The sequence below is a fragment of the Syngnathus scovelli genome, chromosome 2, assembly GCF_024217435.2.
Source record: "Syngnathus scovelli strain Florida chromosome 2, RoL_Ssco_1.2, whole genome shotgun sequence".
Taxonomy (NCBI): Eukaryota; Metazoa; Chordata; class Actinopteri; order Syngnathiformes; family Syngnathidae; genus Syngnathus; species Syngnathus scovelli.
The window spans coordinates 13,904,769-14,016,189 of record NC_090848.1 but is presented as its reverse complement, the minus strand read 5'-3'; the positions used below and the strand labels follow the sequence as shown (position 1 = coordinate 14,016,189).

The following is a 111,421-nucleotide window of genomic DNA, read 5'->3' as shown; positions in this document are numbered from 1 at the left end:
AAGTATTTTATGATTAAGAAATTATTTACATTTTTCACATGCTCACTGTTTTTTTTTTTTTTTTTGTTGCTTAAGGTCCTTCTGTATTTTACTTAATCAGAGCGGCTGCCATTTTAAAGATCATGTGCTCCCACTGTCATGAATCAGGCGTGCGCTGTGAGTCAGACCTAGCAACACTCTTGTTTGGAGGCAAACCTGATTTCCATGTGTAAACGTTGGTGTGTGTATGTATGAGAGTGTGTGCCTGGGATTCCAGGTAATAATGAGGGAGTCACCGGTCTTCCCTCAGGAATTCACAACACATGAAAAATGGGAAGCCTGCGCTTTGACCCACGAGGTGCAATGAAAATAGATGTGACCTCACCGACCGAGCAACTTTAAAAGTGGATGATGGTCAACAACATAAAAAAAGATTTAAAATCAATGAGACAGTTTGACATGACATGGTGCAAACGTTCCTAAAAAATTCAAATCAAAGAATGTCAAGTTGAAACCATTTTTATTTCGCTGTCATGACGACCATCAATCACAAACAAGGCCTTTCACATCACGATGGAGGACAAAAAATAAGCACCAGTTTACAGACACTTGATGGTGTCGGTGGAGGAATTTCACACCTCATACCAGCTCATTTCAGGTGAGACACTGAGGCCACAGGTGAAATGTAATGGACGCGTATGGCATTCTTCCACCGTTGTGCAATGCTGGGCAGCATAACTCAAAGAAAAACATTTACTTTCTCATTGGATGTGATCATAGCTACATAAACTGTTTAAATCCTCAAGAGAAACACAGAATTATGATACAGATACACAATAGTCCCCCCCCCCCCCCCCCCCCCCCAAGGAGATCGTGTCTCCACCTAAAAAAAACCCAAAATAATCCAACAACAAAATAGCCTGCGAGTCGCCACATGATCTGCTGCCGCAATCTGCCTTTTTAGGATAAAATTGAAACAAAACAACTGTTGAAAAGGGGCAGTGGATATTTGCATTGCTAATGATACAATAAATGTAGCATTATTACTTATTGTAAGTCATTCTACAAAACAACCCGATTTCAACACTAAAACTCCAATGAGAAAACACTTACTTTGAAGAAAGTCACTTTTGGCTCATGTTAGCCTCTGAATTACCGTCGGACACACTGTATCGACAAATAGAATTGCGATCTGTTCGACACACAAAGTCACATTCTAGGCTCTGTCCTATGAATCCAATAATGCCCCACCCTGCCTGACTGGGGCTGAGAGTTGACATGTTGAATCATCATGTAGAATTTTTTCATGCAGTATAAACATCATCTTGCATCCTACAAGGGGAAATGTGTACATTCTCAGGAACGACTCCGAACCACAGCAGCCGACTTTGCCACTTATTCGCAGCCCATCGGGTACCCGATGTCAGCCATGTTTGTTATGAATTAGATTCAGGCATCATTCAAACAGCGACAGTTTACAACACACTCTGGACGTCAATTGTCACACACGCTGGTGCTGTTGACGTCCTTCAACGGGAGGTCGGTCTTGGTTGTGAGGAATGTTTGTTTCAAACACAATTTCTCTTTATTTTTCTTTCTTTTTTTTGGTTATTTTATATGAAACAGTAGAAAAAAAGGGGACCTTGGAGATGATCCGCGTCCTTAAAAACACCTTAGGACTGAGAACCGTTTTGCGTCGTTGTCGCACAGGCTCAAGGGCCCTTAAGAACGTTCGAGCGACAACGTCAGGGGAACCACTGAGTTGGAAATGTGACATGGCAAAGATTAACAGAACTGTGATGCTCTCTCAAAAATTACATCCCCAGGAGTCGACAAAAGCTATTGATGACTTTTTCAAAGGGTTCTCAAACGTTCGTTTGAGGTACTATATACAGTGTTCTGTGTCAATACCTGGCATGTCTCATTTTTCATTTCAGATTAGATGAACCAAAATACAGAGACACATTGTCCTTTATAACCCGATGTTGCTTTTAGCTGCCATATAATTGTCTATAGCAGGGGTATCAAACTTGTTTTTTGGTCACGGGTCACATCATGGTATGGTTTCCCTTGAACGGGAATTGTGACTGTGAACCCGTATAATGTATGATTACCTCATATTATCACAATTACACGACAAATTTATAGATAACTACATTCATAAGCCAGTTAGAATTTGTTTAAAAATCCGTTTTTCCAATTTAGTTTAAAAGTGGAACTGCTTACCCAAAAAAAAGGGAAGACAATTACCGTATTTTCTGCACTATTAGGCGCACTTAAAAACTTTACCCAAAAAAAACCACAGTGCGCCTAATAATGCAGACCGCCTCATGGATCAATTGATGAATTTGTTGATCCATACTGGTTGTACACAGCGCTCTGCCAAAATGTTTCAGCACGTTTTAGTACGACTGGTAAATTACAAGGTCGCATCGCTTCCCAGCATTACGGCAACCGTGGTCAGGGGGCGTCACTGAATAGCCGTTGTACCCGCGAGGCTATTTCATTTCGAAATAGGCTGTTCCGTTAATGTTTTCGAGTACGTTTACGTATCAATATGCAACGGAATCATAAATAAGCAGCACCAATGTGTTAAATCGTTTTTTAGTTGGTTCCGATCACTTTTATGGGAGAGAGTTTAAGAAATCTGATTGTTTACAGTCGGCCACCATGACACTTTGCTGAGGCTCATGGGAGTCTGCGAGCTGGGGCTCATGGGAGTTTGCGGGTGGCTAATGCTATAATGATAGCTGCTATACGCACGAGGCTCTTTTATTTCAAAATAGGCTGCTCCATTAATGTTTCGAGTAAATTTACGGATCGATATGGAAGGGAAACATAAATAAGCAGTACTAATGTGTTAGATTAAACTTTAGTTGGTTCCGATCACTTTTATAGGAGATAGTTAGAGAAACGAGATTGACTGAATACTTCATTGAAACCTCATGGTTTATCGCGATACAAATTAAATTAAAGAAAGTTTAGAAAAAAATGAGCGGGGTTGCTGTACCAAGAAGCCAAAGCGTATCACATACAGAAAGGGAGTTGGACTTTACCTCATTGACAGGGTTGACATTCCCTTTAGCACAGCACCATCTAGTGGATGCATACCGCAACCCGAGTCAACCTCAGTTTGATGCAGTATAGCTTCATTTTATGTGTCTTTTTATCCGGTGTGCCCTATATATGAAATAATTTCTAAATTAAAAATTCAATGAGGGTGCGCCTTATAATCCAGTGCGCCTTATAGTGCGAAAAATACGGTAGGCCTTGAGTTTGACGTCTGTGTACGCAACATGTTAGTTTAATGCTGAACTGTTATTTTTCATTCAGATGCAACTGGGAGAAATTATGTGTGAATTATGAAATTATGTGTGAATTATCAATGAAAAAAACTATTTTATATACATAAATATTGAGAAATGGCAGCAAAAATTATTATGTAGTGCTCCCACAAATTAAAGTTTTTATGGCCACGCCTGGTCTGACTTTTTCTTTTTTGTCTTTCTCTTTTTTTATTTTTATTTTTTTTAAAAACAAATAAATACTTAGTTGCGATTATTTTCAATTTTTTTTTTTTTTTTTGCAAGTCTGCAAGCTAGGTCAGGAGTTGCCAGACATGTCTCGGAAAATCTGAGCCTTGAATCACATTTTCACCTCAGTGTTCACCCTGGGAGTTTCTGACAGAGTGTGTGTCACAGAAGACCAAAGTCGGTATCTTCTTTTGCGATGAACTTTAGGTGGTCTGCGGGACACAAAGCATGAGAAGCAAAAATCAGAAGACACAATCAACATAAAACACAAAACATACTCGGTGTGTACTGATCTTTAACTGATGCAACAGGGAAAAATAAAGTGGGTGTGGGGGCGATAAAATAACGTAAAGTAGAACTGCAAATGGAAAGTGTTGGCCGCAAATCAGCTTTCATTTTTTGGTAAAAGGAATTCCTATTTCATTCCTATTATAGCCTTGAAATGGCTTTGGTCTTTAGTTGACAATTCTAACTTGAATATTGTGGTTGTATTTTGCTGATTTTGTCATCTTTTTATTTCGTAGTTAAGACTAGCTTACTAGGATACAGGTAGCTAAGTAAAGCCGTGGCTCGCTACGTGTAATGAGAACAAGATGTGTGTTCACTTTTAGACCAACAACTCGTGCATACAGTAAGCATTGTAAGATAAATGCAAACATTTTAAAACTAAAAATGGGTGATACCTTCTTTCCTTTTAGATCAGTGGTTCTTAACCTGGGTTCGATCGAACCCTAGGGGTTCGGTGAGTCGCTTCAGGGGTTCGGCAGAGCTGGTATGTCATCCCCCTCCGCGGATGGCCGAACACACTGTCGTGTAAATTCGCGATAACGCATATCTGACCTGGTCTTGCAAAGGCAACAGCAGAAGTCACACTGATTTGCTGGTATGTCATTCCCCCCCCACTAGAGGGGTTCAGTGAATGCGCATATGAAACTGACGGGGTTCGGTACCTCCAAAAAGGTTAAGAACCACTGTTTTAGATACTGGTGGTTTCGATGAGTGAACACCACCACAGTTTTGCATAGTTAGTGTTTTGGATCTTTCATTGTGAACACAGCAACAGCATATTTGAATACAAGTCCTATCAAGCATGGCGGCCTGGCCATAAATCTTTGTTGGCACAGCAACAACCTCCGCCCTTAACAAATAAAAAACGCTTTCATACAATTATCAAGGTGTGTTGTCTTGTTGTTTTGTTTAATAGTTAAAAGTAATGACCATATAGCTAAGTTGTCAATATCAACAACCTTTGCTTACAGACATGTTGTGGATGCTTTGAACAAAAAGTCTCTCTTAATGCTCACATATTGGTAAAATAGCAGTAGATTAATCACCCAGCCCTAGTGCAACTTAAAATCCACTGAACATTGCTCAGACACATAATGTATGCTATATCTCAACTGTCATGTGGTCATGCTCTCATTTGTTGTTTGTGCAGACACTATTCAGAAAATGTACGTATCTGGAGGAAGTTTGAAATCTCTGTTCAGCTACTCTACATGCCGATCAATCTACACTCACTGCTGTCACATGTGACAAATGTTTAAAAGCTTTCGCGTCGGCTTAAACTCTCCCAACTGACCTCTGTACTTTGCCTCTGCATCTTGTGACCCGAGCAGGACGACGGGTCTTCCTCCCCTGAACCCTCGCGTTCTATCTCCCGTTCGCGTTTTCCTGTCATGCTGCCTCTGATGTGTGCAAGTCCTGAAGATAAAAAAAAATAAAAATAAATAAAAAATGGGGCGGGATAGGGTTACAGATGATAAAAAAACATGCAAGACTGATTTTGCCACTACAGAAGTGATGACCAGTGATGGCTAAATGAAACAGTTAAATAAATGCCATCCTACCTGGGTGCTGAGGCACGGCAAACTCATGGTACAGTTTGCCACTGGTGACCGCTGTGTTGTTTTCGGGCACTGTATGATTACCTGCAAGAGACAACGCTTACATATTCGCTTTCTATACAACCCATTCAAATGTTCCCACTATTCAGAACTCAACAGTTGTGTGATTCAACTTGTATCAGAAGGTGAACTTTTCATCCGTGGTTAATCTGGAAACTCGTATCATGTGATTTACCGTGCTGCGGCGCCATTTGTCGTCGCTGCCCCGGCTGTTTCTCGCTGTCAAAGTTAAGGAGGATGCTCCCGCTGCCGTTGCCTGTGACGACAGAGCTGCCCGACACGCCAGCCACTAGAATGACAGCGCAAAGTAAAATTGAAGCAGGATTGCGTACAGCAAACGTGGCCACACAAAAACCTCTGTGCACTTACTGTGGGGGGTGTTGTTGTTGCTTCGGTTGGTCCCCTGCTGTTGTTCACCAGGTGAGTAGGCCATCATTCCTCCATTTCCGTTGCCATTTGTGGATGGAACGGATGCAAGCAGACCTGAAAGACAGAAATATTTAGAGCTAAAGTATCAGAGTGGCTATCAAAAATGCAGACTGACAGAATCTGTATTACACATCAGAACAATGAGTCCATCAATAACAATGTGTCCTCACCTAGTCCTCTGTATCGGCTCAGTTGCTGGTAGATTTGCTTCATCCTCTCGATGTTGAGCCGACTGGCCTCGGCGTGGTGCACCATTGGTTTTGGGTAGTTCACGCCAATGACGCACTTGGCGGCCGCTTGTACTGACTCGGGCGCGTTCCATGGGTCGTATATGAACTTGGCAGGAAAAGCTCTTAAGACAGGTAAGTAACGTCTGCAAGCACAGGGAGACATTAGATACCCTGACTCGATAATGATCCTCACAGGTGTGTTTGCGTTTATGTGGGAATGATATCAGGAAATGGTAAAAGCGACTTTTACCCAAATATTTTTATATGATCATTTCAATTTCTGCTATTTTTTTTATCATGTTTAATTAACAAACATATAAACCAACAAACAATTTTGTTCTAATATAGCATCTTAAATCAATTCAAAGAAATAAATACTGTGTAGCAACCTAACATGAAAGAATATATCTTCAGGAGAATTTGAATTCTATTTTTGAATTCTGTGCAGGGAGAGCTACCCACCTGATGAAGTCACCATTGGGGTCGATGCGCCGACCGAAGCCCACAGGGCAGTAGCAGTGGAAAAACTGCTGGAAAAAGGAACTACAGGACAGCCACATCCAACTGCCCGCATTCACACTCCAGTCGGAGTCAAGAAGCAGCTCCTCGAAAACCTGTGGCATGACAAACCCAAGTGAGCAGAAACTTATGTGCTGGGGTCAATGTAAGAGGTTGAAATGCACAAAGTACATTTATGAAGTACTACAAGAAGATTTGCACCAGCAGCTGGTCTAAAGTTGGCCAGGGAGATCTGTGAAGTGGACACTTGGAGTCCACCTTTCACCCAAATTGTTTGTCTTCGCCTGTGGCCCGATCAAATTCACCAAAATTGCATTATACTACCTGCGCCAACTTTTAGATGTGGTTCTAGCTGGCATCAAGTTTAGTTGACTTTCGGCCAGCAAATTGTCTCATGCCACAGTATAACAGTCTGAAAATTTGCACCAGCACAAAACTTATCATGCCTGAGCGCAGGTGTGCCATCTATAAAGAACCACTAGACTTGGTCAAATTCTACCTGTCTTAAAACATTGTAGAAATCATCATCACTTTTTATGGAACATACAGGTTGTTAATAGCGGTGGCTAAAATCCAATGATAGCTTGCCTTCATCCCTTCTTCCCAGCTGATCCACAAGTCGCCTCTGGTGAGGAAGCATGCCACAGCATGGCGAGCCAGGGGATGAATCCAGCCCTCTTGCCTCAGCTGAGTCATGATAGCGTCTATCCAGGGGAAGCCGGTCTTGGCTTCAGCCCACTTGGCGAGCGCCTCGGGGTTTTTGTCCCAGGGAATGCGAACACAGATGGGGTTCCCCTCCATCTTGTCAAAGCGCGGATTGTTGGTGGCCGCTGTGTAGAAGAATTCACGCCACAGTAGCTGTCCATATTGTGAGAGAGGAGGGGAACTGTTCTTTTCCACCTGAGAAGAAAATATTGGAACCAGAGTTTTAATCGGACAACTCATAACAGATAAAACTGCAAAATTTCAACGACCAACTTCTGAAACTACTAACTACGTAACTGTCTAGCAGCTTTTTGAAAATCAATCCAGATCTCTGTGATGACTGCCCACCTTGCGATAGAGATCTGTGAGCTTGAAGTAGAAAAGGCGACAGGAGAGGCAGCCGAAACGTAGATAAGGGCTGACGCCCGTTGGGCTGGCCAGTAGCGAGTTGGCGTTCATCCTTGGACGCTCAAAGTTTGCCACCCATGCCTGCAAGGTGCACAAGGAAACCAAGGGAGGGGAGGTGCAGAGCATCCCACAGCAACCAACAGTAAGGCAATGTCTACATGGGCACGTGTATTTAGAATATTTTTTTTAACTTCCTCACCCAGGGGTTTGAAAAAAACGTATTGCAAAGCAATAGTTGAAGGCGCATTAACTTCGATAGAAAAAGAGGACTAACAACTGTCATTGGATGAGTTGTGGGTGAGTTATTAAAACAACAGCAACAAAGGATTTTTTTTCCTGTGTCGCTCCCAAAGGAGACTTGTTTAGAAAAATATTGGCCAGAGTATCCTAAAAGGTTGTCATTCAGTGCCCTCAAATATCAATCTGGATAAAAATGCTCAGGAAATTTGGTCTTTTAAAAATACCCGTGTCTGTGGACATGGCATGGCACGGCATTCCAGAAAAAGGGTAGTACAAAGTTTAACCTCCAATTTGGAAACATGCAATAGAACATCGAATTGTCATTAAAACTTGTCAAAATGTACATTGGACTGGCCTGACCCATAAATAACGTAAATCTGCATACAATTGATGCCTGTTGAAATATAATTAGGAAACTAACACAACAAATTGTTAACATTTTTTCTAAAACATGAATAAACCTTTCATTTACAAAAAAGGTAGGCGTAAATATTTGTACATTTGCCTTGAACACATTGAGGTCAAACCTCTACTTGACAGTTTTCTGGAATGCAGTGTCTTTGTGGATGCTCAAGGAAGTCTGTCTCATCACAAATACAAACAAAATATAAAAGACAACACTCACTTTTCTTTCTAAATGGCGCTCTAATCTGGTTAGAGCCTCAGTCTCTCCTCCTGGCCACACAGCTGTCGGCAGGCCCTCGGTGTCAAAGCCTAAAACACAGATAATAACTAATTCAGCTTTTTAATACCAACTAAAGAGGAATATTCTATATCATTTAACACGGTGCAACCTTTATGGTGGAACACAATCCACTCACAAAGACTGGGTGGACCTCAGATTTGGGTCCCCTTTTAAGGTTTGGTTCCCTTTATACTTTTGTTGTTCACCATTAGTCAACTGCTGCTTATTGTGAAGTGTGTTCAAAAGTATTCATTGCCATGCTTGTATCTGAAGTTTGTGCACAAATTCAGCCAATGGCACTATACGTGACCTCATTCTTTTTCTTTGCTCTGGAGGGGTACGATTCCGAAGGAAGAAAATATATGAAATCGTATAAGTTCATCAGAATAAGACCTCTTGCAAATGTGGATAAAAATCAGATACATATTGGACATTTGCAGATGTGACTGCAGCGCAAATTGGGCAGTTTGGACATGGTTTCATTCATTAAAATGTGTGTCCACACTATCGACTGGTGGTGTGTATAAATAAACACAATCCCACGTGATGATCTTGATATAAGCACATGCGGCACACAGTTTGCACCTCATTCAGGTGGAGGCAGCAGATGGCTGCCTCGTGTCAGTGTGGCTTGACAGCGGCGTACAGCGCGACTAATGTTCGAGGCTAATTTAGGAGACGAACAGCCTGACCTTAGCTGGCGTAGCTTTAGAAACTTTAAATATACAAACAGTGTGAAAGACAGGCCCGTGTGACAGCAGCACACGGCCGGCTGCAGGTAAATCTTTGCTCTCAATCGAGCCAAGCCATCTGTGAATGGAAAGCAGACATCTGGATGGAAGCTCAAGAGGAAGATGAGATAATCCAATAGTCAGATTTAGACCAATGGGTTCTTGAAATACAAAAAAGGGACATGACAGATAGACTTGATTCAACCACGGAGAACATCCTTTATCTACTGCTTATCCTGTTCTGGGTCACATGACTTTCAGTGTTTTGTTCTGTCTCTCTGTGAACAACAGCAGGTGCATGACATTCACAGCTGCCAAAATGTTACTTGAAACCTTTTATACACGTACCCTACTTACATTTTTTAATGGTGAAATCTGGAACCATTTCCCTTCAATAATTTGTATGTGGAAAATATATTAAGATTCATGATAGTTGTTGCTGTTTTTTTTATACTGTACAATGCTTTTGTTACTCGTTTTTCTTGCTTCCTCATTATATTCTGCATTTGAATTTTTGTTATCGTTTTAAAATTGCACTTAATGCTTTTTCCTTATGTGAGTGTGTGCTATGTCGTAATTTACAATCAATGCCTATGTTATGGAAACAATTTTGTTTTTCTGTAATTAAATATAATGTTGTTGAAAATATGATATATGTAGACCCCTTCAAAGTTTGTAGACAAAGTGACCATTTTTTATGGGGCGTGGCTTAGCTGGAGGCAAAGAACTTTTCAGCAGTGTTTATGTTGTAATGGACGCGAAAAACGGTCATTTGAGTGAATATGTGAATAAACTTACTCTGCATGACTGATAAACTGGAGGCTATAAATCATTATCTACGTCTTGAATTGACAAGTTGAAATTTATATTGTAAAGCAACGACTCTTGTGTTAAGCGGTCACAAATGCTGCCAAGTCAACGACAGGGACAGAAGACGAGGCTGGGCGATTATCAATTTCAACATTTCATGAAAGTACATTTGCTGTGATATCTTACCTGATGTGACGTGTGCACTGCAAACACGAGCGTTGTTTGTTGATACCCTCATTCCAATCCTTTCACCTAATCACGTTCAACCACAGCCATCTGCGATTTCTCTGACAGGCAGAGGCTGGTATGTGATAGAATTTCAAATTTTTGCTTTTACGGTTTTCGGAACCAAAAACACAACAAGACGACATTTCTCTTCATGAAGCTAGTGGTTGTTTACTTCTGGCTTCCGTTTAGTTGCCTCCAGTGTCTTTTGCCCCCAGCTAACACTGTGACATTATTGTGACGTAGGCCATGAAGCGTCTATTGCCCTGCCCAATACGTCTTACGTGAATTAAACAATCTCATCATTGTGAACCGTGTTTTTACCATCAATGCAAAAAGAAAACGGAAAAACTGAAATGAGCGACAGCAGCGGTTTCTCACCAAGCTCCTCCAAGGATGGAACCCCATACTTGTCTCCGTGGTCCTCCAAGATGGGGGTGATGCAGTTGGCCATCAGGCTGTCTGACAGCGTCTCCACAGGCATCTCAGGAGGATCCAAGCGACTGATCAGTGTCTGGAAACGCTTGTATGTAAGCGGTGGTTGGCCACTGTTCAGTTCTATAATCCTGGTGGGTAAAGGAAGAGTTAGAGGCCATCATCAGTTCCAGATGGCCACACAAGATGCTACTGATAACAATAATGAAGTTTTCAGTGTCTGTCTGGTTTCAGGTTTGTAACGTACTTGTCCAGGTCATACAGCGTGTGTGAGTTCTTAACGATGACTTTCACTCCTGCCTCCATAGCCAGCTTCTTGATAGCAGCATCTCTTTCCTTTCCAAAAGGCTCTGAGTCATACTCAAAGGTCAACCGCGAGATCTTCCACTCCTGACGCAGACACAACAAGCACTTAAGGGTGTTCGAATGAAATCACAAAACGTCCAAAAGGGACATTTACAGGAGAAACTAACCTTAAAGAGTCGTGGGAAAACATTGGCTGGTTGGCCCCTTATGACAAAAAGGCGGGAGTTTAGCTTCCGGAGCTTGGCGTCCAGATCCTCCAAACATTGGAGAAGAAACCTGATGGACAAGGAAAAAATTAAACAAGTTGAACTGCGACCCAGGATACAATCAAGCACTTTATTACTACTAATAATAATTAGTATTATTATTATTAATATTCATAACAATTAGTATTATTACTAAACAGTCCCCTGCAACAGAAAAATGCACAATACATACATAACTCAACCAAACAAACGCAAAGATGGGCCACTGTTAAAGGTATAAATTTATTAACTTTTAAAATGTGTGTTAAATTTTTCTTGTTTAATTGGAATGTGATTAAATAAAATTTTGAATTTAATCAACAAGAGGGGTTTGTATTTTGATGTTATCACTTCAGGCTACAGAAAATAACAGCGTAAAGAAAATGTGATTTGAAGTTAAAGGGCATCGTACATAAATCACGTTTAGTAACTTCGCTTTGTGTGTACAATGTTGTGCTGAAATATAAACAGCTCACTTTTTTTTTTGCAGGATTTTAGTACTTGCTATTTACATTGATGACGCTGTTATCACCATCTTCCCCCACACGCAACACCTCGAAAACTATGACTGTTGTACAGCATGTCTTGAGCAGTCCTTCTGACAATTTCAGCCAGTTAGTTGAATTTGTTTTGGTGCCCAGTTATATCTGCCCGTTTGACCTACATACAAACCAGAACAACTCGGCACCACCAGTCTAGACTACGTCTGAGCTACATGAGGATCAAGCATGAGCCTAGCAGAACAGTCAGTCCATGTCTGTCAGGCTGTCGCTGAGGAGAGACGCTCAAAGCTCTTTAACAACTAATAAAGATACAGGGAGGTAGCACAGTTCAAAAAAGAGGACTGTTCAATGGATGGATGGATGGTTAGTTACGACTCAGATCACTACACCTTGATCAGGCAAGCAGGCCTCTCCTCCCAGCTGGGGTGTAAAGGCTGCAATTGTTGCGTCAGTTACAAAATTAACAATAGGCCAACGTGGGTAATTATACCACACCAAGTAAACTAATTATTAGTATAGGTTGTGAGTGGTGAAGCACAAAATCAGAATGAGATCAAATTACATTTAAATATCGCGGGTTCACAATGTCTTGCATGTAGGACTCACCACATGTTTCTCCTATGTGCTGTACCTAACAAGCCATTTCCTGCCAATGTCAGTGTTTCAGTGCAAGCGAGTGTGTGTGGGTTTGTGTGTTAACCACATCATGGAACCTCAGACCTTGTATAACTGTTCTGGTCTACATTTGTTGGTGCACATACAGATAGTTTCCATGGAACCACAATTAAATCCCTTAGCCTAGTAGCCTCATTCCTGGTGCACACGTGCAAACAGTCTCCCCTCTCTGTGCCACAAAAATATTGACAAGTCAATATTGCTTATAAAAACTGACGGAGGTCATATGACAAGCTATCATGTGACAGTTGCATCCGGATGGCTGAATTTAACTATCCATCCATTTTCTATACTGCTTGTCCCCACGGGAGTCGTGGGTGAGGCAGTAGGCAGGTGACACCCTGGACCGGTTGCCAGCCAATCGCAGGGCACATAGAGATGGACAATCATTCGCACCCGCACCCACACCCAGGGGCAATTTAGATTGCTCAATCGGCCTGCCAAGCATGTTTTTAGGATGTGGGAGGAAACTGGAGTGGCTGGAGAAAACCCACGCAGCCACGGGGTGAACAAGCAAACTCTACACAGGGAGGGCCGGAGGTGGAATCAAATCCTGATTCAATGCTGTCGTATATTTTGGCAGATGGCAGCATGACGGCTGTGTTGAGCGAGCGCACTTCCTTCGGCCAGCACGTTTGCCTGCAGCCTTTTTTCAGGGAGCGCTAGCCGTTATGGAGAGTGCCTCGCCACAAGTAGGTCACGATCACATAACCACTCACAAGTTGAATGTCGCTGCCTGGCACACTAACCTACATTTGCCTCTTCACCTATTCAACAGTGAGGAAAAACTATTATTGAGGTATATGTGTAAACATGGACTTCTGCCATTTTCTTGTGTCATTACCAGGCTATTAAAAAAAAAAACTGATTCAATTTGTTTTAGGCCCATACCTTCGCCGTAAGTGCGCGGTGGCGCACTGGTTAGCACGTCCACCTCAGTTACTTTTTGCCGGAACGCAATGTTTGAGTCAAGTAAAATTTTCATTATGTAATGCAAGCTAAAAAATTATTTCACCCCAGAATTTGAAAATTACTTGCAAAATGTTTAAATCAAGTTCAAAAGATGTATGCAAAGTAAATGTACAGGGAATGTTTGAATTCATTGTTTACTAAACCTGACATCTGCTTCTCAAATTCAGTTTGTGTACGTAATTAAAAGTATTTAACTCTTCACGCCGAGCCAGACCAACTAAATTGACTCTTTGTAAGGCTTATACGGCTTTATAAGGCCCAGGTGTCAAACTCACTTTTTGTACACATTTTGCCTCACATACAATCCTCTTACCTCCACCTGTTGACCCCAACATTGGAGGAGCCTGCAAACCAAGGGTCCAAAATGTAGACGCAGCGCACTGTGCCTGCCCCCTGGACTGCCTCCTTAAGAGCTGGGTTGTCATGAAGACGGAGTCCCTTGCGGAACCAATGGATGGAATTGGGGGCCATGTTTGTCTATGGAAGGGACGGCAGAAAAGATGAGTGTTGGGTCAATGTCAATGGCAAATTACATCAATGCACAGCAATCTAAACACGAGTCTCAAAACTTGTGATTCTAAGGCGCTTGAGTTAAAATCATATATTTCTAAATAAGAATTTGTCAACAATCCCAATGGCTGCGTATGAACGCCCGGCAGGCCTATTCCAGCCCACTGACTGTATGTTTAACACCCTTGCTCTAGTTCATCCTAAAGGTGTTTATAGCAGGCTTATCCCACTCCAATCTAATCCAAGCCGGTGTTTATGGACCTTGGTCTGTGCAGTCAGAACAGAAAATGGGTTTTAAACAAACTGTTCCCACAGAGTTGGTAGCATGCTCTTTGCCTGATTGTTTTTGCTGCAATGAGAGAGACACCAGACTGAGCAGGTGTGAAAAGGCTCATCTCTAAATCTGTTAACCACGTATACAGGCAAGACGCAAGAACAGACAATTCCAAAAACGATGTATTTGTGAGAATTTCAAAGATTCTGTCTTTGAACTGACCAGTTCCCGCTTATATTTTTATCAGCTCTTAAACATCTTTGTGGACCACTGCTTTTTCTGACGGTCCTTTTTGTTGAACAACTATAACGGTTGTCATCTTTGATGACGTATGATTTGGATGAGTACGACCCGAGTGAATGTCCGTATTGCATATATACGTATACATACTGCATATATCGGTTTTACAGTATAGCCACATACAAAAGAGGCTGGGGGCAAAGTTTAAAAAAGAAAGAAAAGAAAATCAGTATTGCATTGTTCACATTGACAAGAAAAAAAAACACATTATTGGAAAAATAAAATAAAAGGATGACAATTGCCTTAGAGCATGTACTTAGCATGTCGTTATTACTGTATGTTATAGGTCATAAAATATTGTAATCCTGACAATTTGACCCTGGAGCATTGTGTGCTACACCATTATCTGGTGTAACTGTTTGGCCCAGGGATAGGTCTCTGTTAGAACCTTCCCACAGACAGGGAGTTAGAAAACAACATTTCTAAGAACTCATCAGGTCAAAGTACAAGAATGACTTCTAACCGCTTGGCTGACATTAAATACATGCCCTCCTCATTTTGTAACAACAGCAGATGGATTCATGGGTGGAATGCTTGATGAATGGATAGACAGAGATGCTTTATTCATCTTGTGATCCTTTACTAATCTGAGAATGGAAAATAAATATAAAAACAGGTTAACACTTCCTTTGCCTAATTGTTGATTTTTATTGGAGGACATCTCAGGGAGGGTAACACTTGACAGATTTTGTCAAGGAAACGTTTGTCATGAACGATGACGCTTACATTACCCATTTTCTGACATGAAACCTGCGACAGCAACAGTCTGGACGGAAAGAGTGTGGCTGCTGGCGCCAATAACCTGACAGCTCAATTTGAATATAGTCTGATTTGCATGTATGCTGACATGCTGCACTTCAATGACTGAAGCAGAAAATTGGGTACAATCTGTTACAGGACACTGGGCAACCTCTATTTTTTTCAGATGTATTAACTACAGTCATAATAAAGTGTATTTGTGTACAAAATAATAATAATAATAATAATAATAATAATAATAATAATAATAATAATAATCTGTCACTCAAAATTTGACAGCTATTTTCATCATCATAATTATTGAACAATTCCTGAATGTTTCAAGTAATTTTTTGACAATACTGACCTAAAATCAAATTATGTGAATAATGAAGTCTTTAAACAGCAACAATAATAAACCTTGACTAATTACTTTTGCTCTTCACATTTTCGCCAAACATGGTTAAAAACAGCAAGGGATTTGTAGACTAGTTAAAAACAATATGGAACACTAATGAGCTAATATCTCAATGTTTATTGACGATAGCAATCTAATTTGTGAATTCCATTGGAACAAAAATAGATTTCCCAACCACAATAATAAAGTGTACATACTGTACATGCATAAGATCTCTGGTGGTGCACTGAACTTCCCTCAGATGGAAACTAGGTCATGAGTCTGTGCTGTCTTGGAAGCTAGCGTAAACTCCATTCACAATTTCAATCTGACACTCAGATCAGGTTAAAATGATGACCCTTTGTTAAAATTCAATGATTACAACTAAATAAAAGCAAGACTTTGCCATTGAAATGATCGTCCACGACCGGACACAAACACAAGAAACCGGGTCAGGGGAGAACGCTTTATGTAACCGGTGGCGCTGTTTATAACGGTAAAAGGTATTCTTCGCTTAAAACTAAACACCTTCGCCCGCAGAACAACTGCCTTACCTTGCGGATGCACCCCGAAGAGGATATTTAAGTAAAGCCCAAGGAAATGGACATTCTTCCCTCTTGGGTGTTAAAGTGCCGTCAGCCACTTGTGTGCGTGAACACATACGGCAGGATCGCTGGCCTCAATCGACAGTCCAAAACTGCTTGCGCACGGATCCCTGGTTTCATAACACTTGGCTCAAACGCGCATGCGCTAAATCCATATGGCCTCCTTTCATGAGTCCCGCAGTGGCCAAAATGTCCGACAGGATGGCAGAAAAATATCGCTTTCAAAACAATGATTATCATCATATTTTATGGACCTTTAAGATTAAAACACGAAATGGTACATAATTTAAATGATTAGGCATAAAGTATGTATACACACAATGTCTTTACTAAAAAATTGTTACTTTTCCAGTTAAAAGATCTCAACGTAAGTTGCGTTCAGAGTGTGGTTGCTTAATTTTCCACAACCATGAATGCAGCACAAAGCTTTCCCCAACGTGAGGGCAGCGACGCTTCAATTTCTGCCTTTCTATTGGTCGGCATGCCGGCCGACATCACCCACTGGGTCACGTTTTGAGCGGCATGGGAATCCGGAAGTTGACGATTGATTAAATTGTGACGCTTTTTATTTTTGCAAATAATAATAATAATAATAATAATAATAATAATAATAATAATAATAATAATAATAATAATAATAACACATTTAGTTTACCCCGTTTTATTGAGTAAAATATGATCTGATTTTCATTTTATTTCCTTGTTTTATTTAAATAATAATTATAGGGGTATATCGTATTATACATGATCAATTTTGTTAGATTTATGCTGATTATTATCTAACTAATGTTCGAATTAAAGTTATATTAATAAAACCTGATTGTTGGCATACATTTTCATTATTATCTGTTGTTTAAATTTTCTTAAAAAATATTAAAACAAATAAATTAATGTTTGTTGCATTTTTAAAGTGATGATATTTCTGAAAAAATCGTAAAATTCCTAATACAAGTACCAGTTCATGACGCATTTCAGTAAATGAGAGAAAACAGATATTTGCAGAGCGCCTAAAATACTCCTCAAAGTATTGCTGGGATGAATTAAATGTATGTATGCTTGTTGGTATCATTATCTGTGTTTATTAAGCTGTTTAATTAGTTGCACTGTATGTTCAATGTGGCATCTGCTGGGTATAATTATTTTGGGGATGTAATTGGCTTTTAATGATTCTAATTAGCAATGACTGATTTCTCATGTAACTATAGTGAGCAGTAAAACAGTTGTGGTGCCCCCACTGAGCCGACGGCTTGTGAGATCTGCTGACATGATACTTTGAACTCTCGAATTTTATTTTAGATATGTTTTCTGGAAGTTTTTCCTTCATTTCAAATTTGATAACTGTAGGAGTCACATTGAAGGTTTGACAATTACTAATTTAAAGAAAAAAATTACAATAGGATCAACCAGTTACCCAGTACTGAATGTGTTTTTTTGTGCAGTGGTTGGATTTTGTGGTGGTTCACTTTCATAAACTAGAACTTCCTTTATTCTGTGCCCGCTATACATACATGAATAAAATAGAATCCAGGAGAGCTCTTTCTGAGACTCTGCTGACTATATGCACAAACACTGCAAGTGGCAGCATTTCTAAGGCAAGACAAAGCTAACATTGGATTTCCTACAACGTACACAATGTGCATGGTTTGAAAACACTCGACAAATGGACCAATACAAGAAATAAGATCCATCCTACCCACGTGAATAAAAGTACTATAAGCTTGTTAAAGTGACAATTGCAGCCATTATTTGCACTCATGTTGACAAATAACAGGCTTTCAATTGAGGTTATTCTCGAAAGCCACCTGCACATCCACGTGCCTCCATCTGTTACAGATTGTGAACACCCGGATGCAACATGCGTGAGTGACACAGACATTTGGTGAAGCTGAATTGGCTACAAACATGCTGCATGCCACGTTCTGACGCCTCTCTTGATAGAAACAACACACAAAGACACATGTGCCCCTTGTCTTTTGGCCTGATTCATTTGTCGCTATGATCATCTGCCCTGCTCTGCCACCAGCGAGTTGTGGATAATTCTGTGGTCTCAGTCACCTTGTTGGCCAGCAGGATGCGGAGGATGGACTGTTGTCTTGTTTTTCTTGTGTTTCCACTGGTGACAGTGGGGGAGGACGGAGGGGGCGGCTAACGTCATCACTAAACAGCTCATTGCACCTCCATTTTACAAGTTAACTGGCTCAATCCATCCATGAATCTATTCACACTTAAATGAGAGTCGGGCTATACCTTGAAATGGTTAGAAGATAAGAGCAGGATTTTTATTTTTTTTTAAATGAAATTGAAATGAAATACTTTAAACTTTGCCTGTAGGGCAATAGGTTACATCACAGGTGTCAAACTCAAGGCCCGCCACATCATTTTATGTGGCCCGCGAAAACAAATTGTGCATCAAATTCGTGTGTCATTGCTAGAATTGCAAATTGTCTTCACTTTTAATATCTTCTTTTAAAAATATTTGACCAGTTTTTACTTGTCTGATTTGAAAACGAGTTATTTGTCAGTTTGTTTTGTAGCTTTATTGTGTGTAATATGAGATGCTCATGCATTGATTTGGGTTGACAGTCATAATGGCCCTCCGAAAGAAGCTATGAATACAATGCGGCCCACGAAAAAAAATAGTTTGACACCCCTGGGTTACATATAGGCCTTTACTAGTTACTTTAGTCATGTAAATTAACGCATCTCAGCATCACCATCACAAATACAGATGGCAGAAGTGAGCAACACATCTTTATTCCATGACCGTCTGGCAATGTTGCTGAAGACAATTCATTAAAGATACAAAGACAGCATCACATCACAATGGACAAACATATTTGCTGGTCTGCTGAATGAGAGGCCTGATACTGAGATCCGCCACAATATGTTCCTAATTTCTGACAGAACTTCTTTGTCTTTATGTATAAAACCGTCTCGAGTGTTTTTCTGACATCTGCTGGACAGACAAAAAAGTGCAAGTGGATGCGATAACGATATTGTAAAACCATCCTATGAAAAGATAATAAACAAAGCAAATCAGTTGTTACTGTTACAGTGAGCAAGCAATATGTAAAATATGGACAAGTGGTAACAAATTGTATTCGTTTGCATTTAACATATAATTCTGACGATTGTGTTGCAGCACAGTAAGTGACGCCTGGATTTCATGCAAACGTAAATTTGAGCGACATATACCCAATCAATTGATGGCCTTTGGATATTTTTTGTATGACACTATAAGTCCTTACCTTCGTGCATGAGCTTTACTTCACATGGGTGTCGTGAGCAGTGGCGCGTATGGTAACGAACTGGTCGAAGTGGTCACGTATTTTTTTACTTTATGCATGTATATTTTTTCCTAAGCTTTTATTTTAACTTTCTGCATTTTAAAACAGTCATCTATACGTTCTTGTTCCTTTCAAATAGTACTTGTACGAGGGGGTAGTTCAGCCTCCGCCGATGACGTAGAATACGCATAGGACTTTATTATGTTTTTTTTTAAACTTCTTGCCTTCTAAAACGGTCATCTATACTTTCTTGTTCCTTTTAAATGGTACTTGTAGGTCGACTGGGCATAGAATACCCATAGGACCCTAAAACATTGGATAAAAGCAGGAACAACAGTGACATGGATGAATGAGAGCCAGGGAGCGCTTCTAAAGAAAAGGTTCGTAGACGCAAGATATTCCCCATCTATTAGCACATTTATAAAAATTTTGGGGATGTTATTGACTTAAAAATATGAAAAAATGCCAGCCCAGAAAGATCACCCAAGACCTGCATTTCAGATCATCTAGGAAGCCTCCAGTCTGATTTCTTACGGTAGGAACACAAGCCGATAACCTGAATATTTTGGTGCACAATTGGAAAATCTAGGGCTGGACACTAAGTCAATTTTCAAAGTAAATATTTTCACTATATTGCTGATAAATGTGTTTTCCTGTGAAGATGTTTATGAGCAGCAAAAAAATATGAAAGTATTATTTTAAAAAACATGATGCAAGCCAATTTGGGTTAGAAATTGGACCAACCCTGTGAGCTTCCTTCAGCAGTTTAATACTGTACAATTAACATGTATTGTCATTCAATTCCAGAACATTCCTCACTGCAATGGATAGAAAGCTGGTTCTCCTTTTAATCCTCCGATTAGCTCCTCAGTTTACCACTGATGAAGATAGCTTTGATAAAAAGGAGTTGGAGTTGCGGGTGGTCACCAACAGCACGTCTTGCAGTGTTACATGTGGCATTGGCATGAAAACGCAAACGGTTTGCACGTACAAACATAGCAATGAGATGTTGCACAAGAAACCGCAAGACCTTTCCGAGGAAGACCAGGTAATGTAGCACACGGCCAATTAAGTGACAAGGATTCTGCATCGACTATTATGGTGTGTTTGAATTGCAGAAGACAGAAAAGTGTCACAATGAGCAAGTCAGGTGTCAAGAGTTTAAGAAGTGTGGAATCAAGACTGTCACTAAGACAGTGGGAGAGATGCTGGAGCTGGATTGTCTGTTTGAGAAAACGATACTGGTGAATAGACTCTCATGGAGGTAAGCGTTGATTCCCATTGGTTAGTTGTGAGGGATCATCTGATATGCCACAGGAAGGGATCCAAAAACGATCCTGGTGAATAGACTCTCGTGGAGGTAAGCGTTGATTCCCATTGGTTAGTTGTGAGGGATCATCTGATATGCCACAGGAAGGGATCCAAAACATTTGCTCCGAACAATGTATCTTTAAATATCTTTGTAAGCTTCATGAAACTGGTGAGCCTTGATTGGTTGTGACGAGACCTGACAACTGTGATCTCCTTTTCGGTCAGCAGCAAGTGGCAAAATGGCCAAGATTACATTAAGGTTAGGGTCACTTGATGTTGTGTTCTTTAGGGTTTTGTGTTCTCTTCACTCTAGGGTCAGTTGGTACTACGCCCCAGGGGTAATCAGCTCTGACGACAAGCTTTTCATGCGCTTTGCGTCTCCGCAATTGGACCTGCTCATTCTGGACCCAATCAAGGAGGAACACGCAGGTGAACAACGTGTCAATCAGGGCAAGCTTCTTGTGGTGACATCAGAAAGTGCTTACAAGTTTCCGATGTGTCCATCAGGAACGTACCGCTGTGACGTCCTTGATCTCAATTCCAAAATGTTGAAATCCGTTTACTGGGGTGTCAGAGTGCTCCCATCTGGGTTCATCAATCTGGACTACGAGCACGCTCAGAGTATGTGGAACACTCCTTGGAACGAGAAGACCGACATTGTGTCGAATCGCTACGGTTCCCTGAGCTTCTGGGTATACATAGTAAGTAAGGTCCACTCCGGCAACTAAAGGTTTGGGGTCATGACGTATGGCTACGTTTTAAATGTCTCCCATTGAACTGAAAGTAGGAGCCCAGCCTAGTTACTGCCATTTTTCTGCATTGATCATAGATGAGATTTCAGTCCATTTGTACCATGTAAGTAGTGGATGACTGGAAATTGTAGCATTCTCAATTAGAAAGTGTGCAGAAAAATTAACCTGTTACAAGCTGTCCTACATTCCATTCCAATGACGTCAACATACCCAGACATATATTTATTTATGTACAGTTTACACATTCCGTTGATGAGTGTGGACATGAATACAAAGAATGTACAGAAATATTTATGTATATACATAGTACATACAATAGCTTTCAGTATTCTGTGGGATTCATTCCATGTTGCTTGTATGTGTGAATCCACAGATGTTGGCCTTTCTGAGCCTTCTCAACATTGTAGGGGTGCTCGTCCTGGTCCTGAAAATCTGGGCGAAAAGAGGCACATATAAAATCCCTGAGGATGAAAACAGCGCTGAAGCTATGACTGAGATTTGACAGCTCCTGCCAGTTAATGGAGCTTATGCACGCCATCACACAAAGCATTTCCGGAATAAATATTAGTCGGCGACCTGTTTTCTTGTTTTCATTTGTTTTAAGCTATTAAGCCATTTGACGGAAAAAAGCGACCTACTTTCCCATCCTTTGGAATATGATGGAAAACGTATTCTTGTCATGTAACTGTCAACATCATTAGTGTAAAAACCACCACATCAAACAATCCTAAGTGTTCAATTTAGACTGTTACCCAGCTCACTGAGATGCCCCCAGGGACCACATGAGTAGCCCGCAAGCGTGTTGTAAAAACTGATAAGCGGTGATTCCAGAAATGTTGTTTGACATAAATGAAAATGACTCTTATCCTGACACCACATACATTCTACGTTGTCTCTAAGTGACAGCTTGAGCACGAGAAGAAGCCAATAGATGGCAGTGTTTGCACACTTTTAAGTCACCTCCCTCACCCTCACGACTCAAATTTGTTGGCCACGCTTCTCAAAAGCAAACAAGTCAACTCATGGATTGATTTGTAAGTCACTCGAGGGTAGCAGTTATTCCTATCACACACTACCTATGTGCTGTACTGAAGTGAGCTCAGCACCACACGTGTCATATTTGAGCACATATCTGAAAAGCGTTAGGCCCCAATATCCGTAAACGGGCAGGCATGCGGTATACTGCAGGTAAATAAGATCAATGCAATTATCATGACATGCTGACTCTAATTCAGGGGTGTCAAATTCAATTTTTTCGCGGGCCGCATTGTAGTAATAGCTTCTTTCGGAGGGCCAGTATGACTGTCAACCCAAATAAATGTAGGAGCGCCTCATATTCAGTAAAAGCTATAAAACGAACTGACAAATAACTCGTTTTCAAATCAGATGAGTAAAAACTGGTCAAATATTAAAAATATATTAAAAGTGAAGACAATTTGCAATTCTAGTAATGACACAAATTTGATGCACAATTTGTCTTCACGGGCCACATAAAATGATGTGGTGGGCCGTATCTGGCCCCCGGGCCTTGAGTTTGACACCGGTGCTCTAATTCCTTCATTTCCTGGTGGAACATGGAACAAGACGGTCATTTCCATTTGTGAGCTTGACAAGACAGACACACTGACTCATGTAACGACTATTGCATGGTAGCACATGAGGGACGTCAGGCGTGAAAGTAACGACCATCGTCAAGCATCTCAATACACTAATAGGTTGTAAAAGTAAATAGAAAACTGACAATAAAAAATAAAATAATAAAAAATGTGCAAAACAAGGATAGCAAGACCAAGCAAGTAAAATACAGGATTCAAGGAACACTGGTCCACAAATGTTTACATTTTTTTGTAAATTTGAAATGAAACGTTTCAAGATGATTTTTTTTTCTCTAACGTTAAGAAAAATTCATAATTGTGTATTAAAAAATATTATTTTCTAGTTTGGCTAGTTGAGTCTTGCATGACTCAATACATTCCAGTTGACAGGTTTAAAGCCGCATTCCGTGTGCTCAAGACAAAAGCAAGTGATGCAATTGACATGACTGTGATACATTTCGATTCCATTGGCCCAACTTTATGTTCGCATAGATATTCTAGTTATGTACAATCTTTGAAGATTTTAGAAATCTAAATTCAAGAGCATCTCAATGATCTGCAGCCACTCGGTCCGGAGCATCTAAAACTTGTAATATTTTGAGAAATAGTCCTTGGGCTTTAAAGGATTGTAGTCGTCTGTTGAGATATTTGTTCAGCTTCTTATTAAAGTCGATTTTAAGGCCTTTTTCTAGATGGGGTCGAGCTGCCTGAGGGGCATTTATTCTGCAAGTCTCACACAAAAACTATTAGAATAAATATTTGTATGAAGCGCTTTTCGTGACACCTAAAGTTGCTCTACAGATTGAGCTGCAGCTCTTAGTGATGATTGGAGCAATTGTTGAATGTTCAATTGTAGAAAACATGAAATAAGCCAGAGGAGAACATGTCAGCGTTCCACTGTATGCACAAACACTGCTCGGTGGATGACCTTTTCGGGAAGAGACGGTCTGTAATTGGACGCGTTCGCAGTGGGGGGGTTTGGTATATGCGTGCAAGGGTCCTGCAGTGATGACAGAGCACATTAAATAAGTTGCATTTGAAGTGTGACATTTTCATATGGCAATGACAGGTGAGAGCGCACGAGTGGCCAGACAAGCATTGTGTGACGTGACTGCTTCCGACAGGTAACTATTGTTTCTCAGCGTGGCCTTCACCGGAAGTATTTTTAGGTTCTTCCTTCTCCATAAGCCGCAATATGACTTCCAACCTTTTTTTGCTCTTTGATATGTACCTTGTATAAATTTGTGCAAACTTTGAGTCAATCGAGATAATCAACAGTGTTGGCTGTCCGAAACTGAAACGAAGAAAAAAAAAAGTTTCTTGCAAGTAGAAAGCTCATCCATCTCAGTTCTTTAGGTTGAACCCCAGCTTTGGCCTTCCTGAATGTGTTTTGCATATTTTCCCTATCGACTTTTCTCCACGTCCGCGCATCAGTTACAAAAACAACAAAGACAAAACTCACTTCTGGCTTATAAAAATGACCCAACATCCGGCTGTCTTTTTAACATGCTTCTTTGTACCCTGTTTTTTTTACCCTGTTTTTTTTCATCTGTCGCATGGCAATTATGACCTGTATCGACAAGGACATTGTGCTCCTGTGGTATATTAGCATAATTCATTTAAAAGGGCTGTGTCTTTTGTCCATTTAATCATATCTGGATGTGCATGTACTCGACAACCCAACAAAAGTACATTACCGCCATTATTCCAATTAGGTTCACGTCATGCATACAACCATCAAGTGAGTATTGAGCTCTAAGCCAGGTTAAACGTTTTCGTAGTACGCTCATATATTTAAGAATCTCATTAAACATACAGCTGTTTTTAAATCCACAGTAACAAAAAAACAAAACGCCGGCCTCCAAAAATTGCCCTCAAGAACACAGTGATGTCTCATTCAGGTGGTCAAGATGGAACCCAGGACAACATCGAAAGAACTGCAGGACTCCATTGCCTTAACTTAATCAGAAAGAAGACACTAGGTAAATGCCATCCTTGGCAAAGTTCCAAGCTGAAAATCACTGCTGGAAAAAAAACTGGTGAGAATACTCCATGGATTTATGAGATTAATGGATATATTGGCTCGAGCAAAGTACGGATATGAATTTTTGCCATTCCTGGGGTCCTTTAATGTTGGCAAATTATGTCCAAAAATAAGAGCTTCTTTATAATCAATATATGCGCACAATATTCTCTGTGTAATTACGTCTTGTCTTGCTTCTGTTTGCATAAGCACTGCATACATTGCTTGAGCACCCATGCTTGCCTCATTGCAACATGAGCGGTGTCCTGGCTGGTCCAGCAATATTAATTGCAAACTTGATATGTCACCATGGCGATAACAATTCTCCTGAAAACAAGACAAAGCAACATCTACATGATTCTGAAGATGTTTCTTTGTGGCAAATGATCATTGGAGATTTGTGGAGTATGATTTGAACCTCCGCTACACAATTGGAGATGACAGAGTGGAGTGGTCCATGATCAGAAGGACTTGTTTACCCGGAATGAGACACAGCTCCATAATAGTACCCATTATCCAAAACAACGGGCGACATTCAGACGTGACTTCTAAGACCTTCACAAGAAACCCGAGATTCGGACCATATTAGCCAAATTGCTGGCACACCGATTAATTTAAGTAAAAACTATTCAGTTAGTTTACCTAACCAACCAGCATAACACATCACATATATTTTATTCAAAAGTCACTGGGTTGTTTTAGACTCATCTGTTAAAAATGACAAATTACCTTTTATAATTTCTACCATTTGCCACCCATTACAATTGTTGTACTTCTCCCTGCTTGCTATGCTAACCTAATGGCTGTTGACTTTAGCCATATCACGGTAAACAACATTGAAAACATTTATATATCTTTCAAGTGCAGGAAGACTGGAAGTCGGAAAAGAAGTACAAGCAATACTTGACCTAGTATATTTTGAGTAGCCTATGAACCAACTGTGTCTCATTGAGGGTAGGGTCGGATAGACTTCCTTGAACGCAACACGTACGTTTCTGGAATGTGGAACAAAGCAAGAGTCCCCAGAGAAAACAAGTAGCCTATGGGGAGAACGTATTCACTCTGCACAGGTGGGCTTGAGGTGAGATTCTAACTTAGGCCTCCTGACTGTGAGCCAGCTCTCTAACCACCTGTAGTGTGTCTCTTGTAGATTAAGTGTGGAGGCAACAACATCTCTTTAGCGACCCCTGAGGCCTTTCAAGTAGGCCTCAGGGGTCGCTAAAGAGATTCTTAGTGTGGTTGTACTGTCGCGCTTCTTCCTCTTCAATGTTTTTTTTTTTTTTTTTTTGCAGGGTGACGATGCGCAATGATACCAGCCTGGAATTGCTACTTCTTATATCTGTGTTTAGCATGTCATGTTTGTTGTGTCTGAAGTTGAAATAAAAAAGATAAAATTGAGAATGATTTGATTTGGATTTAAAATCTGACATGATGCATTAATGGTGCGCCTTATAGTCCGGTGCGCCTTGTATAAAGACACAGTTTTAAAATGGGCCATTCATTGAAGGTGCGCCTTATAGTCTAGTGCGCCTTATAGTCCGGAAAATACGGTATATAAAATGTAGGTCAAATCAGGTTGTCTGCATGTTAATGAAATTGTTAAAAAATTGAACATGCTAAGAATATAGTGTTTCGTTGCTTTTGAAGTCCGATTTCAATTGATTTATTGCAGTCGTTTCTATGTAAATATATCAACTGTTGATGACAAATTGATCCGTTCAAATCTTATCACACAACAAGAATAATGTACCAAAAGTCAGGATAGGATTAAAATTTAGTAAAGTGGATCAAATATTTCATTTTCAAAAACCGACCGTAATGAATGTCCTACTGCACTTCTTTTTTGGCTCATTATCGTGTTCAAATGAAGCGCAGGTTGAAATGAACAGAAACCGAGCAGCTTGTGCTTCTGTGGCTCGAATGATCCAATGGGGCATTACCAACTTCCAATGAAACAGAATCACTGATGACTCTTATAATTAATTCCTCCATGAGAGCTAGATTGTTCGACTCAAGTGTCACATTGGAGACAGTGCTTGTCCAAAACACCATACACAGCAGCACCGAAGGCTGCGAGTGGGCGGAGAGGCATCAACCGAGTTCTTTTTAATATTCATGCCTCAACGTTCCAGAGGCGGACCGGAGCCATGTCACGCCTGGGATGAAGCTTCTATATTGATCAAAGGATAACAACGTCTCTACATTACACCTTAATTATCCTTTCATAAGGGCTGATGATCTTCCACCTCAGACAGATGCTTCTCAGTTTTCATGTACGCAATTTCTTTTAGATGCTAATTAGTTTTGGAGAGGTTCTCTCCAGCTGCCAACACTTGAGCTCATCGATGGATGTTGCTAGAAAACTACCGAGCCACTTTATTTATTCTAGATGCGTTGTTTGTTTATAACACATTGATAGGAAGCATTGGTATTCATAAACCTGTGCAGTATTTACAGCTGCAAACCCTTTAGCATAGTTTTTACTTTTGGTTCTATCACTCCTACTACTACTGCCTTTTCTTCTTTGTATTGTCCAGCAGCCGAGATGCCCTATAGGAGCATGCAGCCTCTCACAGCACTCACCGCAAACATGACACGAAAACTAACCGGCTTGTGTTGTCAGTAATGGTGGCGCACACACCATCCCTTATTGCTGTTGTAATCTGTCTCTCCTTTGTTGTTAAATAGCAGGGTGGCATGAAAGGCAAACCATCAAGGGGTCCTCTACAATTGATGTGGCAGGAAAGCCAATAAACACCGACCTCTTTTGAATGGAATAACATGTTCTTTTTTTTCACCCAGTCGTTGTTTGGTCAGTGTTAACAACAGAGGATTAAAACAACTGAGAATACCTTCATTGATGTTTTCGCCTTACCGTCCATTCAGTATATGCGTGTCAAATCCTTTGAATCATTGCAGAAAGCAAGTCATAGAATGGGTTCTTCTTCTGATTATTATTAGCATCCTTATTTGATTTTTGAAATTCCGTCTATCAGGGTGAAAGTAAATTTTCAAGTACCCACTTCTCACCACGGGATATTCCATAATGATCATCTTTCAGAGACATTCAAGAATTGGGCCGTTTTTCCCATTCTGATCGCAAAGGCAGAAAAAATGTTCAAATTGTTGTTGGTATGTCTGTTTACCCCTCTGAGAGACGTCCTAAGTTAACTTTAAATGCAAAGCAGGGAAAATGGTCAAAATTGGCCTGATTTTCAGTTCGTGTTTAGCAGGCCAAGAGACTGAGGACGCAGTAGTATGTTCTTTTAGTGTTGTCAACATGGTTCCAGCTATCTTCTGGTGGCCATTACTGAAAACACCTCTAATGGTTCACAGAGAAGTCACTAATCTCTTTGAATTTGGAAATGAAACAAAGTTTAATTTGGTGATGCAATTGGTCGCAATATTGTGGCGTTGGTTGTAAAATATCAGAGACACCAGCAGTTCTCCTTCGAAGTGCAAGGGTTCCTGGTTGATGTTTGTTTCATGGTAAGTCTTAAGGCTGACCCCATGCAGTGACTCTTAATTCACATGAGAATCAATATTGGCTGTATTAGCAGAGATGCATGATTGTCCCGACCTGTCACACCTTCATTTCGAACTGCTATTGGAGTTTGGCTGAAATTGAACTGGGGCCCGTCCAATTCCCTGCTAATGAATGAATTTGCTTTGGCAACTGCCACTCCTGCCAACAAATAGTCCCGGGCCAGATTTCTGTCACTAGTTCTGAAGTTAGTTACTTGTGGCTTTGTATTCATGCAAAGTGATGAAGGACAGTTTGAGATGCAGAAGCATGTCATGTTCTGCAAAAATTGTGTGAAACTTCATCCTTTAACAGACACTGTATAATAGAACCAACAAAACATTCCTCTTAGTCACAACTGTGAGTACCTTGAATCGTGTCCTTCATTTTTAATACCACATCATATTATTTTAAAAATCAGTGATGTTAGTCATGCCACCTTTTTGACAGATTAAGCCTATACAGTGCGATGCAAGTTTGCAGAAGATAAGCCTATCACGCTGAACAAGGTTTGCCATAGATTTATGAGGTGTCTCCCAAGGTGTCATATTTTTCCACACACTTTCATGACGCACTCTGAATGAAAATGATGACTTTTCGCAGGCTGTCTAGGATAGCTATTAAAAGTATAAATGCATTCATATTCCAGTATGGAAACTTTCAAATCAGTCTTATTCTGGATGGTATCTTTCCAATCATCTTTGACCTCGAAGACCTTTTTTGATTAAATTCCATAGGCACCAGCAAAAAAAAAAAAAAAAAAAATTGGGAATATTATGTTCCGTATTTCTGGATTTGTTGAAGTGGTAGCACTGATTGCTGGAACTGGGACCATATACGTTGTCATATCTCTGTATTTCCTATCGCTCACATATTGCCATGCCACAGCGTGAATGTCGCTGGGTTGTGCAATCAGTGCTCCGCTTGAATGCTCTCAGCGGGATAGTGGCGAAGATTGGCAGCAAAGGAAATGGTGTCAGGGAGAGTTGATCTATGAAGCTTCCATCCTAAAATTTTGGTAGTGAAGATACGTATTTAACCTAGAAATCAAATCTACTAAACTGAGCACCCAAATGACTAATTTTTTCTTTGTTTTTTTTTCCTCTAAATCATTATCTGTTTTTATTTTGTGGCCATCAGTGAGCTTCACCATTCCTCGTGGTTATTTTAACCACAGTTTTTATCTGTCCTTTCAATGTTTACTCCTCTCATCATGTCGACCATGTCCCAATCGAATTTCTGCTATCTTACCCATCGATCACTAAACTCCCGTTAATCTCTCTGAGCTCCTGGCTGCGTCAGATTTAATCCCATGTTACAGGCAGCCAAGTGGCCAAGCGGGGTTTCACCCGACCGACTCGCTAGACTTTAATTAAAGTGTCTGAGCTCACAAGCGCCGTAAAATATGAATGCAAATGATATTCGCATTTACTGTCTTTCTGATAATTCGCTTCCACTGTGCAGCTCAATGTATGTGTACAGTGTGTGTGTCTGTGTGTGTGGGGGTTGTTATTCAGACATAATTTGTGTTATGGCAAGCAGTTTGTGGAACAGTTGGTTCATCAGATGTTGACATCTTTCCATTCACGATGATTCATGTCAAAGCTGCCATTTAACATTCAATTCAGTTCCTTATTTTTATTAAATGAAGAGTTATTTTCTATATTTATTTTAAATGGATTTAGAAGAATGAAAATGAAATCTGTAGGAACTTTGAAAATGTTTGTCATTTGGTAAAGCAATCATCTTATTTTCCTGAAACTAGCATGTCTGAGATCTTTTGAAATTGCCTTCTACACACGAAACTTTAACGAATAGGGAAAAAAACATATTTGTTTTAGTAAAGTCGTTTCAGACGCTTGCACTTGTGTGAGAAATGCCGATATTGCCTGCTATACTGCAAAAATGTTGTCACCACAAACAAACAAACAAACAAACAAACAAACAAACAAACAAACAAACAAACAAACAAACAAACAAACAAACAAACAAACAAACAAACAAACAAAGACATGCGTCTGTGAGCGCCACAGGCCTTGCACACATGCGAGGAGTTGCAGTCTCAAACATTGTTTACGAGAATCAAACTCCAGAATGCAATGTGATTAGTAATAACGATGTTGTTTAAGTGTGCTCAATAATTAATTAGATTTAGTAGAAAAAGTACACACTGAAACAGTTGAATCAAGGTAGGTCCTGCATGTTACAGATATCTGTCAGTCATGCTGTGATTGTGTGTGTGTATGTGTGTGTCCTCCTCCACAAGGTAGATAAAGTGATCTGTCTTCATTAGTGGAGCGTAAGATACCGATAAGGATGTGTTATGTTGTTACTTGAAAGGGAAGGAAATGAACCCTGAACACAGTGAACTGATAAAATGATATGAAAAAATTAACTGGACTTGTCACAGATGACCTGAACGGACTTGTCGTCTAATATGTGCATTTTGCATTTACTCAAGACTGCTTACTGTACTATAAGCAGGGGTGCACATAATTTTGGTGTCATTCTCAAATAAGCACCAGTGGTGGTCATTTAATGAATTTACGGCACACCTCGGCAAGGTTTATCATGATGCCATTTTAAAGTCTAAACTATGCAAAATCAGCCAATGGTTCCGGTGGAGGAGCAGACCTCACTGGTTGCTGTGACGACAGTTAGCGGGAGCTGTGATGTGTTATTGTAACTAAGCTGGTTTAATCTTCTCCACCATGGAAACATGGCGAGATTCCATCTTGCAGCTGTCTGGTCCACTCAAGGAGATTATTTGAGTATTGTTTGTAGAATAATGCAGATTGATTCTTTCTCGCCGCATCTAATAAACACTCAGCTTTACCACCATGTGAGTCATGAATCTCTGCGTTGGTGCTTTATCTCTTGAACGTCAATCTTATCAATTTAGTTTGATGCCAGTTCACAACAAACATCATCCTTGATTTTATGAACAAAATGACATTTTAAGATTGAGCGCATTGCGTTGCTTTGGCATTGCTGTCGTAAATAAGTGAACATCAAATGTCACCTACTGTACTCATACCAAAACAAAAACACTTCTTTTAGGCTTCAGTACTTTTTAAATCTTTTGGGGATGAATTGAAATAGGTTGAGGATGTTGTTTGCGTACATCCTTCCAATTCCGGTAATTGGCAGAGCCCTATGACAGGAGACCAACGCAATGCATAATAATGCATGCACCCTAATTAAATAAGTTAAATGAAGCGACGATGGCCAAATTGCCGACTTCTAAAGTGGATTTGTGGCTGAAAGTATTAAACTCGGGTGTACAGTGTACTATTTTCTTTGGATACGGTAGTTCCTGGTGATGATAGGTCTACACTCACATGTCTCCACTTAATTAACGCTCATGGTGACACATACAAATACACACAAACAGGCACAAATACATGCACACACATAAAAGGGTAAATAAAATGCCAGGCAAGAAGGCTCATTCTGATGTTAGTGCTTGGAAGATACTTTAATGCTAATTAGTTCTTTGGAAAACAGATTATCTTTATTAGAGACTCATAGCAAGGAAATAATCAGATGCCAAAATGGAGGTCATTGTCTTGTCACAAGTCTATTTAGCATATAAAACCTATAATTGAGATGTGTCAAGAGAACACTCATAGAGGGAGATATGCCTAACAGAGTGAAATTCACAACTTGTCGACAGCTAATGACGTCAATTACACAGTGCCTCTTTGGGAATTCAAATCACAAAAAGCCTTAGTATTACCATGGCAACGCCGTTGTCTGACAGAGGATTCACTATCGGTGATCATACGCTTAACAAGCCACCAGTGTGAAATCCACGTCAGACCAACCTACTACTACCAACTACCGGATGGATTTGGAATTTGACTAAAATTCAGGTAAAATTTTAACTCATGTGACCCAGAACAGGAAACAAAAAGTGGTGATAAACAGAAGCCTGATGTAGCAAAGTAGAAAGACAATTGAGCATATTTTTCCGAAATGTGTGTGCACAACACCATTTTTAGATCAAATGATGTCCTCATTTTTAATGGGATTGAATCTTTTCTAGTGTCAACATAAAAAAACATCCAGATTTTACAATCGTTGAAGATTTCACTCTGTGATGTCAGCACAAGGTATGACGTCGACTTGTACGTCTCTTTAAGTTACGTCTTTCCGCACAGTCTGACTTCATCACGATTGATTGGCTTTTCATTCATTGTTCATTTGGTTGTCCAATCTTTAATGGTAACCATTACAGCTGCAGCAGTAATGGATCTAATGTCACTCCGTCATTATGTTTACCTGTGCATATTAATTGGGTTCAAGCCATTGCACTCTCTCCAATTTGCTCACACTTAATTGCAAAGTTTCAGTTGACACGCACGGTGTGTAATTAGATCTCTGGCCAAATTACTTTCACCTCTGCTCGCCGAGGTAGCAAAGTTCCTGTTGGGGATTTGTCAGGAAAGGTAAGTGTTGCTACTTGCTAATCTCTAACACAAAAATATGAATGATTTTTCTCTCAAACATGTGGAAACAATTCATTTTTTGTCAGAAGCTGTGTAGCGTCACATTTCTGTGAGATGTTTTACCGATACACCAAACAGAAGCTTATTACCAACCAGCGGGTGTTGGAAAGTCCTCCAGCCTTGTTTTGTGGAGTATCGAATTCAATAATCACGTGGGCAATAATGAGGAGAGCTGGAAAGGCATTATTGGATTGAAAGGTACTCATGACGCACAACCTATGGAAACTAGGAGTGATAATGAAATGATAATTTGTCTTTTATAACCGGTAATGATTTAAACCAAGAATTAGCTAGGATGTTGACTACTGTTATAAATATCTATGAAAAGAATACTTGTCATCATATTTACATTTTTTCCATTCAAGTGCTTTATATGCTGTAACAATTGTACAGTATATTGGCCTTTGGGAGTCACTCAGTACATGCTTTGGTTGCACAACCGGAACAGCAATCGAACCGTACCGACCCAGTACGCGCACAACAAATCTCGAACACTATCCATTCATCCATGATCTAAACCGCTTCGCCTCCCAAGGGTTGCGGGCATCTCGAAAATTATTTCAGGAAATTTACAGCTGACAAGTGACCGCAAAAAACACCAAAAGCATAGTAATCTGAATTCAATACTTTTCTGTTTTCTGCTAAATATGACATTGCTTCGTATGTTGGCTGCTTGTGATCAAGCATACCGTTAAAAGGCTTGGGGTCACCCAGACAGTTTAATGATTTGCATTAAAACTAACAAGAGTTTTAGAATCAGCCATTAGCCTTCTAACACAATTAAAAAACTCCATGGACCATTAGAACACTGGCGGGATGGTTGCTGGAAATGGGCCTTTATGGAAATATTGCATTAAAAACAAGACATTTGCAGCTAATATAGTCATTTACCACATTAACAATGTATAGAATGTATTCCTGATCAATTTAATGTTATCCTCATTGATAGAGCGATTATATCTTAAGTGACCCCAAACTTTTGAACAGTTGTGTGTGTAGACATACATGTATATACCGTATTTTCCGCACTGTAAGGCGCACCGGATTATAAGGCACACCTTCAATGAATGGCCCATTTTAAAACTTTGTCGATATATAAAGCGCACCGGATTAGAAGGCGCATAGAATAAATAACAACGTTGCTCAAACGTTAATGCAATCACAGTATAGTAACACTCAAAATAGTGAAAACAATAACACTATATCGATAACTCAACGTTGCTCAAACGTTAATATCACACAACACACAAAATATACACGTAAAGCTTACTTTAATAAATTAGTCCTCATCCACGAATCCATATATAAGGCGCACCGGATTATAAGGCGCACTTTCGGCTTTTGTGAAAACTGGAGGTTTTTAGGTGCGACTTATAGTGCGGAAAATACGGCATATATAAAATGAAAACTGAATTTGAAAAGCTAAAGTAAAAAAAAAAAGAAACCCCCCAAATTATTAGGAGCCTGTCTGTAGTGTATGTATATGAGCAGTCGAAAAGGTCACTGATGAATGTTCTTTTTCCAAGTAGGAACTCGAGTGCTTTTAGAAGAGTCATCACATTCATTTTCACCGCTTTGTGATCACCCAAAAGATGTGAGGCGCTGCGATGTGTGAAATCAAGTGGTCTTAGTAACCTTTGCTGAGAAAGAAAAGCATCCCTCGAAAAAATACACATTGTGCCACATTATGCTCTCCTTTAGGGAAGACATTGTCCTGTTCTAATCTTATTTGCCAATTATTGTCTGACCTGCATTCAATTGTCGTGAAAAGACACATAAATTCGAGCAGCCATGTTCTGAGCAATTGTAGATTTGAGATGTTCTTTTTTGAATGAACAGAGCATTAGTTGAAATGACAGATAAAATGATGATAAATGCATGCACCGGCACCTCCATGTTACCTTGTTAGAGAAGTGGGAAGAAAGATGGGGGAAAAACTAATTCTAGTTCATATGTGAATTTAATGTCCCTATCTCAGTGCGTCAAAGGCGAAGCTGCGTGGAAAGTCGTTATCGTCGTTATCACCGGAGCCGTAGGGCGATCACATCATTGTAATGCTGCGGATGAAGTAAGAGTTTGGTTGTAATAATGAAAAGGAGCGCCGACTCAGCCACGTCGTCGTCTTCTGCAGGGAAAATTACGGGCGGCGAGGCGATACTTTTGCACAGCTAAAATTATGAAGGAATGATGACCAAAGCAGCTTGTTGTTGGGAGGATGATGGGCGAGGTTGTGTGATTGCATCGCCTCTAGTTGGTCTTAGGAGGAGGACTACGGCCTTATTATGATGGGAGTGATAGCGCTAATCAAGTTTTTCATTTTCTAATCATATTAATCTCATTTCCTGATGGAGCGGCCGCTGTCCACTCCAACAATTTCTTCCTTCCAGCTTCACCGATATCAGAAAGAAGTGTCTTGTTTTCAGATCAACACCAGAGATTCAAGTCAAACCATGTGATGACAAAATATTCATTCATCGTCAACAATTATGATGCTCACTGACGCAGTTTGCATCCGATAACATCGTCCTCCGCAAGCCACTGGCTTGGACGATACATGCCCGTGTGGAGGTGGTTTGGTCCGATTATACAAAGCCAATCAGGAAATTATAGTTTGAAAATTGGTAAGCAACTTAAATAAAAAAAAAAAAAGTCATAATTAAAAATAAATAAATCAGATGCCAATGATATCACTATTAATTTCAACGGAGAAAGTTGATTTGGGTTACTATTATGGTCATAAAATTCTACTTGTTAGTCAAAGCATCACTGTGAAGTGGAAACGTGGACACTGACCGTCAAAGTATTCATAGTCACACCATCACCAAGTTGGATTTCAACCCCTAACAAATTCCCAGTTGTGAAAAGCCACCGCAACTAGTTTTCATTAGCTGCCAACCATCTGCCGCTGTGTCTCCACTGAGCCATTGCTCCCACCCCTCATGAACCCCCACCTATCAAACCTGATTAAATTGGACCGACATCCCATTATTGTGCTCAACATTAAAGGCTCCGTAGTGATTTCTTTTAAAATCATTAAACGAGTCTCTTCAAGAAAGGCACATTCGTTCTTGTTCTAGCCACCTTTGATATTAGTCACAACTCCGGTTGTCATCTCGCACCTCGATACTTATCGACATGTGTGAAAAGAACTCTTATCACAGCCCGACAATGGATGAGTGATGTGAGCCCCAGCCTGAAAGAGAGAACATCATCTAACGGGGCTCTCAGACCACACAGGTCGTCCGGCTGTGCAGTTATCCTGCAGTTCCTTTTAGGGTGTAATGAGACTCAAAATGAGTACTGAACATTTTTGTCCATGCAACATGAAAATGTGAGAGGTGTTCTCTTGTCATGAGAATTTGAAGAACTGGTTATCTCAGCTCATCTTCCAAGTAGTTCTTCATGTTTTTTCTCTATGTTGCTTCATCTACCCAATTGTGTGTAAAATTATTAATTGAAAAAAATCATTCTATCAAATATGCATAATTTATATTGTTGAAAATATTGGCAATTTACTCCTAAAAATCTTAAATACTAATGCCCATCAAAAAGATAATATTTTTATTTATGGTATTGTAACTATTGCAGGTTGTTTGTGGAGACTACCTGATATTAAAATTAAATTTACGCGCTACCTTTAAACTATTGATTTTAAAATGTGCTCAAATTTGTTCCTTTTTTATCTTGCCCGTATGCACTCTCATTTTATTGAAATGCTCTCTCGCAATTGATTGTGTGTCCCTTGCTGCAATCTGTGCTGCCTGACTGTAACCTCTTTTGCCTTTCTGCTTCGCCTGTCTACATAGTCACTGCTACGCATTCTATTACAGAAAAATGAGAGTGTAAAAATAAATCTGAAGCCTGCTCCTATCAATTATTACAAAAGGCCGGTTCAAAGAACAGAACGCATCCCGACTTCCCGCCCTCATGATTTGCACAGTGCTGGAATTCACCCCCCCCCCCCTATCCCCAGCCATTGTGTTCATGCTCTCTCCTTTGATTCCCAAATGCACTTTGCCTCATCCACAAATCTCATCAGACCTCTGAGTGACTCTCAACCAAAGTCTTTTTCTTCACACATTTTTTGTTTATTTCACACAAATGAAAGGCAGAAATGGATCAGTAATATGACGAAATAAAATCTTTTGGCTTTTTTTGTGTGCTGTATTTAGCTGCCTGGGTTTGTTCAGTCTGCATCTGTTCTCATACATCATATCGAGTCAGTTATTTATAGCCCATCGCCCTTAATCACAGAAACAGAAAAGGGCTTAACATGTTTTCCTTTTTTTTGTTAGCTATTTTAAATTGAGTATTATGGCATGCCTTCTTTTCCTTTTTGATTTGGAAATACTGTTTAAATAATGTCCTTCAAATTGCTCCCCCCCCCTACTTTTTCATATTTCACAGTTGCACTATTTCTCATTGATGTGAACTCTCTAGCATCTTCCGTTGGGTTCAGGTTCTTTTTCTCTTTCCTGCTCTTTGACACATCACAACCCGTACCTCCTGTGCTCCAGCTGCATCTCTCCACCAAAGCACTTGCATTGTATTCATATTCACACTTCGCCTCCACGTTTTCTTTTTATTAAATCCAACAGCGTGTTCCCTTTGCTTGAAAGTAGCAGCTCTATTGTGTTGCCTCTGCCTGTTGCCCATATTAGCGGCGAATGCTTTTAACACAAAAAATGGTTGGCACACGAGCAGGGATGCTTCACACTGTGACACCCATTAGCAATCGTTAGACTTCAAATAGGAGTAATTAGACCACGCGTGCTGTGGAAAAAACTTGGTGGCTTAGCTTGTCATTCTCAGTCACAATGCCCTCCTTTCACATCCACAAGTAACTCGTGCTCACTAATTTTACTTAAATTGTTTGGGAAAAAGCAAGTAACTCTGGACACTTTGGGCTTCTTGTTTAGAAAAAAATAATAATTGTAAAAGGGTTTGAAACTAGGGTTCAGATTGTGTTTGGAATACAGCAATTGTTAGGAAAGCACCAGTTGGACTCGACCGCTGGTGGTAAAATTGGCTAAAGTGAAATTACTAAATGCTCTCTTTTCATCTCACTGCGCTGCCTCAGCATCCTGCTGTGTGGATTTTACTTTGAAGTTGATAACAGCTCATGTAGTGGGTCGGGTGGAGAACGAAATGATGAAAATTTAAAGCCAGGCCTGAAGAGACATCAATATCACTGATCGAGAGGAAAACACTGTTACACCCCCTCGTAATTTGTTGTAACTGTTGTTGCGTGGATTGTTTGATTTTATTTTTGCTAGTTTTGCTGAATGCGGCTATTCCCTGTAATAAATCACATTGACACAAAATGATCTGTGCATTGCATTGCCATCTTCACACAGCTGTGTCTCACATTTCCTGTTTTGCGTCAAATTCAGATTGATGAGAATGGAAGATTAGATAGAACTTTATTTTACGTTTAATTGGGACTGACAAATGGTAGAAATCTCTTTTTGAAGTAAAGTGATCATTGGGTTTTTATTTTTATAGAGGAACTTATCAAATGCCTGCAGCTGGTATTTCCATAAATATTGCAAAGATCAATGTCGAAAGTGGGCATCCATCCATCCATCCATCCATCCATCCATCCATCCATCCATCCATCCATCCATCCATCCATCCATCCATCCATCCATCCATCCATCCATCCATCCATCCACACAGTGATGTTTCCATACAAAGAAATTTCAAGGCTAGATGAGGTACGGATTTTTTTTATTATATATTTTGCTCAAATATTTTCTGTGCTTTGTCAATTTTCTTTTGATGCAAGAGTAAGCAATGAAGACGTTTAAAAGTGTATTGCTGCCCTTTAAAGGACGCCCTTTCACACAAAATAGACACACTGTTGACATTTTCCCAACACCTGCTGCGGCACATGCACACAAAACCGCACAGCTAAAAGCCACCACTGTTCTACGGTTAGAAGTTCAGGGCCAGCCAATAATGGTGACCCTCAAAGTGCAAAATGAAGATAAGCTAGCTGTGTTTACAGCGTGCACTGGATCCTGTCTCGTGTTTGATGTCTTCACAGCGTGAAGTTAGTTGCGAGTTACGAGAAACCTTGCATGATATTTCATTTTACAATCTGTCAGAGGATTTCTCATAGTCCAACAGATCAATATACAAAGAGGTTGGAACTCGTGATTGTTTTATTTCAGGGGATTTAAAGGTTGGCACGGAATCAATATAGGATGAATGACTTTAAGGATCTTGCTGAGAAGTGTAGTGAGATTTCTGTGAAGTCATTAAAGTTACAAAGGTCCCCTATTTTTTTTAAACATTAAGTTTGATATGATTCCATCCTTCCATACGGAGAGAATACATAAAAGAGAGATTGTGTTGCGTAGAATAACCTTTCAAAAAAGGTTGCGACATTAAAATGAATCCACATGCAGTAGTTTTGTGTGAAAACTAGACTGACTTGTCAAATAAGTTCTTCGACACGACTTCAAGTAATGTAATCTGAAAAACTTTAAGGAAAAAAATATATAAATGCTCACGACTAGCAGCAATGGTTTTTAATTAGTCCCAAGATTGTGCTTCACTTTCATGAATATCTTTCTTTCTCAAGTTAAAAAGTCATAAAAGTTGTCCAACTGACAAGAAGAAGAATTTCCATATGTAATGTGCCAATTCAAAAAGCCAAATCACCCTGAGGTGAACAACTTCCTGGATCTCATCCTTCTCATTGGATGTCCCAGATGAGCCCGAAATGCAGCTGCCATGTGGCATGGTCACAGCGCATTGAATTTTCACTCTATCAATAATTAAAGACCCAAACTCGTGCGATATGGGACAGTACACAGCTGACGTAGAGCAATACCGACACTAGTAAGAAAAAAAAAAAGGAAATCGTGATTTCTTTTCATGGATTTGACAGACAAACACGCACACACACACCTTTCCACAGTCTTCAACCTTGCATGCACTTGAATATTTCATGGTGGGGTGAGAGGAAGAGGTCAAAAAATTCCCTCGTGTGTCAGGAGAGTGCTCAGAAGAAACGTCTGGTGAAAATCCTGTTGTTTACCAGTTCCTCAGTAAGGAAAGCTGCGGTTATCACATTGATACTTAAAAACAAACAAACAAAAAAAAAACTGCAAATGCTACTTTTCGACTTGATGTGTAATTTGGCTTGCATCAAATACAAATAGCTCAGGTTAAATATTTATTTGGAGTGATTGTCGCCCGAAAGCACATGTATAGTGAATAACTACCGCCGAAGCACGAGTAGCCTCGGACGTTCGTTCAGCTCATTTAGCGAGAGGACCAAGATTGATAGCCATGCCGGATCGAAAGGTAACCGGCCGGGGTGCTTGATGAAGGTGTGATTGCTGCCGGTGAGCTGCTCCTACCTCTTTCACACCACATTCTGTTTCAACTCCTCTTGCTTTTGAAGCAAAGTGTTATAACTACAAAAGTCAGTAATGATCCAACTTCTGAGAAAACTGCAATGAACCCAAATAAGTTCAACGTTAGTAAGGGAGCGGCACGAATGATTTGCAAATTATAAATACAGATTGACACATCTTTACTGTAATCATTTCTCTTCAGCAGGACAAACGCAAGAACTCTTCTCTCGCCGTCTTGAGGGAATCAGAAAGTTTCCATTTTATGTGAAAATATTTGACATTTTGATAGATCCATCCACCCACTTCTGTAAACTGGTTTCCCTCAAGTAATAATAATCCAAAACTGAAGAGGAGCGGATTTCATTCAGCCAGAAACAGACGACTCTGGTTGCAAAGTAATATTGCTTAATAGCTGCTTGGTGCCTATTTCACTTCGGGGAATCGGAGTGTTTGTTTCCTGTTGGTTGTCTTTCTGTTCTGTGAAAAGATGCAAGGCTGCTGGTGCAACATCACATTTTGGAAACGGCAGCATAAACGACATCCCTCCCTCAACACAAATCATACCGTGTGCTACCGGGAGCATGATTCTAAGATGAAACTTTTCTTTTTTTTTTTTTAATCAAGATTATTCTGGCTGGCATATTGGGGTAGGGTCTACTACAAAATGAGAGGCCTCGACAAATAACGTGCTCTTTGGGGCAAGGATGAGATTGTTCCAATGGGACTTCACTAACAATGAAAATTCGGTCCTTTGTTGGCATTTTTAATTCAGCTGTGCAACCACAATTACGGTGAATGAGTTCCTGATTGGAGAATGTCATCCCTCCAAATTGAAGGCTTCATGAGAAATGAGTGTCAGATTTTTGTGTCACTAACTAACTAACTAACTAACTAACTAACTAACTAACTAACTAACTAACTAACTAACTAACTAACTAACTAACTAACTAACTAACTAACTAACTAACAACCAAATGACTTCCTAATGATGGTAAAATATCATCCCTCCAAATTGAAGGCTTCATGAGAAATGAGTGTCAGATTTTTGTGTCACTAACTAACTAACTAACTAACTAACTAACTAACTAACTAACTAACTAACTAACTAACTAACTAACTAACTAACTAACTAACTAACTAACTAACTAACTAACTAACTAACTAACTAACAACCAAATGACTTCCTAATGATGGTAAAATATTTTTTACATTTACATATTGGCAGTTTTGGAGGGGGAAAAAAAGGAAGGTGTCACTGCCCAATAAGTTATCATGTTGTCCAGTTATCCATATGTGTATGAGTTACTATTTCCATTGTTTGTTTTTATTTCTATAAAGTACTCCGAGTTCCATTTTCAAGTATGATAAGTACTAGATCTATCGTGTTTGTTTGGATTACGACGCGAAAGCAAAAGCTATCTGATGTCGTCAATTAGTTCTGGGTGTCATTTTAAGTTGGGTCTACTGACGTAATGGTAAAATAATTTCGATTTGCTCATGTGGCGTTCACAGCTGCCTCTGCCCCCAGACTGTGCATCCTGATGGCTATCAGGTTGACTGATGTCGTTCCGCATTCCGTTTTCTCGATTTGGGAGAGGTGTCATCACATTTTTTTTCATTTGCAACCAACACAAGCAACCTCGAGAGGATGTTGTAGCGACTGGTGCACTTTGGCTCTAAGACAGGCTGATGAAAGTGTTGTGGCGCAGATTTGACCTCAGGGGGTGTGCGAACAGCTGATCACGGCGACAAAAAACAAGAAAGAAAAATCCTTGTCCTGATTGCTGAAACAAATGATCCAGGCACTCAAATTAAAATTGTAAATAATGCATATCACATTACCTTTGAACACAATGGACCCACTCATGCCATTGCATCTTAAATCCTTCTGTTAGCGCCTGTAATCTTATTTAATATTTTATTCATCAATGTGTGCTTCCAATCCCCAAACATTAAATATGAATATCGAGAGATTTACGGCTGCAATGCCGCGTAGTGTTGGTTTTGTTGTTGTTTTTTCAATGAGGGACAAAACATTTTTTTTTTTTTTTTCAGACAACACCAAAATTGGGCCAAGAACTGCAGGCTGCATAATTCATGATAAGACAGCTGCAGTTGGAGTTGACCAGGACCACATCTTGCATAAGCTCATGACAATAAGACACCCAAGTCAACATGTCCTGGTGTGGACCTCCAATACATCTCCACGGTAACAAGATGTGTCACAGCTTTTGTCAAATTGAATTATGACTGCAGTGAGTCAGGATTTCTTTTTCAAAGAAAAATGCTCCTTTGAAGGAAATTTGGTATTGAATAATCATAAAAAAGATTTTTGTCGAGTACCCTCGGATGCAAAAAAAAAGTATTGTATCTCGTAGATGAGAAAGTAATTCATTTACTTTGATAAAGAAACTTGCGGACTCACTGGAGATTCACAAAATAGTAACTGTCTGCCTCCTGAAAGGTGCAGCCGAGCCTCAGGAACGATTACCGCCCTCTCATCACACCTTTTCTGTGATATGAAACCTTGCCAGGCACACTTAAAAAAGAAAGAAAAGCACCTGGGTCAGTGTGATCCTGGAGGGTCCAAATACGACTTTTTCATCAGGGATTGATAGGCTGAAGAAATACAACATTGTTCCACTCATGGCTGGCAAAAAGAAAAGATAAATTCTGATTAGGTTGTGTCGCCTTGAAACGCAATTATTGAAGAAACCTCAAATTAACTTAAGGCCTCCTCCTCTGGGATATGACTAATAATTACCTTGATTTCATTCTGGTGAGATAAAAGCATTCTTTATGCGTGTGTGTTAAATCATCTACTTTTGTGTGTGTGTCATTGAATGAACTCACAATGATCACTTTATACTCTTCTAAAGAAGGGCAGGACAAAAGACGTAGGTGGCGCTACTTTCATAGAAATGAATAATGAAGAAATTATTAGCTTTCGGCTTTTAGAGAAACAATGATATATATATATATGTTCCTAAATTTTAAGAGATTTTTATGCTTTCAACTTTGAGGGGTCTCTTGTTTGTGAAAACGCTGAGAAACCTCGTGGTCTTTGACATAGACAGATTAGGAGGAAGAAAATCGATTCAGTGGTGAAGCACAGGTGAGAACCCTTTCATTTTTATTGCTCTCATTTATCAGAATCCAAGTAGATTTGTGATTATTGGATGTCGGCAGACTGCAGAAAATCGGATCGTGGAAGAGAGCCGGCCATGGTCTGGTCTAAGTGAAAAACCTAATGCGCTGGAATTGGACTCTAATTTGAAGCGGGTCGGTAACTCTCTCTGTCACAAGCAGCAGGGAGAAGTGAGCAAAGGTGAGCTGGTTTATACAGCCTGGTTGGACATCCTAATGGACATTATATCACGCCAGACGGGTAAATGTTCCGCAGCACGGTGTACAACTGATGAAGACATCAGCCTCACAGCTAAGAGTTTCTGTGTTTAAATCCTACTGTGTTTGAGTTATCATGTTCTCCTTGTGCGAGTTTTCCAAATATTAAATCGGATAAATGTCAAGGATAAGATAAATAAATATCAACATCTTTAATCATTTCACACTTTGCTTCTTAATGTCTGAAAGTGTTTCCAAGAGTTGATGCATAGTGGGGAGAAAAATTTCACCTTGTTTATTTCTTTCACCTCTGAATGTCTTTTAGCCGCAAGTCAATTACCGAGGTCTTTAATGAAGTCTGAACAGGCCATAGATAACGCACGCTTACATTTGTAGTCTGATAGCCGCTGTTGCTAAGTGTCTGTGATTATGTGTACATGCGACACAAGTGATTATGTGTGTTACAATGTGCACTGCTGCAAATTAGTCTATGACTCTGGACGGTAGGTACCTTGGCAATCATCTTTCAAAATCAATAGTTTTTTATATACTGCAGATTTTTTTGTTCATACAAGTAGAAATTGTAGATGTTACCTGCTTGACACATTCAAAACCGTCAAGCAGGTACGAACGAACGAATGAACAAATTAATAAATTAAATAAATAAATAAATAGGGTGCTATTGAAAGGTTATTTTTTCCCCAAAAAAACTAAATTAATGTCTTTGTTTTATTCTGACTCCCAAAACCAAATGTATGAACTGCAATATGATGAGATGGCTATTATGACATGCTGCTTCTGTCAAATGGTGATTCTTGTTTGATTAAAGGAGTATAGTATATGTACTACTAAGCAGTAGTCAAAAACAAACCAAAATAATAATAAAAGGTCATGATTAAAGAGAAAGGTTTTTCTTGATGATGATCATGTTGAAAGTAGTTTTGTTGCTGCAAAATCTTATTACAGTTAAACCAATTTCTCATGTGTTGCTTCTTATTTGTCAGTGAATCATACAGTAGGAGGGCAACGCCTGGTTTAGTTGGATTACAAAGAGCTGCCCCCCATATGCCTGGCTTGGAACTGGGATCATCTGGTAAAGCACAAAATCATTCAATACACATAAAGGGCTTTCAAAGCCTTGTTCAAATGCCAGGTTTTGGGAGTTTTAAATAGAACCTCGTAAAAAATTCCTATTATGAGGATAAAAAAAACAATAAACTGAGATCTGAGCACGAGTTTGAATGTGATGCATTCGCAGTTATGATAGTGCAAACACACTATCCGTTTTTTCTTTCTACTTTCCCTTTCAAAATGATTTCACTTTTTGTAACAACTGCACATATTTCAAAAAGCAGAAAAAAGACCCTGCTTAGTATTATACCTCAGTTTAACTGTCCTGGCGTGTTAATATCTCGATACATTTGGCTGTGTCTCCCTGTGAAGAGTTAATTGTTTTTATATCAATTTAGCTCAGCTAGTTACCGTCTTTTCCTGACCATTTTCTTTAACACATTCATTCTTCTAATTTTATTACTTTTTTTTAAATCCCACAATAGCCACTACCGGTGCTTTCAGCATCAAAGGAATTCTGGATGGTAGCTCACCTACTGATGCAGTCGCTCTTTAATGTTGTCATAGCGTTGAGTGTATTCCAAACACTGTCGGGTGAGACGGGTTCATTTCTGAGCAGTTGTCAGGACATTTATGACCCCGGCAAATCTTTGTATGTGCTAATGGACCATCACAGGAGCTTTTAAGGTCCGATGTCAGAGATATAATCAAAATGCTGCCAATTGCTTCCTTTTATCTGCTTTCAAATGGTCAAATCTTTGATCGTAAATTGTACTTTTGGTTTCGGGGTTTATTCAAATGCAGTATTTTCATGACGTTTAATAGATCAGGCGGTTTCATTTTGTCATTTTGTTTTTGTAGATCATGGACTTTATTTTCTCTTTTCAAGTCACACACATGGTGAAAACAAGTTCTCATTGACTTAATAAAACACTACACTAAAACAACATCATCTGACATTGTATGTGTGTTTTTAAAAAAAATAAAGGTCATGTGACATGCTGTGCGTTGTTAAGGCCATATTTTAAGTTTTATGTTAAGCCTCATAGAAAAGATTCAGCCAATCACACTGTCGAGCATTTTGGGACACCTGGGATGCACGCCTAGTGAGAGCAAAAAGTTAGAAATCTGACTCACAGGTTTTTGATCAGACCAACAAACAGAAAGTTGAAGCACAAAAACAATATGGACTCAGCCCTGAGGCGGGATCTGGGGATGTTTTGAAGATAAAATATTCTGTTTGTATTGTACTTTTGCTTTGAATTAAAGTTAAGAGGATCCACGGAGATTTGGGTGTTTTAAAATATCCAAAGAGGGAAAAGCTAGAAAGATGATGAGCGGTGGTCAGTGATTTAAAAATAGTTCTCATTTAATTTCTTATATGAGGTCCTTGTTGACTTCCCAAGTACTAGAGTGTGTGGGTGCTGGAGGAAATCTGACGTGTCAAAATGTTGCTTCATACCAAGAAGAGGCGAAAAAGTCTCCACATGTTACAGGACAAGTTTCCATGACAACAGTTTTGCTAAAAAGCTCCAGGGTTTTTGACAACCTCAATTTTGAATTAGACCCATGACTTGTCCACAACTCCACACTTTGATTGAAAAAAAAACCCAAAACATTATTTCCTTAACTAACCGCTGCATTGAGTCATAAAGATAATTATTCTCTTTTGTTTTGATCCCAAAGTTGACATTAACTTAAAAAAAACAACAGAATCCAATCAGTATTCATGATTCAAAGTTATAAAACAGTTTCATTTACATAGACACGGGTTTGTGAGTCTTGTCATTTGAAGAAACTAATTATCTTCTCAAATATTGGTAGCGGGTAATAGCCTATTTTGGAATTAAACTTTTATTTCCTTTTCAATCATGTGCTGTTCAACAGCGGTGGGAACAAGCTTTCCACTCAGTCGTTTTTGGCAGTTTATGGGTACCGTCAAATGTGGATTTGGCGGTTGCTGAGGCAAACATTTAAGCTAATGTACTATCTTTAAACCCTCACCTGTTGGCTTGCGCTGTAGGTGGCATCCAAAAGAACAAGATAATGGAATGAACATGGTGAGAAGCTCAGCACAGACCTACTTTTTCCAGATTAGCTTGATGTGGGTGGCTTTGGCATATGATTAGGATGTCTCCTAATGAGTTTCTCTGAGCACGTTCAATCAAGACGAGGCCCCGGGGAAGCCCCCTGCCAAACTGCTTCATGCCAACCAACGTTAACCCTAACCCTCCCAATTGTTACTGAGGATTATAAGCACATTTGATAGAGAAACTAGTAGAATTAAAGCCCAGAGCGAAAGAGAGCGAGAGAGAGACAGAAAGAGAGAGAGAGCGAGAGCGCGCTTCAACAGATGCCGGTGCGAGGAGGAGCGGCTGAGGAGTCGGAGGAGGAGCGAAGAGGCAGAATGCCACGGTGGCTGAAGAGTCTCTTCCTTACACTAGTTCAAAACATGTCATAGCTTCTTTAAAAATATGACATCAGATGTTTGTTTTCAGCTGCCGCTCAAGTCATTGCTCCTCCATTCTCCTGGATCTCATTACTGAAGGTAATTTTTGTTCATTTAAAATCTGCTTCATTTGCTATTTGATATTTTGAACATGCTCCATCCAAAATTGCTCTGTCTCCAGGGTGCCTAAATTAGGAGGAGGACGGAGCGGGGGCCACCTGGTAGAAGAGCACAGAACAGCTCTTGGAAGGGACACTTTCCAGGAGGCAGAAGAGATTCAGTCGGCTGACGGGCTTCGATGTTAGAAGAATACAAGTGGATTCACAGTTTGTTGTTTACCTGAACTCCGAGCAGACTTTTAAAAGAAAATCCAGCAGTCAGGATTATTTATCATTTACTTTTTTGCAGCTGTATGGTCAAGACCTCCATAAGGATCTTACCACACCTCACTTAGACTCATTTGATTGATTTTTTTAACCTCAAGCGTGCATGAAGACGTCTCTCCGGAATTATCCTGACGCATCCTTCGATATGAATCATTAGGGACTCTCGGGTTGCCGTCGGAAAGATGGAGAACGTGTCTGACCCCGGCGTCTTTGCCCCGCCGCTGTGCGACGACTCGGTCGACTTCTACGCAATCTCCTCGGGCAACCGCACCGACTTGAACTGCACGCTCGGGTCCGACTTCTACTTCTACGCCGACATCTACGTCATCTTGCCCATCATCTACTCTGTCATTTGCGCCGTGGGCCTGACCGGCAACACGGCCGTCATCTATGTGATCCTCAAAGCCCCTAAGATGAAGACGGTCACCAATATGTTCATCCTCAACCTGGCCATCGCCGACGACTTGTTCACATTGGTGCTCCCCATCAGCATCGCCGAGCACCTGCTGCACTACTGGCCCTTCGGGGAGGTTTTGTGCAAAATCATCCTCAGCATTGATCACTATAACATCTTTTCCAGTATCTACTTCCTGACTGTGATGAGCGTGGACCGCTACCTGGTGGTCCTGGCCACGGTGAGGTCCAAGCGCATGCCGTACCGCACCTACCGGGCGGCCAAGATCATTTCCTTGTGCGTGTGGGTTCTCGTCATCCTCATCGTGGTACCCTTCAGCATTTTCGCCGGGGTTTACATCGATCCCAGCGACGGCAGGAAAAGCTGCGTGCTCAGCTTCCCCGCACCGGAGAGCTTGTGGTTCAAAGCCAGTCGGATCTACACCCACATCTTGGGCTTTGCCATCCCGGTGTCCACCATTTGCATCTTGTACACCATGATGCTCTACAAGTTGAGAAACATGCGCCTCAACAGCAACGCCAAAGCGCTGGACAAAGCCAAGAAGAAAGTCACCGTTATGGTTTTCATCGTCTTGGCCGTCTGCTTGTTCTGCTGGACGCCGTTCCATCTCAGCACCATTGTGGCCCTGACCACCGACCTGAGGCCCACACCTCTAGTTATCGGGATCTCCTACTTCATCACCAGCCTCAGCTACGCCAACTCCTGTCTCAACCCATTTCTCTATGCCTTCCTGGATGACAGTTTCAGGAAAGCCTTCAAGAAGATGCTGGAATGTAGTCCAGCATGAGCTGATGGTACAGGCACGTAATGAGTTAAAAAAAAAAAAAAAAAAAAAAGAAAAGGAACATTTACCCAAGCTACACCAGTAAAATAAATCAATGTATAAATCTCAGAGTTTGTAGGTTCGACTAACTAAATTCTCCTCGCCACATTTCGTGTTGCGTTAAACAATTAAGGATCTGAAAACAACCAGCAAAGACTCAAGTGCTGATATTAACTAAATAATAAAATGTGAACACATTTTCAGACTTTGTTGTTGCACGTGTCATCACATGTATGAAACAAAACGAATGTTTATCAATATTAATGTGTGTAATTCCAGGATTATTTTGAGGAACAGTTTGTTAAGATGGTTTAAAGTTTATTGGTCTGATGTAACACATGAATATGGGGGAGGAAAAGCTGTGCAAATGCAGGGACAACATTATTATTCATAAAGTGTTCTCAAAAGTAGATAATAGTTTGCACCATTTTCTCGCGGGGCATATCAAAACCATAACTGCCTTTCCCCCCCGCAAAAGTATTCATTTGCAAATCTACAGAAATATTTTATAATGACTATTCATAGAGTTCATGACGGTCTTTGTCATTAAGTTGGTGTTAAGGCTGACTGTTAATGCTGGCGTAGACGTTTGACGCGTGTTACTTGCAGTAACACTGAAGTAACAAAACACGAGACAGGTACCCTACCCTTTCTGTAATTGATGAATTTCTGAGCTTTTGTCGCCCCCTGTGCAAATCTAGACGCTCATTACAACAGTCATACTTTGCCCTTGTCATGAAACTACTTAGTTTCTGTTTTACCGTCAAAAGATTTACACGCAGACAAAAGACAGATTATTCAAAGAAAATAATGAATTTACTTTTGCCTCTTTATACATGGGAACCACAATTATGCTTATTATTCAAAACCACCAGTACCTGTTGTTCTTTCTAATAGACATTACATTTAATTTGGTAACGAAATTTGAGGATAGCAAGCCTTATGTTCGTATTTTCTTTTTATTAGTATGACGTCATTTGGCAAGATAGCAAAACATTTTATTTTATCCTTTTCCCATCACCATATTTTAACAATGTAATCCTCAAAATTTGTCCCACTTGCATCTGATTAAAAGTCTATTTGATTCTTTTTAGGGTTCCATTTTTCTCTGTTATTAACCAGTCGATCTTTATTCTGAACATTTTGGCACATCGGCAATACTGTATGTACGGAACCGTTTGGTCTTTAATTGAAGTTGCATCGTTTGTCTTTTGCTTTTGTTGTTGTAGATATCGGTGGAAATCCATTCATCTATTATCTGAACTGCTCATGCTGTGAAGATCACAAATATTTCTTCTGAAAGCTTCACCTATTGTCTGTTTACCATTGAGAAAGCAATGTGTTGAATTTCTAAAAGTGTTCAAGGTATTTCAAATGAAAGATTCGTTGCTTTTGAGTCAACGCTGAAGAGATTTAAGTCATCAAGGTTACTGGTTAGCTTTTGTGCTTTTTTTATTCAGCCAGTTTGCTAAACTTTTAAGACTTAACTTGCCTGCGACAACTTTCTCTCGCCTTGTGAGTTTCCATTAATTGTATACACACATCAAATGTGATTTGGGTGCATTGTTATATAATTGCACATGACTGCTTCGTTGTTTTTCCACGTGTCGGCTGTTCGGTGACTGAAAAGGACCATTTGTAGTTGGGTCTGCTGTATATTCAAGTTTTGACGGACAGTTGTCTCCCCGTACAAACCTTAAATCACCTGCACGCACATCGATCGGTTGTCATTTGGTGAGGCCATGGTCCAAATGGATACTGGGCTCGTTCCCAAGGTCATGTCCATCTGCACTGAGCCAAACAGCGGCAGAATGAATTAGTGACCTGCCGCCAAAAGGTCCCAGTTTCTTATCAACCGGCTGCTGCTTCCCCTCATCATGAATGCATAGCACATAAAAACTAAAGTGCTTGATGGAAAAGTGCTTGTTCTTTATTTCACCGACTTTGTATTTGTACCATATATTTGTAGTCTTCTGCAAACAGCAAAGAATTCATTGGAATGTATGCCTTCACAAATAAAATCATGAATAAAGCTCAAGATGGTGTGAAATGTCTGAAAATTAATCAAAGTACAAGAACTCTATCCATGACATTTAAACAAGCAACACAACCCAATGGGTAATTTTGGCTCTTCGATTAATTTGATATTTAGGTTTTGGAACATTGTAATTGTATCTTCTGCCGTATTGCTAAATCATGAGTAAACGACTAACAATTTTTAGACCAATTAAATGATTGACCTGCTAACCCCTCACAGTAACGTGTCACAACACTCAGGCTAGGAATCACCCCACTCAACCATCACACTGACCATGTCCATAATAATCTGAAGAGCCTCGTGTTTAAAAATAGAGGACGAGCAGATTTATGTGGTCAAAATGAGAAGAGGTCATCAGAAACTCTCTCAGATCCGTTTGCCATGAGAGTACCCTGCTGTTTTGGGTGCAGAGTTTAGGACTTTCATGCATGGATGGATGGACGGACGGATGGACGGACAGATGCATGCACGCACAAAAGAACAAAAAGACAAAAAGTAGATATACAGAGGTTGATAAAATGTGCTTTGACCACCGAGAGGCGCTAGTGGCACACGATTCTGTTTGTTAGGCGTAATCATGGTTGACTGCTGCAGTCATCGTTACTCAGTGCTGGTTGAATTGAACGTTAACTTCTATATAGATACTACTACTAATATTACTAGTAATAATAATGACTACAATTGGGTTTTGGAATGCTGTGAAATGCAAATAATCATGAACTAGAATGACATTCTGAAAGCTAAATAACCCAGAGAGTAGAACATTATCATATGAACATTTTTATGATTTTGTTTTAACTCAAGATTGTTCAACAAATGTAGAACAATATAAGAGAAGTGAACTATTTTGCAGTGTTGTTTATTTTGGCAGGTAATATGCAAGGCCCAAAGGGGGGGAAAAAAAAAAAATCCAGTTGGGAATAATGGCCAAATGGCAAAACGAGTCAGATTTGACCCAAACAGATTGTGCGTGCAAGGGTTAAGTATTCCTATGGGAGTTAAAATAAAATTAATGGGTGCTTGAGCATTCCTAAATAACCTCGTAAGAGCATCCCGGTTTTGAAGAAATGAAAGAAAATGCATTCGAACTGCAAAGGAGGTCCTTCAGTGTTATTTGTTCGAGGATGCGGCTCACATGCGCGTCCTCTCTGCCACTGAGTGTCCGTCTGAGCGATGAGAAGATTAAACCGTTATCAGGTAAATGAGTTTGACCCACGCTTTGTTGATCACCCGAAGGTAAAATGGCGTCTAACGGTCTCGTCCGTGTTCCCTCCAGCCTACACTTCGCCACAATATGATAATTAGTATGCATGAGACCAGTTCTCGTTAAGGTGTCCTGGCCACACAAAGGTCAAACGGAAAAATGTAAATATAAAACATTGATGTGCTTTAGTCTATATGACATGAAGGCTGTTTTTAAATGAAATTATTTAATAAAATCGAGGCCTTAACTACTATTTGGCTGGATTTAAAGGTCCTAAGAGTACATTTCTGATTTCAATCAATTTGCGTCAGGGGGGTCTGCATTTGATCTCATTTTGTTAACATTTATTCAAGAAGGTGACTGTGGAATGCTTTTAAGAACACCCTTAGTGTCGAGTACAAAAATACAGACTTTAAAATATACTTAATAAAAAAATAATTTGTATTCTCAATTATTGGCACAATTAAAAATAAAACGCATGCATAATTACCCTCTCTTGTTCTATTTTAAAATGCTCCTACGTACTTTGAAAACAAAAGCTAAGTAGCGCTGGCTCGGGCTTTTATGCCATTAAAACATGTTCCCATGGCTTTGCTTTTTCTTTTCAAATAATTCAGCTTATTTGTGTTCAGGGAATTTTTGAACAAAAAACTGAAACTTGCTGGCAGGGATACAATGCCTTCATCATGAATCATACTTGGAGCCCATAACATTAAACAATTCTCTAAAATCAAGAACATATTGCTTCTTTGAATCTTATTGATTCCTCCTTGCTTCTATGTCATTTGTATTATTCCATCATCAAATTAAACTCAGCAAACACTACTACCACCCAAACATGGACAACTTATCCAAGCAATATTCAAATATTATTATCAGAAGCAAGTGCTGGTCACACTGTTAGTCAGCACTAATCCATGCTAGCACCGCGGTCTGCTTACCTTCTGGCTTTGGATGATAGTGCTTCAGCCGCAGCTTTCATTTTTTTCCCTCTTTGAAACTTCAGCCAGCCGAGCTGATTGTGTCATTGTTTGACTAACTCAATGTGGGGGGCGCTATTAAATTAATTACTTGCACTGTTTTATGACTGTGGGAGTGCAAAATGGCTCGCTCATAGACACATAGTCAGAAAGGCAGATAACTATAGACTATTTAGTTGTTTAATTTTGTACTTGTACTTGGCGAACGGGCATTACAGAGACCCAACTATCTGTTTTCAACAATTGCTGTGACATTGTGTCACGATCCTCATGGGCTCAAGCCTGTTTTGGGTGCGGCTCAACAGCAAGCTCTATATAAGCCTGCTAAAGATCCTGATGATTTGAATCAGGTGTGTTAGTAGGGATGCATGTAAAACTGGACTGGACTTAAGTGATCCTTGTGCTACAGCATTCAGATGTATAATAATTTAATAATTTTGTTTCCGCCTGAGTGTTTTGAGTGAAGCGAGCTTTGCAAAATAGGAGTTTGACTGCACAGCATTCACAATGCTGTGAGTCTCAAAGATAGGTCAAAAAACATTTTGGACACTGAGAATGACATCTTGAGTACGATCCAAAGTTGAAGAGAAGCAAGTTGAGAGAAAAAGCCTGAGGACACACCGATTTAGCCAATTTATGGAATCTCGATGAACTGGGTTGAGAAGCTTCGTTTAGACCACAGGTGTCAAATTCAAGGCCCGGGGGCCAGATACGGCCCGTCACATCATTTTATGTGGCCCGCGAAGACAAATTTGTGTCATTACTAGAATTGCAAATGTCTTCACTTTTAATAATATCTTTTTTTTAATATATTTGACCAGTTTTTACTCATATGATTTGAAAACGAGTTATTTGTCAGTTTGTTTTGTAGATTTGATTGTATATAATAAGAGGTGCTCATGCTTTGATTTGGGTTGACAGTCATAATGGCCCTCCGAAAGAAGCTATGACTACAATGTGGCCCGTGAAAAAAATTTGTTTGACACCCCTGGTTTAGACCAAAGTTGTGCTTTGCTGCCATGATTTGGCAAAAACAGGCAGCAACGTAACCTGCTTACAAAAATGGGCCATTGATTTCACAAGTGAAATATGTACTGTCTCCTATTTCCTGCTTGTTTTGGTTTGCGTGTTCATTCAGACAAGTAAACTACTGGGAGAAAATTGCAGAGCGTTACTGACAGCTGCTGACTGTCAACTGTCAGTCTTTGAGTTCCTTTGTGTACGCTGAAGGGAAGAGCATGATTAAATATTCTTCATCGGAGGATGTGCAAAAGCAGCTGCTTCGGAACCCTGAACACTAAACTAATAGTCACCATATTGCCCTCCTCTAAATGACATGCTCTAATTTGAAGTTTTCCTGATTACAAATACCTATTCATTAGTACCCACATCCCATAATCCAACCCAGATGCTCTCACGGACTGGCACAAGTTGACTAAAGTGCTTCTGACTGTGACCCAGGAAGACGGCGTGCTTCACTTGTTACTAACTCAATAGAGTTGAAGGAGAGCAGGTGTGCCAGCTGGTGTCGGCATGGCGGGGGACCATGAAGGCGCCAATCGCCTCCTCAAAGCCACTAGTTACACCATTTCTCCCATTTCCTTTAACATTTTATTGGGACATGCCACAACCACCATTTCAGAGAAAAAGCTGCGTCGAGAAAGCATGAAAGCAGTGTACTGACAAATAACGATCAAAATGACACTACGCTGCAAACCCAGGATCTCAAAAATCAACAGAGCTCTCTGTCCTATCAATGGATTGTTGGTTTGAGGATGCAATGAGCACATTTGGCATTTTCAAAATCAGTAACATTCATGCCTTGGTTGTGGGAAAAGGATCATTTGAATCACGTTTTTTGGTCACCAGGCCACTAAAAAAAATGATGTTCTTTGTTTGACATGCAAGTCCTGAAAACCTGATAAGGACTTGAGAATTTGATTCTCACCCTTATCGTTTGCCAAATTATTGTTGTGTAGTGTGTATTGGTTTACTCATGGGGAAACAACGGGAGCGTATGACGCGATAAATAATGCAAAGATATTGAGATGTTATCTGACACGAGACAAACTATGCACAAGCATGAGAGATATGAAAAGGCAGTGAAGAGCTTCCACACGATAAAGTGCCACCAAAGCTTCAAATATGGTTTAAAATGACCATGACGATGTCTACAACCTATTTTGGGAAATTACATTTCGACATTTATGCATTCGTACGGCCGTGCACGTGCAGTTTCCACCACCAATGCGTTGCTTCAACAAAGCTCTAATGTATGTCATTAAAATGTCATTCTGTACAGTACGGAACTGCATGGTGTGTGCCTTCAAGATTAATTGCTACCACACAACCCTATATTCTGCAGTGTGTTTTTGTGCAAATAACATTTTCGATGCTCCAAAACACCACTGACGTTGCATATAATTAAAACTCTTAATAACATAAAAGTGGCCTTGTGGTTAACACGCCTGCCTCACAATTGTGAGGTTTGGATTTGAATCTGCTGTTGACTTTCTGCGTGGAGTTCTGTATGTTCTTGCTTTGCTAGCTTTGTTAAGGCTGATATTTCAGCGGCACATTTATCCGCCCCATGTTTTATTAATAAACGTAGCTCCCATGTAGTTTCATTTTATTTGTTATTCATTTGTATCCAGATTTTTGTCTTTTTTCAGGTTCTTCAAATAAATTGCTCCAATTGGGACCAAGAAAGGTTCTTTAAATTGGATGCGGCACAGACAACTTGGAAAGTAGAGGCAAGTAATGAGCTCTTTGACTCTCAAAGAATCAACAGTCAGACTCACTACTGACTTTGTTATCATCCCATTCCAGCTTATCCAAGGACGCAGAGGGGTTGACAGTGTTGCCTTGTGGGTCACAATGGAGCCAGTCCGAGCCTAATATGTTCTGACAGGCCCAAAATTGAGTCCCCTTGTGTTTTATTGCTCAATATTTCAAGCACTCATTCAAGCAATAAGAAAGAAACCTGCAAATCTAGTTTATGTGTATCAATAGCCAGGTTTGTTGAATAGAGATGAGATTTTTGCTGTGACTCAGCAGAAATCTTGCATTCAAAGTACAATACATAACAATCACACACTCACATTCAGTTGTGGTGTGAATGGTTGTCTGTTTCATTAAGTGCCCTATTGGCGACCAGTTCAGGGTGTAGTCCACCCAGGAATAGCTCAGTTACCAAGTCAGAATTTGATAGAGTTGAAATTTGGAAACAAATTACATGAAACAAATTATTTTGTGACCCTTAGAAGTTTCTGAATCTGATTGAACGGCCATAAAATTGGGGGTCCCTCAAGGGTCAGTTCTTGAACCACTTTTATTCAACTTGTATATGCCTTTCAGAATTAGTATTAGCACAAGGCTAACATTCCACACAAGATGAGACTGACTAGTCTCTTGATTACGACATTTTGAAGCTGCTATTTGAGCATACATAACAAAAACGGCTCGCTTCGAGGCTGCCTGCAGTAAGTTGAGGAGGAGAATGGATGGGTTGACGCTGCGCTTTTGTTTTTGACTCCAGATCTTCTTGGTCGTAATCGGTACCCCTGCAGTGCACAATAAAGAATAAAAGGGCTCTCCACGCTGACTGAATGCTGAGATGTTTTTGTATCACTCTGCATGTGGTAGGCAGTAATCAATGTGGAGAGTTGGATGTCATGATGAGTGCTCCTCATGCAGCCTCTTTGTGCAACATGAGCATCCTTCACTGAGAGGGCTGTTGGTGGTTCATATAACACCTAAAATGAAGCTGCTTGTTTTGGCTTACCTTTCAAAATCCGGTTCACGCACGCAATGGAGCGAGCACAAACCGAAAATGGAGTTGGAAAAACATTTAAATCTTGAAATTTTGAATTTTTACAGGGGAATTGGGTTTATGGTTTTTATTGGGATGGAATTGAAATGCTGTACGTACTTCCAAGTGTCCCTAGCCAGTCGTCCAATAAGGGTTTTCAAAAATGTGTTTTCTGCACTTTTGTAACCTCTGACACACTCGCTAAATTTGGGCTGATTTAAAGTCCGGTTGGACCTGAGCCGTTATGCCAAAATGGGCACCACACATTACAGCCACAACTATATAGAGTGTTAGAGTGTGGCAAATTCGTTTTTATAATGATCTCATGGGCTGGTAGAGATGATGGCGGCAAGCAAAGAGTCAGTGGCAGAAAATGAGGAGGGGAACCAGAGGATGGAGCTGGAGATGGGATAACGGGGCAAATGAAGCAGAAAGGGAGCAAAAATGAATGCCTAGATAAGAGAGAAAAGACAGATGCATCAAGAAGACTGTGACAGGAAGAGTTTAGTGGAGAGCAACAGCCGTATCAATTCTTTCACAATGCATGGTAGGGAGAACTCTGTGAAGCAGAAAATGAAGGGAAGGAAAGGAACAAATGCAAATGAAGAGGTTTGGGTGATGAGAGTCGCATGAAATAAATTGAAGGAGTTGAATGAGGTGGGATTTGAGGCTGGGAATGGAGGGGACACATGAAATGGTACTCAGCTGTCAAAAATCTTGAAGAAACTGACTCTTTAAATGCAAAATGATCAGACCTTAAGAAAAATGACAGTTAGCTGCCAAGAGAACAATCATTTGTGCTCTGTCACACTGTGAAGCAAATTACTGACATAATTCATCAACCTGTTCTTACTTCACTCATTAGCCGGTGAGAACGAAGATACAGAGGACGAAAAAGAACAGTCTCCAAAATAATTACGAGAGGATTTCTGAATGTATTCACGTGCACAAATTGGTTTGACCTTTAATGTAAGAGACTGTCGAGACAACATGTGATCAGTGTATGCGTGTGTGTGTGTGTGTACTGAAACAATACATTAAACAGTGCATGCAACTCAACTTTAAATATGCATGTCCTCAATTGTAATTGTTTTAATGAGCTACAAAATAAGACATCCTCATTTTGGGGAGTCAGCACTACAACTCAATGATCTCACCACTATTTCTGAGCAGTTAGTTCAAACTGAACACCCTTACACAATAACGACCATGAAGGGACTCGAACCCTCAATTTTCTGATTTGAAGTCAGATGCCTTATCCATTAGGCCACATAGCCATGTGGAGGACAAGGCCAAGTGATAACAGGACAATGATTTCTGATGGCCCCTAAGCCAGTTCAATACAGAAACAAAGGGCCTGTCACGGTGTGGTTGAACCAACTTCACCGTAAAATAGACTTGTAGGACATTTGCCTTTGAGTCTTCTTGGCGCAGGAGGTATCTTCATATTCAGTATCCACATATTGGCAGCCTTTCCCTTCCTGTCAACACTCAGGTCACCAGAAGCAACATGCAAATACTTGGCTGTCCAACTGTTTGATGAGATGACGCTATAGCGTGCATATGGTCATGCCCTCCTGCACAATGTTTTGACAAGGTGGATCGGCCAGGCGACGTGATTTGTTGACAGATGTACGTAAGTGTCGACCCCTCGCTTTCCACTTCCTGTTGAATTACATTGATTTGACACACTTGTGAAAATGGCCATGTGTGTGTTTGTGTGTGTGTTTATTTTTGAGAATGTAGACAAGACAGTTAAGTGTCAAAGGCATCCATATTCAATACCACTCAGTTGTGCCCAAGGTCACCAGGGCGGAGCCTATTGCAGCAGATTTTGAGTGAAAAGCAGAATGGATGACTGATTTTCTGTCAGGAGATAGGACGAAGAAATAATGGCTGTTGACTCTTTTCCCAAGTTATCTAGGGTATATGTACCCATCAAGTGTCAACTTACACTGAAAATGTACATATTTCTATCCATGAACCAGCCGCTGAGCACGTCTGCCCACATTGTTATGCACACATCGACTTTCTTTATCTTCTGAGATTATCATCAAAGCTCCAGTGCCACACAGCCTTCTGCTAAGAAGCTAAAACCACTGGGATTTAGAATTTGGCTCACCAGTTTTTTGAAGCTGATTGGTTGTGGCCTAAGATCTGGCAACTGTGATGTCATTTTCAGTCAGCAGCAAGTGGCAAAATGGCCGCCCCTGAGATGGATAAAAATGAGTTGACTTTTCTTTAAGCACTAATTTTCTGTTGCTATTGTTTCTTCAGATGCCCCTCATGACCTCATTTTGGTTCTTTTTTAGATGGTCAATTATTCTCGTGTTATTTAAGACAAGGCTAGTTTACCATCACAACAGTCCGTTACACTTCGCAAAACTTAAATGCTCACCTCTCATGTCACACTCAATTAGTCTCCCTGAATATTTTTACTCCATCTCTGTGGGTCGTGTTTAGAAAACAAATGTGAATTTGCATGCTGGCATTTGCTAATTGGGTCATGCTCAGCTTGGAGTTGAGAGAGAGGTGTGACGATGAGGCTTTTGAGATACACAAACAGGGTGGAGAAGATGGATCTTATCAGTTGATGACATCCATTCCACAGCCTTATCTCTGAGGAAAAGAGGAAAATTACATGCACAAGTGTTACTCTTGTGGATTAATAACTTTCATATCTGCAGTGGAGAAACTAGTCCTATCATAAATGACTTGTACTTCCCTCCTGGGCTTCCCCATAATGTCCGTATTAATAACGAGCTGCTTGACAGTCAATAGAGTCCTTATCAAAGGCCACACTAGTCACATTGATCTTCATAAATAACTGCAAAAATCTCAAAAATCCCCCAAAGTAACTACATTTGATCATGATTATATTCCTTTCTCTGATGCCTTTGGAAAATTTCTCAAACATTGCATCCATGCAGAATAAAACTAAACTACTAAAATGTTGACAGACGAATAAATTCCCACAATTTAAGTTTTTTGGACTGAAATAAAGACTAAAACTGAATTTAAAAATGGCAAATAAAATGAACACTAGTCCTCTGGCCTGGGTGGGCTCCCATGTCCCCCGCACGAGTTTTGGGCCATCTACCACAGCAACTTTAGACACGTCTGATAATATCCACACATATTAGCGTTGATGTTGATCACGAGCATGTCTCCTTAGAAACATGCCCATGTGATTTACTGACTTGATGCTGGGGCAGTCTCTAATTGCCATATGCAGCCCTGGTGATCCCTTTATCTTCCCAGATTGATCTCTCAATTGCACTCATTCTTTCCAGAGGTGATTGGCACCCCATAGCACACAGCGATAGCTTTGGTTGGCTTACTGCTCCTCTTCTGTACCAATCCCATTTTGTACCCATCACTTTTCCAGAGGGTACAGATACATACAGATAGATTTGTTCATGTCTACTGTTGCTCTTGTGCTGTTCCACCATTTGCGACCTAGCTACCACAGGGTCTCTTCAGCAAAGAACCTGATAAATGGTAAATGGCATGCACTTACAAGACACTTCTCGAAAGTACTTAACAAAGCTTTACATTCACCCATTCACATGCACATTCAGCTTCCATGCGAGGTGATGTCAAGCTCACAGCTCGCAAATTGGGGTTAAGTGCCTTGCTCTAGGACGTTTCAATAGCAAAGCATTGGAGCCAGCTGGATACAAACCGACAACTCGTAGGTCAATGGACGACTCACTCGACCAATTGAGCCTCAATGGCACTAAGCCGAAGAGGGAAACGATCTGTCGACACCACTTACACAAATAACGAATCTGTGTGACTGTACAAGTGTGCATGTTGTATTTGTTGTATTTTATCTTATGTTGTATTTGTTTTATGTTGTATTTTATTTTTGTTCTTCTCTCATTGAATCTCTCCACATGACAAAGCAAACATCTCACTGTCAGGGTTGTCTCCAAACAGAAGCTGAGGTGTGTGTGTGTTGTGTTTATGCAGCCTTTGAATTTTATTGCTAATTTCAGTGAAAGGTGCTTGGTCACAGATGAAGCAAGCAATAAATTGTGCTCCGACGTGTCGCTGTTTTTTTGTGCAGTATATTGACCTGAATATTGTATGAGGGCAATTGAAAGTAAACACACAGACGCGTATACACACACACACACGCACACACACACACACACACACACACACTGGTTGAATGACAAGCAGGGGAAATGCATGTGTGCTGCCCAGTAATTCACAATGATGGATGGGTAATCAACTAATGATGCTGGCGACGAAACGCAATCGTCTCAAAGGGGAAAGGGAAGCAACGGAAAGATGGAAGAAATACAGGAAAGGAAAGTTGGTGAGCATAAAAGCAGATTGTCTGTTGATAAGCACTTTGCGTTCGGCCCTTGTTAGTATTCAACAAATAAAGGTGAGTTGCATTTTATTCTGTAGCTGTAACAGCCTACACTTATCCTAATTTATGAGCTCCTTATATGTATTCCATTACTATACAAGCCATATCTTAAAGACCATAAATATTTAAGAGAACTGGAAAAAAATATCTTTGACTCACTATGGGAAGCGTATTGTTAACATTTATATTCGGGTTTGAAATGTATTAAGCCAAGGTTTGATAAAATAGAAACGTGATCATATTTTTTGCAGCTGTTGACATGTCCTGTTGAAATATTATTAATGTTACGGTTTTGAATCAGTTATTGACTGCATGTAAACGTAATGTCAAACAAAACAAAAGGGCTTTCTAATGGGCTTCTAAAGGGCTTTCTACGGCGACATCATGCTGGTGCTAGTCCAAGAAATGGAGGGAGAGAGAGTTGACTGGCAAAGATATTGCGGTGTTTCGGAACCTTGAGCCTCAAAATGAAAATTAGAAAAAGCCCAGTCTGTTTCTGTCATGCACGTCTGTTGGTGTATTGCTGAGCTGCTGAATTTCTCGCGCTTTCCTCAACATTCCTTCAGACCTTTGAGTGATGCATGGCTGACCGGAAAGACAAAGTGTGCGCATTCCCAATCAGGTTTGACCTTTACTGTTGTGCTGACAAGCCGAGCCTTCATTTCCTTCCGCCGTGGGCTCGGTCCTCCTCGATGACTGTGGTAATATGCGCAGACTGGAACATGGAGTCGACCTCGATATCCCCTTGATTATTCTCTTTCAGCAAACCCATCAAGTTATTTCAAAGAAATAATAACATAATAGCTGATGTTGGAAATTATTGCTAAATGTCAAAGCAAGTACGCGAATGGTTGCGAAGGTTCAAGGTACGCTTTCAACAAGCTTCTTGTTGCTTCAGAGAATGGTCTTGTGGGTCATATTTAACTCAGCCTGAAAAGTCTGTAGTTATCATCCAATATTGCTTACTTGTCATCTCATAGGAGATTTATTCATATCTATGGAAACACTGTTTTAACACACTTTTGGGAGTATGGTTTAAAACTAGGGGTTAGGGTTTCGGAACAGGCTTTAAAACTCGGGTTGGGTTGATAACTAGGGTTAGGGTTTGGGAGTAGGGTTTTAAAATAGGGTTAGGATTTTATTGCTTGGGTTTCAAAGTAGGGTTTAAAACTCGGGTTGGGGTTTGGAAGTAGAGTTTCACACCAGCTTTGACAGGCAGTAAAATGTTCTTAACCTGTTTCCCTTTGTCTCAATCTCACTCCCCTGTGGCTGCTGCTCACTGCTTCTGGAGTTACGCTTTCACATTTATCTTCTTGTTATCGGCAATGGTGAGGCTGGGGACGCTGAACCGGCATTATGGTTGTTGCTGTCTTCTTGAGTTAGAGATATGGCTGAGAATGTGCCCGTTGTTCTCTCGTCCAACACCTACATCCTGGTTTCGCACTTTATCGACACGCAATCTTTCCTGTGGTGCCAAATGCTTTTCATGTGGGGTTCACTTGGTTTGCTTTCATGTAAATAGACGGTGGTTCTTGACCTGCTCAATGCGTAACTAATCTTGTCAGGAAATTTGAGATAACTAATCTTGTCAGGAAATACTTACAAATGTAATTAAATAAAACTTAATTAATGTACTAAAATTGGTTTTGAATTTTTTGTATTGTTATTGGAGGGACCGAATCTGGATAAAATTTTTCTTGTGTAGGACTTCATTTTGTTTTTCTGATATGATTGGTTGCTCCCAGCTTCATGAGAATTGCTTTGAGAAACAGACATTACATTTATAAGACAAAATGTGATTTAATTTCGAATTGTAACAAAGGCATTTACTTAATTTATCTAGAGCTGACTCACATTTTCAAATGACAACATTACTCAATGAAAAGTCAATGATGAACCATCATTTAGTCAAGCTTCCTATTAGTTTCAGTCTACTATGCTGCAAAATCACAATTTATATTATTTTGCTAAATCTCCAAATTAGTTTTTTTACTGATAGCTCAATTAAGTGTCGTAATGCAGCACTTAGAACTTGATTAAAAAATCTTGCCGCAGAATGATTTAGACAAACAACTCTGCTCCCTTGATTGAGTCCACTTTAATTATTAAAGTAATAATTACTTGCAGTGGATTTTCCTCAATGTCATAAAAAGGGGAAGGTATCGCTTTACAATAAGGCTACTCATGAAGTATTTATGAAATGGTTATTAATAATGACATCAAAACTCAATTGAAACGTATTAGGTTGCTAAAGCAGATATAAACCATGCAAATGACTTATAGCTTGCCAAACAAGCTTCTTTGTCCATTAAAAGTAAGAGCATCTCATTGATTGTTAATCACAGCAACAATCATTGATGAAAACAATCATTTATGACGGATATCCTATTTTATACAGTTGATTGCTACATCAATAAACTCTTTACACGTGGATTATAAACCCTCAATGTGATAATTATGTTGAAAACCACCAACAAAAGGTAAAAATGTGATGATGGCCATAGTGCATGAAATGGAACTCAGCTTTGTCTTGGCTGCTTAAACATTATAGACGTTTGATAATAAAATAATAAAAGATGATGGCCGGAATTCACATCATAAAATCAACTGCGCTCAGATAGTCTAACTCCTGCTTTTATTTTTGTTTTGTGCCTTCTAATAGCCTTCCTTTCCTCACTTACAGTCATTGACATTTATTATCAGGCAACTTACCTGCCTACCTATTTTTAAAATTGTGTTTATCTATATCCTGGAAGTACTTGTGTTAAACCTTTAACATTGCACAATGATTTTTCTTTTTTGTTTTGGTTTGTCTCTGTGAAGAAAAAAGTATGTTTTTCCCCTATTCATTTTTTTTTCATTTTTCGCCGGATGCCAGTGGACGATACTCGACAGTGCAGTGATGAACATGACTGGAATGTCTCACACATACAAATGGGTCACAACAGCAAAGTGATACTCTGTCTCATGAGTCATTCTAAATCTGTCCCTTGCTTTTACCTTTCATGACGCCCAAATTTACAATGACGCAAACAACACAACAAAAGGAAATGTCAGTGTCGGAGTCATTTGTCATCTCTTTCAACAAATGACACACCAGATGGTTTGTTTGACAAATTGCATCGAGCAAAGAGCTGCTAGAAAAGGACTGGCACTTTCAAAAGTTAAAAGAATAGGCTACAACTCACTGTGTCCCTTATGAGGAGGATGAGCGTTACTGCCAACGCAACCGGCAACGTCCTCTTGCTGCAAAATGGCGGATGACTTTTTCTGACATGTAAAAAATGTGTATGGAACATTAGACAACACACTCACAGCTCACCTCATCAGGGACACGACAGTTGCCTCCGTGTCCATACACACCGCCTCTTCCCAGACGTCATCCATCCTTCTGAACTTGATCCCCTCCCGAGACACTCACAAAATGTGTTGAATGGGACAGAAAAAGAAAAAAAAAAAGTGTTTTTTAAGATTGTGTTGGGTTCAGTTTCATACATGAAAGACTTGATTCCTCTGCACCGACCCCTATCACAGTTCAGCACTGCGACATTGTAACCTCCGAGGTTGACTTCCATTCATTCACATTTTGAGCCAATCTGTCCAATAGCAAATAATGGAATCGAAAATCAGGATCAGACAGTCGTCATTAAGCATTCATTAACTGGACAAAGGGGCATCTGCGCCGTTGTGGGAGAGAATACACATGACTTGTATGCCATCCGATGAAAGTGGCTCCCCTTAATTCCTTTAAATTCAGCACTGAGAGGAAAGTACAGTTTACCTGGAATGTTAGATGCAGGAAATTGGTGCATTTGAAAGAAACTGCAAGACCTCCACTTGCGGTTGATGTAAAGTTATCTGCTGTAAAATGGCCACTTAGAGAGCGCCTTCCACTTTCAAGCGTGTGTCTATGTGGACTTGTTCTCACCGTGATTATTATTTGAATAATTGCACTGACTCACCAGCTGAGGCCCACTCTAGTACATTCTGACAATTTTTCATCACGTTCAGTTTTCATTATAGGAGCAGGAATACGGTTTTTCAATCCTTTTCCAGTGAGACCAAATGTAGCCCTCTAACTTAGATTTAGCTGCCCATCTCTCTAACTCTGATCACTGTCTGCAGTTGTTGCCGTAGCAACATACTACCCCTATGAGACAATGGCAGTTAGCAGTAAATTGACAACACACACATGGGGTGCTTGAGCAATACCATCCTTATTTTATGATTTTATTTTTGTTTTGTTTTTTTAAACTAACGAGACACGGACGGTTTGTTTGACAAATCCATGATACTGTTGTTTGAAAAAAATGTCATTTTGCATGTCAATCCTGAGTATTTGCTGCAAAGTAAATGTATACTACTACTACTACTACAACTACTACGAACAACAATAATAATAATAATAATAATAATAATAATAATAATAATAATAATAATATTTGACCGCCTCGAATTTCCCATAGGCATGGGTGTGAGTGTGGATGGTTGTTCGTCTCTGTGTGCCCTGCGATTGGGTGGCAACTGGTCCAGGGTCTCCCAAAGTCAGCTAGGATAGGCTCCAGCACACCCGCAACCCAATTCAAAGAACACTTTAAAAAATTTACACTAGAAAATTATAGTAATTGAAGTCTTTTGCTTGTCTGTTTTCAGCTATATAGTCCATATCTTATGTATTTATTTTTCTTTCCAGAATGTTATTGTATAAACTGTTTTTCATTTCCAAAATTATCTTCCTACGATAAATCAAGTTTCTGTACCTCGAAAAAACTAATCAGCAACCATGTTAAGAATTATGATGTATAAAAGGGGTAGGAAAAAACAAGCAATAGCTTCTTCCGTCTCCTTTTTTGAACATGCTGATTTATTTGTCTTATTGGCATAACATGAAATTATGTAAAAATGTGAAAAAAAAAGATTTTGTGTTTGGTCGATCTCATGTTCAAAAATAAACTTCAACTTTAACTTCAACTTCAACAACCCTTGTGAGCAAGAGCGGTTCAGAAAATTGATTGATGGGTGGATAATAATTAAGAGTGCATATTCCTGATCTGTGGTTATCATTTGCATATCTTCATTTGATTAAAATGTATCCTCCTACACCTACATCAGGGAGTCGATGGCCATTTGCCTGCAATCTGTGGGTGTCAGATGACATGTCAACTGAGTGTGCGTGTGCATGTGTATTGTGTGTGCAAGAGCCTTCGTGAGGTGAGGAGGAAGTGGCTACACCTTTATAGGATATCCGACGTGGGAGCTAATTTATTACCCCCTGCGTGAGCTTGCATTTATGTGCCTCAATTTGTGTTTTGGTGTCACAAAAACCTTCAAAGAGAACTCTAAAGTGGAATTTCAAACTGTTTATTAAATATTCTAACATCAAAACACATCCCGTGCTGACGTTCCCCGCTGTCCTTCGTAATGAGGCCGACTATAATGTAGGTCGTATTACCTCAAATATCGAAACTTATTCCTAAAATTCAAGCACCCCTGGTATTGCTATGTAGCTACGATGTCTGATTGATGCTGTGTGTTTGGTTGCTTCTTTAAGGCTCCCGCATGAAAGTAGCAAGCTCAAACCACACTGGTCCAATTATAGTAAATAGTAGCAAAAGTAGCGAAGAGATTCCTGAAAGTCATTCAAAGCTTTCAGGCAAATTTAGTACAAACATTAATTCTTATCTTATGTTCTCTGACTTCCGCATTTTAAAGATCCCAATTATCTATAACGTGAGTGTGAATGAATTTGTGCCCCTTCTTCGCTGTGCAATGGTGTGGGGAAAATAAAGCAGTCGTTGCAAAATAAATGTTGGTAAAAAAAAAATAAAGGTGCTCTTCCATCTCATACTAAGAGTGAAGCAAAGATGAAAGTTACGACCAAACATTTTAGCACAGTCACCATGACAACAACCTGAGGTGGACTTTCATCAATGTTGCAGTGGTGTTCAGGTTAAAGCATTAAAAAAAGTTTTTTTAGTTTTTGTTGTTGAAATAATAGCTTACCAGTTCTGCACAGGGTGTCTTGCATTCATCATATTAGACCGCTTGGCTTTCAGAGTAGAAGCATAAAAGAACCGTGAGTGTGATCGAATGTTTGTTTTGGTACCACAGTCAGAGGATGCTTTCTAGATTAAAATATTTGTATGCTTGATTTGCCCATAACTCAGTAACAATGGTGATGTGTTAAGGTTTAAGTGAACAAGTGTGACAAGTTGATTTTCTCAAGAGTGGAAAGCTGATTACGGTTAACTCTCAAGCAGCAATGCTAAAATTTGTATGCATTGGCCTACTAAAAGTTTTGGCGCTAATTTCAATAATGAGTCTCTTGAGGTGAGTGTCATAGAAGCGTAATGATTTTTTTTTCCTGCAAGGTTTTACATACTCAGCTATGGAAAGAAACAATAGCTGAAAAAATAAGAAAAACTGATACCTGTATGTAAAATGATATTTTTGTCTTTAGTGTAAGGTAAAAAAAAAAATCCACACTTTGAACTTCAAGTAGAAGATTGTTGTTCGCCATTACTAACACTTGAGGTAACAGAAAAGCTGGCTAATAGCTGTTATATAATGGGTCTCCAATGGCCATTAGTATGGGGAGCAGGATGAGGGTTGGCTCACTGCATGAAACCAATTTACGACTATAACAAGCCGATTCTACCATGGTAAGAAACATGCTTTAAAATTTTGCCTATAATTTTCATATTTTGAGTATTTTCTCTTACTTTACTCTCAAAGCATTTTTCACAGAGAGGGCTCAACTAATGAGCATCTTTTTTGATCATTTATAATCATTATTAATTCATAACTTGATCATTTATCTCTGAATGGCTGCATCACGGCGAAAAAGGACGAGCTATGAGATGTTCAGTTGGCTAGCAAGCACATGAGCGCCCAGAGAGGAACCAAAGGAATCCTGTTTTTACATTGCCAATTTCCATGGAGCAGTCATGTGACATAAGAGACTCACTTCACCATGGAAACACGTGCTGATACGACTCTCGGGTCCGCGCCATGATCACTCACTCACTAAATGCAAAAACAGTTCGATGTGATTATAAAGGCAGAGGGATAGCAACTGGGCCAGAATTACTATAAACACACAATAAATACTTTTGGGTTGTCTATATTCTCTATTAGGAGTCTGTCAAAATGCATGACCCTAAACTATAGCGTTGTTGTTAAACTTCACTGGGCAACATTATGAATCTGAGAAAAATGTGACGAAAGAAAGAAAGAAAGAAAGAAAGAAAGAAAGAAAGAAAGAAAGAAAGAAAGAAAGAAAGAAAGAAAGAAAGAAAGAAAGAAAGAAAGAAAGAAAGAAAGAAAGAAAGAAAGAAAGACTTTTTTGTGTTTGGCTTCTAAGAATTCAATATGCAACATTTTGAATCTGTGATTTTTTTCTTTTCTGTGCTTGCTGTTGCTTTTATTTTCTTCTACCCACTCTTCATCTTGGCTTCTTGGGCACGTTCACTCGGGGAGTACATCTGTATCGGAAGCATCCGAGCCCTGTGATCTATTTCATCAGCTTGCATCTCTTCACACAGCCAATTAGCTCAGAAGCTGAAAAGAATACAAAAGGAAAAACACCATCACGGGGAATTCAAGAGCTCTCTTTCCTGGATGTTGAGCTTTCTTTTGAGCTCAAGTCATTACCGCTACCACACAGAAGTGGCTCGCCCTCCATTGCGAACTCCGAATACAGTCCGGCACACTCGCTCATACATGCATGGAGCAAATTTCAAGTGTCATGCTACTTATATATTTGGCGTTCATGTCATTGTATCCCAGCACCAACCAGTTACGCTAATTAGATGGGGCATCAATGAGGGAGAAAGAAAGGAAGGCTAATTAAGTCCAATACTGTTGATGTTGACAGGTCATCTAGTTAGCACTAGCCACAAATGGGCCAGGGTCTCTAATTTCCCTTTTGGAAATCCGAATAGTCTAACGTGAGATAAAAAAAAAAAAATTCAAGGCAGCAGTTGGAGATCATCTTAAAAGGGAACGTGCATGCTTTTTTAAGACCTGAAGAGAATTTTGAATGTTCAAAGATAACGTAAAATTACATAATAACTTAAAATAAAATTTTGGGTAATTTGATAGACAAAAACAACTGCCAGCCCTGGTCCTAATTCATGGTTGATTACCTTTGTTCGCAAATATGGCTTTAAAATTATTACACTTTCCAGGCATGTGTTAAAAAAATTGGTGGTCGACACAGCTGAGTTCACGGACGTTGTTTTTTTTGTAGCCCTACTTTTTAAAACCATTTTTGTATACATCAACAACAATTGAGACTTAAACTAATGTAAAGTGCTTAATTGATAAAAAAAACATTCAATTATATTAATTATCAATGGGTAGGAAAGCTTTAAATGAAGCAAACAAGTTTAATTTTAGATTCACCAAAGTCAGATCAGACAATGGCAGAAAAGCACAAGGTGACTTTGAACCTTCTTGATGGCAGAACCTCAAGTGCTGAGCTTTCTTCCACTCCATCAAATATAATGGCTACATTATCACAGCGTTTGACCGTGTGAACAGCATCTTCACATCTCTACTGGGCGATAGAGAAACCCGTCTCCCACCTGTGTCTTCCAATTTTCTCCTTGTGCCTTAGCACTTTCCTGGATCATAACCCCGGTGGTCCCTAACACATCGTGTGTGAACCCTTGTCTTGAGAAATCTCTTTTACATTTTGTCTTTTCTCACTTTCTCCACCTCTTTTATCTGGCAGTTTTCGACTTTAACTCTTCCCGATGAGAAACAGTGCTGTACCTTGACCCTATGGACAAGATGTGCGGCTAGTTTTTGAGTTTACTCCTGCTTCAAAGTGCTGAGCGTGTTTATTCGAATGACGTGTTTCCACGCGCAGTTGTCCTCTCAGTGTATTTACTGTAATTGCAGCCTTCTTTTCTGAGTGTTTTGTCTCAGGGGAGTCATGCTGATAACTCAGGACGTTTTCTGACTCAACCACAAATCTATCCAGATACATCTGTGCATGTTTTTCTTTTTCAGACCATCCGCACAAAAATTCTCAGAGAAAAGACGTTATTATCTCGGTGATTGTCGAGAATAGTAGTGCTTAACTGGTCGATCGCGGTTGACCGGTAGTGATTTTATTATCGCACCGCAGTAAACAATGGCCAAGAGAAAAGCATTCCTGTGTGTGTGTGTACGAGCATATTACTTTGTGGCATGTAGTATGTGAAGCTAATTGATTTCAATAACCAACAGCACAGGTACACATACCAGTTTTATTGATTGACCTCCAAACATTCCAAGCATTCAGTCATTAGCACACTGGATTGAATTAGCCGAATTACTCTTATTGAACTTCTTTCATACAGAATATAAACACATACATTCTTTTTCATGGACTTGAATGTTATCCACAATAGTGAAGAAAATTACATTTTCATACAGCCTTTGCGAATGAATCGTACCTGGTTGGTTTCTTTCACCACTTCTGTACACTGGCTGTGCTAGATAGCTGTAGGGAAGAAACCACATCAAAGAAAAGAGTCCAGGGGCCGGAAAAAAAAAAAAAAACTTACACTTGAATGGGAGAATCTGAACCCATATGTACATAACTGCTGGTTGCCGCACAGTGACCGTATTGTTATATCTGATCTGATGCTGGTGTAGTGAGACTAAACTGCAAAAGTCTGCATCGTCAATGTTTTTCTCAAATTATGTTTATTGTCAGGTCAAGCCAAGCCAAGTTTATTTGTATTGATTGAATTATTAAACACAAAGAGATATAAAAGTAAAAATTGAAGGAAAGGAACTGATGATGTTAAATAAGTGTAATCTGCATGTTCAAAGGTAGTAGCAAGATGTAGAAGTATTGATTCCTACCCCTTTGTTTTTTGTTTTTTTATAAAATGTTACTCATATCATGGTCATACATTAGTACATGATTCATATGCACGAATGTATCCCAAATAAAACCTGTATAGGTAATTTTATTTATGAGCGTGATGTGGACGCTCACATACATGTACCGTATTTTCCGGACTATAAGGCGCACCTAAAAACCTAAAATTTTCTCAAAAGCCGACAGTGCACCTTATAGTCCGGTGCGCCTTATATATGGACCAAATTCCTAAATTTAAACTAGCCCGGAGCATTATGTCATGAAATCAATCATAAGTGGCCCGCTGAAGACTATGAATCATGAATCAAAAAGACTATGGATCATTATAATGTGATTATAAAGTAATTTGTTGCGGCTGAAGTTGAAATAAAAAAGAAGGAGAATGATTTGATTTGGATTAAAAATCTGACATGATGCATTAATGGTGCGCCTTATAGTCTGGTGCGCCTTATGTAAGGACAAAGTTTTAAAATGGGCCATTCATTGAAGGTGCGCCTTATAGCCCAGTGCGCCTTATAGTCCGGAAAATACGGTATAGGAAAAACAAAAAGAAAAAACAACTCAATAAAAAAAAAAAGCATTTTAAAGGGCCTCTTGGCCTCACAAAGATCAACAACATGCGCTGCTGCAATTGTGTGCTGTATAGCTTTAATTCAAACTATCCACTCTAGTGTAAAAGACCAAAGGGTGAAGTGAAGCCAAGCTTCAGGCTCCCTTGGGCTGTATTGAGACACCGCAGAGGCGGAGGACAAATGAGTTCAACTGGACACAAGATGGAGTCGTCTTGGTAAATCAATGAGCGTCTCTCTCAGTAATTACCCGTCTGCTGTCCCCTCAAACATTGAAATATATGAAGCTCAGCCAAAACCTTTTACTCAGAGTCCGGGTGTTTATTTGAAGTAGGAATTTCTACTTTAAGGAGATCATTAAAAAAAAGCCTCACAGCAATTTGCTTTGGACGAACTTTCAGTCCAACCACACCGCTGCTGGTTGCTTAACAAAGTGAGCCCATTGGTTGACCAAGAGATGAACACGAGAGGAGCCAAACTCTGACCAGACATTACAACAATAACAAAAATTAAAAGGAGCATGTGAACCAAGCAAAGTCACTCAGGTGTACTTGATGGATTATTGCAATATCTTTCTAAGGGGAGCACAGCTACTCGAGGGCACTTAGCTGAAGATTAAAATGGGTTATTCAATCAATGAAGTATCGCCCACTCAACGCCTACTTGATCGACACGTGATGGACACAAAAGTGAACACACCCACCGAATATCTCACTTGCGCCACACGCCAAGCAACGCGGCCGATAGCGACTCAAGTGCATCGTCGGCAAAAAGCATTTGGTCAGCGATTCTTCGTAATACGCATTAAAAACCAAATGAGCACACCTAGTCAAGCGAGCAGCTACATTGCATATATTGTTTGTTTTTCAATCACAAAAACATGTCATGGCCACAAAGACGAGGAAACAGGCAAGAATATTAAGAAGTAAAAGAACAATGCGATTAAGAAGAAAAGAGACTGTGGACATTTTGAGAGGCGGTCGGCAACGGTCTATTCGGCCCTTTTGTTAAATGCAACCATGCGTTTTGCTGACAGAGACTCAATGTGCTTCTGCTTTTCAAGTACAGCAGGAAAACAATTTAAATAGATATTAACAAGTCCGCTTCTGAATGGCTTGAATAGTGATTGTTTTGGAATGATCAGGTTCAAGTTTGGACTCCAACTTTGATCCTACGGTATGACCTAAGACGGCAACCGTAGCAAAAAAAGAAAAATGAAGTCGAAATTCTTCTGCAGCATTACATGACCAGTTGTTACGTTCAGGAGCCAATCATGCTTTTTAATTTACTTTCTCCTTAATATATAAAATAATCATAAAAAATATATTTATTGAAGTTGTCTTTGTGAGATGCTAAAACTGGTTTGATGAAGTATTTAAGTATGATGGTAAAAAAAAAATGGGAATCACGACAACGTTTTTTCTTATAATTTGACCCAACTACAATAAAACCAAATTTTTTTATTAATGCAGTGTCCGTGTAGTTTTATTTCAAACAGATTATTATAAATTATTATCACATACAGTCTTTTTACAGGAAGCCTACATTTATTTGACATTAGATTGTGTTGTAAGTGTACTTAATGAAGCGGCAAATGTAAGTATACGCTGTTTATGTAGAAGAAAAATGGAAGTGCAATGAGATGCTTGAGTTGTACAGGAAGAAAAAAATAAAAGCACATGGTGAATCTTTTTTTTAACTGAACTGCAAAATGTACTTTGACAGTGACACAGTTTGGAATTGTAATTGATTCAAAATTGAAGTCATTAAATCGTTTGGCTCAAGGACCTCAAAGAGCTCGGCTGTTCATGCTTATTTGCATCTTTGTGATGAAACAAAATGCATTTTTAAAGACGTGTAATTTTGATGACTGAAAAAGCACTTTGCCACGTCACACTCCAACACCGCCTCCGACTGTGGCGGGCAAACAGTTGGTGGTGTCCCAGTTTGGAGGCTTCATGCTCATTTAGGAGGTGTCGGGAGGGTGTTGCTAATAACGGCAACAGTCCAAATTCCTCATCGGAACTAATGAAATACACTAAAGAGATGGCGGCAACAAAGAGGTTGTTTACTGCTTGCCGGAGACAGTCCAAGACTAGAAACTAAACCATTTCAGTGTCAAGTTTAAATATTCTTGAAGGTGCCAGGCCTGATAATTAACTATTTTCAGATTTTTCCAAGTATTTTTTTCAACTGTTTCACCTGAACATGTTATCGCTATCAGTGTATTTTGAAGAATTTATTTATTTATTTATTTGTTTATTTTTTGCGCATTGACTGAAATATACTAGTTCCCCCCAACCTCGCCCCGCAGCCCCCTCAAGGAAAAAAAATCCTAGCTCCGCCAGTGTTTTATAGACCTTAAATTTATGGCTGATGCTGTGATTCAGTATGTGTGTACATAATGAGCCAAAGAGGCTCCCTGTTGCTCACAAAGACATGTATGTTCGTTATTTTGGGTTAATGGAGTTGAACTACAAAGACACCTGACTATAGCGTGTCTCTTTGCCTCAGCTTTATGGTGCATATTCTCTTATGAATAATTCAGAGGCACAAGCCAACGCAAGTCACTGCAGTGCGATGCCTTGACTTGGCCATGGAAGCTGGGGGTGGGGCTTCTGGCAGCTGCTGCAGTCCAATTAAAGGCTTTCGCCGCTAACAAGGTGTTCCTCCATTAACCTGGACAGGAACAATTCAATCCAAAATGATGCAGCTCATTATTGATGATGCTTTTCTATTTCTTTAGTCAAATCAACATTGTGGATGTGGGACCCGGCTGATTCTGGAATACGCAGTGTGGGTTTGTTCCCCATCAGTCATGTCAGTATGAGCCAGTGTGTGTTCCGCCGTTCACACAGTCAGCTGGGAGAGACTCCCCCTCCGAGCAAGTGTGAACAGGATAAGTGGTGAAGAGAATGGCTGGGTGGGACTGAAGTACCAAATCAGGGTGACATCATTGAGACAGATAAGCATTAACCTTTACCACTGAAAAACACTGTAAAGAACAAAATCGAATACGTGTTAATTCACTCTATGACTACACTTAGAACGCATATTTTGCCGAAGCAGATGAAAATATGTCAGACTCACAGGGGTAGGAGAACATGAATGTCTCTTACACACTGGTTCAACTCCTTCGTTTGGATTTTGGGCTTCCATACATCACATCCTATACAAGTAGAAGATGTCACATTTTCTGCAATAAAATGAAAAAGAAACGGAAAGGGTCAAATGTGGCTGTAATGCATGAATGCAAATTCCAACCAGTCTGGTGCCTGGTGAGGCAGGCAAATAGCAGTCTGATTGCAACGCTCAGCATCAATCAGCGAGAAAAAAAAAAACTGCAGCGGGACCAAGCCTGCAGCTGGATTCTGAATTGTGAAGAGTGCAACTGCAGCTGCTTGTAAAGCTACAATAGGGCAGAAACCATTTGAGCTCTTTTCAGCCATTTGAATTCTCATCTGTATACATCCAGACTCATCCATGACAATTTCCAAAAACACAAATGTGAAGAATGTTGAAGGAATGTTTCTGATGTTCACAAAAGACCGATAATTGGTTTCCTCCAAGATGGCAGCAGCCGATAACGTTAAACACGGAATCTGTTCAGCTCACAATGACAAATCTGTTTGTGTGTACCCATGGACTCCATCAGTGAGGAAAAAAAAAAACATCAAATTATTGTTTTATGTGCAATGGGGCCTAAGAAACCTCTGATGTTTGAAAAACAAACCCCACTAACATTAGATTGCTTGAAGGCAAAATTTTCCTTAGTTTCCAAAATCAGGTTTGAAAATATGAAAATGTTGGTTTCTTCAAGGCTCTTAGTGGCTGCGTATCTACTAACTGCAGCAAGTATTTTCCGACCAACCCATTATTCACATTAAAGTAGCATTGGACACTTTAATAGTACTTTTGTGTCACTTCCTCCCACCCGAGGACATCACTTCACACTTCAGCTACTCTTAATTGAAGTGTAAAATGAAAATACTTCACTCATATCTGCTGCATTTCTAGTTACTCTGAACATCCATGGGTATATTAAGCTCTACGGGCAAGGATTTGGATATTACTACATTTATCAAATAATAATCACTCATCTACTTCCAAGCAGAAATTTCCAGCAGTGCTTTTGAGCTACAATTGTATAGCCCAAGTAGTTTTTATGCATCTTACGGGACTCAATCTGCTTCCTTTGTTTTTCAAGAGTGTTCAAACATTGTAGATTATCCACGACCTTCGATTGAGGACACGAGAAGAGACAGGCCAAGAACTGCATGGCAACAGGACCTTTGTCCTCACTGGACCAATGCAGACATGAGTTTCATGTGATTTAATGATGCCCTTAAGTCACGGTTATTTAAGAAGCAACCATCCCAGTTTCTTGAAAACGATTGGCAGGTTCCCTTGTATGCTGGCACCGGAACAGCATCAATTTGACTTCTGTTTGAGGTGAACTGAGACTTGACCTTTGTGCTGTACTACGTACCAGCCTTCCAGGCACTCACCATGTAATCTGACTATACATCAGTAAGAGACGTCTGACCTTTGGCTCAAAATTTTAGAGAAAAACTCATACAGTGCAACTTTGATTTAAAGGACTCCAATTTGAGGGATTTCAGATTTAATAGACAGAAAAAAAGTGTCCAGTCCTCTCAAAACTTTCCTTTTTAATAGATTAGACCTAATAAATGTATATACACACTATTCATTTCGTTATTTGTTAGTTTTGGCGGCGAGTCCCGAATCAACAAATGTATATTCATTTTTATCCATGTGTTGATTGACGCAGCGTTTAACGTGGAAAGCACTTTGTGTTACAATGTTAGAATGAAAAAAGTTGTATCCCAAAGCTGATTTGAGAATCACTATCAAGGGAACTCAAACGTTTGCATCTTTTAAGTCCAGTTGCAGAGTACTAAAGGAAAGAAAATGTTAAAAGTGTTTTTATCAAAACTGAAAATTCTGACCTTCCCTTGTAGCTTGGTTACTGCCCAGCTTTCAACCTGCTTCAGTGTTACCATGGCGATAGACTGCACATTGGTGAACCATGAAGGGTTAAAACAGTTTTTTTTTTTATTATCTTCATCCTCGACAGTGCTTTATAATAAGCACTTTTTTCCAGTGTGTACCTTTTGCAAGATGCCTGTGAGCTTTTTTCTTAGTAACAGCTTTTTTCAGCATATTTTCATAGAATACATTTACTTGTTCCTCTGAAAAATATTTCACTAATACAAACTGTGATCCGACAGATTGAGGTTTGTCTAGCATAACTACCAATTGCCTTGTATGCTGTGAAATAACACCTAAATTAAATACAATTACTATATTGAATCAGGTAAATGATTATTGTGACTTGCACTTGCTAGTTATGGCAGTCACTGTGGTGATCCCAGCTGAATAATAATAATAATAATAATAATAATAATAATAATAATAATAATAATAATAATAATAATAATAATAATAATAATAAATACATGTTTATGAAATTATTAAAGAATTATTATTATGTGGCGTAGTGGCCAACCAAAAAGACAATATGTTTAATGTTCAAGTTGCTAACAATGTTTCAGAATTTATTTATTCAAAATGAGTGAATAGTTTGGAAGGAAATATAGAGGAACAAAAGGAAGCAAGGAAGGAAAGAGAAAAAAATGAAGAAAGGAAGGAAAATAATGACAATAAGATAAGTCAAACTAAATTAGGCAAATGGAATTTGACAAATGGATAATGGAAAGCATACGTAGTCCTAGGTTCTGGGTTTGAATCCTGGCTTGGAGAGCAAGAAAGAAAGTAATGAGGACGGAATGGAAGAAAAGAACAACGAGGCAAGGAAGAAGCGAAGAAAGAAATTTAGGAAATTAAAAAGGAGACAATTTGAAGATAGAAAAAGAAGCAATTAAAAAAACAGTGTGGTCTTGTTGGGGATGGGAACGAATTAAAATCAAGATTTGAAAAAAACATGACTATAATTTGATACAAACGAGTCCATTTAGCTGTAACTAACGAGCTTCTTAATTACACGTTTTAAGCATGTCCTTTTTCCTAAGTGTTGGAGAGCATGAAGTGGAGATGTTGATCTGTCAGTGTCGCGGGGAGGAGGAAGCATCTTTATACACCCCTCCTCCCTCAGTCTGCCAAACGTAGACCCCCCGACACACACACACCGCCCCGACCCCACACACCCCTCTCCACCGACCTCCTCCCCAAGCCCGTTTGCCACCCGGCTGATGCGGAATGCTCCGCGCGGAGAGGTAAAGCCTTTCGTCCCTCCTCCCTCCCACCCCCTCCCCTCCAACCGCACCGGACCGACTGCTTTTGGACCGCCTTAGTCCTTCCACTTCTTGTTCTTCATCTTCTTCTTCTGTTCCCCGGTGCAGGAGGCTGCGGAGTGAAACGGGAGCGAGAGGAAGGCAGCAGGACGCTGCAGTCAAGCGACAACAACTTGCGGCGTAGCTGCAGAAAGAAAAGGTAGGACCGTGACCAAGAACGGGATCCAGACCGGACTGGGCTTCACCAAATGCAGACTTAGCCCGCTGCGACAGAGTGAGCGGGTCATTGCGGCGAGGTTTTGAAGACATCTGCAATCGGTTGTGTCAACACGCCGCGCAGATGGTGCGTTCAGTGTGCAAAAATGCGGCTGCAGTTTGTAACGGGGTGCGTAATTGACAGGTCGCACGCGACAGGGAGAGGGCTGCAATATGTCGCCTTCAATTGGATACACCTGTCTGTCTGTCTGTCGGTCTGTCTGTCGTTGGCCGGAGTGACTTCTTCCACTCGAGTGCGTGATGCATTGTGGGTCTTTTGCTGTGATTTATTGACTCCAGTTGTTGATGCTGACAGTTTGCTCTTCATCTGCATGGCGGAAAAACCAAAGACGTTTCTGGCGTGGTGAGCTCACAAGCATGCAAAAATAACCAGATGGGAAAAAAATGTGAAAGAAAATACTCACAGGCTTTTATTTGGTTTAATGGTATTATGTTTGCATTCTGGGGAGGTCATGGCTGAAGTTGATCTTACAACATTGAGACTAAAAACGTCAATTATGTGTTGTATTACCGTTTGGTTGTTTTTCAAGAGAGCCTTCCCTTCAAACTTGTTGCTTTAGTGATGTGCTGACCAACATCAACAAACAGGCCAAAAGTATTATTCTGGCACTTAACTTTCAATGGATCGTTGAACCAGCAAATACATTTACCTTGGTTTGTGAATGTTAAGCATTGTGTGTTTCCCCGCACGAGTACTTCCAAAAAAAAATTTGTTTGTTGGACTGCCAATTCGTCCGACACGTTTACTTTGCCAGTATGTTTTCCCCTTTTTTTTTTGCTTCAAAAAAAGAAACAAAAAATTGGTACTTTTGTTCCAGGCCAGTACATGCACACCAAATTGAATCTAAACCCAAAACTGTCGAGTAGACACTTTAGAATATAGATACTAAATCTGGAACCGGAACCTCACTTTTTTCTGAGCTAGTATTAGTAGCTGTTTATTGTGAGCTACAGCAAGCTAGCTACTCTGAGGTAGAAACAGACGCTGCGAGTGGGCACATTTGTGTGAATGTGTGTGTGGATGTTCTTTGTCATCAGTGTCATCACTCCGGGTTAGTAATGATGCATTCAAGAAGGTGGGAAGTCAGATTTAGCCCACTCGGATTTTCTCAGATACGACCTTAAAGCGTTCGAGACAAATGTAAACAACAAAGATGGCTGATTCCCATAGCTTGTTTCTTGTTTATCACAATACATTTTGACCTCAAGTAGAACTTCTTCATAATGTCCTAAATTTATATAAATAAAGGACTCTTTAATCTTGTAGACAATCACAGAGTGTATCTCCACGCGGTCGCCATTGTCGAGTGACATCACATTGTAGTCCGTCGGTGAACTCAGGGTCCTTTTTTTTCTCCGACTTTGCAACTCTGGGCCTCTCAATTCTGAATTCGTTCGAGTGTACATTTCATAATTGGCAGTTGGAAAAGTCCAACTTCCCACTTTCCTTGAATGCAGCATAAGAACTACTTATGTAACCAAAACTATTTGGATGAGTCTAGAAGACAAAACTACTCCACAGCTTCCATTTTCACTGAATGTGCTTATGTCAGCGCAACCTGTTTGCACAACAGTCAGGAATACACTTTGCATTTCTTCATAAAACCAGAGTGGCTCTTTGTAATGTTAATAATGCAACAAGTGCACCTGATTGGGACCAAGAGATTGGCTTTGTTTTGCTTCATGTTGTCATCGAAGAGAAGGAAGCCTTACATGGACACACACTTTGGACTGTGAAATGAATGCATATTCATCAAAGCACAGACACACACGCACGCGCACATACACACACTCGCAGAGATTGAACCTGGAAAACACAACACACTCAGACAGATTTATTGACGTACTGAGCATGTGCTGTATTTATCAGTCAGATGCAGCCTGTCCTTCATGGCCACACGTTCATTCAGGGAAGGTCAACTGCTTTTGGTGACTTTTTTTGTTGTTTTTGTTTAGCGTGCTGGATGAAATTTCTCCTCCCTGTAATTATGTGTGGTAAATTTCCAGTGAGTCCAGCGTGAATACGATTTACAGCGATGAAAACTAATTGTCGGTGATTCTTCTTGACATGCAGTGAAAACAAACTGGGTGGTCTTGTTTGTGAATATTCTCACTCTGGGTGGTCACTAAAGGGAATACATAAACCATACAAATCAAAACGATCATCATTTTGTTGCACCCCAATTTAAGTTGTGTTTTGTGAAGCTCCTGTTTATTTCTCTTAGTGACAGGCTCAAAAGCAGCTTGACGATGGCTGATGTTTCCTCAATGAAGGAGCCCGTACATGAAGTTGTTAATGTTAATGAGTTAGCTTTTAAAACGTACAAATTGAGAAACTCAACTTAGGAGGTGCAGAGCCAAGATTTGAAGCTGGAACCTCTCAAGTAAGAGGCCAATGTGCAAACCCCTATTGTTGATTGAATTCCAAATAATAAAATCACTCGACTGTTTGAATTTTGTGACAACGCCGTATATAAGTAAAGTAAACATGAGAAAGACGAGCGAAACACTCATTACTCGTAAGACTGTGAGGCGTTGGAACATGATTGAGGCTACTTGAAATGCTTCCACGCCGCTACACAACTTGGTTTACACTGTCAGGCAGCATTTTGGAAGTCTTGTAACATCCACAGAGTGGTGGAACATTTCCAAACAAGAGCTTTGCTTTGAGTTAGCAAGAGGGCAGAAGCTTCTTGATTTCCACTCCTGTCACCTTTTATATTTTAACTAATTAACCTGACAGGACAACCTGACATTTTTTTGTCTTCATTAGGTTTCATGGATGAGTAAACCTTGGACTGGGCCACTAGGTAATTGCAGGGCAGGTGCAGTAAGTCACAAAAGCGGTTATAGACGTCACTTTAATTAAAAAAAAAAAAAAAAAACACTTTGCTAAATGGTTGAAGTAGTCATTGTACAACTTGTATTACAGCATAATTCCTGCCCCCTCGTCTTATCGCAAAACATACCAATTAATGTCAAAATCGCTGGCAGCAGTGCTCATACTACAAAATGTCCAAATTGGGCCCAATTACCTATTTTTTCTTTCGTAATGTGACTCTTTTCTTTTCATAGAGCTCAGGTGTGAAATGGGAGCAGTGTTGCATTTTGTGTTAGCGCTCTCATTCTCTCATATCAATCATTGAAAGTTCAATACGGCAAAGAAGCCTCAGGATGGGGAAAAAAATAATCGCTGCTGTACATATTGCTAACACCCTGGAACTGAGTTGCATCGGAGTGGCTGAGACAAGACAGACAGAAAGATATGGTAATGAAATATTTACAGAAATGTGAGGGGTGTAGTTATTTTTGCGAGACATGCAAACTTCACATTAGGGGCGCTGAGCCGACATTCACTCCTGAGATGTCTGGACTGTGAGTCACATGTCCACTGCAGGCCTCAGTAAAGAAGGAAACCTTGGCATTTTTATAGGCTTGTCATACAGATCCAGTCCCAATCAACTCTTTAAGAGGTGAAGGATGTATATTTTAGCGAGTACATTTGCAAATAAGGCACAGGGTCTATTGTAGAGGTTGGCATGGATTCTATAATTACATATATTAGGGTGGACATTTCACTAAACTTCCATCTTCCAAATTAGGAATCAATTGACCACATTAGAGGTTTTTAATGCAATGAGGGACTCCCATTTCAGTGGCCGTGTCTATTATTAAGTCTATTATTCTGCCCTTTGTGTTTTTGTTCATCGATGACTCCAGAGTACAAAAACAAATTATACAGAAAGAGAGATTAGTTTATCTGATTTGTAGTGTCCCTAAAAAAAGTATTTCATATGCAGTCGCACAACGAAGACAACTTTGTTGACAACACAAAAACAGTCTTGTCAGGCCAGCAATTGGCAACGTAACACACACGCTTACTATCTTGCTGATTTCCCCTCAACAGCGTACATCAATTAGTTTAAAATGTGACACTTTTTCTTACACAAGATCTGTAATGAGCACCTGTCATCATAAAATGAACACTAATGCGCCCTGTTTTTTTCCACCCTGCAGTGCCTGAATGTGAATTGCGTATCAGTACGGCGGGATGCGGGAAAGAAGGGTGGAGGCAATCTAGCGCATATACTATAGCTTACATGTATTGAGGCTGGCAGTAACAGCGGGGATGCTGCAGCCTCAGAGTTACTGTTTCAATGAATATTCATGACTGACGAGAGGCAGAGCGCAGGAGTCGCTTTCGTGGTGACAATTTGAGGTGTTGTTGCAGCAGCTGATGCAAGAAAGCAAGCGCTGCGTATTAGCATTTAGTGTTTCTTCACATCCGACTGTCTAATATTAATGAGGTAATATTCAACAAGGTCTTGGCTTAGAGATCACAGATATTTCCAGATCTTATGTCGTTGTTCAAGATAGCGAAATAGCTGAAGGTTTGTGAAATATCCTTTTACTTCCTGTTTTTTTTTTTACTACTTCAATGTCACCAAGTGTCACAGATTGTCAATTGAATACAGTACAGTAAGTCTTCCTTTTCATTTTATATAGACTAAAATGACAAACCACATATAAACAACCTTGAATAATTCACATTGAAATGTTTTGAGCAGATGGCTTTTCACTCAACAGAGTCAGTGTCAGAGATCAATAAGAAATGTTTTCATCGGATAGGCCAGTATGTTTTATTTGTATCAGCAGAGAGAGACTCAAAATGTTCTTTGTGTCCTTCTCAGGTCAGATTGCATAATTAGCCGGCGTATCCTAGCCCCCTTGGCCTCGCCCGGACATGGACTTCCCCGACGAGCTCCTTCTGGCCGAGTTGAGTCACCTGCAGCTGTACAACGACTCGTTCTTCCAGAACAACTTCAGCAGCGCCTACAATGAGACCGACGCCCTGCTGCCGACGGGAGTGAGGGTCACCATCGTGGTGGTCTACATGATCGTTTGTGTCATCGGCCTGGTGGGGAACTTCCTGGTCATGTACGTCATTATAAGGTAAGAGTAACTCTCTATTGAACAGAGTGTCCAAAGTTGTAAAACAGAGAAGCATCTGCTGTGCAGTGACAGTATAAATTAAACACATTCTGAAACGGTGAGATCATTGTGGCGATATTGAAGGTGACTGGTGAGTTAAGTGGCCTGTTGAAAACAATATTTTGGTCTCGTGCGATTGAAACCTTCTCACAGTAAAAGCTATTTAAATACATTTCCTGCAAATGTACGACCCGCATCGGTGATATCAATCAACTTCACAGTAGTTCAGAATGATTTCACATTTCAGTATTAACACGACAGCTAACATGACAACTCATCGAGAGACATGTCATTTTTCTACAATTCAAAACAATTCTAATGTTCGCTTTTGGAACATTCCACTTGAAATTATCTATGGGATATTGGCATGATGAATGAGGAGGGGGGCATTGAGGCGAGCAAGCCAACACAAGCCAGAGTCAGAAAAAAGACAAATAGAAAAAAAAGCTGTAACATTTTCCTTGCGGAGGACACACTTCAACACCATAATTCAACCTCTCAATTCATCATACACATCGGCAAGCAGAGCAGACAATTTTCCGGGTGTCCTGTCCCACGTTGTAAACACAATGTTGTGCACATTGGCACCCGTGACTCGTTTAATCAAATAAATCGTGGCGTTTAAATACAGCGGTTAGCACTTTTACACCTGTGCCATCTGTTCGAGTGAGCTGACATGCAATTTCGAACCTGCTATGTGGTATCGTAGTAAATGAAGCCCAAAGTAATGTGTTGTCATGACAACAGTGACATAGGAAACTGTGAAGAAACTGTCTAGTGATAAGTTTAAAAATAGCACTTTCAAATAGACTGTTTTTATTTTGTAGTGTCATCTGTCTACGACTAGCCTTCTAATTAGAGTGGGTCTGTAAAGAAAGCTGTGTTGGCAGATGGGGGATGTCACAGAGGCCAAATATAATCTAACCTTTAACCCCAATTTAAATACTGTTCTTACTCATGACCTCAGATTGTCTCTCGTTTTGTTTTAGCAGCATGAGATTTACGTAATGTCGACCAAAGACACTCAGAGGCGTGTCACGATGACTCGGCCGTGATGGAGGGGAGGCGGTAACAGTGGGAGGCGGGAAAAAAAGTGAGAGGCTGATTCATTTTCATAGAGGCCTTGGAATGTCAACAAAGATGATGTCATCCCTTGATGAATCCAAGAAATCCACATTTTGTATGGGACGCAATCACACACCATAATGAAGAATTCTTGAAGGGTTTCCTGTATTCATCCGATCGGTCTACGGTTTCATCCTTCCTCGTCCTCTCAAGTCGCATCTCGTATCTATCATTTTGTTGCCATTGTGAGTAGGGTCATGCATTACAATATCCAGTCAGCCAATATATAAATCCATGAGTCCTGTCAGTCGCATAAAAATGGATTGCTCAAATGTCCTTTATCAATGATCTTAGGTCGTCACTACAGCAGCTTAAACTTGACCCTCTAACTGCAGATGTTCCTCTGCAAAGTGGAGTAGGGTGCTTTGGCCCCATCTTGTGGTGTTGCAGAAAGTGTCGATAAACCCTGTGATAAATTCCATACTTGAATAGTCCAGATTAAAACGAGTACACAAATAGTTTGTCAACGGTAAACTGCAAAAAGGTTCATAATTAGACTCCGAGAGTCAGAACATTTTATGATCGTTGAGCTTTAAGTGACTCATTCCTAATTACCTTATCTTTCTGTTTCCATGACGCCAGCTTCATCGTTTTCTCGGGTGTGGCCATTTTGCCACTTGCTGTCGACTTGCTTGTCAAACCCAGAAAACGGATTAACTGTAAAGTTACAGTCATTAGTAGTTGCAGTTAACAAAGGTCTTATAAGAGTGCGAGTTTGACTTTAGAACAGATTGTTTCGATTCTATTTTATGTGTCCTATTTCTTATTGTATCACATTTCCAATGGGAATATTTATTGTTGAAGAAATTACCAATCGAGCAGCATCCCAAATCCCCGGCTGGTGAAGTTTATAACCTATAAAATTATTGTTTTAGCTAATATGTTTTTGATGACTCGGATGAAAGTCTTGCGAACAGGTCTGTCGGACTGGAAATGCAAAGCAGGCGGTGGGTGTTCAAATCAGCGCTGAATTTGAGTTAATTTCTTCAGGAAGTGAGATTAACTGAAACCTAATAACCAAGATGGTGCTCGTTTCTTGTGTCCACCGCAAGCCGTATGATTGCGCTCAGCTGTCAGGCAGTGTAAAAAACATTTTGAAGCCTCTTCTATTGAAGTTCACAACAACAACAAAGGCTACGAGCAGGCACTCCGACAAGCATCCGTTTCCTCTTGCACTCTTTCCAAAAGAAGTTGCATCTCAGAGAAGAACATAATCAAAGCAAAGCAAGCAGCGGGCAGTGAGCTGGCCCAAGGCCGAAGCTCAAGTTGAAGCCTCTCTGAGCACCCTTCAAGGACTCCTCCAATGTTTCCATGACAACCCAAACATAGAGTTTCCACAAGATACTGTCATGGTTTTGGCCCACATGCAGAACACACTCAGAAGTCAGAAGCGAATTTTAAGTGTTTATTGAAAGATGATGAATTAGTAGAAGGAGGATCAGGGACAGGAGCAACAGAACTGGTCCTTCAAAAGGTGGAGAGAGAGAAGTACCGCCAGGGAGGAATGGTTTCTGCCGGAAGGTAAGCAGGGTAGATGCGGGAGATGGAAGCTCCTTAAAAGCTCCACCTTATTGAGCTTCAGTTGGAAACACCGCTAGGTCCTCAGCCACCCTGCTCACAGACGCCACCTGTGAAAAAGAAGGAGAAACGCCGACAGATACATAGTTGGACTTTATCAGACCTCAGCCTCACTCTGACGATCCTCTCCAAACTGCAAAAAGGACATTAAAACGATGACATTTTACAGTGCTTGATCTGAGCAATGTTTTCTTGCTGCAACAAACTTAATTTTAATTAGGCTGGAATGATTTTACTTGCTGCATTCAGTTTTCAGGCGGTCTTTGGCGCACTAAGAACAAAGGAAAGCCGACCGAACTTGATTGGTGCAGCGGAACCTTTCCTTTTGTTTATTTTTTTCCATCCCTTATTATCTGATTTTAGTCTTTCATCCTTGAGGCCCTCCTCATCTTCTCGTAGCTGTGAGTGTCTGTTAATGATCGCTGTCGACTCACGGCACAAAGCGACATTCACTTGCATTAGGAAACTTATCAGCCAAGCGTAGCTCATTTGCATGTTTTCTAATGATCATGGGAAAAAAAAGCCTGATTCAGAAAACAAGGTGCGACAAATTAGATCTTCTTGTCAAATGGTTCTTCTGGCATAGAAATGGTGGCCTTGATCAATGAGGCATGAACGTCTTTTTTTTCCTCCTCTTCTCGCTCAAGCTAATGTTTACATCGTGTATGTGAATAGCAAGACACTTGCGCATTGAGAAAAAAAAGAAACGTATCGATGTTCCATTCAACTCTGTTTTTATTTACTTGAATGCGATCTCATGACAACACTGACAAGAGTTTACCCCAACTCTTAACCAAAGTCAACTCGTATAGGTTCAAGCTTACCTGTGAGTAATTTGCTAAATCGATGCCGAGATATAATGTCGTCAAGTTTGACCCTGAACATCACAGGTACAAAACTTTGCAAAGCATGGAAATAAATGACACTGATGAGCAGCATTATCATCTTTCTACTGTAAGGGCAATTTTTTCTTTGAGCTTTATTATATTACCAACAAAAAGCAATTTAATTTCCATTTTAGTTTGCAAACCCACATTTAACTCTTACCAAATTCATCAGTTAGCATCTGTACAGTAGTTGCCATAAAATTCCAAATTGTTCTCTTATTTATATGTTAACTAGCAACATTGGGGGAAACTGGCAGGGTAAGTTGGACATATCTAAATTTGCCACAACCCCAAAAAAGATGGGATTGTTGCAGGTGGGGCACACAATTTATTTTCACTGGTAGCAGATGCTGAGCTTGGTTGGGCACTTGGAAATACATACATAAGGTGATGTGTGCAGCCAAGCCTTCTCTGGGTTGTTTTTGTTAGCTAGTTCCCCTAATGAGAGACTCAGGTGGTGAGAGGACAGGAGTAAGACAGAATGTTTTTGGCGATGATGCTAGTGTTTTTTTTCCAAACTAAAACAGCAAACTGCCCCCATTAAGAGCGTCATATATGCTTGGCACACAGGCCATGGGGGAGCCAATGCTGATGGTGATGCAGGAAGAAATGGTCGAGTGGATCCCGACATGTCTTTGGTCAGGAAATCCAGGAATCGCGTGGGTTCTTTTCGTCTGCTGGGGAGCGTCCTCAAGGCCGAGGAAGGATTTATTGAGGGCATCTGGATTCTTTGAGCATAAGAGTTTGAGCTCCGTTCTTGCTTTTTATACCCTGAAGGCAGCATCCCTAGCCTTCAACAGTGCTCTCATCTCTGCTTGGATCGTAGGGAACTAATGGTGTCGTGAAGCTCCCTTTGCCCTTCTCTTAATTTTAGCGTGAGCATGAGCTTTGGAAACTGTGAACACTGCTGGGGTAAAAAGCAGTGAATCTGCAAGGCAAGTAGTGTAGCCGGCATTTAACGGTCTAATGCTCAATTTCCTCAGAGCAATGGCTCCATTTAAGTCCATCAACCTTTCTCGCTACAAACTCCACTACTGCATTTCTTCCCCAAACGGGCATCAGAGCTGCCACAAAACAGCTGTATTCCCTCGATTTCAAAGGATGAGTCAGACATATTGTTTCGGTCAAACAAAGCACGGAACGAGTCTCGCTGGAGCTGTGTCCCAAACTCAGACAGAGGAAGTCCATTTTATTGTCCAGTGAGTGAACGTTGGTCAAGAAGAGTGATGGTATCAGTGCTTTGCTAATCATCCGGCAGCTTTTGATGTCGACCATCTCAGTAACCGCACACTGCCGAGAATACTTTTCAAGATAGATGTAATAGTTGTCATTTACCTCTCTCTCTCAATTAGTTGTAGTTCATTGACCTGGCACTAAAATCGAATTCAAAGTCATCGTAAAGGGACTTAATCCCGTCAGCTCAAGAAGCTGCACCACAGGGGCGCCCCCATTTTTGAATTACATAACATAATTGGTCATTTTCCGCTGAGGAAATTGAAGGTGCCTGTAAAGTGAAGGAACACTTTGGGGGCGTTTGATCATGCAAGTGTTGACAGATGAGTTCCTGCTCTAGCTGATTATCCAAAATGGCACCCAATAGCCAATATTCAACAACAGATGTTCTAAACCATTTGACAAACAGCACACACCTTCAAGTCAGGTTTCCCTCGGCTGAATGTGTAAAAAATGTGCGCTGAACAAGAACCGCGTTGGAGGTGAGCTGAGAGAGAAATTTATTTTACCGCCGGGGGATGAGGAGAGGTAAGGTGCGATGCTGTGCTTTAATTGCCACTATCCCGTGACACAAAGGTCACATGTTCAGTCACATCGGCTCCTTTCTCTCTCGAGATGATCCAACAAACTCCCATGGATGCTCCCCGTGGGGCTGCTCCAATTCTTGTGCAGCTCGACAAAGAAATGGGCTGCTGGTGGGTGACAAACATCTTGGCTCTTGCCTCCCAGGGAGAAGAAAGCTGTTAAATGATCGCAGTGTGTGTGACATGTTAGCCCCAAGACAGCTGTCGAGGCCACTTCACTCTCACCACTCTTTTCCATTTGGTGGAGATTTGAGCAGTGCTAAAAAGTCTGTCAAATTATTATTCATTTATGTATTTTTATGTATACATGTGCCTAGTTGTCTTTGTCCCAGTCAACGATAGCCAACTAATCTTTGTCATCTACCGTATTTTCCAGAATATAAGCCGCTATTTTTTGCACAAGCTTTTTTAATGTATACATGTGCCTTGTCGTCTTTCTCCCAGTCAACGATAGCCAACCAATCTTTGTCATCTACCGTAATTTCCGGACTATAAATTTTGGGCTCTGCGTCTTATCTATGGATTTTCATGATTTTTAGGATATTTTAAAATGAGTTGCTTTGGTAAATGAGGACATTTTATTTGAAACACCTGTGATTTATAGTATATATAGGAAAAAAACCTGCTGGCGTGGCTTATATGCAGGTGCAGTCTATAGTGCAGAAATTACGTTATTCACAATTCTGAATTATGTTTGTGCACTGATGCAGTTGGGGAGGAAAGTGCTTTGTCTTTCTATGTGTGCACATAGGCAGCCATGCGAGGTACCCGCCATCTCATCGGAGATTAGGGGCTCAGTGTCATGTTCAAGGACACTTGGAGATGGGGACTGGAGGAGCACTCTTGCACCTTAACACTTTTTATGTGTGTGTGTGTGTAGAAACATTGAAAGTAATTTGACTAAGATCAGTCTTTGAGCACTAAACCGATGTTGTTAATTATGTGACCAGTTGAATGACGTTTTGATGTAGGTTAGCGTGTTGCCTTTCCAGACTGTAAATGAAAATGAGCCGGTGCATATCTAATAGGCACCCATCCCACCTTTGATATAAAATTCAGTCAAGTGTGGAGTAGCTATCGCCACGCCAGTAGTGAATAAAACTGCATGTCCATAAATAATGTCAGCGTAACCCAAAACCATTTGAAAGATACGAGTTGTAAATGTAAGTTTATGGTTGAAACAGATGCCTCAATATTTGTGTGACTCAATACTGACAATTTTTTAACACGAAATGTTTTTGTAGTTAATTTAAAGTTTCATAATTTGGTACTGTGTCCTTCTGTGTGTTTGCAGCCTTCATAAATACGTGACCGACGCTTTGTTAGACTTGACATCAGTACGTCACAAAAAAAAACTCCATCTGATCATGTGAATGGTTTACTGAGACTCTTGAAGGAGAGTGTTGATTTGGTGTCATCAAGGGGGGTTGTGATAACCGCGCACAAGCGAGCGCTCCCTGAATTGGGTTTGCGGCTGTCATCAAGAGGACACCGTATGAAAGGTCTTAAGGTCTTTACAAGCTGTCTGAAAAGAGTGCGGAGGTAATCTGTAATAAGAAAGGAAATGGTTTATTGTAAAGGATTAAGAAGAAGCAAAAGCTTTTCAGACACTTGCTATCAAACACAGCCGAAGCAGCTATTGGTCACATGGGATTGGGAAAATCTGACGGTGTATATGTAGATGACACCTTCCTTGGTTTCGGTAATTCAGAAGAATCAATAAATCATTTAGTTTGTATGACAGCCCTTAGTTGTCTTAATTGTTCATCTTAAGGTTTGCGCACGGCTTGAATGCTGGTTTTCTGTTAGAATTTGTTCAAGGTCGACATTTGCCAACAGTGCTAATAGTCCTCAACGGTTTTTCTTTTGTCCAATTTTTTTTTTTTCTGACACGAAAAAATGTTTGCAACTGTTCAGGAACGCTGGTTGAAGAACATCACTTACATGCGCAAACACTTGTAGCTCAGTGAGATACGGCAGTAGCAAAACCATTCGGCCATTTGTTAAGATGTCCTTGGTAATTGTCTCCTGTGTTTTGCTTCTTAGAATCCTGAAACGGCAAACTCAGTTTATTATGTTTTCTTTTCATACAATACAGTGCAGGTTTTTTTCATGTAGCGCAGGAGCTGTAACAAAGTGCTTTATATATTTCAATGGCGACAACCACAAAGACAGTGAAAACAGTCAATTCAACCACAAATGAAGTATTAATATTAGAATATAGTTGGAGAACAATAACAATAAAGTCACCTTTATATAATGTGACCAAATAATCCGTGCTAAAGAATCTCCGTTTGCAATTGTTAGATTCAAAGAAAACACTTTAATTCTGCTAATGCAGTGCTGTGTTTAAAATGAAAGTCCGAAAAAGTTAACAGAGCCTCTGACAGTATATTTCCTGTTCATGCAGTGACAAGCCAACACAGCGCTGACTGCGGCGTGTGAATAATTCAAAGTGATGATGAATATTTGAAAGTGAACAGCACGCCGGATGAAAGAGTCATCAGATTACAGATTCCCTTCATCCTGGTTCCTCCTTCCAACTTTAATGGAGAGAAGAGGAAACGCGAGATTAGGCGAGAAGATTGACTCGGAAAGGTGCAAATGAGGAACTTGTGGTTGAGGAAAGTTTCGATCCCAATAGGACAAGGGATGGTGCAGTGAATTTACAAGCACAGCAGCTGCAAAACTACTTTTAAGATCTTGTCCCTAATTATTGGCTTGAAAGTGCATTTTTTATGGCCAAGAACCCACAGGCAATGATGGATTGTACCAATGATTTTTCTTTATTGTTCTTCGTGGTAAGTTCTGAGAGCCACAGTGCTCTCATGTCCTGACTGACCCTCTCCACTTTGAGTAGAAATTTGGCTTTGAAGCTTGCTGATGTCTTGTGCCAAGTGCAAATAGGGAGTTGAGTCCCAATTTAATTTGTTTGGTGGTTGATTCATTACTCAGTATGATTACGCAATCAATCAAAGATCTATTCAATTTAATAAGTCATAAATTTGCCCTTGATGGACAAAACGATTTGAATGAGATTGGCCCACTTCAAACAACTTTCTTTGGATATTACTTGGTGGTTATGTTTTGGAGATATGAACAAAACCCCTCCAGTAGTTATTGTTGGAATGCTTCTTCCATCACTCATGTTAATACCACTTGAAAAGGGCCAAGTCGGTCCAGTGATACCAGGACCTGCTAGTTCAGAGTGATGCTTGAAATGAATTTCAAGGTCTGATTAAAATGCCCCCATTTCCCCACCATAAACAGCAGACAGCGCACCTTTGCGAATTTTAATCCCGCGTCAACATCATCCTTCTATTTGTCATGCAGATGACTAAAGCAATTTATGTCTGCGTGTGTTATGTCCATAGGTACACAAAGATGAAGACGGCTACCAATATCTACATCTTCAATCTGGCTCTGGCTGACTCTTTATTCCTTGCCACTTTACCATTCCAGGTAAGCGAATGATCGAAATGAACAATTTAATGCTTCAGGCTGTTTAATGTCACTCCCTGACTCGCAACAACAACAACAAAAAACTATTTCTGTCATTTATTTAGCGGCGTTTTTATGCTCAAATCAATGAATATTTCAACACATTTAGTGAAACCACACATGTAGACAAAAAATACACCGCTGCTCATGGGCATATATTTTATTTATACCGTACATAGAATTACAAATTATATTGTTGGTTATTGAGGACTGATCTTCTCTTCATATCTACCCATTTGTGTCCATTATACTGCTCCCAGGTGGCCAAGAGCAGCTCAATGTCCATTGAGTTGGAGCAACAAAAAAAAATGCAGCAATTTCTTTACAGTATCTTTAATAATGTCTTTATTTTTTGTTTTTTAAAGTACAATATAATTGAGTCAAAGCTTTGTAAAAACACATTACCTAGAATTTGTATTGATTTCGGGGCTAGGCTACAACAGATTAATGGCATTTCTATTCATTTTAATGGGCAAGATGATTTGCGATACACGTATTTTGAGTCACGTGCATGGTCACAAAATGAATTAAACTTTTATCTCAAACTTAGGCTGAGAACTTTGAACTTGTCGACCAGAATATACTGCTCATATTTCTTTGTTCCAGCGTAAAACGTTCCTACTTGGTCAACTGCCATGAAACGTTAATGTCTTTTAACATTCACACTATTGATTGGAATATTGTTACAATACTATAATAATCTAATATATATACAAGTTATGTGTGCAATCTTGCTAACAACAACAATCAGTGATTTTTTTGCCTCGTGTCATCAAGGCCAAATAATTGTTTACATATTTAATTAATGTGCAAATGAAGTCTAATCAGCGTAAGGATCAAAACAGTGCCAGAGAAAGGTGAAGCGCTTTCACGCTCCACTCGACTGAATCATGAACTCTCCATGGAAGCGCTTGAGTGTAGACGGGACCCCCACATCCTCATGGTTTTAATTTGGGAATGTTTCCAGGGTACCGACGTGTTTCTGGGCTTCTGGCCGTTTGGCAACGCCTTGTGCAAGGCGGTCGTATCCATCGACTATTACAACATGTTCACCAGCACCTTCACGCTGACAGTGATGAGCATGGACAGGTACGTGGCGGTCTGCCACCCCGTCAAAGCTCTGGACATGAGGACACCTCACAAGGCCAAGGTAAAATGTGTGCTTGGCATAACAAAATTGTGATGAAGCACCTTGCTCTTTTTTAGCCAGTTTGACTATGCATGAAAAGAATAATCCAGTGCGATACTTCGATCTGGCATCAAAGAATCAAGCCTCAACGTGTTGTTGTTGTTTTTGTTATCTGAGTATGACTTCCTTTTGCTGTCAGCGCTCTCTTTTGGAGCACAACACCATCACTCCCATTCAGACAATCTAGCGTGGGCGTTTTCCATTGACTTATCAGACAATTATAATTGAGCCCTCTGTCTAGCTCCTTTGCAAACTAATTACGTGTCATTTTTGGTCAGGTGGTGAATATCTGTGTGTGGGTGTTGGCGTCAGCCTTTGGAGTTCCGGCCATGGTAATGGGCAACGTTGAGGAGGAGCAAGAACATAATAGTGAGTGACTAGCTCATTGTATTTACACGGAATTTGTTCCATGTGCACCACACATGTGAGCTGGGATGTATTCATCTCGGATTAATATGCAAAACTGTGGCGAAACACTGCCACATAGCATTTATATTTCATTATCCATTAGCGACGAAAATTCATGGGAACAAAATGGCTCGAAGCTATCTTTCAGCAGGACCCTGAGGGGCTGCAGTATGGGTGAACTTGTTTCCAAATGTGCTTGCTCTCGCTTTTTACAGCTTTTTATGGCATCGCATCTCACTAATGGGCTCGACACATACAATTTATGAACAATCAAGTTATTTGCCAGCAAAATGTCTCGTCACTGTGGATGTTAAGAATTCTCGCATTGTGGCATTTAAACAACATCTGGCACGATTTGTCTTATGTACAAAACTCAATTTTGACTGTGCAGTTAATCATTGGATGACATTTATTTACTTCCTGTAATGGCAATGAGTGACAGATGTTAATTACAAGTGACATTTATTTGATAGGAGATTTTTGGCTAAAAGTGGAGTTAGATGCACATGATGTGTCCATTTATTGGTCCACGCAGAACTGAATGGGTAACTTCCTCACATTAGAAAGTGTGTTTCATTCTTAGTTCAATAATACAATGCTGGTGGAAGTGGAATAAAATTTCCCCTACTTAAATTTTCACATTATCACTGATGATGCAATTGAGAATGAATATATGAATAAAACAAAAATCAGACATAGGCAATGCAAATGCAGACTAAGACGACAGTAGTAAATAGTAGTAAAAAAAAATAAAAAATCAAGTATAATGATGAAAAGACTCAGATGAGCGCCATTGGTGAGTCATCATTTGCCACATAAACACACGCGTAATACGTTTCCACATGTGACACTTTAATCTGAGTCAGTTTATCTGTTCTTTGATTGCCTCTAAAAGGAGTTGTACAGTTCAATCATGTCAGCCGCAACGGTTTTAGAGCCGCACCCCTACTTCCCTCCCTCCCTTGATGCGCCGCTGAACTCCATTTCATTTAATGAGATGTCTATTAGCGCAACGCACAATCACTCCACTCCAGTTAAACTTTACTGCCGCTGCTTCTCCTTTTCCACCGCCACAGCGAGACTCTTAAGAGAACATCATTGTGAACTTTGTACTTGATTTCTGCAAATATTTGTTTTGCTTTCATCACTTCCTGGATATCATGAGTAACTTTTCTATGCTGCGAACAAAGCTTTTTTACATTCTCTATAAATTGCTACATGACCTAATACTGTACTAAATTGGGGGAGGCGCCAATTGATACGTGCATGCGTGCGTGCGTGCGTGGTGTTGTTGATAATGCTATGCTGCTCTGCATGAAGCCCCATTTACCCAGAGGAGGTCTTGTTTTGCCAGCAGGCCCGCTGACAAAGTGGCTGGCTGCCCGTAATTTGTGGTCGCGCCACCTGCCGAGCTATATTGTCTTTTTTAATAAATCAGATAACATTAATCCACATGCTTGACTTTTGTTTTACTATCTTTTAAAATTTGTTTTTACTGGGTTAAGCTGTACTAAATCATTACTTTGACAACTTAGCAGGCAAACAACATGACAAGCCGGGAAGTCATTGTTCCACAATCGCGGTTTCGTGAAATAAAATGCACACATACACCAGTCTTGCTTAACACACTCAATGCTAGAAAAACTAGAGATGATAATAAGGAGGGGCTCAAGACAGAGCCCTGGGGGACACCAGAACTAACGGGAGAAGGATTGGAGTTGACTTGACTTGAACAATTTTTTGGGGACATAATGAGTGCGCCCATACAGACTGAACCATTGAATGGGTGTGTGTATTCAGGAGAATGGTATGAGAAATGGTATGAAAAGCTGCTTTCAGATCAATTCATTGAGTCTGGGATTTTGTGCGCGTGTGCTAAATGAAACTTTTGCAGCTTCTAGATTAGATTCAGTAAACTGCATTTTGTTATTGATTACAAATGCAAAATGCAAATTTCACATGCAGCAAGTCAAGCGAGTAATAATCATAGTCAGAATCCTGTAGCTTCACCATACAGTGGCTGTTACCATGGCAACTATAGCTCATCTAACTTTAAAAGGCAATCTGTGAATATTTACTGATTTACATGGTCCCTTGATAATGATTTTTTATTAATAATTAATTAATTATTATTCGTTAATCATAATTTGAATTTTTGAGTCAAAATAGTCAATAATTAATTAATTGATACATTGTCTATTGATTAATTGCTGCGCTTCTAAATGCAGCTAAAACGTTTAAGTGCCTTCTTGAGACTCAATGGAATGAATGTTGACCAGAGAATTTGTGGTTCTGCATCGATCCAGTTTCAGCCTGCAGCAACCTTGAGTGTTGTTATTAGTGGACTCTAGGAATTATTTTCTTTTGACCACATCATCTTTTATGTCCTACGTGTTCTCCTTCCACATTACATTTCTGCCTTGTTTTATTTTATCTTTACCTCCCTTTTCCCGCTGTCGCTTCTTTCCATCATCACAATTTGTGCCCACAAAAGAGAAGCTTGAGCCTTGACTCTCAGGCCAAAATGCACTCTTGCAACTATGGCAATGTAACACCACCATTGGTGGAAGAGATGGCGTGGAAGTGGACAATTAACATTTGAGAAGGTGAGACATTCACAAAGAATGATTGCCACTAAAAGCTATCGAGTGAATGACCTTTTCTTCTGCTGGTATTAAACATCCTGCATTAAAAGCGGGTGTAGCTGATGATTAAAAACTAAATGATTAAATGAGAAAACTACACTGCACTTATTCATTATGTGCAGGGAATGTGTTTTAAAAAATCTGTTTCAGCGGAAAAAAAAAACATAGATCCAGAGTATGTTCCCAATTCTACTGGATGCTTGATCAACATAAGTAGTACCGTATTTTCCGGACTATAAGGCGCACCTAAAAACCTAACATTTTCTCATAAGCCGACAGTGCGCCTTATAGTCCGGTGCGCCTTATAGTCCGGTGCGCCTTAAATATGGACCAAATTCCTAAATTTAAACTGTTCCGAAGCCTTTTGTCATGAAATCAATCATAAGTGGCCTGCTGAGACTATGAATCATGAATCAAAAAGACTATAGATCATTATTTTGTGATTATAAAGTCATTTGTTGCATTTGAAGTTGAATTAAAGTTGGATTAAATATCTGACGTGATGCATTAATGGTGCACCTTATAGTATGGTACGCCTTATATAAGGACAAAGTTTTAAGATGGGCCATTCATTGAAGGTGTGCCTTATAGTCCGGTGCGCCTTATAGCCCGGTAAATACGGTACACTAATCCATTTTTAAAAATGTATTTCTTGTTATCAGCTTGAGCACATGCTTGCAGTTGCACATTATTGAAGTCAGTTCATCGACTGCTCAAAATTCTGTCAAATGTGCTAAAGATATTGAGATGCGGCACGTAGTGGAAGGAAGCACCGCTCAATGCCAAAGTGCGTTTCCACAGCGCCAGCCACAAAGGCTTGAATGTGAAAAACGTCAATCTGTTATACTATATACATATACATAACTGTCACATTTGCATTCCGCTTTGATCCAGATGCAGTCTTGATTCGGCTGACCTCCTTTTAGCTTTGGAGATTTGAGATGGTAGATAGTTAGTTACGCAGTTATTGATTTCACAGGTGACAAATGCCTCGGTTAAGGTCTGCTGTGTCTGCGTGTCACTCTTCTATTTCTCCTTATCAGTCTGTCGTCTCAGACACATTAGTCTCAGACTGCAGCCTCTAATTAAAAGCAATAAAGCGGGCGTCACGTCTTCTGTCACGCTCCCTCGACGCACACGTCACCTTTTTGTCTCGTCAAGTGCCATTACACATGCATATATTCTCATCCCTTTCTTTTGCTCTGCCTTTTAATATTAGCATGGCTTCCTAATCACATTGGGTTATTTGCATGTTTCATGCGCTCACAATGTATGCAAATAACGCCCACATATTCTGCATGACAAAGAAGGTTTTGATTGTGTTTATGAGGCAATATTTGTTGCACAATCAATTGCATCAAAGCACACACGTGGCATGTTTCAACTCTAAAAAGGCTGCTCAAAAGTCTCCAAAAGGTTCCAGTTTTGTGTCTGTCTTTGGCTGATTTTGAGCGAGTCCTATGAATTTATGATCCCCCTCCCCCACATCTGTTTTCATCTTTCGTGAATCTAGGCGTCGAATGCATCGTCGTCCTCCCTGAGCCGCGAAGTCACTGGGATCCCGTCTTTGGCACTTGCGTGTTCCTCTTCTCCTTCCTCATTCCCGTGGCCATCATCAGTGTTTGCTACAGCCTGATGGTCAAGCGCCTTCGCAGTGTCCGTATCCTGTCGGGCTCGAAGGAGAAGGACCGCAACCTAAGACGCATCACCAGGATGGTTCTGGTGGTGGTTGCCGTGTTTGTGGTGTGCTGGACTCCCATCCAGATCATGGTCCTGGCCCAGTCGTTGGGCTTCAACCTGAGCAGCTTGTCCACCTTGGTCCTGATGCACTTCTGCATTGCTCTGGGCTATGTCAACAGTAGCCTCAACCCCGTTCTCTACGCCTTCCTGGATGAGAACTTCAAGCGCTGCTTCCGTGAGTTCTGCCAACCTTCGCCGTTCCGTCTCGACACCCAGCAATCGGGCCGCATGAGGAGCATCGCCCGGGAGGTGGCGGCCGCTTACAGCTGCAAGGCCGACGGCGGGGGACCCGGCGGTGGGACTCCCAATCCCGCGTGACTAGGCGTGGAGTTGCCCCTGGTGGGGGTGGATCCCCCGCAGAGGGGAGAGATGCCAGGGACGGGGAACTCCAACACAGAACTGACTCAGATCACAGCTCTCTAGCGGCGCGAGCCCCCCCACCCCCCAACTATACGACTTGCCTGGGGTGGGGGGGAGTCTGACGAGGATGATGGTACGGAAGGTAAAAGAATCTGAGAACTCCAGTTTGGCAGTCTGTACGACTGGAAAACGGGACGGGGTGGTAAAAACGAGAATGGAATTGACACTCTGGCTGATAAACCCTCGATGAGGTTTATTTTTAAAACCAATTCCCTTGCCAACAAGACCCGCTGATTGCGCGTCTCGTCATCCAGACAAAGACCGGACCTGTAAGGAGAAGATGTTCAAACCACTAATTTGGTGCTTTTAAGAAGATTGTATATTGACAGAATTGCTTTGGGCTTGTGAAAGGAAGGATGAACATGATGGTTTATTGTATCTTTTGAGGTCATTGTATCAGGCCATCGGGATGTATAAATTCCCTTTCCTTAATCACGAATGGGTCCACTCGATTCATGTGATCAAGCCTTAAACAGAGAATTTCAATTGGTGGTTTTGAATATATGCGTGCATGTCATAAGATATGATTTCTCAAGACCTGTGCTGGGTCGTATGAATGTGATTTTGCTTAGACGTTGAAGCAACTCCTATGCTGCATTCCAGAAAACTGGGAATTCCAAGGTTTCAAATCTCCCTCTAGGAAAAGTGCAATGAAACGCTGATAGAAAACCAAAGTGGGGGAATTGATTGAAATGTAATGTAAAAAGCTATGTAACCTCGTTGTTTGTTTTAATTGCTTCTACTTGATATTGTTATTAATAGCAACCTGTCCAACACGGAATTTGGTGTTAAGATATGTTGCTATGTTCTTTCTGCATGCGGTCATTTGGTAAAATATATAGATATTTAAAACAAAAAAAAAACATGTTACTCAGTTTTGTGCTCTCTGTTGTTGCCTTTTGTTCATATTTAATTTTGGAATCCTTGTTTCTGCAATGCAGCATAAGCCTGCACAAGCATGGCGCTTGTAACTGAACTCACAATTTGGCTCTTTTTTTTGTCACAAGAGGCATGAATGATACAAGATCAGCATCCTCGCAGGTGCTTTGTGAATGGAGGTGCCGTGTTGCGGTTGGACAGGTCAAGGGTCACTTTTGAGGGTCGGGGTCTCGTTGAAGAGCAACCGGAGAAGGGGATCGCCATGCTCCAATCCCACTCCAAGGGGACTAAGGGGCTCACTGTCACTTTTCTCAGTGTCTTAAAGCTGACATTAACCCTGAAACAGAAACCACAAGGTGTCATTGTGATGCTGCACATTTTTAGTAGATTTATATATCGACCCTCCTTTCTTTTAATACTGATTAGGGCTTTAGTGCGAGAGGTGAGCTGCACCTTCCGCAGATGTGTTTTCAGTATTCATGTATAATCACCTTTTTAATCATGCTAATAGCTTTTAGCCACCTGATAGCCTACAGGGCTCATATATGTGGTTGATTGCTTGACAGATGTGATGTAAGAAAATGTTCCCAAGTACTTGTTGTATTGAATCACTGTCACGTCTCTAAGGCTGGAAACACCTCAACCAATTTCAATTGAACGCCATCCGATTTCAAATCTATTTGCGCGTATGTTTCAAGTGACACATTCAATCTGTTTTCATGTTTATAGAGCACAAGAAATTACTGACGTGCTGAGATGCCCAATGTTCAAATTTACAGCAGTTGTTATTGTATTTCTATTTGTGTTGTTTGAACACACAAAGGTGAAAGTGTCCTCAGAACTGGCAGTTTACGCTGCACTCGTATTGATTGACATATAGGTGATGTGTGTCAAATCTATACGTACATCTAATTTTGAATTGAGCATATCATAAATGTGATACATCTGAATTTGGGAGCAAACTATGGAAATTGTGTTACTTGTAGTTTAAAACCAGCCCAGGAGACAGACAGACAGACAGACAGACAGACATTAGCTTGAGACAGACACAATTGGACACAATCTGACAATTAATTATTCCCAATCCCCAGATGACTAAACCCTTGGTAAACATCGAATTGATTTAAGAAAAATGATTTAAAATAATTTATGGTTTAGATTTAAACTTGCACAAGTCTGTCTCAAGGTTAACAATCTCCTTTCATCTGTACTTGTGTCACCTGTTGTTCCTCTTGTTGTGTTTGGTGCATTTATTTATTTATTTATTTATTGCATTGAGTTTGGAGAGGAGCATACACTTGCCTTAAGTATTGGAATACTGAAAATGTTGTTTTAATGCTGTTAGTTTAAATTATTCTGTAGACTAAAAAGATCAATAGGATAGTGGAGAAAAAAAGTCATGTTCTGAAGTTGAACTTAAATGTTTAATGAGTTCAAACACAGATCTTATAGAACATACTGTTGGGAGGAGTCTTTTTCCGAGTGTATCACACTGGCCCATGGAGGAATCCCACGCGGTTGCAGGGATGAGCAGCATCCATCGGTGTCGCCATGGCAACAGTCAGGACTCAGTGGACACAATAGTGTGTTAAGCTTTCATGAAAAATAAAAAAAAAATTGAAAAGATATTTTTATAAAAAAAAACAGAAACATCACTGAGTTAAAGTTGGTGTGTTTTGGCTGACTCATTCTTTTGCATGAAACTCCAGGTAACCATGGCAACAATGCAGTTCTACCACTGGATGAAAATGAGTATTAAACCATCCACAGCCATACGCCTGATTAGAAACTTGAAGATGATCGCATAACACAAAAATATAATCTGACAATAGTGGTGTGGCATTTTATCTCAAATCAAAGGCATCACGTCGGCACTTTTTCAAAGTGTTATTTGTCCTTGAAGGTCACTGTTCTGTAGCATAATGTTCTTTTTGTTGTTGTTGTCGTTGTTGTTGTGCAAAAAAAAAGCTAAAGAGAACAATGATACCAAGAGGGTGCACACACTGCCTTGTCAGTGCAGAGTGAGTGCGCATTTAACTGCCTGTTCAATCCTTGTAAATATTTCGTACCAGCTGTGTAAAAGTATTAACTCGGCTCTGACCATCATTTACCTCTGATTTCTTGTTTCTCTGTGTTCTCAGTGTGTAGAAGAAAAAAAAAAAAGAAATATATATGTATAGTATATATATGCCTCTCCGAGCAGGATGGGGCATTTAAGTGCACCTGATTCCTCTCATCCGTTTACATTTTGCAGACCACGTGAATGTTGAGCCAATAACTGTTGAAATTCCAAATGTAAGAAGAAAAATATATAATGTTGATGTTGCTATTTGACAATTGCTCTGAAAATGTTGTGTTGCTTCTGCTGTGTTTTTGCTGTGCAGGAGACGTGGTATATGTTTAAATCTCATCGGATTGGAGAAATGACAGTAAAAGGGTTTTTAGGGCTCAAGCTTTTAAAGCTATCCCTGCGTGAAACCGCATGTGTCAAAGTTGTTTGTGTCACATGAACTCCAGGCACAGAAAGGTGGCTACTCAATGCTAGCTGATTTTTGATCAAAAACATGGAGAATTTATTTGCTGAAGCTTAAACTGTATACTGTATATATTTTTTGCACATGACGTTAATAAAGAGATTTATGTTGAAGAACGCAAATCTATGAGGGAGTGTTTCTCTACGCTGGAATCCTCACATCTCGGAATTCAATATTTTTCAGGAAATTAAACAAAAAAGAATCAGGTGACGTGTACAATACAGTAGCCTATATAACAGGCGGGCAGATAGACAGACAGACAGACAGACAGACAGACAGACAGACAGACAGACAGATAGATAGATCTTTCCAAAGTTCTTTCATAATGAGCCAATAATAATAATTTTTCTGAGGACATTTTTGAAGAGGAAATTAAAATTCCAATAAGAGTTATGTCTTTAAATGTGAATGATGAATAAAATCACCTGTGGGTAAAACATAATAGAAAATTTTCAAAGGATAATTAACAGTGACTTTCCTTTAAAAAAAAATACAATAAAATAACCCTCCCACCTTTTCAGAGGGCTCCTGGTGTCAGTTGTGAAAGAAAGTGAGGATCTAAAAATGTTACAGCTCTGAAAGTCAACACAATGGACTTTTGTGAGGTCACAACATAATTGTATCCCGTGGCAGCTTATTAAATCCTATCAAATACCACAGTGTTGTTTTAGAATGCAAAACACGGAATTCATCACTTGGGGTGTTAGTGGCTATTCAAACAAAGCTCTTTTTCAATCAACTTTATTTATTTGTATAGCACCTTATTCAACGTGACTGACAACAAGACCCCCATTTAAAAAATAAAAACATGCCTAAAAACAAGGCACAAGTGACCAGAGAGCGGACTTTGGTGAGGGGGCGTCCCCACTAGGGGCCAAGTCCAGCCTCCAGGGACTCTACCACAGGGCAATCCCAACCCAGGGAGACGGAGGAGTCCCCCATCTGCTGAGTCTGGACCTCCTCCATCATCTCTACAGGCAGAGCTAAACTCAGCTCCCCAGGGAGATCATTGCAATGAAAAGAATATAAAATATAATACAAAGGTAAAAATAAATAGGTGAGAGCAAAAGTCATCAAACGATCAAATCAGCCAAATTCTAAACTAAGAAAGTCTTGGGCTGAGAATATCAACGTTCTCTTCTGGCCCTGAGTCATTCGGGCAGGCCATTTCACAAGCGTGGGCCGAAGAATTGGAAATCTGCCTCCGCTGCTGGGTTTTGGTTCTAACTTCTGCTAAGAGGACAGCACCAGTGGACTTGGCATCTGCCAAATCCAATAAATAAGAGACATTACGAGTTTTATAAATCAACAAGAGAACCTGGAAAGAGAACCTGTATAAAAAGAGGAGCATATCATTTTCAGCTTAATGACATGAATTATTGATTACCCATGTTTTTGAATTGTTCAAATGGATTGCGGTTCTATACCGTTAAATTCATATTTGCACAAACGAAAATGCATGCTTGGATGCAAACACCGTTGGGATGAATTATTGGGGAAACTGGGGACAGTTGTTGAATTTAAAATTACTACAATCAGGTAAAAGGAATCATTTGAGTCATCTCACACAAGCTTTAGGCTTTACTCGTGCAAAAATGCATAAAGCAGACAGAACAAACGCAACAGAAAATAAAATTTGGAGCCAGGAATGTTTTCTGTTAAGTCAAATTGCCTAGTCAATCGTAAAATTTCACTCCTTGTATTTGAGATTATAGATGCTCTTTCAGGTTGAACGTAGAACACTGAAGAGCAAACATTCCGACCTCAGACATTTGCCGACATCTTGGAGATTGTCTTCCCAGGAGAGCAGAAGCTATTATGATTGCAAAACGGGAGCAACTATCTAGTCTCTTTACAACCTGGGCTTTTGTCAAAACAGTAATTAGTGTTTCATCATTTGTCATGTTCTAAGAACAAAATGTTAAACATGTCTTAAATGTGATGGAAGGTGTGAGAGCAAGAAGCGGATAAATGGACTAATAGAGTATGCAGTTTTGTTTCTATGGAAACCTCTGAATAATCCAACACAAAAGCTGTCTAAATTAGAAAACTGGATTTGTATAAAGCTCAGTAATATTAATACAATGTGTTTGTTATTAATGTCTGATGATATCCCGCTATAAAACATCTGTAGCTAAGGAGCTATGCTGTGCTGACATGATTTAAAAAGAAAAAAAAAAGCACTGTTGCTGTTCCCCATTAAGTTGTTCCGCTTTAGATGGACATCAACAACTCTAATAGCGACAAGGTCTTCCAACAATATTGACGCATCCGCCCTCAACAAATCTCCACAGCTGCACCGTGAACCTGCGTGACCTCCATTAAAAAGAGAAGGGCATCAGCGGTGGATGGGAGAAATTTTTGTTTCTTTTTATGACGAGACTGTTACATCTAATCGCAAATTCTCCTGAAGCAAATACGGAAGGTACAATTTCAACAAAACATGATTTTGAATCTTCCTAACCTAAAATACTATTTGAAAAAAAAAAGTGAAAATAACAACTTTTGAGCCCTTGAGCTAGGCTAATTTTTTTTTTCAGTTCTATCACCATGTCACCTCGCATTAGCTTTCCAGCCTCACCAGACTTTCTGTGCCAGATGACTTTGGATGAACGGCCATGAGTTATATTGCGTGGGAACATACAAACTATGTATGGACTTGAGCTGAGATTTACACCCGAGGACTCTCGATTATGAGGCGGGCGCACATACTCATAACTCACAGTGCAGCCGGTCTATAACCAGGGAAAAGAAATAAACAGTGCAGCTAAACTGAATCATCCATACTGCATACGGAATAGCCGAACATAAATACTGTTATAAAGTTAAAACCTGACAAGACACAGTGTGTTTATCCTTTTCCGACCAGAGTTACAGTAGTCCAAAAAACCCCAAAAAGAGTCCCTCTGCTCTGCGGTTATGCTTCTTGAAATCAATGCCACCCCTGAAGGTCACCACAGTTACCTCCAAACCCAATTAAGAAGCCATTTGTGCACTGAACATGTGAGCTGAGCCACATACCTACGTGGGAAGACTAACAACAATGCAATTATACGAAATGCTTTGGCCACATCATTTGCCCTCAGACGCTCAAGGATGCTATTACTGAGGCGGTTCCAATTGCGTTCAGAATGACAGCACGCTTGTTTATTCAAATGAGGCATGATGGCCAGCCGGCTTTTTTGCAATACTGGCCACAACATTTCGGCACAAAAATTAAAATGCTTACAGAGATGAGGTTGCTCATTGCAGAACTGCACTGCATTATAATTGTCTTTACATACTTTTTAAAAACTATTAGACAAATAAAGCCTCAATGGCTAAGAAGTATTGATCATCAGCAAAATATTAACAATTTATTGGGATTTCAATAACATGTCAGGGATATCATCGTCATCTTGAACAAAAATATCCATAGACTTTTCAAATTAAGGCCAAGTCATTTAAATTCACCTCATAAGAATGAATAAAGGCTGGTTCCGAAGCTGAAGTTCCTGTTTAAAATAAAACTGAACGAATACACTTGTTCTTATTATAACAGATATACGTAACATCTTTCGAGGAAGAAAATCATGCTATCAGGGTGTGACGTAAGCAGCGAAAGAGGCGACGTCATCACGACACCAAGACAGACGTCACGATTGCAACAAAGTAGGATGTCGAATATTACGTGTAGTTTGTTGTGACGTCAGCCGGATGATGTCAGAAAAACGATGTCATCTAAGTATTACTGCTACTTTTGAAGACTTTTGAAAGGGCGCGGGGTGATTTACTTAGGGTGACCAGACGTTCACTTTACATTCGAGACCTAAAAAAAAAAAACTTTCGGGGTGGATTTCAAAATTCGATCGCCTTCGCGCACTCCAGCGCTCTCCCCAACAGCCCAGAAGAGCCAAGAAGACGTGAGCAGGACGCGCACACAGTCGCTTGCTAAGGACCGTAAAATCTGAATCTTTGATCAAACTACCATAAAACGTGGTGTTTCATGTTACCCAATAACTTGATATACTGCATCCAAAAATCAAATTTAGAGATTGTGTAGTACATGGGCTAATTAACAATATCTTGTATAACCTATAAAAACAGCTGAGCAACTTGTATAGTCGCGAAATGCATCTCCAGTGTATTTTCTAGACTGTCAAAATATGTCAAAATAAGCGGACATCTGTTTTCAGCACATTGTGTTCCATTATTTTTAAACGAGTGGTCTCAACAACACACCATCCAGAGGATAAGTCAAGATTATTCGCACTGAAAGGTCTTGGCTCCTTACAAATTTTGCCTGCTTGATCCTCTCCAAGAGAAGCCCGTGCATGTCTCCGCTCTTCATCCTGCTCCTCATCCTCGCTGAGGCATGGAGCTTTACAGCTCCCAGGGACAAGCCAAACGTGTTTGCACAAAAAGCCTGTCCAGCGATCCTGATCTTCTTCAACACTGCCTACCAGGCGGGGGCAACGGTGGAGTTGCCCTGCCACTGCAAACCTGAAGAAGTGAGTCATTTCATGTTGATCATTCTTTAACAATTATTCAGTAATATTTGAGCATACATTTGAACCATTGCTTGCGTCTCAGGTCCAGTCAGTGGTTTGGTTCTTCAGGGAGCACCACTCTTACACAGAAGACACCAGAGCCCTGTGCGATAACAATGGGACCAAGTTGCTGGACTCCACTCAAATCACCCACAGCAGCGACCTGCGAAGTCGCTTCTCAATTCGTCTCTTCAGTCTGCTGATCTTTCGAACGGCTGTGGAGGACTCGGGTATTTATATCTGCGGGTCGGCCCAGGGGGACTACTTCTATGCTTACGATCTTGACATCCAAGAGGTTCAGGAGCTCAGCTTCGCGTCACGGTATGAAGTCGTGTTAGATGTGATAACATTGATCACAAAACAGTGGTAATCAAATGATCCTTCTTGACTGATCTAGGTTCTCCTTTGTTCCTTCCAGGCTGACTCCTGAAAATAAGAGCAACTCTGTTGAAGAATTCAGAGGAAAACGTTCTGGTTTGCTGCTCTACCAAATTTTCACCACTTTCCATCCGTGGTCACAATGCGACCGCTGTGGCGTGCAGGGTGAGCAGGTCCGAGTCGGGCTCTGCTACATCCGCTCACGTTACCTGCACGTGCGATTCAAGCGATTCAACCAGTCGATAGCATCCTGCGGCTCAGGGGCGGTACCACAGGCATTCTTCGGTCAACTGAAGCATAGCGGAGCCAGACTGGAGTTCAGAGACTGTAATGTGACTTGTCCAATTGAAGCTCCTCCCACTTCCAAAGTGGGTAAAAAGACAGGACTCAAGAAAGGACAGTTGATTCAACGGAGTAGGTTGGTGGAATATATTTTGGAATATCCGGTAAACTGTGGGGAACAAAATGATATGCTTAAAAGAAAAAAAAAACTGACTCCTCAATTTCTCCTCCCTCTGTGTTGCAGTTCTGATGACATGAAGGAACCGGCAATAAAGGTTTCTTACCTAAACCATCCAGCAGAGCAAATCCTAACCCTTGGCTGCCCGGGGGCTCAGACATACATGGCGGTAGCGTGGGACAAAGGATCTGAGCCCATTTATCGCTCGCAGACTACGACAGAGGGCACGTTTCCGAGGATTCGTATTGATGCTGGACATCATCTGGTCTTCACCCCTGCTCAAATTGAGGATTCGGGTACGGAATATTTTTGAAAGCTCTATGTCTTGACTTGGAAAGTTTTTCTTTCTTTGCACAGCTACTTTTTACTTTGAATATCCTGTGTGTAGTTTGCATGCTCTCCCCGTGCTTTGAGTGCAGAGCACTCCGGCCGGCTTCATCCTCCAGCTCCAAACCGTGAATTCTGAATTGTCCATAGATCCAAAATGTGAGTGTTAATGGTTGTTTGTCAAAATGTCCCCTGTGACCAGTCCAGAGTGTGCGCAACTGTTTGCCTAAAGCCAGCTGGGACAATAGGCTAAAAAAGATGGGTGCATTTTTGTTTGCGTCAAATGAACCGCTTTTACAGACTTTTTACTTTTCAGGTGTTTTCTACTGCTGGCTGGAGGGACGCCGTGTGGCTGAGATAAAGCTGCTGGTCTACCCCCATTTTGGGGCGCATATGCCCGTCACATCAAATCCAGACTTGCCCTCGGCCTTGAGAATCATTTTGAAATCATATGGCGCTATGACGGCAGCCTTTTGTCTACTCATCTCCCTTCGAGGATGCATAAGATACCAGCGGAGGAAGACGATTAGGTGACACATTATTGTTAACATTTATTTGTACTCAATCAATATTAGGCTCTGCAAACTGGTACAGTGTGGCTAGCGACACCTTCCAATTGGTCCACATTCATTGCCTCAAGCACTTGATTCCAAGAGCTTGAACCTTCTCCACCTTAACTCCTTTCCAACACTCTTCCTTCCTTGTCTCTCCAATGCATAACACAACCTCCAGGTTCTCTACCACCTGTGCCCTCCTCTCACTGCAGATCATGATGTCATCTGCAAAAGACTTCTGTCTGACTTTATCTGTCATCTTATCTTCGAAAAAATAAATGCCTCGCAGCTGATTCTATTCAAAAAATACAACAGCAAAGACCCCCAAAAAATAATTCCTATCAGCTGTTGTGTTTTCAATTCATAAAGATATATATAGAAGATCCTCAATAATTGTTTTTGACATACCCTGCCCTCCATAATAATTGGAACCCGTGGTTATCACAAATGTATTTTTTTTTTCATTTAAATAATGCATTTCCAAAACAGAAAAAAACTAAATCAACCAGCAAACAGTTTTTCTTGTCACAAAGAAATTCTGGACATAAAGCAAAACTGTTTTGACTTAAACTCAACTTTATTCATCACTTGGGATGGCTCCCTCAGGAAATCCTGGTTCTAGTAGCTCATACAGGCTCCTCTGAGCCATGATGATGGTGTGCAGAATGTAGCTGGCATTGTCCATAACGTCCCGCCCGCAGTTTGTGCCCTCGACTCTGCAATCCCAAGGGATGACTAAAGTTGAGTCTAAGTCTGACCGACCCCTGGAATTCTGGGCGTCATTTTGACTTTGATAACCCCAACGTTGTCGCAAGATACTCATGTTCAATGCACATGAATAGTGTTATTAAAATAACACTATTAATAATTAACAATAATTATTATAACTTGCCTTTAGAAAAAGGAATATGGCTCTGCGTGAAGCTGCACCTGAGCGGGTGGAAGATGTGGAAGAGGTTGCTGATGAACCAGGGACGTTCATGTCTACCATTGACCTAAGTCATTCTTGCAAGAAGGCTTACGACCAGGCCACAGGCATGATATCCGTAAGGGATTCATATAATATCTACATGCATATTTATTTGGATAGCAATACTGGTTTTATTTGTATTTTTTAATGCACAATAGAGGGTAACTTTATTTTTGTTTTTATAGGAGCTAGAAAATCGCATGAAAGAGCTAGATGCCGAATTAACACATTTTAAGGAGAGTCTAGGCCTGACTCTAACAAGACCGCCATTTTCAATTGAAATGAATATGGATGAAGAAAAGGCAAGTAAAAGGCAAGTAAATGTCTTTTGTTACTAAAATGCAATGCCATGAGATTACATGTGAATAATTACTGTATTATGTATTTTCACAATGATTTAATTTATGGTAATGTGTTGTTTTGCTTCTATTCATTTACACGTTGTACACTGTTAACAAAAATTCTCTTTTTGTACAGAAACTGATGTAGTCGTCTTTCAAAAGTGACATGTATGATGTCATAGACTGCAAGCGATTTAAGTATGTTGATGGATGGATACCAGCAGCTATATCACCAAGAGCTCTTCATCACTTTCATCATGATGCGGAAGATGAACACTCCACTCTAGGACCTTGCAGAAAGGTTTCGTATGAGCAAGGCTACCATCCACGATATTATCGTGAAAAACATCTTCATGACGTTTTCTTTCTGGGTATGATAGTCAGGAAGATTCCATTGCTACTCAATTGTAAATCTTCTATGCTGGCTACATTTGGAGACTTCAACTACTCTAAACCACTGTTTGTCCAAAAAAAAAAAAAAAAAAAACCTATTGTTTAACTGACATTTTTGCATGTACCTAACACCATAACATCGGCATGGAAAATAGTACGCCGCGTCTATGGTGATGTACGCGTAACTGATTATTTTATCCTGCCACCTGACACTGCATGTAAATGGGCCAAAGTGGTGAGTAATAAAATGGGCCAAAGTGGTGAGTAATAATGCATGTTTGCTTCCTGATGATAATAATGCTTTTTGAAGGAAAATTTGTACCTAAATGATTCAAATGGGGACTTTTTATTGTGTTTGCACTTGTCAGGAGGAAGACACAACACCTTGTTCAATGTTTATAAAAGCCAGTGATTTATTAATGCTGTGAGAGTGCACTGTGGTCAAATGCCAGTTTGGTAACATTAGCAAATGAATGAGCCAATTTAACCGTGTATTGATTCAATAAATGCCCTGTCACATTTAAAAAACACCAAGTTTGTTAAACCTGTGTGTAAACGCACAAAGCCAGGGCTTTGTGCCGGTCCGTGGGTCATTTGGTACCGGGCCCCACAGAAAAAATATATCAATAAATGTAGCGTCTGCAAAGAAAACTAACCGGTCCGTGAAAATATTTCTGACACATAACTGCTCCATGGCGCAAAAACCCATAGAGAACATTTCTGAACAAATTTCTGTAGGGCCCCTGAATCAGGGGTGTCAAACTCATTTTTTTCGCGGGCCGCATTGTAGTCATAGCTTCTTTCGGAGGGCCGTTATGACTGTCAACCCAAATAAATGTATGAGCACCTCATATACAGTAAAAGCTACAAAACAAACTGACAAATAACTCGTTTTCAAATCAGATGAGTAAAAACTGGTCAAATATTAAAAAAAAAGATATTATTAAAAGTGAAGACAATTTGCAATTCTAGTAATGACACGAATTTGATGCACAATTTGTCTTCGCGGGCCACATAAAATGATGTGGCAGGTTGTATCTTCCCCCCGGGCCTTGAGTTTGAGACCTGTGCCCTAAATTAAAGATGATCCGTAATAACAAAAGTGAATGTTGGGA

At 40.2% G+C, this 111,421-nt stretch overlaps 5 protein-coding genes and 1 long non-coding RNA gene across 10 annotated transcripts; 4 read left to right on the top strand and 2 right to left on the bottom strand.

Moving 5' to 3' along the window:
* Positions 1 to 3,537: 3,537 nt before the first annotated feature.
* Positions 3,538 to 16,482, bottom strand: LOC125987806 (cryptochrome-1). The gene is made up of 15 exons (XM_049752305.2): positions 16,311 to 16,482; positions 13,851 to 14,014; positions 11,310 to 11,418; positions 11,084 to 11,226; positions 10,783 to 10,967; positions 8,576 to 8,664; positions 7,651 to 7,791; positions 7,186 to 7,497; positions 6,541 to 6,692; positions 6,019 to 6,221; positions 5,789 to 5,902; positions 5,595 to 5,708; positions 5,363 to 5,443; positions 5,095 to 5,216; positions 3,538 to 3,724 (listed from the first exon to the last, which is right to left on the bottom strand). Exons 2-15 carry the CDS (start codon positions 14,006 to 14,008, stop codon positions 3,716 to 3,718), a joined length of 1,932 nt encoding a protein of 643 aa, XP_049608262.1. The 5' UTR covers positions 14,009 to 14,014; positions 16,311 to 16,482; the 3' UTR covers positions 3,538 to 3,715.
* Positions 16,483 to 19,625: 3,143 nt separating this feature from the next.
* On the top strand, positions 19,626 to 22,286 carry tmem81 (transmembrane protein 81). Of its 3 annotated transcripts, none has more exons than XM_049754533.2 (7): positions 19,626 to 20,028; positions 20,118 to 20,183; positions 20,456 to 20,696; positions 20,767 to 20,912; positions 21,273 to 21,388; positions 21,467 to 21,660; positions 22,085 to 22,286. In XM_049754533.2, exons 1-7 carry the CDS (start codon positions 19,994 to 19,996, stop codon positions 22,211 to 22,213), a joined length of 927 nt encoding a protein of 308 aa, XP_049610490.1. In that variant the 5' UTR covers positions 19,626 to 19,993; the 3' UTR covers positions 22,214 to 22,286. The 3 variants fall into 3 exon arrangements, with proteins under 3 accessions (XP_049610490.1, XP_049610492.1, XP_049610491.1); XM_049754535.2 differs by having other exon boundaries at positions 19,627 to 20,028; positions 20,150 to 20,183; XM_049754534.2 differs by lacking the exon at positions 20,118 to 20,183 and having other exon boundaries at positions 19,629 to 20,028.
* LOC125988853 (uncharacterized) lies at positions 21,098 to 53,718 on the bottom strand. Of its 3 annotated transcripts, none has more exons than XR_007488511.1 (4): positions 53,406 to 53,718; positions 50,918 to 51,013; positions 43,295 to 43,383; positions 21,098 to 22,143 (listed from the first exon to the last, which is right to left on the bottom strand). It is a non-coding gene; the product is annotated as an uncharacterized lncRNA (long non-coding RNA). The 3 variants fall into 3 exon arrangements; XR_007488513.1 differs by having other exon boundaries at positions 50,918 to 51,008; XR_007488512.1 differs by lacking the exon at positions 43,295 to 43,383.
* On the top strand, positions 47,517 to 51,260 carry LOC125988850 (neuropeptides B/W receptor type 2). Its single transcript, XM_049754532.2, has 2 exons — positions 47,517 to 47,697; positions 47,780 to 51,260. The coding sequence occupies exon 2, from the start codon at positions 48,167 to 48,169 to the stop codon at positions 49,184 to 49,186; it is 1,020 nt and encodes a 339-aa protein (XP_049610489.1). The 5' UTR covers positions 47,517 to 47,697; positions 47,780 to 48,166; the 3' UTR covers positions 49,187 to 51,260.
* Positions 53,719 to 78,378: 24,660 nt separating the features above from the next.
* Positions 78,379 to 102,480, top strand: oprl1 (opiate receptor-like 1). The gene is made up of 6 exons (XM_049753885.2): positions 78,379 to 78,562; positions 83,331 to 83,592; positions 92,413 to 92,500; positions 93,507 to 93,689; positions 94,007 to 94,097; positions 98,295 to 102,480. Exons 2-6 carry the CDS (start codon positions 83,384 to 83,386, stop codon positions 98,837 to 98,839), a joined length of 1,116 nt encoding a protein of 371 aa, XP_049609842.1. The 5' UTR covers positions 78,379 to 78,562; positions 83,331 to 83,383; the 3' UTR covers positions 98,840 to 102,480.
* Positions 102,481 to 105,795: 3,315 nt separating this feature from the next.
* On the top strand, positions 105,796 to 109,925 carry LOC125989072 (Ig-like V-type domain-containing protein FAM187A). Its single transcript, XM_049755053.2, has 7 exons — positions 105,796 to 106,844; positions 106,927 to 107,204; positions 107,302 to 107,679; positions 107,788 to 108,017; positions 108,365 to 108,578; positions 109,501 to 109,648; positions 109,758 to 109,925. The coding sequence occupies exons 1-7, from the start codon at positions 106,668 to 106,670 to the stop codon at positions 109,908 to 109,910; spliced, it is 1,578 nt and encodes a 525-aa protein (XP_049611010.1). The 5' UTR covers positions 105,796 to 106,667; the 3' UTR covers positions 109,911 to 109,925.
* Positions 109,926 to 111,421: the final 1,496 nt, after the last annotated feature.

Excerpts from the sequence above, each read along its gene's own strand:
- LOC125987806 (XM_049752305.2), bottom strand. The coding sequence starts at position 14,008 with ATGGCCCCCAATTCCATCCATTGGTTCCGCAAGGGACTCCGTCTTCAT. Across the intron at positions 11,419-13,850 it reads GTTGGGGTCAACAGGTGGAG|GTTTCTTCTCCAATGTTTGG; the intron begins GTAAGAGGATTG and ends CTTGTCCATCAG. Across the intron at positions 5,217-5,362 it reads TGCCGTGCCTCAGCACCCAG|GACTTGCACACATCAGAGGC; the intron begins GTAGGATGGCAT and ends TTTTATCTTCAG.
- tmem81 (XM_049754533.2), top strand. The coding sequence starts at position 19,994 with ATGAATGAGAGCCAGGGAGCGCTTCTAAAGAAAAG. Across the intron at positions 20,184-20,455 it reads CTCCAGTCTGATTTCTTACG|AACATTCCTCACTGCAATGG; the intron begins GTAGGAACACAA and ends ATTCAATTCCAG. Across the intron at positions 20,913-21,272 it reads GTGAATAGACTCTCATGGAG|GGTCAGTTGGTACTACGCCC; the intron begins GTAAGCGTTGAT and ends TCTTCACTCTAG.
- LOC125988850 (XM_049754532.2), top strand. The coding sequence starts at position 48,167 with ATGGAGAACGTGTCTGACCCCGGCGTCTTTGCCCCGCCGCTGTGCGAC.
- oprl1 (XM_049753885.2), top strand. The coding sequence starts at position 83,384 with ATGGACTTCCCCGACGAGCTCCTTCTGGCCGAGTTGAGTCACCTGCAG. Across the intron at positions 83,593-92,412 it reads GTCATGTACGTCATTATAAG|GTACACAAAGATGAAGACGG; the intron begins GTAAGAGTAACT and ends TTATGTCCATAG. Across the intron at positions 94,098-98,294 it reads GGAGGAGCAAGAACATAATA|GCGTCGAATGCATCGTCGTC; the intron begins GTGAGTGACTAG and ends TCGTGAATCTAG.
- LOC125989072 (XM_049755053.2), top strand. The coding sequence starts at position 106,668 with ATGTCTCCGCTCTTCATCCTGCTCCTCATCCTCGCTGAGGCATGGAGC. Across the intron at positions 106,845-106,926 it reads GCCACTGCAAACCTGAAGAA|GTCCAGTCAGTGGTTTGGTT; the intron begins GTGAGTCATTTC and ends CTTGCGTCTCAG. Across the intron at positions 108,579-109,500 it reads CAGCGGAGGAAGACGATTAG|AAAAAGGAATATGGCTCTGC; the intron begins GTGACACATTAT and ends ACTTGCCTTTAG.